The sequence below is a fragment of the Oryctolagus cuniculus genome, chromosome 5 (assembly GCF_051225735.1).
Source record: "Oryctolagus cuniculus isolate XC-2025 breed Fujian yellow rabbit chromosome 5, ASM5122573v1, whole genome shotgun sequence".
NCBI lineage: Eukaryota > Metazoa > Chordata > Mammalia > Lagomorpha > Leporidae > Oryctolagus > Oryctolagus cuniculus.
Genome location: NC_142871.1, coordinates 905,723 through 1,046,351, shown reverse-complemented (window position 1 = coordinate 1,046,351; position 140,629 = coordinate 905,723). Strand labels below are relative to the sequence as shown.

At 58.9% G+C, this 140,629-nt stretch overlaps 1 protein-coding gene across 2 annotated transcripts; it reads right to left on the bottom strand.

The window, feature by feature from the left end:
* Positions 1-72,690: 72,690 nt before the first annotated feature.
* THBS2 (thrombospondin 2) lies at positions 72,691-104,364 on the bottom strand. 2 transcript variants are annotated; one of them, XM_051839289.2, is made up of 22 exons: positions 104,088-104,364; positions 101,675-101,756; positions 99,300-99,853; positions 95,942-96,026; positions 93,180-93,376; positions 91,154-91,294; positions 90,530-90,626; positions 88,906-89,073; positions 88,426-88,602; positions 87,746-87,919; positions 87,384-87,511; positions 87,145-87,297; positions 86,604-86,822; positions 82,798-82,905; positions 82,068-82,227; positions 80,434-80,552; positions 79,636-79,870; positions 78,341-78,568; positions 77,685-77,956; positions 77,267-77,364; positions 75,738-75,877; positions 72,691-74,531 (listed from the first exon to the last, which is right to left on the bottom strand). In XM_051839289.2, exons 2-22 carry the CDS (start codon positions 101,733-101,735, stop codon positions 74,524-74,526), a joined length of 3,522 nt encoding a protein of 1,173 aa, XP_051695249.1. In that variant the 5' UTR covers positions 101,736-101,756; positions 104,088-104,364; the 3' UTR covers positions 72,691-74,523. The 2 variants fall into 2 exon arrangements, with proteins under 2 accessions (XP_051695249.1, XP_051695248.1); XM_051839288.2 differs by having other exon boundaries at positions 88,906-89,076; positions 104,088-104,329.
* Between the last annotated feature and the right edge of the window lie 36,265 nt (positions 104,365-140,629).

The window sequence follows — 140,629 nt, the reverse complement described above, 5'->3', positions numbered from 1 at the left end:
AACTCGGAGGGAATCGCTCAGCTCTGCTCATGGAGAGTGAGAGATTGTGTAGGCTTGTCACAGGCTGCCCTTGTGGTGTTGAGGCACACGCCGTGTACCGTCCATCTGTAATTCTTGTCAGTTTTGTCGTGGAACGATACTGGGTTTGTCACATGCCTTTCTGGTGTGCTGGGAGAGTCCTGCGGTCTTTGTCGTCAGTTCTGTTCCCGTGGTTTAGCGGATGGATCGGTCTGCTTCTGTAGAGCCATGCTTGCCTGTCAGGTGTCACTCACTGGACCGGAGGGCGATGTTTCCTCGCATTGTTGACAGCACTTTGGTGAGACTTTGTGTCATGGCTGCCTGATCTTACTTCCTGGAGGTGTCCTTGTCTGACTTTTGAGTGGAGCAGCCCGGTCTTGTGTAGAATGAGTGGGAAAGGCTACGGCAGCGTCAGCTTTCAGGAGCGTTTGAGAGGCGTGGATGTTAGCTCTGCCCGAGATGCCCACAGCGTGGAGCCAGCGGGTGCTGGGCCTTCCGTGGACGGGAGGACCGTTACTACTGATGCTCTCCTTTCGTTCCGCGTTGTGCAGAGTTTCTGTGTTTTCATAATTCGGTGCTGGTGGATTCTATTATTTCACAGTACATCTGTTCCCTTTAGTCATCCAGTTTGCTGGTGTCTAATTGCTTGCAGTCTCTTGATTCTTTGTATTTCTGTGGTATCTGTTGTAATGATTCCACATTCATGCATGGTCTCATTTATCCCCGGTCCTTTACATGTAGCTGAAGATTTGCTGGTTTTGCTATAATTTCCAAAGTCAGCTCTAACTTCTGTGGCTCTATTTTGTTGTTTCTCATCCCATTTACTTAATTTCTGTTCTGATCTCTATCAGCTCCTTCCTGCTGCTAACTTCAGGCTTTGTTTCTGCTCTTGCCGTGTTGCTGCTCGTTGAGGTGTAACATTGTTCATTTGCTGGCGGTCTTGTTTTTTGAAGTAGGATCCCTGCTCGGACGTTCCTCCTAGAAATGCTTCCCGCACCCCTAATTTTGGGTATTCTGTGTTCCCACTTTCGTCTGTCCTCAGATTTTTAAAAATTTCCCTTTTGATTATTTCTTCAACTTCTTTCTTGTTTAGAGTCATGTTGCTTAATAGCCACATATTTGTGATTTATTTGAAATTCTTGCTATTATTGTTTTCTAGTTTCAAAACATTGTGGTCAGAAAAGATACTTGAAACCCTTCCAATCCTCTTTAATCTGTTAGGACTTGTTTTGCGGCTTCACATAGGTCTGCGCTGGAGGACTGTCCACGGTCCTTGGGGAGACGCTTTCTGCTGTGGGGTGGGCGTCCCGCCGGGCTGGGCTTGTTCGAAGTGCGGCTCCCGCCCTGCTTCTGCTCTGGTTTTCTGTGTATGACTGAAGCGGTGCGCAGTCCTCTGCTGTTACTGCATTGCAGTTGGCGTCTCTCTCCAGATCTGTTCATCCTTGCCTTCTGTGTCGGGGAGTTCTCACATGGTGCTCATGATTTCCCATAGCTCTGTCTGCTTGGGAAGCTGACCTTTCATCATTATATGGTGAATTTTTTGTCTCTTTTACACTTTTTCACTTAAAATCTTTTTTATCTGATACAAATGGAGGACCCTCACCTGTGCATGGAACCCCTTTTTCCATTCGTCAGCTCTCTCTATGTGTCTTTCAAGATGAAGTGAGTCTCTCATGGGCGCTATATTGTTGATTATTTTTAATATTTTTATCTATTCAGTCACTCTGTGTCTTTTGATTGAAGTATTTAATCTATTTACATGCATCATACTTATTTTTAGATAAGGGCTTGGTAGTAGTTTTTTTTTTTTTTTAAAGATTTATTTATTTATTTGAAAGAGTTACACAGAGAGAGGAGAGGCTGGTTCACTCCCCAGTTGGCCACAACGGCCGGAGCTGTGCTGATGCAAAGCCAAGAGCCAGGAGCTTCTTCCAGGTCTCCCACGCGGGTGCAAGGGCCCAGGCACTTGGGCCATCTTCCACTGCTTTCCTAGGCCATAGCAGAGAGCTGGATCAGAAGTGAAGCAGCCGGGACTTGAACTGGTGCCCATATGGGATGCTGGCACTCCAGGCAGCAGCTTTACCCACTATGCCACAGCCCCAGCCCCGGTAGTCCTTTTTGTAGTTTGTTTTCTGATCGTTTTGTTGATCCTTTGCTTCCTCCTTCCATTTTCACTGACTTCTAAATACATAAATAAATCTTTATAAAAATAACACAGGAGTGCTCTGGGGTTTAGGGTGGGCAACATCCTCATGAAGCCATCATATGTTGAAAATATTTCAGTATTATCTTTACATTTTTAAACAACTTTGGAATTCTAATAAAGATTACATTGAATCTGTAGAATGTTTTGTAATCACAAGGCTTGAATGTTGCTTGTATTTTTTATCCTCTGTTTTAATTTGAAAGCAATGAAGCCTAATTGCATACAAAGAACTCTACACTTTACCCCCAGCACATACCTATAGTCAGTTCCATTCTCTTTATGTAGAGAAGGCGTCGCCACATGTTTTGGTTTTATCTTTAACAGCTTCGTCTCTAGCCTTGTGTGTTAGGATTACGTGTATGCTGACCACCACCGTCACAATGCTGCTACCTTACTCTGTGCTCTGTGTCTTACTACATGGTGGCCTCTGCCAGGGAGCTTGATTCTTTCATACGCAGTCACGTTGCTGTCCAGCACGCTTGCATCCATCTGAGAAACCCTTTAAGCTCTTCCTAGGACTAGGTGTGGGCATAGCCGTGGGGGAGCCCTGTGAGGGCACGCTCCATAGCCGTGGGGGAGCCCTGTAGGCCTACAGATGTGGGGACCCCCAGTGTGGGGCACGCACCACTCTGGGCCTGGGGGAGCTGAGTGGCTCAGTTGTTAAGAAAGGCCCTCTGTTTCTATGGAAAGAACTCTACTTCCTTCACTTCTAAGGGACCATTTTGCGTTGTACAGCATTCTTGTTAGCAGTGTCTTTTCCCCCGTACTCTGAATGCACGATGCTTCTCTCTCCTCCCCACCAGGTTTCACTGAGGAATTCATCATTAATCTTAGGGAGGTTGCCTTGCATGTGCTGAGTCACCTTTCTCTGTCTGACCAGACGGTGGGTTGCCACAGGGCTCCGGGCAGGTGTCTCTATCACACCCACTGGGGTCCTGTGTGCTTCTTGGCTCTGCATGTTACTCCCCGAGGTTTGGGAAGATTTAGGCCATTACTGCGCACACTGTCTTACTTCTCCTTTGTGCTTTCTTCTGAGACCCTCAAGACACGTGTGACTTCACCCGAGGCTGTCCCATCGCCTTCTCTGTCCTCGTCTGGTTATTTCTCTTTCACCCTCCGAGTAATTTCAAGCGATCTGTCTTTGCATTTCTGTTTCTCTCTTCTGCTTGTTTGCGTCTGCTGTTGAAGCTCTCCATCGCATTTTTAGTTCAGGCATGGAGTTCTTTAGTTCTAGTTTTTGTGCTTGGTTTGTTTTCATAATTTCTGTTTCTTTGGTGTGCTTCAAATTCATTCTTCAATAATTTTTGCCGACTTCACTAAATTGTTTATTTGTGCCATCTTGCAGCTTTATGAACTTCTTTAGAATTTTAATGCTTTGCTGTGCGACTCATGGATTTTTTTAGAAGGTTCTGGTAGTGTACTGGACTCCGTTGCTGGAGTTGTGTTTCCTTCCTTCTTGTGTTTGTGTGCCCTCATTGGTGTCTGTCTGCACATGCTAGTTAGTTGACAGTTGCTTCTTCCAGACTTCACGGACTGGCTTCAGCAAGGAAAGGCCTTTATGCGGGACAAGGGGTGGGCATAGCTGTGGAGGAGGCCCTGTGAGAGCATGCCATGGCACTGGGCCTGCAGGCGGGGGACACCCAGGGTGGGGCAGGGACCGCTCTGGGCCTGGGAGCTGAGCAGTTCAGTTGTTACAGCAGCTGAGTTCTGCTACGTTGGCCATCGCATGGAGTTGCAAGCAGCACGTGCAGGTCCAAGGCTGAGCAAGCTGGAAGGTGAGGGCTGGGGCTGCTGGTGGGAGCCGGGCTGGCTGTGGACACGTGCGTGTGTGGTGGGGGCTGGGCTGGTGATGAGTCCAGGAAACTGGAGGGTCTGTAGGGCAGGAACTGTGGCCCTCGTGGCAAACTCTGGGGTAGGAGGGAGCAGGGGTTCAGCAACCATGATGGCTGCTGATTTCCTCAGTGACCACATCTTCAGGACACCAAGGGAGCAGACCAGGCTCCGAGCAGGCCCAGGCTGAGACAAGGCCCAGGGCTCAGTACAGGCCCAGGCCCAGGCTCACAGCAGGCCCAGGGCTCAAGCACGTGTAGGCTCAGAGAAAGCCCAGGATAAGAGCAGGCCCAGGGCTCACAGCAGGTGCAGGCCCAGAGAGGCCCAGGCTCAGAGCGGGCCCAGGATTCACACCCCGGGCTCGAGCAGAGCCATGGCTCACAGATGGCCCAGGCCCACACTAGGCACAGGCTCCGAGCAGGCCCAGGCTCTCGGCAGTGCACACTGTGGGTGCTCAGTGGTGGATGCCGGCGGTGGCTGCCGGGGGCCTCTGCAGAGCAGGCCACTGGGGCCCTTGCTGGCGGCCGGTGCAGGGCCCACAGCTCTGTTCACTCCCGGCTCTGTGCGGAGCCGTCTGGGGAGGAGGTGCCTGGGGCCGCTGCTGGGGATGCCCCCTGTGTCTTCTCCGCCCAGAGCTGCGCTGCCCTGAGCTCCAGGCTGCTCCTCCCTCTCCGGTTTCTGCTCCGCCGGTGGCTGCAGCGTCTTGGCTGGGCTCCTGAGCTTTCCCAGCGCTGTCCTGTGCACTCACAGGTGCGGAAGAGACAAAGCATGGGCTTCCCGGCTCTGCCATTGTCGCTCTCTCTGTTCTTCCGATTGTTAACCTTAATGAAGTAAATTTCTGGTAAATATCTGTGTGTGTTTCTGGATTGACTTATCCACCTAATTTGTGCCACTAAACCATATTTTTTCAATTATGATATTTTTCATACATGTGGGCTAGATAAACCAAAGCTTTTACTTTTTTTTTACATTTTTGTTTCCCATCATCAACCATCCATTGATTTTGAGCCGAGTCACTTCACTACCCTAAGCTCTGTTTCTGAATTTATGTAGCCAAAGGACAGAAACAGGGCATCTCACCAACTCCTTTTTGAGCTCAATATTCTTCTATAGTTCTTCGAATCCATTAAGTTTCCACCACGGGAAAGGTTATATTAATTTCCTTTCAAAGGGACGTGCAAGAAGAGTGTATCCATGGGAACACCACAACGTGGCTCTCCAGATGGAAGGCTTTGCTGGCTGGCAAGTTTCCACCTGGAGAAGAGAAGAAAATGAAAGATGAAGGCAAAAAACTCTTCTAATGCCTCTTGAACTGAATGTTTTTCCAGTTGATTCCATATTCAAGATACAAATTTGGGAATGAGCTTAAAAAGTACTTCATTTTCCTCTAAAACCAAATATTCAAACTATTTCCTGTTGAAAGCCACGTGCAGTGTCTTGTGCAATCAGCAGAGCTGGACACGGAAGATGGATGGCGATGCCTTGGCAGACCTGCGGGAGCAAGAGGGGAGACGCGGGCCCACCGAGAGCAGCCCACACCACACGCGCCCTCCTCCCTGGAAGCTGCCGTGGGGGTGCTGTGCGCCCCAGCAGTCTTGGTGTCTGCAGAGATCGTGTTTGACTTGGAGTCAGACGGTCTTGGAGCGTTGAGGACGGTCATCAGGATGGAGTCCAAGGGGCTGGATCCACGGGGATTCGCGGGCAGGCTGCATCCTGGGTTTAAGCTGCAGGTGTCCGAGAGCAGGAAAACCTCCCGCGTTTCTTACAGTTGGTGGTCACTTAAACTCATTGAAGAGCCAGCTTGAAAATAGTTCCATCTTGTTCTGGAATTCAAGCTCTGGGGAAGGAAATGGAAGGGATGTGGTGATCCTGGCGTCTGTTACTCGGGGAGATGGGCTGGAGAACCTTCCCTGGCCTGCGACCAGGCTGGTCAGGGACCTCAGGGCCCGGTTTGAGCCCCCAGGCCCTGGCCTTCGCCCCTCGCCATGTGTCAGGCACTTCGGCCTACCTGCGTTAGCTACCCTGGGAATCTGAAACAATCAGCAGCCCTCGTCCACTCACAGGCCAGGCGATGGACCTGCCTGTGGCCTGGAGAGCTCACGACAGGCGGCACGACAGAGCCTCGTCCCACCTCCTGTCTGAGACCTGTGCTCCCGTCCCCGTGTCGCCCTGTGGGCTGCACAGAGCCTCGTGGAAATCCTTCTTGGAGCTTCCAAAACCCCCTTCTCTGTCTCTTTCCCGACAGCCAGGCCTGTCTCCTGAGGACCCCCGTCCCCTCCCTCTTTTTCACTGATACTGGATCCAAACCAACCCAGAGTGACACTGGCATCCCGGCAGACCCAGCACAGACAAACAGGATGTAAATCATTAACCTACGTCTTTCTAAGCCCCAGCCTCCCCGTTCATCAGTCTCGGATTCCTACGATCTGTCGCCCTCCATCGTGAATAGATTCGTCACACGTCCCTGACTTGCAGCAGTTTTCAATCTCAAGCGTTTGTATAGTCGACCACTTTAATTTTAAATGAGTAGGAAGGAACCTGGAATCACTGGGCTCTAACTCAGTCTTCAGACACAGGGAGGACAACACGCAGCCAGAATGCACGGCCCCCGGGCCTTCCTGAAAGACGGGGCCGTGGTGGGCAGAGGCTCGGTGGGAGGACTCTGCGTCCCACGCGGCAGCACTGCTCCAGGGTCCTCCCTTCTGTCCGCGGGCAGCTTCGGAGGCAGCGGGTGACGGCCCACGTACTTGGTCCTCGTACCCACACCGAGTTCCAGGCTCCTGGCCGTCGTGAGCATTTGGGGGCTGAACCAGAGCAGATGAGAGGTCGGCCTGCCTCTTTCAAACAGATAAAACAAATACATTTTAAAAAGACTTAAAATGGAATGGACACAGTTGATAAAAGTATAGAAAAAAAACCAAAGAAATCCCTACTTTTAGTGTGATTTTTGACTTGGATGAGATCGTAACCATCTGGTAGAAAAGTCTTTCAGAACATGGATTTCTCTGCTGTTTGTAAAAGGATTGCGGTGCAGCTGACGCGTGTAATTCCTATAGCAACACGCAGATTGTCTGTCTCACGGCTCAACTCTGCAAGGGCCCTTATTGTTTGAGATGAGAATATGAAATGACTCACCTTGCTTAATGACATTATTGATTTTTCATGCTGACTTCAAAGAATATTTGATCATGCTTTTGGAAGAGAAAACTCATATATTTCAGGACAGAAATATTATTTCTTTTTATGTGTCTTTATTCTTGGCTGAGCTCACAACTTAAAAAACAATACTTATATGACTGTGGTTACCACGCTGCAGTGTTTTCTTCATATAAGTCAGCTTCAGCCCACTCCTTCCGATCCTCCAGATCTTGTTTCCACTGGCCTTTTCCAAGCCTCCCTTTCAAGTGTGGCCACTCTCCCCACTTCGCATTTTCTGAACTGTGGTTCCGTGCTTGGTGCTTAGCTGAAGCTGCATTTGTGCAAGATACATGGACCAAAAATAACTTTTTAAAAAAGATTTATTTATTTTATTTGAAAGGCAGAGAGGCAGAGAGAGAGAGAGAGAGAGGTCTTTCATCCACTGGTTCACTCCCCAGACGGCCACAACGGCCAGAGCGGGGCTGATCCAAAGCCAGGAGTCAAGAGCTTCCTCCAGGTCTCCCACAGGGGTGCAGGGGTCCAAGGACGTGGGCCATCGTCCACTGCTTTCCCAGGCCACAGCAGAAAGCTGGATCGGAAGTGCAGAAAGCTGGATCGGAAGTGCAGCAACCAGGTCTGGAACCGGCGCCCGTATGGAATGCCGGCACTGCAGGTGGCGGCTTTACCCGCTCCGCCACAGCGCCGGCCCTGAAAAGCGCCTTCTTAAGAAAGCAGCCGGGCGCCAGCCTCTGCTCTTTGCAGGACGCCACCGCGCGTTGGGCTCCACCCTCTTCAGAAGCGCGATGCTTCACGCCACTGATGTCTCAGTTATTCCGTGCCGATGTCTGCTTCCCATGCTCCTCCACCACTCTCTCTTGCACGAATTCAACCCCGTGGAGGCGAACTGCGAAGCACATTTCCTTCGGCTTGTTTTGATCATCAGAACACAAAAGGTTTCACAAACACGAAAGCCCCGCGCGGACTCCTGCCTTCTGGTGTTCTCAGCTCAGAGCTGTTTGGGAGTCAGGGAGCCTCCTAGGGATGACGTATCTTGATGCTGATGTATTAAGAAAAATACCTGGAGCATTTGACCCAGCTGGTGGCGTCCCACGTCCCCCGGCTCTGCCTCCGGCTTCTCATTCACGCTGACCCTAGGAGGCGGTGACGGTGACGACGGTGCAGGGCCCCGGGCTCCTGCCGCCCTTGTGGACAACTCGGGTTGAGATCCCCACGCTCTGTGGCTGGCCTGGCCCCAGTTGCTGTAGCCATTAGGGAGGAACTAGAAGCTGAGAGCTGGTTCTCTCTCTCTCTCCAATAAATAACTTTTTAAAAAGAAAAATTATATTTAATGATTACCTACATCTATTATTTAAATTTTTGCTTCATTTGTTACCATTTCCATTGTCTCAAAGGCTGGGCACCCAGAAATAATTTCCATTTCTCTGTTTTTACATTTGTATCTGGTTGGAAATGAGAATAGACACAGCGCCTGCTGTGTGTCAAAACCAGCAAATGCAATGCTGTTAGCCCTGTCAATGCAAAAATAAACAAACAGAAGTTGCCGGCTGATACTCAGTGAGGATTTGGGTTTGTGCTATTCAAATATTCCCTTCTAATCCTCATCTCCCAATATGTAGTTTAATGTATTCATGTTTTACTTTCAAATTTTATTCATTTATTTGCTAGGCAGAGAGACAGAGAGAGAGAGAGAGATCTCGTCCACTGGTTCACTCTCCAAATGCCCTCATCAGCTGGGGCTGGACTGCGGTGGGGCTTAAGCTGGAGCCAGGAACTCAACGCAGGTTTCCACTTGGGAGGAAGGAGCCCAAATTGTTGAGCCCAGGGTTGCATTAGCAGGAAGCTGGAGCCGAGGGTGAGACTTGAACCCAGGCCCTGTGACGTGGGCACCTCAGTCGGCAGGCTAAACGCTCATCCCAATCATACCTCAGTTTACCCACACCCCTGTGTGAGATGTTGCTCTCGTGCCGTGAACTCTGCCCAGGTGAGGGTGGCACAGTGGCCTCCGTGTTTCTCAGAGCGGCCGCAGGACGGAGCGCAGCAGTGACCCTCACCTGTGCCGTCAGCACACAGACGAGCTCACGGGGTGAGTGAGCTTGCCCCTGAACACTCCTCCAGACGCGGTGCAGCGCTTCCTGCGATCACGTGCAGCGTATTTTAAATCCACGGCTGCATGGTGGGATGGAACCCGCTCCGGGACTTCTCAGTGGCCCCAGGCAGGTGCGGGTGTTCGCCCTGCGGTTTGTTCTTGATCCCTGGAACGCGAGTGGCTGCTCCACTGGACACCAGGTCCTGGGGGAAGCAGGTGCAGAACAGCGGTGAGACGGAGTTGTGCTATAGATGAGAAAGTACTGAAGCGTCGTCAGCTTTCTCCACTATGGAGCAAGAACCGCCCCCCACGCCTCCCTGTGTGCCCGCAGGAGGCGGGGTCCGGACACCGACCCCTGCCCGGGACCCACAACCCCCAGCCGACCTCAGAGAGCCTGGAGAAACCGTCTTGCTTCCTGGTGACAAGGTCTGGCCAAGGCAGACAAAGCAGACGCAGCCTAGAGCGGGGCAGAGGCCGCCACGGGCACTCAGGAGGGAGCCCGGGGGGCCCGAGCGCCCTGGGTCTGCCGCAGGCTGGGCCTGCGTCCTTTCGCTTGCCGGAACTCGGTGGTTTCTCTCAGAATCACCGGATCGCACAGGAAACAGGAAAGCATGAGGACGTTGAGTCCGGCAGACCCTCAGCCGTACCACTTACACGCGTGCAGACGCACAATGCTGCCTGCCGGCGCCTCGGCCTGGGAACTGGACTCGTCCCTGTTGCTGCACAGCCGGCACCGGGGCGTGAGCCGGGTCCGACACAGCCTGGAAGTCCCCCGTGGACTTGGCCTGTGGAGCGGCTGCCCAGCTTCTCAAAGATCTTAGAGCAGAAGAAGCGAATGTTTGTGACCGATTGTTGGGCGGTAAATCTCCAAGGCGAGGACTCTCTTCCCAGCTCCTCCTGCAAGCCCCCATGAGCCTCCAGGAACTGGACGCAGGGGATGCTGGGAAGAACTGGGTGGACTGTGTCAGGGGCTCCTGCACACCCAGACCTCGCTAGTCCCCATGTGGGAGAGTTAGCCGGAGGCCACGGAAGTGCCGAGGGGCGTCCTTGCTCAGGCTCGCACTCCCCTTGTGCCAGGTCTGGTTGCTGTACTAAGATCTCGCGGTCTCTGCGGCTGCCGATCCGCTGGGTCCTTCCACCTGGGGGTGATGTGTGCACCTGCGCCATCCCACACGCAGAGGCAAAGGTGTCCCGTCTGTCTTGTCGTTGTCACATTGAAGACGCAGGTGCAAACTCTGGGCCCGAGGCGCTGAGGACATCAGCCTCTGCTTCCCGTGGGAGCCGGCACGACAGCGCCTCCCACCCTTGCACCCTCACCCTCTGCCTTAGCCCTGCTCACGAGGGCCAGAGCAGGGTCTAGGCGCTCCCCAGGGGCACGCCCACCGGCCTGCTCGCCCGGGGCTCACTCCACTGTCCGTGTGGGTGTCAGGAAACCAGCGGCAGATTCTCACGCCACACACCTTGAACACAAGCAACAAGGGGAGGCAAAACCTTCGATCCACAGCAAACGTCAGAGCCGCAGGGCGGCCCCCAGGGAGAGGGTGGCTGGAGGATTTCGGTTGTTTTCTGAAAGATGCTTTGGGAGCCAGCATGCGCCAAACTGGAGTCCTTTAAAAGGACCAAATCCCGGATATTTCACTCTGTTCTCACCAGGGACTCTGTGCGAGCAATTATGAAGGAACTCAGTAATTAGCTACACAGCGGACCAAACGCAGCTGGGGAGGAATCTGGAAAGCCTGAGTCATGCTGAGGTCACCGTGCACGGCCTGAGACACGGGTGGGCGTCGCCTCCCCGGCCAGGAGACCAGCCCAGGACTGCTGCAGCCGTGGCTCTGCCTGTGGCGGGAGCTGGGGCTGGGGGTCAGCCCGGAGCAGGGCGCGGGTTCCCCGCAGGAGCCGGGACTTTGGAGCTGACCGTGTGTGAGCCCCGGGCAGCCACCCAGTTCACCCAAGGAGCGTTTTCTGCGGACGTGGCACACATCTTGGAGAAACAGAGAACCCTGGGTGGCATCGCTTGTGAAAAGGGACAGGAGTTGGACAGCCCAGGGAGCTAGTTTTAGTCATTTTCATCACTACTCTGCTATTTCAACATCAGTTTCCATCGTTCTCCAAAATATTGCTTTGAACCAATGTCAAAATAAACAAGTCCAGCAGCGTCCACGCCGTGGGACCCCAGGATGCCTGCGTGGGCTCGGTGAGTGCTGCCTCGTGCTCGCCCCTTGCTCTCGGAACCAGTGTGTGAGACGGTAGGCACCACAGTACGGGTGCCCCCGGGCACGGGACAGAAATCATGTTGACACACAGAAGCTGGGCGCCTTATTCAGTCTTTGTTTCATTAACTTAAAACAACATGTATTTATTTATTTGAGACAGAGGGAGCTCCCAGCTGATGGTTTATTCTGCACATGTCCACGTTAGCACCAGGTGAGCCCGAGAGAAGCTGGTAGCTGGGAACCCGATTCAGGCCCCCGCAGGAGTGGCCGGGACCTAAGAAGCCTGCGCCAGCAGGAAGCCGGCACTGGGAGAGGGGCTGGCGCTGGAGCCCAGGCAAGCTGACATGGGGTGCGGGCATCTCACCATTGGGCCCAATGCCCGCCCCACACTGGGCTTCGGTCCTGCGTTAGGCAACGTTGATATCAAACGCCGTATAACCAAGGAGCTGGGCTTATGTTTAATAGCCACACGTGCGCAGACGAAGGCAGCTCAGCACTTCAGTTGTTCACAAGTTGGAAATCCTTCAGCGAAAGCCTGCTAACCCCAATCCCCTCTCCTCACAGCTCATGAGGCCCTAGTCTGCCAGCTAAGGCCACCGCTCGTTCTGTCCTGACACTGTCCGCGCTTGGTGTCAAGCGACGAGGCGAGGGCTGTGCCGACCCCTGCCACTCAGCGCTGCGTTTGGGACTTTTGTCCATGCCTATAGGGTGGAGCTCTCCCCTGGAAAGCAGCTCAGGCGAAAGGTGCTGGAACTCATGGACCTGCTCCTGCTGCTGTGCCCGGCCTGTGTCTCCGTCTCCGCCGGGGCTGCAGCAGGTGTGGGCGCAGGCGTGTGTGTCTCCTGCCGTGGCCTGGATGGGGCTGTGCGGTCTGAGGCAGCAGGTGGTGAGGGGCCTCCGACCGCAGCAGCACAGCGGACCAGGAGCTCAGCCGCTGCCACCTGAAGCCCACTGCCCTGTGTGTCCCAGGCCGCTCCTGCGGGAAGCCTGGGTGCACGGGAAGACTGACGCAGAGCCAAGCCCCCGGGATCCTCTTCCAAACACTCTGCATGAGTGACTTGAGGCCGAATCCATGGCTGAGCAGCCTCAGTGCGAGCCTATCCCAGACAGGTGCTCATGTGAGTATGGACTTACTTTGTCTGAGGCTGTGGGCACATTCAGCTTTAAAACCTGACACCAGTTTTCTAGAATAAGGCCCGAAGTCACGTCAAGGAGCCGACGAGCATTTCTGGCCCACCACACCTGTGCAGTGACTGGACGTTGCCATCATGTGAATTGTAGCTTTCCAGGCGACGTGCGATCGCAGCATGTGATTACAGAACACCATGCTGTTACAACTGTTACAACTGCAGACCTTTTGCAAAGGTAGGTATTTATATTATATACAAATAATACAACAATGATACAATTTTAGATAATCACAGTCCTCACTTTTTCACACATGACAGTAATACACACGACACTAATACTCTGGCCATCTGCTTAGGGAAACTGCCAGTGGGGGTGGGGACATTTTTTCTGCCAAGGGCCACTTGGGTATTTATAGCATCACCCTTGGGCCATCCACAATTATTAGCTTAAAAATCAGCCTCCCATGGATTTATTCAATTCTGAGTCCCATCCATGGCAGGGTGAGATCAAACGATTTCACAGATCTTGTGTGGCTTGTGGACTGGACAGTCCCCGCCCTTGCAGGAGAACACAAAGATACTCTCCTCTTTTGTTCTTAACATTTTACTACTTTATTTTAAATTTTAGATATATGCTCCTCCACAAGTTATTTGGGGTAATGATTTGAAGGAGGAACCCGTTTCATATTTTTTTCTGTGAGTATCCAAATGGCCAGAGCTTTGCCTGTTCCACAAATCGGTTCTCGGATGTGCACGGGTGTGCTTCTGTGGTTTCTGTTTTTGTCGGAGCATTTGCCTTTCTTCATGCTAACACCACACCACAGTGGGGACTGCGTCTCTATAATGACTGCTGACTCCTAGCAGAGTAAGTCTTTCATCTTGTTTTGATTAAGATATTCTTGGATCTTTGAATTTTCATATATATTTTATAGTTGTCTTATCCAATTGCATAGGACAAATACTGTATGGTGTTGATCGAGATTATATAGAACCTACAGCTTAATCCATGAACATGGTATATCCTCTGTGGTTTGCCTTTGTAACGTTTTTCTTCATGTGTTTGTGCTCTGAGCACTTGTACCTTGCTCACTGGATTCTTTCCAACTGAAAATTTTGATAATACAGTAAATACCACCATTGAAATTTCGTTTTTGCTTGTTGTTGTTTGTTTCAAGTATGTAGAAATACAGTTTACCCTGTTGGGTGGGACCTTGTTGAATTTACCTAAAAACTTTGGGATTTCATCTTTACATGATTTCTGCTCTCTCTGCACACTGCTACCTCGAGGCAGCAGACATTGGACAGTAACAGAAAGCTCATACAATCCAAAAGAGACAGGCATGGGAGCATTATGTCAAGACACGTACGTGACATTTCTTTCAGTTTTACTCATAAAAGCCCCTGGCTGGAAACAATCCAAATGCTAACATTAGGAAAATGGATGCAATGAAAAAAATCACAAAGCAGGAAGAAGAATCAAGCCCTGGCAACAGCAATACCAGGGGGAAGCACACTGCCCATGCTGGTGTGTGAACACGTCGTGTATCATATCACGGCTCCAAGACATGGGTCTACCAAACGATTCCAGTTATAATAAGTACAGAGAGACAGAACTGACGGACGATGAGCACCGTGGCTGCTCTGGACGGTGAGGGAAGAATCCTGCCCGGAGCCTCCTGGGGGAGTTACGGAGTCACGGGGATGTCAGTGGACACCATGGATTCACTCACCCAGCACAGGGCGTTTATTTTTCAACAAATCCTAATTCGCGAAATGTACAAACCAAAAGCGGAATAGAGGATGAACTTCACGCCACGGTGATGGCATCCATCTGGATACTGCAGGCGTTCTTCAGAATAACACGGTTTTCTCTCGCAGACATAGCTGAAGTCACCTGTTTACAGAATAAAGACAGGAGGAGGGGCCCCAGCTTTGAGGGCTTCGGATGAGCTGACCCTGGCTTCAAGAGGTCATTTCAGCCAGGGGAGCAGAAGTGGATTCAGGGTCCACCTGGAACAATGGCTGCGTCTCTCCCGAATCAGGCCTCTCCTTCATGCTACCAAGACTGCCATCTTGGATGGCACCAAATCCGTGCTTGTCACATGGGCCTAGGATCTGTGCATGCCTCACTCCTAGGGCCACGGGAGTAGACACGAGGCGTTGACACTTGATCCCTCTGTGAAAGTGTGCGTTTGAGAATTATGATCAGACATAACCTGCAGGACAGAGCAGGGGCTGACGAAACCGAATTCTAAAATGAGCTTTGTGCATGAGCACGGGGGTCAGGGCAGCGGGCGCTGGACTTGCCACATCAGCACCGCAGCGATCCAGTGGCCTGGAGAGGGAGCCGAGAGCTGGGTCTGTGGGCCCTGTGTCCTGAGGAGGTGACCCGGCCCCGGCACCTGCAGCAGAGCCCACAAAGCCATGCGTGAGGGCTGGGTCACGAGAGTCCCCCAACCTGGGGGCACTCACCCATCACCTCGGGCCTCCGTGAGGCTGTGGCAGAGTTGTCTGGGAACCGACCAGGCTACACGGCTGCCTGCAGCGTGGCCCTGGGGAAGCTCAGAGAACTGTGCCCTGCCCCCAAGGAGCTGCTGGGGCACGGAAGGGATGGGCAGTGGCAGACTGTCAGCCCCAGGAGAAAGCCCCCTCTAAGCAGGGCCCCAGAGCTGCCAGTCTCAGCCCTGTCGCCATTCCCTCTCAGGGAAGTCCCGGAGCCTCAGTGTCCGTCCGTGCAGAGTGGGAAACGCAAGGCAGCCTCCCGGGACCTGTGTGAGCCCCAGGTACCGGCAATCACGCTGTGTGTTTTTAAGTTCGGAATCAGGGGACGTATTAACAAGCACTGGGATGATACTGACGGGTCACATAGCTCGTGGTTGAGTGCAGGGTGTTGGAGACGTGCCTTGGACTCCAGCAAATACCAGCTCCTCCACATGGGTCATTAGTGGCCACATATGTCTCCATTCAATAAACATTTAGTGCTTCCCTGCCCAGCATTTGCCCAAAGCATTTCATACGCAAAGTTAAATTCCTTCCCTAAGATGGAGACCATGGCTCCCGTCCTGCGGTCTAACCGTGACGAGCCCAGAGTGCCTGGCGCAGCGCTGCCCGCACAGGGGCACCGGCTTCTTTTCCTCTGAACCCTTCAATCCCTGGAGCTGTCAGGAATTACTCAGGCACATTCATCATTACATCGCAGGGGCGTTGGTCTTGGCAGGAGGAATAAACAAACAAAACACATTGGGCAACCTGAGCCCAAGCCAAGAGCTACCCTATGCTCCGAGTATTCGGCGATGAGTCAGGATAATTGGTTCAACCCCACTTGGATCAAAGATCGGGAGAGCAGGCAGGGGAAGCTGGACTAGGACCACTGCAGAAGGTCGAGGGGATTTGAAAACCACACGGGATCTGCTGCTCTTGGCCCCAAGCCACTCGGGAGTAATCAGTGACGTGACCACCGGAGTTCACCGTGCTCCCACCGAGAGGTTCTTGTTGGAAGAAGTTACAGTTCCATTGACAAGGAAATGTCAGCGCACAAAAGAGCGATCTGGGAACATAAGTGTAACTTCTAAGTTTAGGAACAAGCTTTGTCTACTTAGGAGACTGGGAAAAAAGGGACTCGCACTCAGGGCTGGGAGCCCTGTGACAGCGGGAGCAACCCGTGTTGTGCGCAACCATGGAAACACATCCCGGGCCGTGTTCTTAGCATGCGGCCAACGTCCCAGATGAGGGGAAGACAAGACGCAGGCTGGGTTTCCCACGCTGGCGTGCGGAAGCAGGTGGCCGACACATGTCCTGCTTCTCTGTGAGAGCAGGCGGGGCTGGCTCACGTGGAAGGCGCGACTCGCACAGCCGCCGGTGACACGTTAGAGCCACAGTGGTCTCTGCTGCTCAAGCAGAAAGGAAACACCTGCCAGCTCACCAAGTGGCCCTGGGGCAGCAGGATAGGCGAGGGCCAGGGGCTGGGGGCTGCGCGGCCTCTGCTCCCTGTGCTTGGCCGTGGACCCAGAGCCAGTCTCCTGGAGAAGCAGGTGTGCTGCTGGCGTGGGCAGCTTGGTTCTCGGTTCAGCTGGTGCGTTGGATAGAAGTGAAGCCAACGTCAAGGGAGCAGTGGACACGTGGTCTGGACTGAGCAGAGTCCGGGGATGGAGACTCAGGTGGGAACCGCCTGTCAGCCGTGGCCACCCCAGCCCCGTGCAGGAGAGCTGGGCTGGGGAGAAGCTGGCTGAGGCCGGAGCCCCGAGGAGCCCCGAGGAGCCTTCCGGTTGGGAAGATGCCGCCGAGCTGCCGAGCAGAGGAGGCTTTGGCAGGGCCCCCGCGGCCGTCCCAGACGCCGCTCGGGAGGCAGGCAGGGAGACCCAGCGTCCCTGGGGTTGCAGACGGGGATGAGCTGCAGGGCCCAGCAAAACTGGGGCCGGCAAGCAGGAGCAGCCAGGAGACGGCGCAGGGCGTGTGAGAGAGGGTGGCCGGGAGAACGGCCGGTGCCCAGTGCTGAGCCATTCCCGGTCTTCACCGCCAAACCCTGCGGCCACCAGGCGCGGCAATGCTCCCCAAGGAGGCCGCGGAAGGCATCTGCCCTGTGCAGGCCCCACAGAGGACATGACCTTCAGACTCTGTTAAAGACATCATCCCAGATAGGAACTAAGAGGCAGGTGCGTTCAAACACAGCAGAGGGTCAGCGGTGGGCTGGCCATGTACCCAGGCACTGGCAAGAGCAGAGAGAATGGTGACCTCCGCACCTGGCCAGCGGGCGGCCACCAGCCCTGACACAGCTGGCAGCCGGGCGAGGCACTGTGCACTCAGGGTGCGTCCCCACAACCCGCCCAGGAGGACAGAGCACCGTGCTCCGCTCCTGTGTTTCACACAGGCGGGGAAGGGAGACACAGAACTCTGATCTGACGCCTGCACATGCTGTGAGATGCTGGGATCCAGGGAGGCCCGCCTGCTCCTCCAGCAGCGGTCACTCGGGGTGGAGCCGTGCACGCTCCTTGCCTGCAGCCTGCAGTGCTGCCCGGCTCAGTGCACCACCCACAGGGACCCCTGTGTGGGGTCCGCTTATCCTAACATTTCAGCGTGAGCCTGGACACATGGCCTCAGCTGTATTTTCTTCTGACTTAAAAAATAAACGCGCTAGAGTTGTTTTAGAGGTCATTCTCTGGTTGACAGCTAAACGTATACCCAGTAAGAAGAAACTCCTGTATGAACACAAAGATGCTTACTTCCTCTCTCCACCTTCCTACTCCCCCACGAAATCGACGGGGAAACCTGAACGTCCGGAAGAACGAAAAGCTGCATTCGCCACGGGCTCCGCGGAAGCAGGCTCGGGGGATCCGATTCTGCCGGAGTTGCTCAGTCTCATAACAGCAGACAGCTTGCTAGCACGTGGAGATCCTGCTTTGTTAGAAATGTGTTACATTGAAAATAAACAAAAGCCTTGGGAAACTATGTCTCTCTTACACTCTTGTAATGGTTTTCCATGAGTACCCATCTTAAGATATATTAAAAATTCTTTTCCTATTGTTTAAACCTAAAAGTATGTCTAACTCCATTTCTTTAACAGATAAAAACCCATTAAGAAGTGGGTTTGTTTGGAATTCATAGGATATGATGTAAGGTTTATCACTTTTATTGGTTTCTAAAGACTTACGGAAAAGTAACTCAATCAATGTGCATGTTTTCCCCATTATCCGACTGTGGGAGGTCGTGGGCTGCATCAGCAAGAGATGCCGGAGTCAGAGCCGGAGCACACAGAGGCTGGTCAGCCCAGCCTCCCGCAGGGACCCACCTCCCCCCACAGCTCCTGAGCGCCTGGCCCAGCGTGTCCACGTGTCCAAGCTGGGGCTGCTCATGCGTGTGCACCAGAACACAAAGACAGCATTTGGTTGTGTCCATTTGTCGTGACAAAAAGGCCGACAGAATTGCCCTGAGGTAAAATGTATACAAATACAAACCCTCAGGTTCTCCAATCTCTGGGAAGTCCACCGCGTAATCGCACCAGCCTTGGCGACCAGAAGCTGCCCGAGTCCCCCTGGGGCAGCCACCCCGGGACCCCCAGCCCCTGCACCGGGAACTGCCCCAGCTGGGCAGCCACCCCGGGAGCCCCAGCCCCTGCACCGGGAACTGCCCCAGCTGGGCAGCCACCCCGGGACCCCCGGCCCCTGCACCGGGAACTGCCCCAGCTGGGCAGCCACCCCGGGACCCCCGGCCCCTGCATCGGGAACTGCCCCAGCTGGGCAGCCACCCCGGGACCCCCGGCCCCTGCATCGGGAACTGCCCCAGCCCAGCTGGCTCACGCAGTGGGCGCGGCAGGATTCTCCCTGCAGACGCCTCTGTCCCACTGCACAGGAAGCCGCGGCCGGGGCCTGAGTATCCACTGCACCCTTCTGCAGGGGGAGGCCAACGCTGGGAGGGAGATGGACTAGGACTGCACCCCTCCACCACACCACCGGTGGGCGGGGCAGCAGCTCCGGCGTTTCTCCCGTATCCGGAAGCTGGGAAGTGTGGGAGGAGAGGGTGGTGGCTGGCAGGTGAGCCCAGGGAGGCTGATGTGTCCTCTCTGGCCAGGTGTGGGCATCGTCCTCTCTGCGGGTGTTCATTGCACAGAGGAGGAGAGCAGCGCTCTGGGCTGCAGTGCCTGGCGGAGGAGGCGCAACCTCGGGCCCTGGGCAGGTAGATCGCACGCGTCAGCTTTGAGGCTCTGACAGGTGAGTGAGGTGCAGCCTGCAAGGCTGCTGCGAATCACAGGAGGCAGACAGAGCCAGGGACACACGAGACAGAGTCAAAGTCTAATTTAAAACACGCACTGCACCGTGAACCCATGGGCGACCCTGGAGCTTTAGATCACCCACAGTGACAAATCAAGAGAGATCCAGCAGAATCATTAAAAAGTCTGCACTTTACCCCAAAAAGCATAAATAAAAAAGAATTAAGATGGTAGATTTTAATTCAGTCCCGTAAGTAATAACCTTAGGTGCGTTTTTCTAAACACCCATCAAAAACAAAGACGTCAGATTGGATAAGCAGAAGACCCAAGCGTGTTCTCTAAGAAGCAAACTGTGAATTTGAGGTCATCGATTGGCTCAAGGCGGAAGCATGGAGAAAGGTACACCATGCAATAACCACGCAAAACAAGTTGGAGCCCCCACTTTGCAGTCCCAGTAGGCTTCACACAGGACAAAGTCCCGGACAAGGGGGCATCGCGTGAGGATGAAGAAGTCGGCGTCCAGCAACGCTCACGTTGTCAGAACCCAGCAACGGCACCAGAGCCCCAGACCAAAACCCGGAGACCTGGAAGGAGGTAGACGACCCCGCAGTCCCAGCTGAGCACTTCAGCCGCACAAGCAGGCGGCTCTGGATGGAATCCTCGACTCCGCCAGACAGCGGTGCTGCCACAGAGCCCGCACAGGCCCCTGACCACGGCAGGAAGCCAGGCTGAGGAGCGGAGGCGGGGCGGCATACGCAGCCCAGCCCGGCTCAGTGTGGAGTCGGGTGCCGGAGCCAGGCCAGAACACCAAGGAGACTAGGCCCAGACCCAAGCTCCAGCTACCGCTGCACCGGTGTGGGTTTCTAGTCCAACAGCTGCATCAGCGTCCGTCAGATTTCGGCATTCGGGAATCTGGGTGAAGGCGGGGGCAGCCTCTGTACTGTTTATCAGTCAATTGTAAGTCCAATTTATTTCAAAATCAGAGCGCATGGACATAGGTGGAATGCATGTATGTGTGTGCGTGTGTGCCATGTACGTGTGTGTAGACACACACGCACTTGCATATGGATGCATTTGTGCAGTGTGAGAAGTGCTCAGATACAGGTTACAGATGGCCTGAATAGGCCAAATAACATTGCTTCACCAACTGAAGTCATTCCTATTGATCCATGACTGGAGTTGCCTGTTCAGCAGAGCCCAGCGGGGAGCTGTGTGTGAGGACGGAATTGAACTCAAAACCCAGCGAGCTGAGGCCCAAAGGCAGTCAGTTATGTCGCCATCGCTCTGCATTTCCGGAACAAAGGGGGCAGAATCACCTGTGTCAGGCGCCCTGGCTTGACGTGTCGGAACTGCAAGGCAGCCGCTGTTCTGTGCATCTGCCAGCGCAGCCTTTGAAAGTGAACACTGTGTGGTCCTTAGAGTGCTCCCGCCCAGCTTCAGGTTACCGGGCTGGGCCGTCACGGGAGCGAAGCACGACACAGGCTCCTCGCGCAGTTCTGGAGTCCGCCCTAGGGTCACCTGGTCCGTTGGGGGACCTGAAGCGGATGACGTCTGTCTGCATGGTCTCACCCCACCCTCACCCTCACCCGGGACCCAGTCAGGAGGCTCCATCCCAACAGCCCTGTCCAATCCCAGTCACCTCGCAAAGGCCCTCTCTCAACTCAAGGTCGGGTTGACCATCCACCCCTTACACCGTGAAAGTCGGCTGAGTTCGTGGAACGTCTGCCATGTGAGGATCAGCTTCAGGCACGCCACAGCTTCGCGGTGCCTTCGTGTTGTGGTCCACGCTGCTAAGATGTGACGCTACCCTTCAGTAGCTTCTGTGATGTCAGCCAAGTTGGCAGAAGTACACAGCCTTTGCCTCTCTCGTGCTGGCTCAGTGTTAGGGAACGAGGCTGCCCATTTGCCCTTGGAACACGAGGCGGTCAAGTGACACACGAAGCCTCTACGGCACCAAGCAGAGCTGCCGCATTTCTTGGTGACGGGATGGAGTTATTCCCTGGAGGCTGCATCCAGTTGTCCACATTGAAACAAGAATGAATCATGGCCGGCTGCCTGCTGTCTACGAAGTCCCAGCTTCTGGGCTGTGAATTCACACCGGATGCACAACTTCTCTCGTTGTTCGGCCCCACCCAGACTGAGGAAGCCATCTGTGGCGTGGGAGACCCTGGTGGCCTCAGTGGAGCTGGACACCAGTGTCTTGGTTTAAGAAAAGCTCGGAGGCCGGCGCCGCGGCTCACTAGGCTAATCCTCCGCCTTGCGGCGCCGGCACACCGGGTTCTAGTCCCGGTCAGGGCGCCAGATTCTGTCCCGGTTGCCCCTCTTCCAGGCCAGCTCTCTGCTGTGGCCCGGGAGTGCAGTGGAGGATGGCCCAGGTGCTTGGGCCCTGCACCCCATGGGAGACCAGGAGAAGCACCTGGCTCCTGGCTTTGGATCAGCGTGGTGCGCCGGCCGCGGTGGCCATTGGAGGGTGAACCAACAGCAAAGGAAGACCTTTCTCTCTGTCTCTCTCTCTCTCTCACTGTCCACTCTGCCTGTCAAAAAAAAAAAGAAAAAAAAAAGAAAGAAAGAAAAGCTCGGTGCATCAGTGACTCCCGCTAAGCAAAGACATGTTCCTGGAATGGACACTGCCTGGTGTGAAGACGCCCCAAGTCTCCCGTGGGAACCAGGGCCACTCTCGGTGCTGCTGTCTGATGGAGCGGCTTTGGTAAGGCCTGGTTCCCCTTGCTGAGGAGGGTTCCCCACCCAGGGCCCACAAGGGGATGGCTGGGTCTTCTCACCCCATTTAACAACAATCACACAGCCCCAGCTGGGTCCTGTGAGCACCAACCTCCCTGCAGATGAAGACAAACCCCACAGAGAGCCACTGGATGGTACAGGCGGCGAGTTTTTAAGCAGTTACATTCCCACGCTCGAATCTACGGGGAGGAAATAACTGGAACCCTGGCCAAGACGGATGTGAAACCTGCTGACAGTGGTCTACTTCCAACACCAGAAAGCACAGTAATGTCCCTGCGTGGGTTTGACTGTGTTTGCCCAAAGCCCAGGCAGCAAAGCCTTAATCCCCAGTGCCTTAGAACGGGACCCTGTTTAGAGTCAGGATTTTTTTAAGATTTATTTATTTACTTGAAAGTCAGACAGAGTTATACAGAGAGAAAAAGAGAGGGAGAGAGAGAGAGAGAGAGAGAGAGAGAGAGGTCTTCCATCTGCTGGTTCACTCCCTAATTGGCCACAACAGTCAGAAGCCAGGAGCTTCCTCCAGGTCTCCCACGTGGGTGCAGGGCTCAAGGACGTGGGCCATCTGCTTTCCCAGGCCACAGCAGAGAGCTGGATGGGAAGTGGAGCAGCCGGACTTGAACTGGTGCCCACATGGGATGCCGGCACTGCGGGCGGCTGCTTTACCTGCTACGCCACAGCGCCGGCCCCTAGAGTCAGGACCTCGAGAGGGACCCCGAGTTAAGATGGGGACGTTTGGGTGGGCCCTAGACTTGGATGACGGACGTCTACAGAAAGGGGGATTTGGACGCAGACACACAGGGAGAACGCTGAGTGGAGATGAAGACAGAGACGAGAGTGGGCATCCCTCACAGGACCCAAGAATGCCCACAGCGGCTGCAGCACCAGATGCCTGGGGAGGCCTGGCTCAGCATCCGCCCCTGCTCTCCCCGCCCACCCCAACCCCGCTGTCCTCCGGAGGGACGTTCAGCCAACGGCCACAGCACCCAGACCATGCTTCTCGGTGTCCAGGTCGCAACATCCGTGGTGCTTGGTAGAGGAGGCACCAGCAAATAGGCCCAGCACAATTATGGAGTCAGGCTGCTAGCCTCCCTTAGACCACACATGCGCACGCACGCACACACGCCATGCACACGGGCTGCTAGCCTCCCTTAGACCACACATGCGCACGCACGCACACACGCCATGCACACGGGCTGCTAGCCTCCCTTAGACCACACACGCGCACGCACGCACACACACCATGCACACGCGCTGCTAGCACGCACGCACGCATGCACGCACACACACCATGTGCACAGTGTCCCCCTCTGAAGACCGCGAATTTGGGGAACAGTGAAGTCACCATAAACCCGGGCCCCGCAATGAGAGTCCAATCGGGAGGGAGGAGATCAGACTTCCGGTCTGTCAGTGGCTCCCTGACTCTTAAAGTTAATGCAAGGCTACGCAGTGTTATGACTCTGGGCCATGAAGATCTACGAACTCTCCATACACTCAGGGATGAGAAAAGCAAACGGTTCAGCCGAAACTATCTTGGCAAATGGGCTTTGTTTTATACACTCCCTACATGTTAAAAGCTCTGGCCCACCTAAAACCCACCAACCAGGAACAAACGCTCTGGGCCCAGCTTTTCTGTTTCCAGCAGTTGTACGCTGCATCTCGCTCCCTCTTTCCTGGAGCCCAGCAGAATCTGTAACTGAAATGTCTTTCACTTGGCCCATCCCACTCATTCATGCCTTTAGCCAGCTATTTATTTATTTATTTATTTTAAAAATCAAATTATTCCTGGCAAAAAATCTGCAGAGTGAGCCTCTCTTGGAAAACAGTAAGAAACAGCCAGGCTGGGCCAGACCTCCCACATGACAGACGCCAGCCGCCCTCCACGCTGGGGCTTCCAGAGTCACGGGCAGCTCGCCCCACATGGACATCCGGGGGCCCGAGGGATTCGATCCTCACTCCCGACCTCTGCAGCTTGAGACTTGTGGTTTCTGCGTCCGTGCGAATGCCACGCAGAGCTGAGCACCTGCTGCACAGAGGTGCGAGCAGGGGTGCGTGCCGTTCAGACACGGAACAGGGCGGAGTCCTCTCGCTTATGAACGTGCGCACACTCCGTAACGGGCTGTAGGAATGAACGGCACCCACACCCCGCACACCGCCATGTCAGGACAGTCCAGGTCGTGCCATGGTTGGGTGACTGACAGGTGCCATTCCTCTGTCTTTGCATCTCACATTTGCTGTTCCCGGCAGCTCTGCCTGTCACCCCTGGGAGCAGGGCTCACTCCTGGCTTCCTCGGCACAGAGGCCGGCAGCCCAGACCATTGTTGGTCCAGAAGGCAGCTCACAGCCTGGAGCACAGGTGCCTTGGGGAAGCCCTGTGTGTCGGAGTGTGGCACAGACAGTGTTTACCAACCAAGTCCCTCCCCCTGCGATGGTGGCACGGACTGGACGGGGGGACCCCCGACCCCACCACCTGCAGGGCCCACTGCCTCCAAGGCAGCCTCTCCAGGACGCTGCCCCGCCCCCAGGACGGGCTCTCTGTGGCCCTGAGTGCATCAGGGATGCGCCTGCCTCTTCCACGGAAGACTCCGGGGGCCCTGGGGATTCTCTAAGTGTGGGACAGTCGCAGGTATTTAACCTCAGGCACATGGTGTTTTTGTTTTTTTGCGACTGTGTTTTTGGTAGTAGAGCTGTCTTGAAAACTTAGAAGATTCTCGTCTTCTTAAACATTTCATTGGAATACAGTATTCTTACCAGGAAATGCACGGGAGTATACAGAGAAGTGAGAGTCGGATCCTCCGGTCGCACACAGAACCAGCACCAGCATCGGAAAAGCATCCCTGCTGCCCGAGCTCCTCGCTATTCCCGCCCCCACGTCTTGTTTGTTTTCCAACGAGGGAAAGCGTGTCACGGACAGAGCATGTCTCAGTGAAGCAACAGTCATTATAAGCGCCGGAAAGTATGACAGTCACACTGTTTTTACACTGTCCCTAACAATTTCCACAAATAAAAGAAAACATGCGACATTTGTCTTTCTGGGCCTGGCTTAGTTCACTTAGCAAAATGATCTCCGGTTGCACCCTCTTTGTTGCAAATGTCAGGAGTTCATTCCTTTCACGGTTATGTAGTTTTCCGCCATGCCCACGGCCACCTTCCTTTTGTCCAGTTAGCGGCCGGGGGCAGGTGGGTTGATGCTGTGTCTTAGCAGCTGTGACCTGAGCTGCTTTAATCGCTGGAGGACAGGGGGGTCTTTCACGCTGATTTAATTTCCTGTGAATCTTCCAGGAGTGGGATGGCTGGGTCACAGGCAGACCTGTTTCTGGGTTCCTGAGGGATCTCCGTGCTGCTTTCCATAATGGTGGCACCAGTTCACATTCCCTCCAGCAGTGCATTAAGGCACCTTTTTCTCCACAACCTCTCCCGCATTTGTTACTTTTTGAGTTTCGGATAATGACCATCCTAACTGGGGTGAGGTGACTCCTTGTTGTGGTTTTTATTTGCAGTTCCTGGATGGCTGTGATCCTGAGAATTTTCTCATGTGTCTGGAACTGGCCATTGTATTCCATCCTTTGAAAATTGCCTGTTCATGGCCTTTGCTCATTTCTTCACTGGATTGCTTGTTTTGTTGTTGCCGAGGTTCTGCATATTAATCCTCTATTGGATGCATAGCTTGGGAATACTTCCTCCCATTCTATCAGTTGCCTCTCCACTTTGTTTCATTTCCTTTGCTGTGCGGAAGCTTCTTGGTTTGATGTAATCCCGTTTGTCTATTTTTGCTTTTATGGCCTGTGCTTCTGGAGCCTTATCCAAGAAGTCTTTGCTCAGGACAATGTCCTGTGGTGTTTCCCCTGTGTTTTCCTCTAGTAATCTGAAGGTATCAGGTCTTCAGTTTAGATCCATGATCCGTTGTCAGTTGATGTTTGTATAGGGTATAAGTGGGGGGCCTTGTTTCAAACTCCTGCATGTGAAAATCCAATTTTCCCAACAACATGTGTTAAAGAGAATGTTCTTTCTCCCAGAATGAGTTTAATTTGTCAAAGGTTAGTTGGTGTAAACGCATGGTTTATTTCTTGGGTTTCTACTCTGCTCCATTGGTCCAGATTTCTGTTATCATTTGTTTTTTCTAGAAAGAGCCACATGCCAATAACCATACCCACAGTGCTTTTTCACACACACGCCTTTGATTTGGTCTGTTTCGTGTGTTCTTTCTCCACTGCCCCTCTCTCTGCATGGGCGCTGGGCTTTGCAGGGAGGACACACTCAGCCCCTTCCTCACAACCCTATTCTGTGGTGTGAGAATTTCCTGGAGCTGAATTCTCAATAGAACCTTTGCTCTGAGATTTGCCAATTTATTCTGGAGTGCTCACGGTGGGAGTGAGGACTGCATCTCGATCTGCTTTTCGCATCATGGTGGATTTTCATTGTTCTTTGTCTCTCAAAAGTCCTGTTGTTTGTTGTGATTTTATTGCTTTTTTTCTTTTATCTTTTATAGTTTATGAGAAGGAGTTGATTCTTCCAACTGGAGATTCCAGCTCTCTAGTCTATTTTTATTCTCACTGACAAATTGGCCACTTATGTGATTTTATCTGTTTGATTTGTAGACCTTGTCCATCGCAGCCAACAGTAACCAAAACAAGCTACTAATGTCTGTTCCTTGCCTGTGTTCTAGACGACAAGTTTACAAGTCTGTCCTTTGCCTTCCATCGCATCCTGGGACTGTGTCACCGACATCTCCCTACGTGGGGTGGGGCTGCCTCCCTCCAGGTCCCCAGCAGCCCCCTCTCTGCTGCTGTCTCCCTGTTTGCAGCCAGCGCCCTCCTTCTAGGAACTGGTTCTGTGTGCTGGCAGCATGGCTAAGTCATGCTCATGGCAACAAACAACTCCTCAAATGCTGAGCCCACCGTGAAGCTGACTTCTCATTCGGGACGCCTACTTCAGGCTGCTGGGCTCTGCTCCCCAGAGCACCAAAGATGCCTCCCCACAGGCAGCCATGGTTTTGAATTTTGAGGCTCACCACATCAGCGGAAAGAGAATTTTCAGTGTTCTCACTCTTCCAGTTAAGTGCTCAAGCCAGGGGCAGGTGTCGGGGACGAGGGTTAAGACACCACTTGGCACCCTTGCGTCTCACAGGGCCTGTCTTTCAGTCCCAGCTGCACTGTGACCCAGTTTCTTCCTGATGTGCACTCTGGGACGGCTCAAGCTGGTGGGTTCCTGCCACCCGGTGGGAGACTCAGACTTAACTCCTGGCTCCTGGCTTTGGTCTGGCATAGCCTCGGTTGTTGCAGGCATTTGGAGAGTGAACCAGCGTTGGGAGCTCTCTGTTTTCTCTGTCTCTGTCTCTCCCCTCCCCTCCCCATCTTCCTCTCCTTCTTTCCCTCCCTCCCCTCCCCCCACTGCCTCCCCTTCTGTTTCTAGGCTTTCCAGATAAATAAAAATAAACCAATAAATGCTCAGACTAGAAGACAGGACAGGGGCCAGTTGGCACCCCGGCTCCGCCCAGCAGGCGTGCAGACGGTTGAAGCAGGGCTTTGGCGTCCGCCGTCCTTCCCGAGCAACCCCACAGCCCTGACGCTGCGCTGACAGCTTTGTCGCTGTTTCCACTACACTCATCCCATAAAGCACTGGACTGGGTGCAACAATGATGCACTTCAGAGCACACAGATAGGAGGGAAAACCACTTGATTCCCGGCCAGCAGAAAGAACAATGCGCTAATTAGCCACCCCGGCACAGCGTGGGGAGTGGCTTTGATCACGCATTCCCCACCAGGGTCGAGGTTGGGCCAGGCACCATTCCCTGCTGACGAGATATGGACATGGATATTCTGGCTCCAACTGTCAGTCTGGATCTCCCCACATTCTCAAACCTTTTGGTTAAAAAAAAAGTCACTTGACTTGCTTTCTCTCAATATGCTTTAACGTCCCGAGCAGTGGCCAACGTAGCCCCAGGAGGACATCTTCTCAAAGCCATGTCCACAGCCAGGGACCTTACCACGGCCACACAGCTCTGGCTCAGAGCGAGTTTCCTCCCTTTGCCAGGGGCCTCTGACCGACTCCGGCTTCCACACTGTCGGCATTTGCAAATCCACAGCTGTGTCTCTGTCATAACCATCTCCTGTTCACGAGGTCCGTAACAAAGGCTGAGAAGAGAAATGCTGCAGAGATGACCACAGCTGATAACTTGCTGTGCTCTTAGTGGCACCACGGTTACACCTCCCCATGGCCTATATGAGAACAATTACTTCATCAGGAAGGGTATCAAAAGTTCAGCCTCCCTAATAGTTCAGAAGCTACACCAGGAACTGTGCTTACTTCGTGTCACATTGCTTTTAATTAGTTGAGATAGGAAGTACACATTTTAAAATATAAATATCAGGAGCAGGGAACCTATTTTTAGATAAAGTTAGGAAAGTTTGTTTTGGTGTTAAAGATATGGAAGTTACTTTTAAACTCACTGAGAAACATCTGTGGTCAAAGAAACTACAGAGATAAAAACAGAGTTTCCATCAAGTGCCTTAAACGGTTAGCAAGTTGTTGCTGTGGATTTGTTCTGAGAGGAGGAGCGTGGTGGGGCCAAGAGGCATGGAGTCACCACACAGACCCCGGGAAGTCGGGTGAAAGCAGGCTTGAGGCGAGCAGCCCACAGACTCGTTTATTTCAGTTGGTGCAGCAGCTTATATAGCCAAGACAGCCAATCTGGTCAAGGGGCGGTCTATGCCCCAACCAATCACAGCCCCTTGCCAGGCAAGCTCCATTGCCAGGTGGGTTTCAAAGCCATTCCTGAGTAACTGACACTCGCTTGCCAGTGGCCATCTTGGCACAGCCTTCATTCCATGACAGGGGAGAACAGGAGGAGAAACGCCCCCTGCATCTGACCACCACAGGGAAGGAAGGGCACAGACACGGCTGCACCAAGGTCCCAGATCCCTGTCATCACCCCAGACCCCCGATGGAGCCCCAGGTCCCCAACAGCTCCCCAGGTCCCTGACAGAGCCCCAGACCCCCGACAACACCCCAGATCCCCAGTGGAGCCCCACATCCCTGACAGCTCCCCAGATCCCTGACAACACCCCAGACCCCCAACAACACCCCAGGTCCCTGACAGAGCCCCAGACCCCCGATGGAGCCCCAGGTCCCCAACAGCTCCCCAGATCCCTGACAACACCCCAGACCCCCGACAACACCCCAGACCCCCGACAACACCCCAGGTCCCTGACAGAGCCCCAGACCCCCAACAACACCCAGGTCCCTGACAGAGCCCCAGACCCCCAATGGAGCCCCAGGTCCCCAGTGGAACCCCAGACCCCCAACAACACCCCAGATCCCTGACAGAGCCCCAGACCTCCGATGGAGCCCCACATCCCCGACAGCTCCCCAGCTCCCCAGTGGAGCCCCAGGTCCCTGACAGAGCCCCAGACCCCCGTGGAGCCCCAGACCCCCGTGGAGCCCCAGGTCCCAATGGCTCTCCAGCCTGCCTTCGCCCTCTGCCCTCTCCTCTTCACACGCTCCTCACTCTGGGAGAGTGTGTTTGGTGTGAAAGAGACCGCAGGAGCCAGGGGTGGTCGGGCTGAGGCAGGATCCCAGAGTTCCAGCCGGGTCTCCCACGTGGGTGGCAAAGACCCCGGCATCTGGGTCATCACTCTTGCTTCCCAGGGTGTGCATTAGCAGGAAACAGAGCCGGGACTGGAACAGGCGCCCTGGGGTGGGGGTGCGGGCAGGCCTCAGCTTTCTCCATCGCTGCCCCAAACACCGTCCCTGATGGTCCTGCAAATAAGACGGTGAAACCTGGGGACGGCGCATGGTTGGAGGCTGGACTACAAGGACGTTCCCTTCCCGGGGCCCAAGAGGTGAGACGCAGGCTGGGTGGGGCAAGACACAAATGTAGAAAAAGCCTCTAGGACAGAATAATGCTCAGTCAGGTCATGCCAGGTCGGGAGCAGAAAACCGAGGGCTCGGTGTGGCAGTTGGCAAAGGTGTGCGCTGGGGGGTAACTTCTAGCACTTTCCAGAAGGCTCTGGACAAGCCGTTTCCACGTGACCCAAACCTTCTCTACCTGCAGTTTACAATCAAGGGCAAAGCTACTGGAGCATGTGAAGAATTGGGTTCCTGAACGATTCTTAGGGAAAACATGCTCTGGTCCAGCTGGCCCAGCACGGACTGCTGCCTCCGAGCTGCCGTAGGCTCGGCCGGCGACCTCACGTGTGACCTCGCCGAATGATGACTAAGGGATGATTTCACTGAGCTAAGTGTTGCTCCTCTCAGACCTCTCAATACCAGAACGGGCTGTTCCCTGTGAGGTCACACGGAACAAAGACAGCCTTTGCGGCACGTCCCAGCCCCCCGGGACACAGAGCCTCACTCCGACCCCGCGTCAGCACCGCTGTCCCCATCAGACCTGCTCGCCCGCCTGTGCCGAGATTCCTCCTGACACGACCGAGTCTTCCAGAAGCACCATGGTTTGCCATCAAGTGTCTAAGAGTTGTCGAGGTGAGCAGTGGGGCAGAGACCCCTTGCCGGCCAGCGTCCCATAGCTAACTCAGGGCGCGGCCCACGGGGAGGGCAGCTCAGCCGGAGGAGAAAGCCAGGTGTCCCCGAGTTGCTCCCTGTCTGCAGGTGGCACAGTGCTCCTCTGAGTCCCCGTGAGCTCCCAGGCCCCTGGTGCCTCCCCCGCCTCACCCTGCTGTGTCAGCAGACACACCGCCCTGGGTTCTTCGACAACTTCATGGAACATGGAATTAAAAGACAAGTTCTGTTTGCAAAATGAACTTGCAATCCACACATACTTCTGCAGAAAGTCCCTGGAAAAATGGGTGCAATGAGAAAACCATGACAAGTTTCAGAAAATGTTTGCAGGGCCGGCGCTGTGGCATGGTGGGTAAAGCCTCCACCTGCGGCGCTGGCATCCCACATGGGCACTGGTTCAAGACCCGGCTGCTCCACTTCGTATCCAGCTCTCTGCTGTGGCCTGGGAAAGCAGTGGAAGATGGCCCAATGGTCTCCCTGCACCTGTGTGGGAGACCTGGAAGAAGCTCCTGGCTCCTGGCTTCGGATGGGCGCAGCTCCAGCTGCTGTATCCATTTAGAGAGTGAACCATGGGATAGAAGACCTCTCTCTCTCTCTCTGCCTCTCCTCTCTCTGAGTGACTCTGACTTTCAAATAAATAAATAAATCTTTAAAAAAAAAAAAAAGATGTTTGTATGCACCAAAGTAATTGCACCACTTAATTCCATTTTCCACAACTTTTAAAAAATACTCTCCCATGTCCACGTGAGCAGAGTAGAATCACAGTTGCTTTCAGCTGGTTTGCTGCCCATTTCCGCACTCTGTGTGTGTCTACCAAACCACTCCATCAAAGCAAGAGACTGAGCGTCTGTCTGCCCCGCGCACTCTCCAGCCCAAGTCTTCCCTGCCCCTGCCTCCCAGAGCTGGGGAGAGGGCGTCCCCCGGCCTGGCTCTGACGTGAGGAGCTGAGTGTTTGGGGCGGAGGAACTGAGCAGGCAAACCCAGGAGGTCCCGTCACTCACAAGTCAGCTGGACAGGAGGGGCGGAGCAGACAGGCTGGGGAGGCGGGCGGAGGCGAGCGCTGGGGACACACTCTGAGCTCTGGGACGCGTGTCAGCCTCCTGGTCCACGTGGCTCCGGCTCCGTGGAGGAGCTCGAGGTGGACCTGAGGTCGGTGCTGGCGCTCCCCGGCGCCAGCAGGAAGTGGGAGGCTGGAACTCCGGGTCACCGGGGTGGGAGTGGGGCTTTCTCTTCCCGCAAGCTTGTGGCCACACTGTCACGATGAACCTTGACCGTTTGCTGTAGGAGCTGGAAGTGCCGCGTGGCCCCACTGCTGCCCCGCAGGCCACAGCACCGGTCTCCCAGGCGTGGGCTCCGGGTTCCCTTCCCTCATTCTCTCCTGGCCACGCTCGGCGGGCGGCCAGCGGCGCCCGTCCCCCTTCTTCCTGATGGTGCTGTGGCCTCAGGGTCTGGGTGCACCGTGAAGTCACAGCTTTTCCCACCTCAGTTTCAGCTAAGCGACGTGTCGTGACAAAGGAACGGGACGACGTGTTAGGAACTTGCAAAGCACCAGTCCCTTCCCTGGGCTCCTTCTCAAACGCAGGAGGAATCTGCTTCTGCCGCCTGCGGAGTACCAGCAGACTCGTACGGGGCACAGGGATCACTCCTCACAGAGGAAGCGTGGGGCCTCCTCCTGAGAGGGCGCGTGGGACCTCGGGTCTCTGTTCCTGCTGGAACTCCACAGGCCCAGGGTTTAAATATCCCCAGCTCCGGCAAAGCTCGGAAACAGCCGCACTGTCTCTCCCGAATCCGTCCCCGGCACCTCCTGCTGAATGATAGCCGAAGGGCAAAGTAAAACAAAGGAAATGTGGTGTCGTCAAGAAATTTTAAACAAACATGTGATGCTGTCTTGGTCAACTTTCATTTCCAAGATGAAAATAATTTGGAGTCGCACATGAAAACCGTTACTGGGCTGTTCCAGGCCGCGGAGCCTGAAATTCCTCCCACAGCCTGAAAGCCGGGGAGGGCTGCCAAGCACTGCGGATGCTGGGACCCAGGGGGCAGCAAAGGGCCTGGTCGGTGTAGGGTGGGCGGGCGGGGTCACACACAGCCGGCCTCAGTGTGGATCCCACACGTGGCCTCACACACCAGAGTGGATCTCACACACGTGGCCTCAGTGTGGATCCCACACCTGGTCTCTCACCTGGCCTCAGCATGGGGCAGGTGGGCTCACTCCTGAGCCAGTGGGGCTGCTGCCGGCCCCCAGCCCTGGCTCCCCCTGACCAGGCCAGCGCCTCACTGGTGCCCCCAGACAAGCCTTCCCGCCTGCCCACGGGGAGACGCCCCCTCCCTTCTGGGAGTCCCCAGGAGGATCTCCGAAGGGGCTGGAAGTTCAGTCCGCAGGGCCCCTGAGAGTTCGCAGTGTTGATTCCGTTACTACAGGGAGCGTCTTCTTAAACAAAGCTGGATTGGTACGTGAGTGCACATATTTGGGGGACAGTACAACAGCCCTAGACGTACGCAGTGTGACGGTGAGCAGCATCCACCCTCCCCTGAGATGCAGCCGTGTGTGATGGAGACAGCATCCGCCTACTCCAGCCACCGCCACTTCCCTGCATGTCTGAAGCCTGGAAAACCTCCAGGGATTTGAAACGTATCAGGAACTGCATGGGCTACGGGGTCCCAGCTGTGCTGGAAAAGCCCAAAGAATTCCCCCTCCCCCTCCCCCTCCAACTTCTTTTTCCTCCTCTTCCCCCTCCTCCTCCCCTCCCCTCCTCTTCCCCCTCCTCTTCCCCCTCCTCCTCCCCTCCCCTTTTCCCCTCCTCCTCCCCTCCTCTCCTCCTCCTCCCCTCCTCCTCCCGTCCTCCCCTCCTCCTCCCCTCCTCTCCTCCTCTCCTCCTCCTCCCGTCCTCCCCTCCTCCTCCCCTCCTCTCCTCCTCCTCCCCTCCTTCTCTCCTCTTCATCCTCCTCCTCCCCTCCTCCTCCCCGCCCCTCCTCTCCTCCTCCTCACCCCTCCCCTCCCCCTCCTCCCTTCCGCTCCTCCTCTCCTCCCCCCTCCTCCTGTGCTGATTCTCCCACACATGTGGATCCATCCTCGCCAATTCTCCAACAGACTCCAGTCCTTGCTCCCATGTTCTGTATGACTTGGTTGAAAATCACTTGGCTCTAAACACGTGGACTATTTCTGGGTTCCTGTTCTGCTCCACTGGCCTGGGTACCGGTGTTTATGCTGGTTTGGGTGCGGTACCTGGAACACTGTCTCAACCCCAGGATGCCACATGGGACCAGCCAGCTGCAGCATTAAACTGCGCGAACCCCAGGATTCCGCACAGGACGCCCGGGCGGCTCCCCATGCAAGGCTGCCTCAGCTTCGCGGGACCGGACGTCCGTGATTAGATGAATGAACCCTGCTGGGCTCCTGGAGGGCGGAATGGCAGCGCCGCCGCATGTCCTGTTCGGTGGGCGTTTGCTGAGGAAGTGAGGCAGGTCAAGGTCATGGTCCTGGTAACGTGTGCCGGGTTGGCTTTGGCTCAGAAGCTGCCAGGATCCAGGTGCGTGTGGCTTTCCTCCCCGAGCTGACCGTGCGCCCCTGTGAATTCTGAGATAATCTCTTCAATGGGCGCCATGTTACCACACACGTGGCCAACTCTGGCCAAGGACAAGCCAGTCTCCATCTCGAAGAGGGCTTGTTGAAGACACATCATGTTTGCATGAAATATAGTACTCTCCCTTGGACGCTGCTTCCGAACACGTGTCGCCATGGAGCTGGGTCGGCTCTGTCTAGAAAGTTCTCTCCCTTGGAACTGAGCAGGCAGCTCTGGAGTGGGCCTGTGGAGTGGGGGGACAGCTGGCTTCCCCCCACTTTGCCTTAAATAGTTTTGCCTTAAATCGGAAATTTGAAATTGTTTGCAATTGTTTGGGAAATAGTCTCTAGGTGTGTTGGGCTACCCATTCCTCCCACCCTCCAGGGCACCCAACAGCACCTGGAGCCACTCCACGTGGTGTCCTCTGACCCCCACCAACCTGACCCACGGACTTCAAGTGATGCCTGACGGTGGAATCACCATCGTGGTGTGTGCCTGCGGCCTGGGCACTCTGGGAAGCGTGGTCCGGAAAGCCCTGGGGCTCCACGGTCCATGTAGAAGGTTGGATGTCAGAGAAGTTTGCGTGAAAGAAACTGAAAGTGACTCAATAGCTCTCTTTTAAAGTATATTTTTGGATATTAGCAGCTTACAGGACTGCTTGCTTAAAAACCGAGAAAGGTCAGGACGCCGATGAACTGCAAACCATGGGAAGAAAATCTCGCCAGGGAGAGCCTGGCTGGAGCCAAGCCGGAGGATTCCAGGCACTCCCTTGCTCTTGGGCGCTGGGCAGAGGTGCCCGTGTGCTCACACTCAGGCCACGTCTGCCTCCGCGTGGAGCTGGGGAGAGGACCTGCGGCACGGGTTCCCACCTGCACAGCAGTCAGGGCAGCCCCTGGCTTTACCCACACGCCAATAAACAAAGAAACAATCGGAATGGCCACTGGCAGCAAATGGCCGGGTGACGGAGAAGACACAGATGTGTGCGGGGTGACTGCGGGAGCAGGGCGCAGGGGCAGCTCAGAGCCCCTCAGGCCCCCTGGGGTTTCCCAGGAAGGAGGACGAAGCGGCGGCGGGGGCAGTGCAGGGCAGATTCCCCGGGACCTGCGCTCACCTCCCCTGCTGCGCTCGCAGGGACCGCTTGGCAAAGTGGGGGGAAGCCAGCTGTCCCCCCACTCCACAGGCCCACTCCAGAGCTGCCTGCTCAGTTCCAAGGGAGAGAACTTTCTAGACAGAGCCGACCCAGCTCCATGGCGACACGTGTTCGGAAGCAGCGTCCAAGGGAGAGTACAGTTTCCAGGGGAGAAGCAGCTGGCCGGTTCTTATGGAAAGCGGAGCTGGCCGCTGTGACCTTGGGGTTCCGCGTGAAGCTGAGCCGTCAGAGTATACAGTTCAGAAGTGCAGCTGCAGCTCCCCATAAAAATGTTTGAAAAGCTGTGACATTCCCAACAGTCCCTATAAATCAGCAGCATATTACTCGGTCATCTCTTATACGTATGTTCTCAGTTGTAAGGAATTTTATGGACTTTGAGTATTTCTCAGTATCTTGGTGTTAAATATTTCTAGCAAGATCTTGCACACAGTGTGAAACAATAGTGCCGTGCAGAGAAGTGACGTAAAACTTCAATCAATGCTGAGTGCAGGAAGCCAGGTGAAGGCAGGCAGTGGGTGTGAACTTAGCCGTGAGGAGCCGTGTACTTACACGGCTTTGTTGGCGTGTTCACGATGCTTAAAATGTAGAGGCACCTTTCCCTTCGGTGCTGGAAATTCGTTTTCCCTCTCGTGCACCTGTAACTGCAAATACAGGCGTATGCTTGGCTGTGCATCACGTGGAGCTCTGGAGGCCTGCGGGGAGCGCTGTGCGGCCCAGATGGGCCGACAGGAGCCAGGGGACGCTGGTCTGTGTCCTTGGTCCTGGCAGCTATCCAGGCTGGTGCAAGAAAAGGCGGAACAGCGCTGTGCGGGGCGGGGGAAGATCACCTACAGAATCGGGGGCCTGCTCCCACTGGGGGCTCGGGACCCTTGGACATGGGCCACTGTGTCGCAGAGACCCACGCCTGCCCTAGAGCCTGACAGTCCACGGCTGCTTAGGCAGAGAGTGCGGGAACAGTCCCCGGGGGTCTGGACAGTGTGGGGGATCGAGAAGACGGAGTGCAGAAACGACTCTCCGGAACCGACGGGGAGCTGCTGGCTCGGCCCGCGGCTGTGCCCCTGGGTCTGCTCAGAAGCAGCAGAACAAAGCGTGACGAGCCGGTGGGCAGTGTCGGCCAGCTGGCCCTGCCGTGCACGGTGGGCTGAGCCTGGAAACGGCAGCAAAGTCTGAAACTCAACTGCGGTTTCGTGACTTTGGAGCCACAACCTCCTGGAGGGGTTGGGATTTATGAGCTGAGCCTAATGGGTGCACTGCTTCCTTAGAAGGGCAAACAAGAAGGCTCAGGGTCCCCAGAATCTCCTACCAAAATACTCAGCTTACCCAAGGTCAAAGCAAAGCTCCTTACTGTACAAAGAGAAGGGAATCTCAGAAGCAATGCAAGAGGAGGCCACCAGCGGGCACGGGCAGGGGCAGGTAAGACCACCAGTGGGCACGGGCCAGGGGCAGGTAAGACCACCAGCAGGCACGGGCCAGGGGCAGGTAAGACCACCAGCGGGCACAGGCTGGGGAGACGACCAGAGACGTCCACCCATGGGTGCTCAACTGCACTCACATCAATCTTAAAGGAGTCACAAAACCATTAATTATGTAGTCGTATGTAATTCCCATCAGATTAATGAAAATTTCAAAGTTCAAAAATACCGTGTTTGCAGCAAAGCTGATACAGCAGCCCCCAAGTGGAAGGTGCGGACTCCTTCTGTGACCTATTCCACACCCGTGACACCCTCCACACTGCTCTGTGACTTATTCCACACCCGTGACACCCTCCACGCTGCTCTGTGACCTATTCCATGCCCGTGAAACCCTCCACGCTGCTCTGTGACTTATTCCACCCCCGTGACGCCCTCCGCACTGCTCTGTGACCTATTCCACACCCGTGACGCCCTCCGCACTGCTCTGTGACCTATTCCACGCCCGTGACACCCTCCACGCTGCTCTGTGACCTATTCCATGCCCGTGAAACCCTCCACGCTGCTCTGTGACTTATTCCACCCCCGTGACGCCCTCCGCACTGCTCTGTGACCTATTCCACACCCGTGACGCCCTCCGCACTGCTCTGTGACCTATTCCACCCCCGTGACGCCCTCCGCACTGCTCTGTGACCTATTCCACGCCCGTGGCGCCCTCTGCGCTGATCTGTGACCTATTCCACGCCCGTGGCGCCCTCCGCACTGCTCTGTGACCTATTCCACACCCGTGACACCCTCCACACTGCTCTGTGACCTATTCCACCCCCGTGACAGTGCTCTCTGTGCCCTATTCCACGCCCGTGGCACCCTCCACGCTGTGAAAGCGAGACCACCCATTCTGCAGGAATTGTTGTGCTGTCAGCCTGCACGTCGCTGGTGGGACCCAGAACCGGGCCAGGGCAGAAGCCTTCTGTGTGGGTCGTGCCTGCCCTGACTCCCTGGTGAGTTCCGGAAGCTCTTGGGTGGACGAGACTGTCTTCATTTACAGAGCGATGTGCCGGCACTGCTCCCGCCTGGCCTGCTGCAGTGGAATACGCAGAATTCCAGTGTCCTGAAGTTAAAGGGCGGCAATCGCTGTCAAATTCTCGCTGTGTAAGGTTCCTGTGCTTTCCACCTGCCGCGTCTGCGGAGGCTCCGCCCGCTCGCTGGGCAGTGCACAGAGGTTGTCCTGATCCGCGGGGGCACCCGTGGACCCTCACATCTGGAAAGCTGCGATTCGAGTCTGACTTTTCCTGTGTCTCTCAGTGGTCGCTGTGGTCTCCTTACCGGGCTCTTGGGCACCCCGCGTCTCGCGCCCACTTCTCGGCTCCCTGCGCAGCGTGTGCGACCTGAGCTTGGAGACAGCCTGCCCCGCTTTTCTTGCTGCGGCTGTGCGTCAGTCCTCAGAGCTCGTCCCTCTTCTTGCTGTAATACTGACGTCTGTCTTCCCTTGTAGCCTCCTACACAGGCCTTCTCCAAGTCTCCTTTCTCCAGGTCAGGTCTGTGGGCTGTGCTGTGTCCGCCCAGGGGCTGCTTCCTGCAGACACCAGACAGGACCCTGGTGTGGGAGGGAGGGTCCACGGCTGGGAGGGGCCTCCGTGCCCGGCTGCGTGTAAGCTCTCCTGGGTTCCCGCCTCCTGGGTTTGTCCTGCCTTCAGAGGGGGTTGGGCCAATCCGGGGAGCAGGACTGCTTGACGGACGACTTCTCAGGCTCCAGGCCGAGGTGAACTTCTAGGCTGTACTCGGACTTCTTAGGGGGGAGGAACGGCTGTCCCGAAGCCCACCGGGGGCCTGCACCGTGGCTGCGGGAGTGGACTCGGGCCTGTCCCGCGGCGTTCCGCTGGGCTGCACTGCTCTGCTAGCCCTGCCTTCATTCTTGTCTGGGGAGCGACCTGATGCCCCCAGAAGATTCCTCTCAGCTTCGTCTGGGGCCTGTGCCTTTGTGTGGGTGGCCGAGTGGTACCCACGCCCCTGGGACCGCACCTGCCACACCGGTCCAGAGACACTTCTGCCTCGTGGAGAGGAAGGGCTTCCTGGTCTTGGCCGAGTGAGCATCCCCGCCCCACCCTGCAGTCCCCGTTATACTCCAGGCCGCACGGCTCGGGCCGCTGCACCCCGGGGTCAGGGTCCCCAGGCTCCCTTGTTGCTGGCTTAGACTTCAGCTTGTGGTACGCACATCTGCTTCTCAGGTTGCACAGCCACCCCTACTGCGGTCTCTCCCTGTGCTTCCTGTCCCCGTCAGCTGTGCCTGCGGTGAGGGGCTCTCCGGGGGTCAGGGAGAAGGACCTCTGTCTGCGGTGACATCCACGGCTGGGAGGGACCCCCGCTGGCTCCCTTTGTCCTCTGCCCATCACCTCCCTGCCCCACCTTGTGTTGGCATCATTGCGGCTCCCGGCAGGTGCTGGCCCCTGGCCTTCTCCACTGATCCTTGTGGTCCTGCTGTCCCCGCCCCCTGCTGTGACCGTCATCGCTCCCTTAGCTGCAGTGGTGCCACCGTCCTTGAGCCTCTGGGACAGGTTCTGGGAATTCAGTCCCAGAGTGCACACACGCTTCTGTCTCTGTCCCCTGTGTGCGTGTCTGTGTCTCTCTCCCCTGCTGCAATGACACCAGTCGTCCTGGATTAGGGGTCCCATAACCCAGTACAACCGCACCTTACCTTGATGGCCTCAGCAAACATCCTCTTTTTAAACAAGGTTCGGATCTGGGAGCTACGAGTCAGCCGGAACTCCACACTGCGCTATGCACCGGTGTGGCAACAGGATGCCGTTGAGCCCCAGTGGGAAGGCGGCAGGGTCTGCCTCCTGCTTGCTGCTCTGGCACAGTCGGTGTCACGGGCAGAGGGGGCTGCACGTCCCAGGGGAAAGCCAGGCGGTGTCGAGAGACAGCATGGGGGCTGCTACCACCTGGGACGGCTTTTCCGCAGGCTTTGTCCTGAACGTGGCTGCCTCTAGCCGGAGTCTCCTGACCCCTTATTCACAGCTGCACTTGGAGCGACTGTGGAAGCGCTGGGCGTTGTTGGAACACCGTGTGCACCCTGACTGTTGACTTCCTGGCACCTGTGGAAGACGGGGGCTGCACCTTCCCCGGTTACAGACGCGACTCCTCCAGCAGCTGCTTCAGCACTGAGAGCGGTCCCTGGGGGCCGAAAGCGTGGAACGCAGCTCCTCCCCCTCCTCCGCAGAATAGGCGCCGAGGGCATGCACGGTGCTGGGGTGCAGGCATGTTGGGTGCATGGGTGTTGGGATACATGATATTGCAGTGCATGCATATTCGGGGTGCACAGATGTTGGGGTGCACAATACTGGGGTACACAGATATTGGGGTGAATGCATGTTGGGATGCATGGGTATCAGGGTGCATTGATGGGGTACATGCATGTTGGGTGTACAGATGTTGGGGTACACAGATGTTAGGATGCATGGGTGTTGGGATGCATGGGTGTTTGGGTGTATGGGTGTTGGGGTGCACACATGTGGAGCTGCAGAAAGTGAATGCCTTGTGCCTTTTTCTTATTAGCAAATCAAGTCCTTGCTTCTTAATTTGCTGCAAATTTACAAAATTTAGATGATTTTCTGAGACCGGAAGTCATGTTCAGTTGTTCTAGATGCGCCCGACTCCCAGTGCAGGTCAGAGGGGCCCTGAAGGCACAGTATTGCCACCCACATTCAGAACAGGAACTCCGTGTGCTAAGAAAGCAAGTGTTGTGACTTCTGGATCTCAGTGGATTCGGTGTTGGAGTAGCACAGTTCACTGGTGCAGCTTCTCTGAGCAGGTGCGCGACTGCCCACAGGTGAGCGTCAGAGGCCATGGAGGTCGCGCAGGGGCCCTGGTGCAACCACAGCGCTCACCTGCCGAAGCCCTGGCCCCTGTCTGTAGCCCTCGCCTCCTGTGGTAAACCTGGCCACATCCCATCACCACCTGGCTCCCCTTGAACTTCATCAGAGCAAACCCATCTGTACCCCTTTCTGCACAAGACCCCAGCTGAGTGCCACTGTGCCTGCTCACGTGGCCAGGGGAGCGAGGAGGTCCCAACCCCACGGTCCTCCCTCCCCACAGTCCACCTGCCCGTTGGCACAAGTTGGCCTGGACCAGACCGGCCCGTTTCCAATGGAGTTTGAGTATTTCTGGGTCGTCTGCTGCTGTCACATCACAATGGCAGAGCCGAACCATCGTGAGAGAAACTACAGCCTGCAAAACTTGGAACACCTCTGTTCTGTTCTAATTCCTCAGCGATTCGTGTCTGGCCCCGAACCCAACGATGTCGGCCTCCTGTTCTCCACACACCTGCTCTTGGCCGTCGGAGAACTGAGGACGCCACCGCCACGTGTCCACCACCGCCACGTGTCCACCACTGCTCGCTGTCCTCAGGAACTGGGGCCTCTCTGCTCGCAGAAGAGGTGGAGCCAGGAATGTTCCCTGACTTCCTGTCGTCAGAGTGGAGAAGCAGAGCTCTGTCCCGAGTCTGTGTCCGTGCTTGCACATGGGTGCACACATGTTGTGTGTGTTTGCGTGCACACATGGTTTGCACATGTTTGTCATGTGTGTGTGTGTGTGTCATTTCAGGAGCAGATGTAGGCGTCTTAACACTAACAATCACTCGGTATTCTAAGACCATTGACTAACACGGTATTTCCCACGTCAAGGCAGCTTTGCCGCCTCTCAGGTGTGGGTCCGGCAGCTGTGGGGCCTCTCCCACAGGCCCTGCACCGAGCTGAGAGCCCAGCACGCTCCGTACAGCTGTCGGTCACTCTGTAGACTGCGTGCCACCAGCTGCTGCACCGAGCGGCTGTGTCAGAGGGATCCATTCACCCCAGGACGCTTGAGGAGCTCAAAGCCCACTCCAAATGTGACTCCAAATATCCACGCAGAGAACTAGCTGATAAAATCTCGCACGCGCTGGCTTTGCTTGGTGCCAGTTCCAAGGAAAGGCCAGGCAGTCTTTCAACAGAGGTCGGCATACTTTTCGGAAAACCCACGTGCCTGGCACACACGCCCCTCAAGTAAGACGTGCGCTGCGCGTACGCGTGAGTTACTTCTGCTTTGCTTGGGTTGGGCTCCTTGCGCGTCTCGGGCGCTAAACAGGATCATGTGTGCATCACAAAGGTTCTCCCAAGAGCCGCCTTCCCCGCCCCCTCTCCACTTTCCAGGCTCCGAGGCCCCGTGACTCCGTCGGCAGAGTCCAGGCTGGCTGGAGCCGGGTGCTGCAGTCGCACTGCCCAGCGGCTTGGAACCCCTGCTCAGGTCCGCCTGGGCAGGCGGGGGACTTCCTTCCTATGGGGCCAGCTGGGCGGCCACAGCGCCGCCTCGGGGCTGGCGAATGCCGCGTGTGCCGACTCCGGGTCCCACGGACAGGGTGTCAGTCTCGCGGCTTCTCTTGTGCGATGATGAGAAACAGCCCTGATAAGGGGGGAACGCCGCAGAGCAAGCCCTCAGAGTTCTGGCATTTGTCACTTTGGAAGCGCTGCGGGTGCTGACCCGATCTGGGGTTACTGGGAAAAACCTCACATGCCTTCCTGCTGAGCTTTCCCTCTGTGCAGAATGACAATGACGGCCGACATCTGCTGCTGCGACCGGCTGCCAACGCCCTCTGGGAGACCCACGAAGCCACTTCCACGGGCACGAGCGGTTAAGGTCACAGGCTCCTGGACTGGCACAGGCCGTGGCCCGGCTAGGGCATCGCACACGTTTATCCCAGCTCCAGGGTGGTGACGGGCAGCGCTGTCGCCAGGAGAACCGAGCCTCCTCCGGTTGGCTCTGCCATCCAAGCCAGGAGCACCCAGGGGGCCTGGGCTGGAGGCCACGGGCAGTGGCAGTGAGTGTGCCCCCTGCAGGGCGGCCCAGCGGGAGCAGCCACCGCTCAGAAGCAACAACGTAACTCATGGAACGCTGGGCGGGGGCTTTGCCTCTGCTGGTTTGGATCGGACAGACTCTGCATGCCAGAGCCAGTATCCCCCGGCAGCAGTGAGTGTGCACTCATTCCCCTTTGAGTATCCGGCGTGGCGGTCACGCGCTGTGCACTGCAGAGCACTGCGGTGGGAGCGGAGTGCTGAGCGCCGTAACCGTCTCCTCTGGGGGCCGCGGGTGCTGGGGGGCAGGAGCACCAACGTGCCCACGGGGGCAGGGGTTCTCAGGAGGGGCAGCCCCTGGCGCGGGCAGCAGGTGGAGCACGGAGGCCCTGGGCGTGAGCGCCAGGGACACTTCAGCCCAGGCAGCCCGCAGACCACGTGACAAAGGCCGTGTGTGTGCAGGGCCAGGCAGGGACACAGCCGCCGCCGGAAACTCGCTGCCTCCTCGCCGACGGCTGCAGCCCCTGGGGCAGAAGCAAGAGGCCGCCCAAAGAGCAAGGAGGCCCAGACTCTGCAGCTCACTTTCCTGAGCAGTGGAAGGCTGTGGCTTCACCCAGCTCCGCGGGGCCCCTCTCCTGCGCACTGCCGCCGGCCGGGGCTGTGTCTCCTCTCCTGTGCGCTGTGGCCGTCTGGGAAGGGAGGGGGCAGTGTCTCCACGTCTCCCGTGCTCACCGCCATCTGCACGCCTGTTTCGTGGCCCAGAGCCACGGCAGCACGTGGAAAATCCACTGCAAGTTCTCTCTGGTGTGTTCCAGAAGGAAAGGCTGGGGAGAGGGCCGGGGGTGGCGGTCGAGGGAGGCAGACGCCAGTCTTGAACACACACGGGGTCCTGCTGCCTCTGCCACCCCCGGGGCAGGGCCGGCATCGCGTGTCTGTCCTGGGCCCTGCCCTGTGTCCCTGCCTTCTCTGTGGCCTCCGGCTTTGCCCTCTCCCCCGCCCCCACCCCAGGGCTTCCTCTCCTCGGTCTCCCAGGGCACTCGGCGGGTGCTCGGCCCCTCATTCTCGCAGCTCTGGAGCTGGAAGTCGGGCCAGCGACCCTGCCTTCTCCTCTCTCATTTTTCAAGGATTTACTGAACACGAACAGCAAACCGAGCTCAATGTCACATTCTGGAAGAAATCTGAGAATGTAGACAGAGACCATCTCTGACTGCAGAATATGCAAGAGGCGAGAGAGAGAGAGAGAGAGCGAGCCTGTTAATGAGCCCTGAAGCGTGGGCTAGGACATGAAGGACCCCAGGTACTTACTGGGTACAGAATAGGAAGAGGGGCCCAGGTGGGGAGTGGCGTGTGCAAAGGCCCTGTGGTGGGGTGGACGGGGACCATGAAGGAGCTGATGGACAGCCCGTGAACAAGGACAGGGCCAGGCGGTGGGGGCGCGAGGTCACCTCAACAGTCTGTGGAGATGCCTGTGAGGTGTGCTGCCCAGCGAGAGCCACTGCACTATGTGGCCATGGAGGGGCAGGGTCACACCTGCCCGAGGTAAACTCCACTCTGAGTGCTTCCATCCCGGTCTGCCTCGTGCCTTGTGCCACACCGTTGGCGTGGGTTTGGTGACACTTTGTGGAGAGTGCTAGGACACTGGCAGGCAGGTTGGAGCAGGAACAAATCGCCTGGGCCGTGCCAGGGTGGAACTGACTTCAGGCTGTGGAACCAGGGCGCCCAGGCCCCGGAGGGTTTCCTTGTCTCTCGTCACCTCGGTACTTAGACATGCAACCGTACCTGAAGAGAGAGCTCTGTCGCACTCCTTAAGTAGCTGGTCAACTCTGTGTTTGACTTTACTCCTAGGAAGTCGCCACCTGGGGCCCCACGCCCGAGGGTGGAAAATGGCCGGATTTAGTTTGTCCATGCCTAGCGTCCTGCTTGCTGGACACGAATCGTCAGGCTGTGCCCTCGGATCCGTGCCCGGCGGCACCTCTGTCCCGAGGCGCAGCCACAGCTCCCGCCTCTGCCTGTGGCTGGGACAGAGGTGTGAGCCCCCCAGAGAAGAGCGGCGTAGAGACGTCCCCAGACCCAGGCAGCTGGCGCCTGAAACCCTGCTGCCCGGGCCGCACCAGCCCCGGCCTCTGCCTCCTCGCCCCAGAATGGAGAGGCGGGTGCCCACCCAGCTACTCCCAGTCAGCAAGTGTGGGTGCTGCTGGTGGGCGTAGCTTTGCTCTGCGTTTCCAGTCCTGGCTAATCGGATGGCTCCCGCAGCTTCCCCAGCCCTGGGAAAGGCGCCTCCCAGCGGGAATGCTTTCTGCTCAGTGAAGGAAGGAAAAGCACACGTCCTCCCAGAGCCGACTCCCATCATCCGGGTCTGAACAGCCTTCCTCAGTGCGCAGACGCACGGGGATGCGTGACGGAGACACAGCTGACCCGCAGTCTTCTAACCACAGCCATGGGAAACTCACCCACGCATGTGCAAGCAGATGGAGAAGCCATTCTGCCAAGATTGAGGCAATGCCTTGGTGCAGCTGGTCCCATTGGGCGCCGGTTCAAGTCCCGGCTGCTCCACTCCCAATCCAGCTCCCTGCTGATGCACCTGGGAGAACAGCAGAGGATGGCCCAAGTGCTTAGGTCCCTGTGCCCACATGGGAGACCTGGATAAAGCTCCTGGCTCCTGGCTTCAGCCTGGCCCAGCCCTGGCTGCTGCGGCCACCTGGGGAGTGAACCGGCAGATGGAAGACCTCACTGTCTGCCTCTGCCTCTCCCTCTCTGTACCTCTACCTTTCAAATAAATAAATCTTAAAAAAAAAAAAAAAAGGAAAAAGGAAATTCTACCAAGATCATGAGGATGAATTTCCTACAAAATTTTACTTTTATGCTTAATATTCAGTTGAGTATGTGTCATTTTATATTGCTTAAATAAATTAAGTATAAAATAATAGTAATGAAAACAGTCAGAAATTTTAATGTAGATTTAATGGTGCCATTTTTAACTCTATTTTTTAATTAGCAACATTTTTGATGAAAATAATATGGTATAGATGTTTCTACTCTAAAATTTATCTCATCACAGTAAAAATTATTTAGGAGAATAGAATGGATATGTGAATTAAAAAATGTACTAATTTAGGAGGAGGTTTTCCTTATGTGTTAACGTGGGTGCTGTGGGCTCAGTCAGTGCAGCCCTCCATGCCCAGCGCGTATTTAAAAGCAGTGACCTCGTTCTCGGCTATTCAAACATGAAGAAAACCTTAGGGGCCGGTGCTGTGGTGCAGCGGGTAAAGCCGCCCCTGTGACGCGGCATCCTGCAGGGATGCCAGTTCGAGCCCAGGCTGCTCCACTTCTGATCCCGCTCCCTGCAGAGGCGACCCTGTCCTGGTTGCCCTGCTCCTGCGGGGGTGGGGGTGCCGAGGCTGGGGCCTGGCCGTCTGCAGCTGGAACAGCTCCCCACACAACGCGTCAGGAGAGGTCAGCTGGCTGGGTGCACTGCCGCTTCGTCTGCAGGGTTTCTGGGCGTTTTCAGAACGGTGTCGGCACATCAGAGGATGGTTCAGGCCGCATCTGGATATTGGACCCAAGGAAATCCAGCTGGGAAAAATACAATTTTAATGTAAAAAGTCAAAGAATATTGGCAATGGAATATAAATACAGCATAAGGGGAAAGGTTTACATTTTCGGTCAGATTAAAATACACGATTTTTACTCATAAAAGTTTAAAATTATTTTCTGAATTAGCATGTGAATAAGCTGATACATTTCATTGAGTTCCATCTTTCGCTCCCAGAACCTCTCTGTTGGGGGATGATTGGCACACAGACAGCATCCGTGTCTAACGTTCGCAGCTCCGTGCACTGGGAGGTAAGTGTCCACGCAGGCGCGGTGGCCACAGCCCGTCCTGAGCCCGCCTTCGCGGCCAGCGTTTCCTCCTCTCCTCCTGTCTTGATTCCTCGTGACAGCGCCCTCCTCGCAGCCTCCGCCATCCTGGCAAATTCCTGAGGATGCAGCAGCCTCGGAGCCGTAGCACCGTGCTGGCGGCACGGACCTGGGGGCGAGAACAGGCTTCCCCCCTTCCACCGACGCTCTGGACGCTGTCACCAGCCTCCCCGTCCTCCTCCCACCCAGCCCTGTTTCTGAGTCTCTGTCCTAGACGCACTGCACACGGAGCAGTGGTACGAGTCACGCGGTCTTGGCTTTCACAACATAATGTCCTCTAGGTCCACCGCATCACTGTAGCTTGGTGGACAGTCTCCTCCTCTAAGCTGGGCAGCCCCTAGGCACACCACGTCCTCTCCTCTAAGCTGGCCAGCCCCTGGGAGCACCACCACGTCCCCTCCTCTAAGCTGGCCAGCCCCTGGGAGCACTACCATGTCCCCTCCTCTAAGCTGGCCAGCCTACTGGACATGCCACGTCCCCCTCCTCTAAGCTGGCCAGCCCCTGGACACGCACCACCACGTCCCCTCCTCTAAGCTGGGCAGCCCCTGGACACGCACCAGGTCTCCGCTAGTCATCTATGGGCATTTGGGTTGTGCCCGTTGCTTGGCTGCCCTGAGTAGGGGAGTGCAGTGTCTCTGGGAAGTCCCGGTGGCTTCTGCTACGTCCCTACAAGGGTGACTGCTGAGCCACACTGTGGGCTCACTCCTGCCTCTTCGACGAAGCCCAGGCTGCTGTAGGTGTGGCTGTGCCGCCCCAGTCACACCGACACTGTGGGGCTTCTCCCTCTGCGCCCTCACTAGCACTTGCTGTCTTCTCCTTCCTCTGTAACCGCCATCCAACAGGGGTGAAGCGATTATCACTGTGGTTTTAAATTTCTCCAACACTTAGTGACATTGAGCACCTTTTCATATTCTTGTTTTCAATTTCAACGCCTTCTTTGGAGAAGTTTCTGTTCCAGTCCTTTGCCCATTTGTTAACCGGGTCATCTGGCCCTGGTGCCATTGTGTGGGTGGAGCTGCAAATGCAGTCAAAATGGAAGCCTCACCCGCTCAGTGCCGAGCTCGCTGGCTCCCGCGAGTCACTTAGAGGTGCAGGGGACAAGCACTCACCTGTTTTAAGTCTAAGGCCCCGACGGCCTCACACAGGACGCCTAGCAGCATCTGTGTGTGCATAAGCAACAGCAAGTCCTTTAAAGCCTGCCGCCGGCTGCTGCCCTGACTCCCCTCCGCTTGCACGCGCTCTGAAAGGGGCCGCCTGCAGTACCTCACACTGCACAGCCTCCCTGCAGGGCACGGTGGCCACGGGTGCCTTGGCGTTCTCCTGGGAACTGCTTGAGCCCCGGGACGCGGTGGGGTCTGCTGTGGACTGGGTAAACGTTGCCTGTGGGTGAGCTAACAGACAGGCCGCAGCAAGTGGGTTGCATTACTAACGGCAAAAGTCTGTTCCTTCAGGCGTTCCAGACTGGTGGTTGTGTTGTGGATGCTGGTGGCATTTCAAGTGTCCTACCAGCTTCTCTTGAAAGCATGATTTTAACCCAAGAGGATGTTGGCATTCAAAATGCTTGCACGCACAAGCAGAAGCGCTAGCCCGCGTGCTCACCGCTGGGTCTGCAGCTCATCTGTGCTGTTGGGGAGTCAGTGCCCCCCCAGCTCCAGGCCGATGAACACCACGGCAGAAGCCGGGGGCGCAGGGAGCGCATCAGAGCCTCTTGGTAATCAACGTCCACCTAACGGGCGATGGCCGATCTATTAACTGACCTGCATCTGCACTGGAGCCCCACATCATCATACTTCCCTTTAGAAAGGGAACGTAGAAGCCCACTCTCCCTTTTAAATAAACAAACAAGTCTTAAAGGGAGAGTTAACTGAAGGGGGGAGGGAGAAAGGGAGATCTCACACTGGCTACTTCACTCCCCAGATGGCCACAGTGGCCCCGGGCTGGGCCAAGCCAAAGTCAGGAGTTTCATCAGGGTCTCCCACATGGATGCAGGGGCCCCAGCACCTGGGCCATCTTCTAGGCCATAGCAGAGAGCTGGGTCAGAAGTGGAGCAGCTGGGACTCGAACCGGCAACATACGGGCTGCAGGCAGAGGCTTAACCGCTGAGTCACCGCGCCGGCTGCCAAGGCTGTTTTCCTTCTGCACTTGGCCAAACCCGGGGAGGTGCACCCTGCCCCCCTCTAGGAAAGGGGGCGCCGCAGTGGACAATGAAAGGTGACGCTGATGTGCCCTCCTTGCAGGGAAAGGAGAGACGACCAAGAGTCGGGTGGTGGACAGTGCAGGACTCAGACCGCAGAGGAACTCCACCAAGAAGACAGGTGGCGGGAGGCGGTGGTGCCTCCGAGACACCGAGCTTTGGCGGCATTTCTGTGGAACCTGGTGGAGGGGAGGAGCCGACAAGTGACGGTGAGGGGAGGTCCAGGAAGAGGGGTTCCCGTGAGGGTCGCAGGAAAGCAGCAGGGCGGGGTGAGCGCGAGGCTGCGCCGGCGGAGCCAGGGGCCGCGCTGCGGAGGACAGAGGGAGCCGGAGGCTGCCGGCCCTGGGGGGCTTCCTGAGAACTCTGGGTCTCCTTGGAACCGGAGCCACCGCAGAGGTAGGCAGAGGTGACAGGGCCTGCGCTCAGTGACCGGAAGTCGGGGTCAAGAGAGGAGTGGGGAGGGGACGTCACAGGGGGCCTACAGTGGCCCAGGCAGTGGCGTCACTGAGGACGCTGGAGGCGGCTGCCTCTGTACCTGTTCAGAGGGAGAAGTTGATGGGAGGGGCGCGAGGTAAAAAGGGGTCAGGGTCACATCACGGCTTTGAGGGAGCTACAGTAGGGATCGCTGTGCCGTCCCCTAAGCTGGGCGAGGAAGCAGCGTCGGCGGGCAGGCACACGTTCAGCGTGGGGACTTCTGGGTCCTGGTATCCACTGGACACGGACGCGAAGAGGCCCCATGACAGACTGGTCTGTGAGTGTCGGGTCAGTGGGATCTGGACCCGAGACGGGTTCCGGGTCAGTGACCCAAGGATGGTGTTTGCAGCCCCAGGACAAAGAGAGGGCACCAGGGACGCCTCTGTGGCGGCTGGGATGGATGCAGCCGCTGAGGTGGCCGAACCTGAGAGGGTGGGAGGAGGGGTGCGGTCACACCACGCCAGAGACGAGCCCGTGGGCGGTGGCCACACAAGAACAGTCCCGGTTATGCAGTGGGGGTGGCTTCCCGGGAGGTTGGAGCAGAGCAGTGGGAGTGCAGAGCCCATAGCCAGGGCCTTGCCGCGGCGGGGAGAGGGGCAGGGGCAGGGAGCGGTGAGATGAGCGGCTGTGCTCCAGGGTGGGGGACACGGCGCGTCTGTCTGCCCTGGACGCGGTCTAGCGTCTCCGGCTCCTCTCCCCATGGCTGGGGATGGTTCCATGAGGATGTAAGCACGCGTGCCCTCGCGGTACTCAACACACACCCACAGGAACGGGGCCCAGCCAGGGCTCCCGGTACGCTCCGTGAACAGAACAGGCATCGTCAACAAGGCCACAGCGTGCTGTCCAGGGGTGACCTTGGCCTGCAAGGTGGCCCTCACCCGTCTACACCCGGGATCTGGGTGACCAGGAGAATGCAGCAGAAGCGTGGCAGGTCTCTTCCAAGGTTAGCCCACGGCACAGTACAGGTGCTGTGCCAGGATAACCCAACACTTCAGAGGGCCTCAGGTTCCCTCTGAAGTCACCCCCGACACGGCGCCTCCCAGCGCCACCACCAGGAAAGGCTTCCAAGAGTCGGGAGAGCCCCGCCGGCTGGGGCGAGGGGCAGCAGAGACCCAGTCCTGGGCAGGGCTCCAGGCCTGCTGGCGGCGCGTCCTGAGAAGAGGGGAGGGAGGAAGAGCAGTCGGCCCTTCCCACGCCCCGCTTGCCCCTCACATCCCGGCGTGACCCCTCTCCCCGGGCTCCTGCAGTGTGGAAGCTGCGTAAACGGATCACCCTGCCCCGGGTGGGTGGGCGGTGTCATCACGGCGCGGAATGCGCCAGCGTGCAGAGCGCCGGCCTCGCGCCCTCCGCTTGGATTTCATTCCTATTTTTTCAAGGAGAAAGTAAAGCCCTCACATGCTAAGCTCTCATACTGTAATTCCTGGAAATCATTCCGGAGTCAAAGCTTTTGTCTGTGAAGGAAATAAAACAAACATTCGGAGATTTCCTGCCGCTCCGGGAGCGGCGCCAGCCGACGGGGGTTTCAGCCTCCGGCTGCCAGCTCTTCTGAGCAACGTGGCAGCGCGGGAGCCCAGGCATCCACCGAGAGGCACGCAGGCGGCGGTGCCCCGTCACCCTCCCGGGGCCTCCGCAGAGCGGGGGAGCACAGGCAGCAGCCGCATGTGCGGAACCAAACACGCCCGACGCAGGGCAGGGGCAGCCAGCGGGGCAGTGCACAGGCAGGAGGCGGCTTTGCAATGCCCGGTGCCCCCCGCCCTCAGCGACGGCTCTGCCGCAGGGCGGCCCGGAGCTGCTGTGGCCACACCGGGGAAGGAGAGCGCCCCGCAGCGCGTGAGGTTACGGTGTGGTGAGGATTCTGGTCCACAGGCCAGAGCCCGCTGGGCTTCTTGATTTCTGTAGGCTGCACCTGAAAGGGCTTCCGAGGCCCCAGAAGCTGTTGGTGCCCCCCCATCCCTGCCAGGTGAGCGGTCAGGGCTTGCGGCGGCCCTGAGTCTGTTCAATCTGCAGGTGACACGGGCGCTGCCCAGCTCGGGCGGGGCAGGTCCCAGGAAATGCACAGGAGATGGCCCTCAGCCAGGAGCTTGGCAGCTCGGCCACGCAGCGAACTGCCCAGCCAGGTCACCCCCACCCCACCCCCCGGCCGCAGGCTCCCGGGGGCTGCGGGTCGCCAGCTCCAGACTCACAGTCGTCAGCATGGTTTTCACGGAACCCACGTCACCTTCACGGTGCCACGGAGTCGGGACTGAGCACCGTCTGGACAGGACAGGTACAGCGCCAAAGACGGGCGTCTCCGACCCCCGATGCTGGTCCTGGAGATAAGCGGATGGGCCCGTGACCGAGTCTGCAGGTTGTTTAGTTAGCATCTGCTTTCTCTTCAAACCATCCCAGCAGGTCAGCGTTACAGACGCCCACGGGTCTCCCGCGGTCCCCAGTGGAACAAAGCACTAGGAGCCAGATGTCAGAAACGCCTTTTCCTTCGGGGATTCTCCACCACTGCTTGATGCTAGGGGTCTCCCGGCAGCACTGTTGCCAAGGAGGTGTTTGTAAGATCACAACCAGGAGCCAGCGCCAGGGCACAGTGAGCTCAGCCTCCACCTGCGGCCCCAGTGTCCCCTGTGGGTGCTGGCTTGTGTCCTGGCTGCTCCAGCTCTCTGCTATGGCCTGGGAAAGCAGTAGAGGATGGCCCAAGTCCTTGGGCCCCTGCACCCACGTGGGAGACCCAGAAGAAGCTCCTGGCTCCTGGCTTTAGATTGGCCCTGCTCAGGCCATTGCAGCCACTTAGGGAGTAAGCAAGAGATGGAAGACTCTCTCTCTGTATCTCTCCCTCTCTCTGTAACTCTACCTCTCAAATAAATAAATAAAATCTTTAAAAAATACCAAGGTCTGAAGCAGTAGACAGCATCCAAGCACTGTCCGTGGGGGACGTGTCCTCTCCCAGCGAGCGTGTGCGAACCACGGATCTGTGCTTCTGGACGTCTCCCAGCTTGTCACTTTATATGATAATAACACACAGGCCTCTCTCTTCAGGCCCAGAAGAGAGGATCTGTGATGTTTTCACCACTCAGAAATGTTCGGCGTTTAAGGAAATAGACATAGTTGCCCTGGTTGGACATTCCCCAGTGTACACACGCATCAAAACACCACCCAGTGCCCCACAACTTTTATTGTCCACTTAAAAATAAGCAAGCAGTGTAAGAAACGCGCTGTGAACCACTCACCAAGTGTCCATGACAAGACGCGCACCCCCAGGCGGTCACGGCCCTGTCCTGTCCGCTCGTCTCCTGGTTTCCAGCAGGGCCGGAGCCCCCATCACAGCCCTGCACTCTCCTGAAAGAGGACGCCTTGAGCAGCCGGGATGAGGCAGCCACGTGGACGTCAGGGAAACGCGAGGCCACACCGCTGTAAGTCACAAATGAGCTGAGCAGAGGCACTGCGGCCACTCAGTCCTCCTGGGCTGCAGCTGGGACAGGGAGCTGGAAGACGCTGCGACCACCTGCGGGCTGCACCTGCCGGTATCGCCGACATCTTTGGGGCCAACGATATGCAAGAAAACAAGCCATCGCTTGGCAGTGCTGTTGGAACCTTTGTCACCCCGCTGGAGCCCAGGAGAAACTGGGGCCTGAAACGTTGCGGGCCCATTGCAACAAGAGTGCCCCTCCCACCCTGCCCCACAGACTAATGAAGCAAGCCAGGCTACGTTCCCAACTCCACGTGGAGAAAGGGAAGCCATGTTTGCCTAAGTCTCAGCAGAGAAATGGAAGGAGCTACAGCTCCAGCCCTGGGGCCTGCAGCGTGACCCCTGGGCAGCACTGGGGACCAAGCCCGCCTGAGTCGGCAGGGAGAGGCTGAGCGGGGGCCTGGTGGAGCCCACAGCACTTCCGAGTGAGGTCTGAGGTTTCCCTCTGTCCAGACCCAAGGCCATCTGGACAGTGTGGTCCGAATCTCAGGCGTGGGTGAGGGCTGTGAGTTACCCCGGAGGGCGTGGCAGAAGCCAGGTGTCTGTAAGAGCGGCGTGGGATGACAGAGCTTCTTTCCATGTCTGGAGGCTGGAGTCCGCCAGGTGGCAGCAGGACAGTCCCGGGCGAGCCCCTCCCCGACAAGGCCTTGACTCTGGTCAGGTTCCCTACTCTGTGTCTTCCTCTCCTATTGAATCGCCAGTCCTATCAGACTGCGACCTTGTCCGAGCTTAGCCAGCTCCAAGTGCACAGCCACCGTGGGGGTCAGGGCTCCAACACAGGACGTGGGAGAGGTCGCTCGGTCACTGCAGGGGTCAGTCCTGCCCATCTCCCCCGTGGGACCCCCAGGACTCGGTATGAGGAACAGGGAGTTCAGTTTCTGCTGCATCCACAGACTGTGCAGAGCAGCCCAGAACCCGCATGACCACCTACAAGGGACACGTGTGATTTGCGGCAGGTTCACCGCCCACAGGCCTCACCCTTGCAACGGTCTGGCTTTCGGCTCCTGGGACTCGCATGTGGTCCTCCGGCCGCCTCCGTGCTGTGCCGCGTGGGCCCGGCCTTGCCATCCTGCACCGCCCATCTCTAACCCTGCTTTCTTGCCGGTTCCATGACCAGTTCCGTCTGTCGCCCCGGGTCACTCCCTCTGGTATTTGGGCTCCAGTGATCCTTTGACCTGAGGGGGGCGGCTACACCCCACCGACCATCACCTTTCCAGAGTCATCCCCGGGGGCCCAATCTGTTTACGTTCAAAGCCTGCAAACCCCACTCTGCCGCCCTAGGCTCCTAGTGCAAGGTTTGGAGCTGACGGAAAGTCGCCCTTAGCGACAGAGACAACTGCTCTTGTTCCAGTCAACCCCTGCGGCTCACGTGGCTCTGAGCCGTGTGCCGGATGCATCGAGGTGCATGGTGTCGGGTTCTGCTTTTCCTTTGCTTACTGAACTTGCTCTCTGCCCACGGCTGTGGTGGGGGAGGTGTCGGCTATGCGCTTTCCACGCTGAGGTGCCCAAGTGGGGTACCACTGCCACCCAGAAGCCTCCTACCACTGCTCACGGTGCCGGGACCGGCAGGATCGCCGCGCAGGACGAGCGAGAGCACTGAAGGTGGGAGAACCTTGGTGGCATATTTCAGTCTAGAACTTGTCCCGGATGAGATGCTGGCGAACCGGACAGCACTAGTACAAGGCACGCGGGACAGAATGGACCCACGCCGGCTCTCCGGGAGGCCGGTCACAGGCTGCAGGGGAAGGAGCCCTGGTGTGGGTAAGTCAGCACAGAGCGGGGAGCACTCGGGCCCCATGCTTGTGCCTCTGCCTCCCAGGGACCCCCCCAGTCCCGCTACGGAAGTGGGAGGAAGCTGGGTTCCCGTTGCAAGTGATTTAAGAGCAGGCAAATCCCCAGCGATTGTCTGGCCAAAGTATACTTGCAGGCTCCTGCCTATACTTTATGCTTTAAAATCTCAGATGATTCTATAATCTCTTGAAAACGCCCCATCTTGCCATTTCTCACAGTATTTGAAACCATTCCCCTCTTCGGTAGATAAAGAAGTAAGGGCTACTTGGTTCTGACTGACTCCCGGGTCGTTCCCCGCGCCCTGTGCAGAAGGGTCTCTGGGTGACAGCACGTGTTTGCGCAGGGCCCGGTGCGGCCAACAGACCGCACAGGCCGCCTCCCGCCGCAGCCCGAGGCCACTTCCTGGGAGAGGAAAGCCAGCCTTGGGAGCTCAGCAAGCCGCTGGGGACCCCGTTCCCGAGCCTGCGGTCACCGCGAGGGGAGAGCGGGGCCCTGTCCCTGGCCGAGGCCCCGTGCTGAGGAAGAGCTGCCCCGGGCTGGGAGCCGGGAGCTTTCTCAGCAAGCCTGGCTGCAGTCCACCGGACTTCGTGCAGAAATGAAGACTCGCACATCGCGGAATCTTTAACAATCATGCTGTGGCCAAAAGACTTATCTCGCAGGAGATGACTTCCAACTGGGCCAAAGGCGGCGAATGCAGCAGATCCAGAGAGAACTTGCCGCGTGGAGCCAGGGCCCTCGCAGGACGCACCCCTCTTCAGCGTGGAGCGAGGCGCCCTGGGGTGGTCGGGAGGCACCCACACCTGCCGCAGCAGGATCACCTGTCCCCAGCGAGCCTCACGCCGGGCGAGTCCTGGGACTTCCTGTCCGCAGGTGGAGGCCCCCTGTGCTGCTGGACACGCACGCTTGCTGTTGACGTCACCAGTAAGGGGCGGACAGGGTGTCCACGGTGTGAACGCATCTGTAACCAGGACAAAGCAAACGCGCTGTGAACACGGAATTTCTAGAAGGCCTGTGCTGCCATGACACAGTAAAGGGACTCCAACTACAGAGCCACACTCCACCGTCCACGCACTCAGCATCGCACGAGCCCGTCTGTGGAGGAAGTAGTCAGAGCTCCTGCCTTCAAGCAAAGCAAGACGAAGGGAACACAGGGCGTGACTGGGACGTCAGCAGCGACAGCAGAGCGGTGGCTCCCAGCAGGACTAAGTCCCCGCGACCCTTCTCCATGCTGACCCTGAAGTGGGGACCGCGGAGGTGTGCAGTTCTTGCCTCACAAACAGGGAGCGCTGAGCGGGGTCCTCAGCCGTGGGAGAAGGCTCGCCACTGCACGGCCTCTGCTGATGACCAGACCGGGCAGAAGAGCCGGAAGCCCTAGGCTGCAGACGCTGGCTGCAGGGAGGCCTGTGCTGCGCGCTCGGCTGGCGGGGACGCGGCCGCTTCCCCAGTCCGTTCCCCGGGTCGCTAGCACCCACCCCCACCTGGCCGCCCCAGGAGCGTCCCTGAAGTGGGGGCCACGTTGCTCGCCACCCTTGCAGCTGCCTCAGCAGCCAAGGGGCCCGGCGGTGCCCACAGCAGCTCGGGGTGCAGCCAGCTCACAGGCGCCAGCTCCGGAGGGGAGCCTTGGGCAGGCTGCCGGTGAGAGAGCGCGGCCCCCTCCCCCGTGTCAGGCCCAGCAAGCAGGATGCCTCAGGGAGCCCTTCCCAGCCCAGAGAAAAGCAGCCCGTTCTTTCCCTACTGCCAGAGACTTTAAAGCTCTTCTGGGTCGGTGTGTGTAAGCGGCTGTGCATCAGCGAAGCAGTGCACTGACTACTTGGAAGAGACCGGCAGTGACTGCTAGTGCGTTCTGTTTTCTAGGATTTAGTTATTGATTTTAAAGGCAGAGTTACAGACAGAGAGAGAGAGAGAGAGAGAGAGAGAGAGAGAGACGAAGAGAAAGAGGGAGGTCTTCCATCCGCTGGTTCACTTCTCAAATGGCCACAACGGCCAGAGCTGAGCTGATCCAAAGCCGGGAGCCAGGAGCTTCTCCTGGGTCTCCCACATGGATGTAGAGACCATCTTCTACACGTGGGCCATCTTCTCCTGCTTTCCCAGGCCACAGCAGAGAGCTGGATCGGAAGTGGAGCAGCCAGAACTCGAACCTGTGCTGGCACCGTAGGCGACGGCTTCACTCACTACACCACAGCCGGCCCACTGGTGGTCTTGAACTTGTGCATGCAAAGCCAGGAAGTCCTCCTTTACAGCAGTGGGTGTGGAGGAGCAGGGGTACCCCGCTGTGCCCCCTCTACCTGGCCTCCATGGCTGGGGAGTCTGAATGTCCTGAGGCTGACCTATGTGTCCCCCAGGGCCGATGACAATGATCCACGCTGGTGTTTCTCATTAACCGAGCCTCAGAGTTTGCACATCTTGTGCTGAGCGGCCCAGGGAGCTGCTGGGAGCAGAGGCTGTGACGCAGAAGGAGGGTTCCGGCCTCACACCCAGCCGCCCCCTGTGCCGGGCACCTGGCGTGAGTGGGGCCGGTCCTGAGCCATCTGTGAGTGTCCGCCGCGGGTCCCAAGCAGACGTCACTGGGTGGTAGGACTGGGAGAACGGCACCGCTGCTCTGACCAGAGGCAGTGCTGTGTGTCAGAGTCCCAGGCTGCTCCCATGGGGTGGTCCTGACCTTGACCTAGAACACACTGTTCCTGCCCACGGCCCTGTGAGAACGTCTTCAACCCCACAACGCAGCCCAACCACGGAGGGCACGTGGGAAACAGCCACTCTCGTGGGGAGATCTGGTGCGATGGTGACAGCCATCTTTGCTGTGTGCAGACGAGGAGACAGCTTTGTGACACCTGACATGGCTGAATTATGTCACCTGCTGTCCCACGGAAGGGAAGTCACAGTGTGCACAGCAGGGGTCAGCCACCACAAGTCCCCGCAGCAGGACCACGCGGGCAGCTGGGAAGAACCCCTGTGAGAGCCCGGGGTGGCACTTGCTCTCCTTAAGCCCACCTTTAACCCCTTCTCAGGCGAAGCCTGCTGCACGCCGGCCCGTGGCGACCTGTTTGGAATCTGCGAGCTGTTCAGGTCTCTGCTCCACCTTCAGTGAAGCCCCGGGCAGCTGTGAAGCCTGGAAGATCCGCTCAGGCCACCACGCCGCCCCCCCGCCCCCGTGCACCCTCCGCGGCGTTCCCAGGACATGCCGGGCAGCGAGCGGCTCTCCTGCCTCGCCAGTGTTGGTTTCTGCAGCCGTCCTATGTGGGCATTTTCTGCATCATGTTATGTCCCAGGAAAGTTTCAGGGGGCATTGAGGAGGAGGTGAAATGCCCCTGGGTTGCACCTGCTCCCCGTCCCCTCCCCCAAGCTGAGCCAGGGCGGCCGGAAAGCAAGGCCCCTGTGGAGTGGGTGTGAGTGCCATGCCCCCTGTTCTCCTAAGTGGTTTCCAAGTCCCGGAGGTCAGGGTTCAGGGACATCACTCTCTGGAGACGGTTCCTAAAGGAGGGTGTGCACAGGGTGCTCTGGCCAGTGCCTGGCGCCCACGAGCGAAGCCCGTCCTGCTGTGTCGGGGGACACGGGGGTGGGAGATCCAGCTGGAACACCTGTTCCGACCATCGCTGAACAGCGAGGCGCTGTTGTTTTTCCCTTCCTCCCGTTGTCAAGTCCTAGGGCCCAGCATTCTTCTAGCATGCCAACATCTCCTCCCGTAGTGCCTTCTGCTCGCTCGGCCTCGCTCTGCAGCCAGAAGGCACAGCCCCGCCCTGGCAGACGGGCCTCCCACCTGTCACTCCGCCCCCCAGAGCTGCCATCCAGAGCAGAGAAACTCCTCCTCCTACAGTCGTTTTCCAAAACGCTGACCTCGGGCCCTGTCTGGTTGGCTGTCCCCGTGGGGTGGCGCTGAGGGGCTCCTGCATGTGCTGTGGCCAAGGCCCACGTTCAGGGAGACCTCAGCAGTACAAGGGCCCCCAGTCCGGCAGCTTCTGCTCCCCGCTGTGGGTGCTGCCTGGGAGGTTGGGAGGGTCCCTCTGAGACGAGTGAGGTCTGGAGGGCCAGCTGCTGTGGCTCCCTGGACACACGACCACTCCCAGCTGTGTGGCGTGGCCACATCTGGACTGGCTTCTCGGGCCCCCACAGCAGGGCCAGTGCAGTGACTGTGAGAGCCCCACTCCTAGCCCCCACCTCACCCAGAACGGTTCTTACTGTGCGAGTTCTGTGTCACTGGAGCCAGCCGGAGCCCTCGGAGGCCAGCCGTAAGCAGCTCTGGAGGGAGAGGTGGGGCGGAGGGTAGGAAGAGGCGGGGCATCCATTCCTGTGTGCAGGTGCACCCCGACAGCTGCAGCCTTGGTGCCCCAGCAGCCCCAGGGTGGGTGTGGGTGGTGGGACCAGCCCAACAAAGCCATCTGAGCTCAGCGGGCTCCCTCCTGAGTGAGCATTCCTGGTGCTGGGCATTCCTGGTGGCCCAGAGAGGAGAAGCCCGAGGGCGGCCCCTCTGCAGTGATGAGGTCGGACAGGCGGTGCTGGGAAGCTGGGAGAGGAGGGGCAGCTGGGGACCCTGCTGAGCTGCCATCCCCCTTCCTATTGCCAGCACCAACAAGTGCCAGAACCATGTAAAGCAGTCTGGCTCAGACACAGCCCTCTGCCACATGACTTGACTTCTGTGGTTACCACCGTGCCATGTCCACCCTGCACCCACCCCGCCTGCCTCCCCCGGGGAGCTGACACCACCCAGAGCCCAGCACACAGGGGTCGTCTGTCTCGTTGGCATCGCAGGTGTGTGGACTGCCAGGTGGATTCCAAGGCGTCAGCGTCCTCCGTGTGCCTGCCAGGTCTGGTGAGAACTGAAAACAGCGGTGCCTGCTCCATGAACAGTCGCATTCGTAACGGTGCAGTCAGTCAGTTCCGTGCTGTTTTTCTTGGTGCCCATCTATACACTGATGCATGATCAGAACAAGAGATGTGATACCACTGCCAGATGGCTTCTTAGTGAGAAATCTGAATTTAGGAAAACAATTCTAAAAGCAAGTCAAAGAGGCCGGTGACCACAGGGTGAGAACCTAGGAGGACAAGGGCAGGAGAGCGACAGCTGAACGGTGCGGCGAGGTGGGCAAAAGCTAGGCCACGCCCAGAGGGGGTGGAGCCAGTGGCCGCGGCCCCGCCCGAGTCCCTGCAGCTTGTGTCCCTTTGTGGTCTGCTGCCTGTGTGCTGTTCCTGCTCGCTCGTGTGTTTTGCCAGGGGTTGGCAGCTGGACTGGGGTGGGTGTGGATTTAGGGGGGAGGCTGAATTCCTTATCTGAGCAGGAACAGGGCAGGAGAAGGGGAGAGCACCCTGACACAAACACTGGACCAATTCAGCCAAAGACGCGCGTCAGGAGGGCTCAGGAGACTGAGTGTCCCGCGTACATGGTGTGTGGCGTGGAACCGACAGTCTGCAACAGACACACAGAACAGTCTGCCATCTGCCTGTCCATCGCTCTCCGCACGATCCGTGTCTGTCATCCGTCTGTCCGTCTTTCTGCCTCTGAGTCTGCTTCTCACTGCTTGAGCTGGAAGTCCTGGGAGGAGCTGCTCTGGGAAGGAAATGTTGGTTTCAGCTCGCAGTTTGGAGACTACAAGACAGCGTGGCTGCTGGCGGCAGTGCCGAGACGCCGTCACATGACAGGGCAGGAAGCAGAGAGCACACGCAGGCAGAACTTGAACTCAGATAATCAACTCTCTCGTGAGAGTCACCCTCTGAGGACACGCCCCATGGCCCCACCATGAGCCTCGTGAGACCACCGTGGACAGTACCACAGAGTTAAAGCGGCCGCATGTGCTCTAGGGAGCCAAAGCTGGTTCCACCAATAGCCAGCTCCCACCCGTCCGTCCCTCCACCCGCCCACTTCCTGTCTGTACATCATCCCTCCCCCTCCCACCTGTCAGCTGTCAATCACACATGCCACCGCTTTCTGAAAGTAATGTCACTGAGAGCAAGGACATCAGAGGCGGAGCCCCTCCAGGGGAGGTGGAGCCCCTCCAGGAGGAGGGCGGCCCCTCGGGTCGGGCCCAGCCCGGCAGGGCCGGTGCCGACTGGGCACGAAGCGGACAGACGTCACTAAGGGCTTGACAGCACGCTAGGTGCTGCGAGTTCACTAAGGAGCACGCAAGTGCTTTGCTAAGTGGTTACTGAGTTAAACCTCAACCACAGAAGATGAAGGAAAACCGCACAGATAGGAGCCCTGCAGCAGGGCCAACCTGGAGGTGCGGAGACCTGGGCTGACGGCGGTGCCGGTGCCACAGCTCCGAGGCCTCGGGAGTCCAGCTCCCTCCCGGTCCCGTCACAGGCGGGGTAGGCCATCTGCAGCCACGGGGGTTTCTTCTTCCTCTCCCGGTGTGGATCCAGAGCCAGTGCTCTGTGCGGCCAGTGTGGACGAGAAGCAGACGGGAGTTCTTCCAAGGGAGGATGCGTGGGCCTGTGCCCCTCCCAGCCCCCACGTGCACATCCTGTGGACTTGGCCCCAGCACAGCCCTCACCGCACGTCCAGGAAGACCCTGGCCCACCCCACAGCCTCCTTATGGCTGCCTACCCAGAACTGGACTGGTGAAGGAGTGGAGAGCCCAGGGACTCAGAGCAGAAAGAAGCCTGTGTGGCCAGGCTGCGGTGAGCAAGAGCCAGGGAGGCCCACGTGGCCAGCGCTAGTCGGGGGCCACCGGTGCTCTCTGTCACTGGCGGGCGTAGAGGGAGTAAGAAGTGTCCTGAGGTTTGTCCCAGAGCCTCACTCTGGCCAGCAGGGAGACTGCGGGGACAGACAGCAGGGCAGCAGTGGGTCCTGGGAAGAGAAGATGCCAGTGCTGGGGGTGGAGAGAGACTCGGACCCCAGGCGCCCCAGGAGGCCAGAAGGCACAGACCTGCCCACTGGGGAAGCTGGGCAGGTTCTGTCCTGGGGGCTCCGTGGATATTGGACCTGTGGGCAGAAAGCACTGGGTGATGAGCAGGTTTGTGGGTGGCCCCTCAGTGCTGCCTGCAAGGGTCCTCGATGACGTCACAGCGTGTCACTGGCTGTGGTGTGGTTCCCAGGAGCGTGGCCGGGTGTCGCGGGGGGTCTCAGAGGAAGCCAGCACTTGGTCCCGAGCGCCGGCCCGCAGGCCCTGTCGCTGGAGCTCGGCCCACAGGGAGCCGCCATGAATCACACATGGTCGAGGGCGGAGTGTTTGCCGTTCCCTGTGATTTTTTTGCCATCAGAAATGTGACACCAGACACACATCACCACAATTAGGCCAGAAATAGCTCTGCAGGCTCCTGGAGCCCTGAGCCTGTTTCCACCCCAGATGAGCAGAAATAGACGTTTATGGGTTTTGTGGGTTTGCCTTTTCCAGGTCTCACATTTGTGTCTTAGCATGGCTCGTACGTAAAGGCAGACGCTGTTTTTATCATCAAGGATGGAGCCTGATGGCACGTGGTGAACCAGGCTGGACGTGCCGAGCGGAGGCCGTGGGCTCCAGCTGAGCGGCGTGGCGTGTCTGTGGCTTGTCAGCACGCCCACTGCTTTATTGCTCTGGTTCTGGATTCTCGCAGTCAGCGGAGTGTGTGCTACGTGGCCCTCTGCAGTGGGCTTGGGCTTGTGGCCGTGCCAGGGGCCGAAAGTGGCCGGGGGTCTGGGCTGCGCCGTGCCGATTAGGTGGCGCCCGGTGCCCTGTGTGCCGTGCTCCTCTGGGCTCCACCGGCTTGCATGGCTCCCAGACGTGGAAGAGGAGCCCAGACAGGCTCTCGGCTCCCACTGGAAACAGATCCACGGAGCTCTCGCTTCACCCGCCGTGTGGCTGCGGTGGAGTCTCCCGCCACTGTCATGGGTGCAGTGGACAACCACGTGGTTTCTCTCTGGGGCAGCGATTCCGTCACAGCTGGGTCGTCGTGTCCTGTTTGGGTGTCCGCGTGGCACAGGCTGAGCACACCTGCCCGGGCCACGCTGACACTGGAGAGGCCACACCCTCGCCTGCCCTTGTAGCCTCCTGGGGGAGCTCCCTGACCCCCAGTCCTGTGCCCCCTCATGCTGCCTGCCAGTGGCAGCAGAGCTGGCGGGTGGAGCACCCCTCCTCCACGCTCAGGTCCACCTGTGGATCTCACAACCCAGAACGCGCCGTGGCACACAGAGCCGGCACCTCCCGCAGCCCACCATCTGAGTCCAGCACCCCGCTCTAGGAAACGCTGGTGCACGCGGTGCCGTGGCCGCCTCCAGAGCCTCTGTGGGAGCCCCCTCGGCTCCAGGAACCTGGAGTGCATGCACAGTGGGGGCGGGAGTCAGAGCCCCTGGGCCCCTTCAGGACCTCGCACCCAGCGGCCAATGCATCCTCACTCCCACCCCGTCCCTGAAGCAGCTGGGGTGGTGTCCGCTCCTGACGACTGGGCACCAGGACGGGAGACACCGGCCCCCGCGGCCCTGGACACGGCCCGCGCAGGTAGGAGATGGGGAGTTTGTGAGAGAGGCCAAGGAGCCTGACATTCGAGACAAGTTCTTCTTGCAGAAAAGGAAGCTGGAAGACGTGCGCCGGCTCAGCGGGCCAGGGCTGACGGGACCTGCTGAGTGCATCGCAGACGTACGGCCGTAATGCTACGAGCGGAGGCCTGGGATAGTGGTGCTTCCGCTTTCTACAAATGGAAGCCGTCGCACACCCGTGCAGTAGGCGGCCATAGGCACGTCTGCATTGCGTGGTTACCGCCTTGGTGCAATCCCCAGCTCTGTCCCACATTCCTTGACCTGTGTCTGGCATTTTGTGCAATTTCCTATGTGAAAAAGAGGAAATGGGAAGAGATTTTTGAATATTCCCAAATCTGCATCTGAGCGGCCACGGATATGAAGCACAAGCAGCCGGGGATCACAGAGTGCGGCCAGTGCTCGGAGCGGCAGCCGCCACGGGGTCCCGCAGAAAGCCCACGCCCAGCGGCGCCCACGCCAGCCCCCCTGAGGTGCAGGGACGTGTTGCAGGGCCTTGCTCGGGTTTGCAAAAGCTCCCGCAGACAGGCTGTGGCGTTCGCTGGCTTTTACCTGGCAGCCAGTTAGTAGAGCCCAGTGCCACGTGTTGGCCACATCTCTGCACCACTGGGAGGACATGTTAGTGTGGCCGGCACGCTCGGCCCTCTTAGAAACCTGCATGAATCATTCCACAGCTTTCCCCTAACGGGTGTGTGTGTGTGTGCATGTGTGTGCGTGTGTGTGTGGTGTGAGAACACAATCTGTGTAAACACACATTGTTCCCTAACCCGGAAAATACGCGGGTCTATAAATACATGAAAATCGCACTGTGTTTCAGAGTATAGCATTTCTGAGGGAAGAGAGAATTTAAGGGGCGGCGTTGAGCTTAGTGGTTAAGTTGCCTACAGCAAGGTACTGGGTTCGAGTCCCGTCTCAGGCTCCGGACTCCAGCATCCTGCCAGCTCAGACCCTCGAAGGCAGCAGGGTCGGGTTCCTGCCGTCCATGGGGGAGGCCTGGATTGAGCTTCTAACTCCCAGCTCTGGTCCAGAAGGTGTTGGAATTTGGGGAGTGAACCAGCACATTGGGAGCGTTCTCTCTCTCCCTCTCTCTCTCTCCCTCTCTCTCTCTCGCTTGTGTGTCTCTCTCCACCTCTCAAATGAACAAAATGTTTCAAAAGAAGGAAAATTTAAGTCTCAAAGGACTCGTAAAACATCTGTAAAGACACGGATATAGTTACGTATAGAAAGCAGAGTGTTCTGAATCCAGAAGACTTTATTTTCAGGAACGTCGTTATGAGGACATTCTAACGTAAGGAAGGAAATGTGCGCCTGCCTGGATGAGGCCCCACGTGGACACAAAGGCGTGGTGGTTCCGACGCGGAGAAAGGGGTTCCGAGTCCAGCTGCACACTGCTCTGCGCGCTCGGCACCGGAGCCTGGGCCTCTGGCGGGGGGCAGCTGCAGGTGTGACGGAGGGGAGCACGCGGTTCCAGCGCCCCTGGGAGAACCCTGGTCCTGGGACGGAGGAGCCCCTGGCACAGGAGGCGCCGAGGCCCCACCCTCCCTACAGCCAGAGGGTGAGAAGAGGTGGCCGGGACCTCCCTGAGGGCAGCTCGCCCTGGAGCCGCCGCACCCCTCTTCCCGTGTGAGCTTCCACTCTGCACGCAAACAAACCTCGTGCTCTTCTGATTTTGCCTTCGTCTCCTCGGATTCTCTCTCGCTTTGGAGATGAGAGCTTGGACCCAGCCACCGTACAACACCCCCCAGGGTGACATCAAGCCGACAGACCCAGCCGTGTGCCGCGGCTGTGCTGCCTGCCGGTGCACGGGGCTCCGGGCAGCAGGTGTTGGCGTCCCACTGGGGCAGCCTGGAGGAGGCGGAAGGACCTGGGCCCAGGAACGAGGCCACCCACGCCCATGCAGAGCACCAGCCCCTCGTGGGAAGGCTGTGGGTCCAGTCCTGTTCTCAGTAGAGACTGACGTGTTGGCCAGCAGGAAACCCCACTGGTTATGGCACCTGTGGGCAGAGGGGGACTTTGCCTCTGGACCCTGGAGTGCCCACCAGACACAGGTGTGGGCTCCCCTCAGAGGGCCTGGATCTGCCTAAGGGTCAACCCACGGGAGCCCTGTCTCTGCAGGGCCAGGCTGGGCCCAGCGGGAGGTGAGAGCCGCAGGTGCATTTTATAAGGTAGAATCCATTCCTGTGCGTTCAGATCCACATTACACCCAGGAGGACGAAGGCGTGTGTGTGTGTGTGTGTGTGTGTGTGCCACGTCAGGCACACAGATGTGACAGCCAGCACGTCAGGCACACAGATGTGACAGCCAGACGTCAGGCACACAGATGTGACAGCCATGTCAGGCACACAGATGCCCGGATGAGTTCACTGGGGAAAGCACAACCTCCCAGAACGCAGGCAAAGGCCGACAGCCATCCCAGGTCACCGCGGGCTTTCTTGTAGTCAGCAAACAGCATACGGACACTGGGATGTATGTGTGTGGGAAATACCAGGTCCTGGCCTCTGCTCTCCCCCTCCTCCCACACCTGGGGCTGTCAGGTGCACAGGGCAGGGACTTTGCCGGGGGCCAGTGCAGTGCCCCACCGCCCAGAGGTTTCCTGATGCCAGGAGGCACTGGCTTCCCTCACTGCTGACACGGCTGAACGAAGGTTTGCATCTCGGCCACATGCATTCTGGGACAGCGTGGCGGCTCCTCCACTGTGGCTCAGGGCCTTCCTGCTGCTTCTGCCCCCTGCTCTCACACATGAGGCTTCCTCAGGGCAGGTCGGCTCCAACCCCTGGCTTCTCACCCCAGTGTCACAAGCCGCGAGCCCAGAAGAAGGCATTTTTGGGGAGCTCGGCCATGCCTGGCCCTGGCCGTCTCCTCAGCCCCTGGCTGACCCCATCCCTGACCGCAGCCCCTGGCCGGCCCCTTGCACAGCCCGAGCATTGGCCAGGCTGCATCGGCAGATGCTAGCAGAAGCTCCGCGGTGGCCAGCGGCAGCCCAGCCCTCGGGGCCGGTTCCCCGTGTGGCCACCTCTAGTGCCTGTCTGGGAAACTTGGGATCGCGGCATCTGGTGAGATTCGTGGCACTTGTTTGAGGAAGATGTTGCAACTTTCCACGTCGTAGTCAAGCAGAACTTAGATGTTTTCTCTCTAGCCATGTGGAGAACCAAGAGTGATCTGATGACTGGTTTTTCAAGAATGTACTTGAAAGTCCTCCTCTGGGGAGAAATGCCGCAGCCCTTTCTGTGTCTGGAGCTCTGCTGGACCACGAATTCTGGGTTTGAAATGATGAACGGCTTCCGCTTTGAAGACAGAAAATTCTCAGAGCATCATGCAAGGATCCACAGCGTGGAACTCAGGTGATGGGACTGTGGCGTGGGGTCTCATCGGGAGAGGGTCCACAGCGTGGAACTCAGGTGATGGGAAGGTGGCGTGGGGTCTCATCGGGAGAGGGTCCACAGCGTGGAACTCAGGTGATGGGACTGTGGCGTGGGGTCTCATCGGGAGAGGGTCCACAGCGTGGAACTCAGGTGATGGGAAGGTGGCGTGGGGTCTCATCGGGAGAGGGTACACAGCCGTGGAACTCAGGTGATGGGAAGGTGGTGTGGGGTCTCATCGGGAGAGGGTCCACAGCGTGGAACTCAGGTGATGGGACTGTGGCGTGGGGTCTCATCGGGAGAGGGTCCACAGCGTGGAACTCAGGTGATGGGACTGTGGCGTGGGGTCTCATCGGGAGAGGGTCCACAGCATGGAACTCAGGTGATAGGAAGGTGGCGTGGGGTCTCATCGGGAGAGGGTCCACAGCGTGGAACTCAGGTGATGCAGCCCAGGAGCGAGACTGCTGAGCAGGTGCCCAGGACCCTGGGCAGAGGAGGCTCCCACGGCCCAGGCTGAGGCCACCTCCGTCACGGACCCCCGCCTCTCGCACTCTGTCCCAGCTCCTCAGTCCACCCGCCTTCGAGCTTCAAATCAGAGAGCCACGCCCACACCCAGGCCCTACCTCAGGGACACCAGACTGAAGCAAAGTTGCTCACACAGCCCCACGATGACAGAATCCACACAAAAGGCTGAAGCCACCTCTCTCCAGCCAACACAGGGCCAGGGCTTCAGTCCCCAGCCAGCCCTGACTCTCCTGGCTCTGAGCAAGGCCCGCTGCCACCTCCCTCCCGGACTCGCTCATGCTCCATGGAGGAACCCACCTCCACACCACACTCCTCTGTGCTCCCTGGAAGACCCCACCCACATCCACACTTGGACTCTCCCTGCTCCATGGATGAGCCCCTCCCATATCTCCACACTTGGACTCTCCTGTGCTTCATGGAGGAGCCCCCCATACCTCCACACTTGGACTCTCCCATGATCCACGGAGGAGCCCCCCCATACCTCCACACTTGGACTCTCCCCAGCTCCATGGAGGAGCCCCCAGTACCTCCACACTTGGACTCTCCCTGGCTCTAAGGAGGAGCCCCCCATACCTCCACACTTGGACTCTCCCTGGCTCCACAGAGGACCCCGCCCACCTCCACACTTGGACTCTCCCTGGATCTATGGAGGAGCCCCCCACCCCACACTTGGACTCTCCCTGGATCTATGGAGGAGCCCCTCCCATACCTCCACACTTGGACTCTCCCTGCTCTATGGAGGAGCCCCCACCCCACACTTGGACTCTCCCTGCTCCCCCCACCCCCGACCTCCACACTTGGACTCTCCCGTGCTCCCCCCACCCCCGACCTCCACACTTGGACTCTCCTGTGCTCCCCCAGCCCCGACCTCCACACTTGGACTCTCCCGTGCTCCATGGAGGAGCCCCCCCAAACCTCCACACTTGGACTCTCCCGTGCTCCATGGAGGAGCCCCTCCCATACCTCCACACTTGGACTCTCCCTGCTCCATGGAGGAGCCCCCCACCCCACACTCTCCCCAGCTCTATGGAGGAGCCCCCCACCTCACACTTGGACTCTCCTTGCTCTATGGAGGAGCCCCCCACCCCACACTTGGACTCTCCCTGGCTTCATGGAGGAGCCCCCCACCCCACACCTGGACTCTCCCATGTTCCCCCCACCCCCGACCTCCACACTTGGACTCTCCGTGCTCCCCCACCCCCGACATCCACACTTGGACTCTCCCATGCTCCATGGAGGAGCCCCCCTAACTCCACACTTGGACTCCCCTTTGAGGGCTCCGTCTCAGCGCCTCTTCTGCGTGCAGGCCAGTGCAAGCCGGCACACCTTCGGTTCCAGGGAAGCCTCAGGTGGAACCCGCCTAGCACTTCCGACAGAGGCCTCGTGCTGGGAATGCCGAAGCCCACGTGCAAGCTCATCAGGTCATTGCAGAACAAGGTGAGCAGTCAGCCCCTGGCCACCCCAGCCTGCTTCACCCACTCTAGATGCCCCGTGATGGGGACCCTCACGGTGACTGATGCGTCCAGCTTCTCTCACTGAGCACAGCCACACTGGGACGCATCCCTCAGCGGGTCCTCAGTGACATCTCGCTTTGCCAGCCTGTGGTAGAATGAGAAGGCCATGCCAAGATGGCCGCTGGCAACAGAAACTGCCTGGCAACAGGCTGTGATTGGATGGTTTCGGAAAACCACATGACAACGGAGCCTGCCTGGCAACAGGCTGTGATTGGTTAGGGCATAGACCGCCCCTTGACCAGATTGGCTGGTCTTGGCTATATAGGCTGCTGTAGCAACTGAAATAAACGAGTCTGTGGGCTGCTAGCCTCAGGCCCACTTTCACCCACCTCCCGGGGTCTGTGTGGTGACTCCACGCCTCTTGCCCCCCAGCATGCTCCTCCTCTCAGAACAAATCAACTTCAACATCTGGTGCCCAACGTGACTGAGAGAGAGACAGCGTGTCAGACTCGGCGAGGTCCCCCCTGGATTTCGGCAAGAAGGCCCCTCGGTGTTTTGTGTGCTGTTCAGTTCTGTGAGGGTGAGCACAGAACCCCCTCCTACGCCCCTTTCCTTGTCCTTGTCCTCGGTCTAAGTGACCCCAGGTTAGGCACACACCGCCCTGAGGCGTACGCCGCTTCTCGGCTCCTCCTTTTACTTTCGGTTCGCCTGGCGAATTCACATAAGGGACTGATCATCCCAGAATTCAGAACCAAGTCATCTTCCTTCACTGAGAGAGGGGACGCTCCGGAGACACAGTGTGGGCATACGGCCTTGATCTAACAAGTCAAGGAAGTCCCCCACTAAGCACAGGACATACGTACAACCTGACACACCACTGTCTGTTCTTCTAACGGAGGGAACTCCTGCAGAATGCCATCAGCCGCTCAGGTGCTAGGGATTTGCTTTGTTATGGCAGCAGTGCTGTGCGTGTCTTTCCTTTGGCTAGAATTGGTGTGGTGCGCCGTTCTTAAATGCTCAGACTTGGGAAAGATACCCCCCAATCCTGCACAGATCACCAAACATAGTGAATCTGTGAGTGATCAGAGACTGACACTCCGGGTCCCTGTCTCACAGACAACAGTTGATGATGACTTAGGGAGAGAGAACACTAAAGGTGAAAATGACAATGTAGCAAACAATGTAGCAAACAAGGTAGCAAAGAAGGTAGCAAACAAAGTAGCAATGCCTAGTCAGCCACATACCCATGGGATGAACTTAGAGGACCTGGAGACAATAACCCACGCGAGGTCATCCCATCCGCACCCAGTGAGGATCCCCACATTTGTGGCCGTCCCCAGGCACCCCAGGCTCTCAGGGCAGCTGCTAGACCCCATTCTGCCCGCGTGTTTGCCATAAATGTAGGAGCGGACGCAGAATTCAGGCCCTGGATTCCAACGCCTGTAACAAGGTGTCTGCTAACCAAGGGCCGAGGATACGCTTGTGTCTTTCCAGAGAATGTGGGACAGCCCATTTGGGTACCAGCCAGAAGCATCAAGCCTGTGACTGACAGCCAACCAGAACCAGCTGAACAAGACTGAGAGTCCATCTTGTTAGCGGATGCACCTGCCCTATCATCCTACCCTGAGAATTCGCCCATAGCCACATCTGCTACTGCTTTATACCCCACTAGCTCTGGTCAGCCACTCAGATGGCCCACAGCCTGTGTGTGCTCACGCCATTCCTGATAACCATTGTTCCTCATTCCTACCCCCATCTGAGCAAGCACTCCTGTGGTCTCCCATTTGGAGCGCTGGTTAGTCAAAGACGGGTAAGATCCCCGGGGGGACAACCTAAGACAGGCACAGCGTGTATGGAGACCACACGGAAATGAGGTCAACAATGGTATGGCCAAGAATCATGCCTCCCATTGCTCAAAAATAAACGAAAAGGGGGAAATGTGGTGGAATGAGAAGGCCATGCCAAGATGGCCACTGGCAACAGAAACTGCCTGGCAACAGGCTGTGATTGGATGGTTTCGGAAAACCACACGACAACAGAGCCGGACTGACAACAGGCTGTGATTGGATGACTTCAGAACTGCCTGGCAACAAGCTGTGATTGGATGGTTTCAGAAACCACATGACAATGGAGCCTGCCTGGCAACAGGCTGTGATTGGATGGCTTCAGATACTGCCTGGCAACAGGCTGTGATTGGTTAGGGCATAGACTGCCCCTTGACTGGATGGGCTGTCTTGGCTATATAAGCTGCTGTAGCAACTGAAATAAACGAGTCTGCTGGCTGCTCGCCTCTGGCCTGCTTTCACCCGACTCCCGGTGTCTGTGTGGTGACTCCGCGCCTCTTGCCCCCACCACGCTCCTCCTCTCGGAACAAATCCACAGCAACACCCGCCTTCCGTCCCCTTACAGGTGTTTGGGCTGCCCACGTCTCGGCTATCATGAGCAGTGCTGGTGTGGGCATTCAGGGCAGAACCACACCCGTGCCTACATTTGCAATTCCTGCAGCCGCGTGCCCAGCGCAGACATTTCTGGCTGGACAGGAAGTCTCTGTTGCACCGTGGGGAGCTGTCACCTGTCACCCCCGGGGTCATCAATCCTCGTGACCTTACTCCGAGGACACAGCACATTCGCCATGACCGTGGTTTGTGTTCCCTGAAGACCCATGCTGCGTCTCCTCTCACCTGCCCATCATTCCTCCCTCTTCATTGTCTTCTTAATGTCTTCTTAATGTTGGCTGTTTTTAATTCCCCATCTTTCTGTTGTTGAATCACAGGAGTTCTTTATATAGTCCAGAAAAATCCTTACCAGATCCACGATCCGCAAACAGCTGCCCCATCGCATCTCTTGACTTTCTGTTTTCCTAGTCACAGCCTGCAGCACTCCAAAGCTTGTCACGTGGCCAGGGGCCACTCCTGGGACGTTGCTGCTGCTGACACTATGGTGCCAGATTGAAGGACTCGTCACCAAAGCCACGGCCTCCCACATCCCAACTCGCTGGTCCAACAGCTCTGCGGTCAGGGTCGCTACATCAGGCCGCCGGCAGGCTGTCAGTGGATGTCTGTGTGCGAGCTGCGGGCTGTGCCCACCCCTCCCTCAGGGAGGCCTCACCAGAGCCCTGTGCAGGGAGGGGCAGCAAGGGCAGACCGCCCCCCCCCCCACTCCAGGCTGGGCCAGCGAAGGTTCAGACACACGAGGCGGCTCTCGGCCGACTTCCCGCAGGGCCCCAAGGCTCTCAGCCTGCTGGACTCGGCCGGCAGCTCCACCCCACCGTGGGCTGCACCTGACCGCGGTCGGTTCCGCTCCTCCATCGGCACCTGTGGCAGCTCAGGATGGGTCTACGTAAGAGGGCGGGGGAAGGGACCAGTCCCGGATGCCTTCACAGACTTCAGCATCTCTAGCCCCCATGGCCTCCGTGGCCCCCGTGGCTCTCAGACCCCGGGGCTGGATCTGGTGGGTGCCGGGCCTGGACCCTCCACCCGCCTCCCTCACCGAGTCTCGGAGCAGCTGCCGAAGCCGCCCGAGGTATCAGACCTGCAGGTGCCCGGGAGATGCCACCGGTTCCCATGGGTTCTGGAACCTTCTCGCTCCAGTAGCTCGTAACGGGGTCCTGTGCTGTGGTCACCGCAAGGCCAAGCTCCACGGGCACCAGGATGGGGTGAACGGCCTGCAACCGTGCAGCCCCCACCTCCGTCCCCTGGAGCTGTGCGGCTGCTCCGTGGGCGGCAGCTGGGGGAGGAGCGGGCGAGGTGGGACTGCTCCTTCACCTCACTCCCGGTCAGGCCCTGAGTGCGTCCTCAGAGACGCGGCTTCCAATCCGACCGTGGTGTCAGCAGCCTCCAGTCTTCAGTAGCGGAGACCACCGGGGCCTGTGCGGAGTGCGCTGGCTTCCGGGGTGGGCCCGTGTGCACCCGTGTCGGGAGTAGGACACGTCCAGCTCCCCACAGAGGCTGTCCCGGCCCAGCAAGGCCACGCCCCCGGGGCTTCAGATGCCTCCTCTGCACAGGCACGGGTGCCTCTCCTCCGCTGCCGCGAGACAAAGTCAAGGCCACGGCCTCGGTTCACCCCCGGCCCCAGACGGCCGTGTGCCTCCATCGCTTCACTGCCTGCCTCACTCCAGCTTCTCAGCTGCAGACACTGGTGTTCCCTCTCCTCTCTCGCCTCCGTCTCCGGTCTTTCTCATCTCCCCTGTCTGAGCCCAGCGCTGCGGGGAAATCGGAGCAGCTGGGAGCTGCGCGAGCCACCCTGGGGCCGCCTCCCTCCACCGCGGGTGGGGCCTGGGCGCTCCTTCCGCTCACTCCCCTCTGCCAGGACAAGTCCAGGGCCCCGCAGGCCTCGCCCTGGCCTTGCATCCTTCCCTGGGGCTGTGCCAAAGCTCCCTGCAGCACAGGAGTGGCGGCGGGGAGGGGCGCCGGAGCACCTGCCTCCCTGCCTGGGAGTGGCCCGGGAGGCGGCCAGGCCACGGGAGCGCAAGGCCACACAGTGGGAACTCTGCTAACTTTTTATTTTTTTAAAAAAAGGGAGAGCAATTCATTTATAGAAAACCTTTTTACAATTTATTTCCGGTTATTAATCTTTAAAGTATAAAAATGAGGCTCTAGCTAAATGCAGGGTTTCAGTGGTGAAATTCTGACCATGTGAACAAATAAATAAATATTTACAGTCTTTGGCAAAACAAAGTTTCATCAACCTATATGAGAAGTTTGTTTTAAAAAACACAAATAATTTACAAGCAATATGGTACATTCTAAATATTCACATCATCATCCCAGGCCAGGGCACTTTGGAGCAAACAACACCGAAAGAGAAACCCGCACACTCTTCACAATTCTCACATTTAATGAAGTCTCCCAACCTCGTTGTCTTGGGAATACATTTTCTACCAAAAAGTAAAAAGTGCAGCGAAACAAAGCAAAAAAGAGTAATCAACCTCAAAGTAAACGACAAAGATTATTTTATCAAAACGAAATGTGTAAATTGAGGCAAAAGATCGGTCCTTTCACTTGGATCTGGAGGCGGGACCGTGACAGAGAGCCCTGGGCCTGTCACAGGAGACCTGCTTCCTCACGGGGATGAGCTCACGCGTGTCACCTGCAGGCCCATCACGGGTGACCTCAGCACTCACATCTCTAAAAACCCTATGTACAGCAGAAAGCTAACAGCAAAACAGTCTTGGATTACCATCAACAGCAACAATATATATATTAAGGTTCCACTGTCAATTCTTCCTATTTGTCCTATGCGTTCTACACCATGCTGTATCCTGACAACGCAACAGTATTTGCCTTGCGTTCCGACAGGCAGCTAACACTTGCAGTATCATGCCTCTGTGTGCTACGTGGCATATTGAAAATAAGTTATGGGTAAATGGAGCTGTGTCTATGTTCATTTAATAAATATTGAGAGAACATTTATAACCGGAACCTTAATGAAATGCATCATTAAGTTAGGTAAAAGCGACTTTTCCATTATTCCGGGATCTAGCACGGGGGTGGGGCCCAGGTGGCTTTGCTGATTTGCTTTCTGCTTCTCCCGTCTCAGTGGCAGAGCCCAGAGTCGGAGCCAAAACCAGTAGGCAGCTGGCCCAGTGCGCTCTCGGTGCTGCGCAGCACGGGGGCTCGAACGGGGCCCTCGGCTCTGTGAGCCCAGCACGGACTCGAGGCTTCGCAGGAGCAAGCCAGACCCCTGTGCGAGGACATTCCTTCCACGACAAAACGACAGCTCTGCGGAGCGTCAGGGCTCCGCTGGACAGGAGTGGGGAGACGGGTGCCCATCACGTTCCATGTTCCAGCTGGTCAGCCGACCCCGGCTGCCGCCTGAGATGCGCCCACGGTCTCAGAGGACCGTGGGCCTCAGCCTCTGTATCCCGCGTCACTGCTGTGAGACTGACACTTCCGCCCTGCGTGACTGACCCAGCGGGACCTGAGTGTCACTGGAGCAACCCTCACCCAGGAGCACTGAGAGGAGCTGAGCGATATTTTTCATGCTTAATTTATGATAATGTCATCTGCACAGAATTCCCTCAACTCCATATACACATAAATAGAAGTAATTACATTGTATATGTAAACGTCATTCTTTCCAAACAAACGAGAAAAAGCAGTGTGCTGTGAGGCCAGTCATACGCCACGTAAAGTCTCGTGTACTTCGGATGGTTTCCGTGCGGCTGGGCCTCCTCTTTGGGCTCCATCGGTATTTCCCAGGAGGCACTGGGGTTCAAGGCTGATGATGCAGGCGAAGAACTCGGAGTCAGGTCAAGGGCAGAAGGTACCGCTGGAGAGACAGAAGCTGTGAGCGCCACGAGGGCCCGAGCAGCTCAGGCAACACGGCAGGCACAGCACCACGCCAGCACCACGCACGTCCCGCTTAGACGTCTATTGAAAAACAGCAGCAAACAGAATTAGGACCACTGGACCTTCAGCTTTGTATTACTGTTTCACCTGTAGCTTAAACAGCATTATTGTACTAAAGCAATTCATGTAGACTGCGGGGGAGGGGAGGGGGGAGGGAGGGAGGAGGGAGGGAGGGAGGGAGGACAGGTGGATGAAGGGATGGATGAATGGATAAGGAAACGAGTGTATGAGTTTGTGGATGGGATGGATGGATGAGACACGTGTAAGGATGCAATGGGTGGATGGGTGGACGGATGGGTGGGTGGATGACAGTCGGGTAAGTGAGTGGACGAATGGGAAGACAGATGAATGGAGGAACAGATGGGTGAATATGTAAATGGGTGGTGGAAAGGATGGCTGGATGAGAAACATGGGAGGGTGGCACGGAGGAACAGATGGACGGTGTGAACTAGGATGGATGGAGGATGGGTGGATGATGGATGGATGATGGATGGATGATGGACGGTGGGTGGATGGACATGTGGCCCAGTGGATGAATGGATGGGTCAATGAGTGGTTGATGGATGAAAGGAATGAATGATATGGATGGAACATGAAACAAAAGGCAAGCGGATCTACAGAAGAGAGAACTTCACAAAGCAAGTAGAGGACTTATGTTTTCTCTTCCCTTCCTTTCTTCATTTCACACGTAAATTTCAAAGTGAGACTTGCGAGGCAGCCCCGACCCTGGCGCCCTGGCGGCCTCGACTGTATGGGAGCTGCGGCCTTAGATCTGCCGAGGCAGCTCTGCTCCTGATCTGACCCGTCCATGCACGCCTGGAGAGACAGCCGAAGGAGGCCCTCCCCTCCTCCTCCCTTCACCCCGCTTCCTCTCTCACTCCTCCCTCCCTCCATCCGTAATGAGGGCGGCCACCTGAATACTTCAGGGTTCCCAAAATGCAGAAGATGCAGGGGCTGCAGCATAAAGGACAGCGAGATGAGGGGGCTGTGCCTAGCCAGGGGTATCTGTCCCACAGGCATTCAAATTCAATTTGACCAAAAGGATGAAAGTAAAACACGGTCTGGATTCTCCAAACAGAGCACCTGCTGGGCCCACGCAGGGGCGCTCACGTATACCCCTGTGCACTGCTGTACTGCCCTACCCTGTCTTTACTCTGTAAAAGGAGCGGTGGGCTGCATGACCCAGCCTATGCCACCAGCCCCCGCCCACAGCACACCCACACTCACCTCTGCACTCGTACTTGAGGTCCGAGAAGTAGACCATTTCTTGAGAGAAGACAAACAGACCGAGCCGCCCACCAGAGTAGGTGTGGTCGTAGATGGGGCCTGAGTCAGCCATGACCTGCTTTCCCTCGTGCACGAGGACTCTGGGAACAGGTGCAGGGGGAGAAGGAGAACGTGAGCTCCAAGGAACGCACTCCGCAGGGCCCAGGGTGGCTCCGACACCAGCTGCGGGCAGAGCGGGATCTGACCCCGTGCTCGGGTTTCCGCACAGTCTCCGACGGGATTCGCTTTGTTCATATCAGCACTGGCCTCTGGGGACTTGGCACTGACCAGACACACACCTTCTTTCCCGCATCTCCTGCCACTGCACGGCTAAGGGCAGCACCACAAACACCCAGCCAGGTGTTTGTGAGGCAGCGCTGGCCCGCAGAGGCTGAGCACCATGTGGCAAATACAGAGAATTTCCTGGAGGCCTCTGGGGAAGTCCACGGCCCTTCCGCTTCTGAGTGCCTGCGCCAGCCTCCTCAGGCTGTTGTCACTAGGGTGGCCTGCTCAGCTCCCCACAGGGCTGAGCCGGCACCCAGGCCCTGAGCCGCTGACCTGCAGAGCTCGCTGAAGGGGGGTGCACAGCCTGAGCGAGCAGGCACACCCAGCTGTGGCCAGCCGGCATTCACCTGCACACATCTGCTTCCTGTCACCGGGGACTTCCTGTCATCAACTGGCTCCTGGGTCTTACTTACCTTGCAAAGAAAAACAAACAGAAACCCCAAAGCCTCCATGCTGACTGCCCATATGGTTAACACTCCTGGACTAGCTGTGACAGTTTGGCCCTACTGTGTGCCACAGTCAGCTGTCCACACATCGTTTGGTCCTACTGTGTGCCACAGTCAGCTGTCCACACATCGTTTGGTCCTACTATGTGCCACAGTCAGCTCTCCACACGTGGGAAACAGAGGCCACCGCATTCACCAATGAAACACGCTTGCTTAGCACAGAGGCGGTGACGTCACTGTCCTCCACCGTCAGGGAGACGCTCGCCGCCCTTGGGTGCACTTGCTTATCCCACCCTTTAACCAATGCATTTATTTCATTGAGACGTCCCGCCTGTTGGTTCATTCCCCCAGTGCTGTAGCGGCCAGAGCTGGGCTGGGGCTGGCACTGCACCCAGGCCTCCCAGGGTGCACGTGAGCAGGAAGCAGACCCGGAGCGGAGCAGGAAGTGCAGCACAGGAGCCCTGACACGGGAGGCTGGCGTGGACCTGGGGTCTGCACTTCTGGGCTGAACACCGGGCCCTCCCTCCAGGGCAGTTTAGGAACAAAACCGTCACTTCCTCCTCTTGTTTCCCCCCTCGTTTTCAAAGTGAGAAAGGCTGCGGCTCAGATGCAGCAGGAGGGGCGGGCGCCTGCAGCCCAGTGGAGCCGCGTGCAGCAGGAGGGGCGGGCGCCTGCAGCCCAGCAGAGCAGGTGGCTCCGCAGCGCGCCGTCTGGCTGCTTGGAAAACCCACTCACGCCCGAGGCACTGAGCTCGCTCACCTGATGTAGCCCGTCTTGGGCCTGTGGGTCAGGTGCCACCTGTAGGCCGTGTAGTCCTTCCAGCCGATGTTCTTGGGGTCATGCCACAGCGTGCGCACCTGGGGAGACGCACAGCCCGTGAGCAGTGGGCTTCAGGGTCCTCCCCAGCTGCGTCCCATCACGCGGGGACCCCACCAACGACCCCTAGGGCCCTCGCCCACTGTGAGGACACACCCTGCACACCTGTGTGCGACACCCACAGGTGAGCCACGCCCTGGTGCGGACCGTGCCTGAGCCCGACCGTCAGGCCTCCGCTTCCGGGCTTTCTGCTTGCTCGAGGGGTCTCGGGCAGGAAACCGAAACCCTGCGCACCCCCACTCCGCAGCCCCAGATGGACGTTCACGCCGCGCAGGAGCGCTCAGGCCGCAGCGGGTCTCACCTGCCCCTGGGTGTTCCCCGTGTGCCACAGCGCATTCCTCAGGTGCTCGCCCGCACCTGTGGTGGAGTTCACCACCTTGAGCGACACCCCGGAGTAGCCGTAGGCCCGGCTGGGCTGGTCCTCCCAGTAGGTCTGGGTGACCTGCTTCCACATCACCACGTAGAAGCGGCTGCTCGACTGGTAGCCAAAGACGAAGCCAGCGTAGTCGTCGTCCCGGTCAGTGTTGACGTAAAACGTGCCGCTGAAGTCCACGGACCCAAACTCGTCGAACCCTGGGAGCAGAGGGAGACGCGGCTGCCCTGAGTCGCAGCTCCTTCGAGGCCTGGGGGCCCCATCACAGAAAGGCCCATGGAGGAGGCTGGGTGGGGTCTCGTTCCCCCCAACCCAGGCCCTCTGCCCCGAGATTAATGGAAGGGAAGCGACTCTCCAGGCTCAAACCACACAGCTACGACGTAGACTTCACGTCCTGATGCAACGTTTTGGACAGAGCCCATGGAACAGAGCCCGAGTGGGGATTCCAGAGACCGGACAGGCAAATGCGTGCCTCCCAGAGCCTCCCGCCCAGTCAGCGCCACACAGGAGGACCCGACCCCCGCACGCCAGCCGCCGGCGCTCCGTGGCGCTGGGACGGTGTCTTCCAGGAATCCCAGGCTCACCTACAGCGATGCCGGGGTCCGAGTTTGCCGTCTGAACCAGCTCCTTGCCCTGGTGACGAATGACCCAGTTGGGATCAATCTGGGTGGTTCCCTTGGGGTCCAGCGGTACCATCTGGAAGTTCCTGAAGTCCGTCTCGCTGATGGCGTTGTTCTCGGGACACACGTCGTCAATGTCTGGGACGCTGTCGTTGTCAAAGTCGTCTTTGCATATGTCGCCCCGCCCATCACCTGTGCACAGCACAGAGACAAGGAAGCAGAGTGGGCGTGCGGCCAGTGCCGCGCCTGCGCCCTGGGCCTGAGCACGCCCAGCTCAGGTGCTGTGAGGGGCCCAAGATTCTTCCTTGGCCCTTGTCTTCACTGCCCATGTGGCCTCCCATGCAGCGTCTCTTCCCAGGGACACACGGACCACGTCCCTTTGGAGACCTCTGGTCCAGACCAGCGAGTGACCCGTGGCTCCTTCGCAGCCCCAGTCTTCGGTGGTGCCCAGGGTTCCACGGCAGAGCAAGAAGCGGGCCCTTGTGGGACCTCCCCGTCTCCCAGGCTCAGCAGCCCCTCCTCCAGCCCAGCCCTGCCCGGGGGACCCCGTGGGGCAGCAACGGCAGAGACCAGACTCCCCTGCCTCCTGCCTGGATGGCACTTTGGGTTCCCCGCACCGCTCAGGGCAGAGCTGGGGGCCCTCAGATCCCCTCGTCCCCTCTCTGAGGCCCTCGTCCCCAGCTGCAGAGGCCCTGCCCCCAGCCACTTCCTCCCAAGCCACGGGGTGCACAGCTGTCCATGGGCTCTGGTGGGAAAGACCTCAGGATCACTGCATTGAAGGACCATGTCCCACGGTGGCTACTGAGCCACGGTGCCCCACATGCAGTGGCTGCTGGGTACTGTGCTCCACATGTGTGGCTGCTGGGCCATGGTCCCCCCACATGTGTGGCTGCTGGGCCATCACCCCCCACATGAGGTGGCTGCTGGGCCACTGTCCCCCCACATGTGTGGCTGCTGGGCACTGTGCCCCACAGGAGGCGCTGAGCCCTGCTTCATCAGGGCTGAGGCTGGCCCTCTGGCTAGGAGGCTGTGGGCAGTTCTAAAGACCACACGGCTGCAGGGAGCCCCCCCACGCCAGCATCACAGACACACGTGAACACCTGTCACTCAGACGCACGCAGCAAGAAGCCAGACAGGCAGAAGAGAGCGCACCCGAGCTGCGGGGTTGCAGGAGCGACTGCATCTCCCCACGGGGGCCTGGGGGCTCCTGGCGTGGGGTCTGCCCTTGTGGGACCCACGCAGACCGCGGCAGCGCCTACCGTCCGAGTCCTCTTGGTCCGGGTTGAACAGCAGCCTACAGTTGTCCCTGTCGTCGGGGATCCCGTCGTTGTCGTCATCGGGGTCGCAGGCGTCACCCTTGCCGTCGTTGTCGTGGTCGGCCTGGTTGGCGTTGGCGACGTAGGGGCAGTTGTCCTGGTTGTTCTGGTGCCCGTCATCGTCTATGTCCTCGTTGTTGTCACACTGGTCTCCCACGAGGTCGTTGTCCACATCGGTCTGGGGGACAGAGCCGAGGGAAGCAGCGCCTGAGCACCGCCCTGGAGCCCGAGAGGCTCAGGGGACGCCTGGTCGCGGTCGTCCCCCATCTACACTGAGGAGCCGGGTGCACGGGGGCAGGGGCTCGCCGGGCCACTCCGCTCTCCACGCCAGCACTGGGAACCTGCGTGCAGAACCTGCGTCCCAGGCTGCCTGTGGGCGGCCTGACTGTGCTGAAGAAGCCGTGGGACAGTTGGCTGCCACGCACCACGGCTGTGCCACGCCGTGGGCTGCAACACAGGCGACTGCTCCCTTACTGGCGATGAAGCCAGTCCCTGGGGCTGTGTCAGATGGCGAGAACGACAGAGACAGTCTCACTGCAGCGGGAAGACGGCCCCCGCAGTTGGCCCTGCGGCACCAGGAGTCAAGAACTGTGCCCAGACTGGGTTCCGTGGCCTCTGCCAGTGAGGTCCCTGCACGCTCCGGTCGTCGTGGTCTGGAAGAGCACGTGGAACACTCCAGAAGCCATCGCTGTGCCTTGCCCAGGGCCTGGCGTCCCCTCCCCCTGGAGACACAGCGGGTACCTGGTCGGGGTTGTGCATCAGAGGGCAGTTGTCACAGTGGTCACCCACACCGTCGCCATCGGTGTCTCGCTGGTCGGTGTTGTAGACATAGGGACAGTTGTCACGCTCGTTGAAGACGTCTGAGGGTGCGCAAAGAAAGAAGCCAGATGAACGCTGGTTGCAGAGAGGCTCACTGCTTTTTCTGTCCTGACCAGTGACACAGCCAAACTCCCCCACAGTAACCAAAACCCAAGGAGCCAGTCAGATGGAAAAGTCATCAGACCACAGACAAGCACGACGCGTTCCCCATTAAAACTCAAATCCCGGGGCGGGCCTGCGGCACAGTCGGCGAAGCTGCCGCACGCAGCGCTGCCAGCCCGTGCAGCAGAGCTGGTTCAGGTCCCTGCTGCTCTGCTTCCGGTCTGACTCCCCAGCAATGCACACGGGAAGGCATCAGAGGGGGTCCCAGTGCTTGGGCCCCCGCCACCCATGTGGGAGACCCAGATGGAATTCTGGGCTCTTGGCTTCAGGCTGGACCAGCCCTGGCCATTGTGGCCATCTGGAGTGTGAACCAGAGGATGAAAAATCTCTCTCCCACCCTGCCCCCTCTGCGGTGGTCTGCCTTGTAAAACAAATTGTTAGAAAGTTTGACTCCCTTACGCTAAAGCGGAAACAAGCCTGGGGGCTCTCTGGGTTACGCTGCAGAGTGAGAACAGGGGCTGCTCTCAAGGGTGTGCGACTCTACACGCTGCTCGGATGGATGCCTGGACATCCACTGTACCCTGAGCTCCTGGGAGCTGTGTTAGACACCATGGACGTCGGAGGGAGACAGTAATGGTGGAGACAGATGGGGTTTCAGATCCAGTAACTCAAGAAATTTGAAAAGCAGGAATCCCACTAACACTGGGGTCTCAACACAAAGTCCCAGTGAGCAGTGCACTCGCGCTGTCAGGGACAAGGAGGAGGCAAACACGAGAGCGGAGGGCTGAGGGCAGGGGGGCGGGCCCCAGGCTGGGACGCTCGTCCCACCCCAGGCAGGCCGCACAGGAGGGGCAGGGTGGGGAGGGCAAGGACCCTTAACACCTAAGGGCACCCAGACTTGAGAGCAGGCTCCGCCATCAGCAATGCCAGCCCCAGTCAGGACGGAGCTGCCTCCCGGATGCTGGAGGCCCTAAGAGGTGCCTGGTCCACAGCCGGACAGAGACCGCTACAGTGAGACAGTGCGCACTGAGACAAAGCAGCCCCACGGAGAGGGCTCGCCCGGCCCCCGACAGCCTGTGGGAGGGGCTCTCAGTGAGGATGAGTGAGAGAGGCAGGAGGAGCGACAAAGACCCTCGCCAGCCCCTTCTCAGACACAGGGTGGGATGAGTAGCAGGGCGGGGTTCTCGGAGCGTGCACGTCACTGAAGGCAGCATGAGGGCACACAGGCACTCAGACCACGAGGCTGGGGCCGGAGGAAGACGGCAGGGAGCTGGACAGCTCTCCCAGGGCAGTCCAAGGCTCCCGGGACAGCGCAGGGGCAGACAGCACATTCTGGGGGGCAGCTCACTCTCCCATTCGCAGACGGGCACTGCTGAGCCCATCCCACACACCTGCAGGCACTTCCAGCTGCGCCCCCCCACTCCCCCCCCCCTGGCACCGGCACAGCGACCGACCGTCTCCGTCGATGTCCACGGAGCAGGCGTCGCCCTCGCCGTTGTTGTCCGTGTCGATCTGCGCAGGGTTGTGCACGTACGGGCAGTTGTCACAGCGGTCCCCGACCTCGTCCTTGTCATAGTCAAACTGGCGGGGGTTGAACAAGAGCTGGCAGTTGTCCTAGAGAAACCGTGGGGACGAATTTCAGATCAAGACTTACAGGTTTGCCGGGCCGCTCAGAACGAGGCCTGGCGCTCACCACGAATGCTCCGAGCATGCAGAATAACCAAGGCAGACCTCGGGAGGGCAGCGGCCTGCAGCCCTGGCCACAGGCACTCTAAGCACCAAGCGCTCTGTCCTCACAGCCCCGAGGCTCCAGCAGCACCGCAGACAGGCGCACCGGGCAGGCCGCGGGGAGGGCAGAGCCGTGGGTGAGTGGGCGACCGAGCGCCTCCATCCAAGTCCCGCAAAGTGCACGCTGGGCCTCTCGTGCGCTCTTGTGGAATCTGGGCTTGCGCAGCGTTCAAGGGCGAGGGGGTCACCACGGAGGTGGGAGAGGAGGGACAGTGAATTCCCAGTGACGAGACACTGAACACACGTGTGGCAGAGCACCCTGGGGCCCACGCTCGATCAGCCCGCCTCTCTGGGTGACGTGTGCAGGCCCTGTCCCAGGGCCCCCAGCACAGAGCGCGGCTGCCCCTTGGCCCTGGCCCGGGCATCGCGAGCTCACAGGACACTGGCCTCGCCCACCTTCTCGTCGCTCACTCCGTCATTGTCATCGTCGTCGTCACAGGCATCGCCCACTCCGTCCTTGTCAAAGTCCTCCTGCCCAGAATTGGGCAGGTGTGGGCAGTTGTCCTGCGAGAGAGGGAGAGGGTCACTGTGACGGCAGAAGGAACCCACTCTGAAGAGCACCTGCCCCAAGGAGCACAGGCAGAGCCACTCTGGCCCAGGGCTGGGCACACACGTCAGACACGTGTCCCCAAGGGGAGGCAGACCCTGAGAGGCTGAGCACACACACGTCAGACACGTGTCCCCAAGGGGAGGCAGACCTGAGAGGCTGAGCACACGCACATCAGACACGTGTCCCCAAGGGGAGGCAGACCCTGAGAGGCTGAGCACACACATGTCAGACACGTGTCCCCAAGGGGAGGCAGAACCATGAGAGGCTGAGCACACACGTCAGACATGTGTCCCCAAGGGGAGGCAGACCTGAGAGACTGAGCACACACACGTCAGACACGTGTCCCTGACGGAGGGCAGACCCTGAGAGGCTGAGCACCGCATGTCAGACACGTGTCCCTGATGGAGGGCAGAAGCACGAGAGGCCATGACTGCTCAGCCAGAGGCGTGCACTTTCCCCTCAGTCCTGGCCCAGATTAGGTCCTGCTGCTCTTGAGCCAGGAGCAAGGAAGCTGCTGGACCCGGATCCTGGGAAGCTGGCGCAGTGGGGCCGTGCGGGACAGTGAGAGCAGACCGGGAGCCTCCGGGCGCTGCCTCTCCCAGGCCTCAGCAGAGGCAGCCAGAGGCCCAGAGGGCAGCCTGAACCTGGCCCCAGGAGGGTTGTGAGGCCTGTCAAGGCAGGGGGCCTGCCATCTGCCAGGAACCTAAGGGCTGGAATCTCTGGGTCTCGCTGGAAGGAAGTCCCGCCCAGGACTGGGAAAGTCCCGCCCAGGACTGGGGAAGTCGCCGTGCTGCCATCCAGACACGCCGACTCTCCTGGGCAGAGCCGACCCAACAGCCCCAGGGAGCTGGGCACAGAGCACACGCGTTACGGAGTCCCCAGCGCGGCTCCTCCTGAGCCCCCCCGCCCCGAATCAGAATCACAGTGCCAGGGGGTGGACAAGCTGGTGCAGAAGGCTGCAGAGAGAGCAGAGGCAGGGGAGAGGGGGACAGGAGGGCAGGGGGACAGGGGGACAGGGGGAGAGGGGGACGGGGGACAGGAGGACAGGGCACAGGGGGAGAGAGGGACAGGAGGGTGGGGGACAGGGGACGGAAGGACAAGCAACAGGACAGGGGACAGGGGGAGAGGGGGACAGGAGGGCAGGAGGACAGGGGGACAGGGGGATGGGGGACAGGGGGAGGGGGGACAGGAGGACAGGAGGACAGGGCACAGGGGGAGAGGGGGACAGGAGGGCAGGAGGACGGGGACAGGGGGACACGGGGAGAGGGGGAGAGAAGGAGAGAGGGAAAGGGGACACGGGGAGAGGGGGACGGGGGACAGGAGGACAGGGGACATGGGACAAGAGGACAGGAAGATGGGGGAGGGGATGGGGGACAGGGGGACGGGGGACAGGAGGATGGGGGAGGGGACAGGGAGACAGGGGACGGGGGACAGGGGACAGGGGATGGGGGATAGGGGACAGGGGGACAGGAGGGCATGGGCTGCCTGGGACTTGCCTGCACCCAGGGGGGACAGGAGTGAGTGGGGGAGGGGCCCCTGTCCATCTCACTTCTAACCCTTTAAATCCTCTGTGTGCACAGGGACTGCAAAAGCATCATGGAAACAGGTGTTATGAGAAAACCATGCATGCGCTTCAAACGTTTTTTGCACCAAAACATTTTTTTATTCAATTTTTCCATGAGTGCTTTGAAGTCGCCTTGTGTACAGAGATGAAATCAGGGGATGACGATGTGGCATTTTTGAAGTTATTAAGTTCCTATCTGAAATCCCATGAAAATGAAAACGGAAATTGGGACACAGCAGCGCTGACTCACCCGCGAGCGGGGCGGGCCGGTGGCCGGGGAGGCCGTGGGCTGGAACCTCCGCCTCGCTTACTTGAATGCATGCTAATTTTCCTCACAGACAACATGTGCTGTCTTCAGTCAAGAGGCATTGAAAGCAGAAATTAACATTAACCCCGGGGGCCGGCGCTGCGGCGACCCCGCATCCGACAGGAGCAGCAGCTCCGGGCCTGGCTGCTCCACTTCCGATCCAGCTCCCTGCCAGCGCCCCCAGGAACGCCGCAGAAGCACACAGGAGACTCGGCTGGAACGCCAGGCCCCTGGCCCACCCCTGGCCCAGCCATTGCAGCCGTTCAGGGAGTGAACCAGCAGGTGGAAACTCGCTCGCTTGCTCACTCTCCCTCTCTCTCTCTCTCTCTCTGTCACTTTGCCTTTCAAATACCTCAGTCCTTTTTAAAACTAAACCTTTGGTAGTCAGAATTCGCAAGGATGAGTAAGAATGAAACAGGTGAAGTTACTAAGACACAGACCCGCACTGAACCTTCAGGTGGCTCCCGTGCAGCGGCTGAGTGACGGTGCCCAGATCATGTTCACACCCTGGCCAGACTGGCCGAGTGCAGGGTGTTCAAGGGAGGCCTCTCCCACAACCACAGGGGCCGTGTGCGAGGGCAGAGGGTGTGTGGAGACAGAACCCCACTGGGGGGATGGGGCGGAGGGAGGCAGATTGGAGGGACGCAGCCCGGGGGCAGGAGCCCAGCACCCCTGGAGCCCTGAGGAGGGGAAGAGGCTCCGGGGCATTCAGCCCTGCGGGTGCCCTGACCGTGCGCATCTGTCCCCGGGGACTCCGGGGGGACACGGCCCTGTTGTCCCCGTCCCTGGGCCACTGTTCACAGCTGCACAGCTGCAGGAAGCAGTTCCAAGGCCACTGTGGCAGACGCAGGCGCCGCCTAGGGCTTCCACACCCCGTAGGGACGGCCTGGGTGAGCGCCCCAGCCCCTGTGGCACACACGCTCCGGGGCAGGGGGCCGTGGCTCCAGCACGTGGGAGACCCGATGGAGTTCGTTATGGCCACGTAGGGAGTGACCTACCAGATACAGGGTCTCTCTGTCTACTCTCTCTCTTTCGAATAACGTGTTGAAGTCCATAGGAAAGTGGAACTAGAAGGTAAGCTTCTATTCGTGCGAGAAGCGATCACCGCGTAGCCTTCTCAGAACACACGTCTCTAGCACATTTTGAAGACCCTTCGTCTGTGTGAGTCAAGAAAGCTTTGCACCGGAAGTGACTTATTTTCACCTCCGTTTCTCGGGAGCCTTTGGAGGTCTCCGTGGACCCTGTGGCTCGCTGGATGCCTGACCCTGCCACACGGCTGGGCCCAGGGAGAAGGAATCAGCTAGGTGTTCGGAAGCCACCACGGACCGACCCAAGCCGCCTGTGACATCCCAGCCCCTGCACACCTGGGAGCCAAGGGTACAGCTGCCTCGAGCCACCGCCCGGCCTCCCCCCACCCATGCCAGGCCTCTCTGTGCCCCGTCAGTCACGGTGTATGGCTGCCTCCCAGCTCCCAGGAGCGAGCACACGGGAGGGCAGCTACTCTCTGACGAGGATCCCTGGGACTGAAGGAAGACCAGGGAGCAGTGCTCAGGCTGTGCGCAGCCCTGAGCCGCCTCACGCTCCTCCAGCCCCACGCATGCAGGCCAACCGTGTGGCTGCAGCATGTGACTCTCTCAAAACAGAAAACCCACGTGGCGCGCGGGAGGAGCGGCACTACCAGTCTTTTCTCACTACGTAGAGCAGCACGCCACGCCCCAGCTAGGCTGGCCACCCGTGGGCAAAGCCCCCAGCCACACCCCGCAGCCAGCGGGACCCCTCACCTTGAGGCAGTGGTAGGTGGCATTGGTGGCACAGACCAGGTTGCTGTTGGGCCAGCCGTCCAGGTCCGAGTCCTCGCCGCAGATGAGCCCGTCGCCGGCGTAGCCCGTCTGGCACTCACACTTGTACATGGGGTCACTGAAGTGGCCCAGGTAGATGCACTCCGCCTGCTTGTGGCAGCTGTGGGTCTTGTCCTTGCACGGGTTTTCTGGCTCGCATACCTAGGGGCCGAAGGGCCGTGCGGTCACCAACACAGGGAGCCCAGGAAGGAGGCGCTGACAGCAGGCACCCCAGCGGCCCGGGGCTGCACACATCCTGCCCTGAGAGAGGCAGGGGTGACGGCAGCCACAGGCAAGAGCCAGGAAACGGGGCCGGCGCTGGGGCCTGATGGGTAAAGCAGCCGCCCACGGTGCCAGCTCCTGGCTGCTCCACTTCCCACCCAGCTCCTTGCCAACGGCCTCGGAAAGCCCTGGAAGATGGCCAAGTGCTTGGGTCCTGCACCCACCCCTCCAGCAGTGCTCAGGGGAGGGCGGCCCTGGCTACCTGCTTCTCGGCCCTGGCTGCCTCCAGGCCCACCCCGGAGGGCTGGCTCCCCTTGTAGCGCGGCGGGCAGGGCAGGCAGTGGAAGCCGGGCTGTGTGTTGATGCAGCGGGCCGTCTTGCTGGTCGAGAAGCAGACGTCTGTGACCACGGCACACTGCAGGGCAAGCAGAGGACACGGACGCGTGAACCCCGCTCCACTGGCTCCGGGGCGGCCCTGGCCGGGGGCTGGGGGAAACGCACCTCGTCCAGGTCCTCGCAGTAGGTGCCGTTGCCCAGGTAGCCCACGGGGCAGGCGCCGCAGGACCAGGACCCGTCAGGGAAGCTGCTACACTCGGCTCCGGGGAAGCAGGGGTTGGACAGACAGCCGTCTGCGGAGCAGAGCAAGCCCGGTGAGGCCGGCCTGAGCGACGCCCTGCCGCTCGCCGTCACTGGGGCACCTCGGGGACACCGCAGGGCACGCTCCGCTCACGGCACCCACACTGTGCCGTGTCTTTTCTGGAGGTCACGCACAGGTCCTCTGCCTTGCACACAGACCTGCTTTTCCCTGTCTTAGCTGTCCGTGCAGCGTCGCCCCTGCGCACCCCACGCCCCCGCGGACCCACCTACGGGGCAGCTCCTCTTGTTGCACATCTGGCGCTCCTTCACGTCCCCCACGCACGCCTTCCCGCCGTGCTGGGGCTCTGGGCTGTTGCAGACCCGTGTGCGCTCCCGGATTCCCCCGGCACAGGTGACGGTGCAGGCCGACCACGGGGACCAGGGACTCCAGCGGCCGTCGACTGCAGGCAGAGCCAGAGAGTGGGGCTCAGGGGTGGGTCTGGGCTCGAACCCCTCTGCACCGATGCTCACAGGGACGTGCAAGGTGAGGGAGACTCGGTTCCCCCACTCTGACGCAGCCAAGGAGACGAGGGTGCGGCCGGGCTGCTGAGCTCCTAGGAGCACAGAGTGGCGCCGACGTGCCCTGAGCATTCCTGAGCGCTCGTGTGTCCCGGTGACCTTGGACCCCAGAGGCCCAGAGCTGTACACGGGGCTGCCTGCGGGGACAGCCTCTCTCTGAATTGTATGGGAAAGTGACCTTCGCAGTGTGGGGTCAGTGCACTCGGGGCCAGGGAAGGCAGCTCAGCAGCGATGTCTGTGCCCCTGGGGAGCCAGAATCATGGCCGAGGGAGGTCCTAGCCCTCGGCTCCCCGCTGTGCTGCACAGACCCTGCGTTGAGGGGCCCGGAGCCAGCCCAGCTGCCACCCCCATGCTGTCTGTGCCCCAGGACCCGGTGTCACCCACTCACTCGGGCATGGGGCGCCCTCGCAGGCCTTGGTCTCGCGGCCGCTCCCTTTGCAGCTCTTGCCCCCCATCTGGGGCACCGGGGAGTTACAGAGACGGATGCGTGTGATGTTGCCGACTCCACAGGTCACGGAGCAAGAAGACCAGGGCGACCAGTGGCTCCAGCCGCCGTCCTGCCGGACTACAGCAGAAGCACAGAGATCAGAGTCCGCAGCTGTGCGGCCGGGGGACACACATCCTCGCACAGGGCCGCGGCCGCCGTCCCACACCCAGCGGCCCCAGCAATGCCTGGCCACCCCCCCACACGCATGCACACAAATGCACACACACACGAACACACATGCACGCATGAACACACATGCACACATGAACACACGCAATATGAACTGTGAACACACATGTACACACATGACCACAAGCACACACATGCACAAACACATGCGCATACACACACACATGCAGGCACCGCGCGGCCGGCACTCACCGCGGGCGTCACACTTGCTCAGGCTGCAGGCCCGCGTCTGGATGGACGGCCCCAAGCAGGTGTTGCTGGTGACGTCGCACGAGCGGCCCCTCTGCTGGGTCCCGGAGCCACAAGTGACCGAGCACTCCGTCCACTCTGCCCACGGGGACCAGCCCTCCTCGCCGTCTGCTGCTGGCAAAGGAGGCACACGTGATGGCATCAGGCACCCCCACCCACGGGTGCTTCAGAACACACCCGGGCCGCGTGGCAGGACCGCAACCACTCAGGAGCCTGGGCCGCCCCGGCGAGGAGCGGGACAACATGGCGGTCCCGGGTCCCGCAGGCCCGGCTCAGCGCTCTTCTGCTCTCAACATGGCCACACAACCCCCTTAGGTTACCACACGAGGGGCTCCCAAACCACACCCAATACATCGCATGAGAAAACCCATGTGGATTTCAAAACTTCCTTGCACCAAATAAACTTTGATTCCACTTTTCCCTGTGTGGCGTCTGTGCTGGGTGCTGGCATGCCCTGCGCACACCTGTGAGGCCCAGCCACACAGAGGGCACCGTGTCCCCCCATCAGGACTGACTCCGTGTGGGAGGGGCGCTCTTTCTGCATCTCACAGACACTGAACCTGAAACTCCGAACACTCACGTCTCGCTCAGAACCATGGAGGGGGCCGGGCCAGGGCTCCTGCCCAGCCCATTCTCTGTCCACACCCAGGGGCCAGGGCACAAGGAAGGCGCCCCCGGCCCAGGCCACCCTGCCAGGCCCAGCAAAGTCCGGGCCAGGCTGGAAATGGGAGGAGGAGGCTGAGAACACAGCTGACAGCGGCACAGGAGTGGCGGCCAGCCGTGGCACCAGCAGCTGCAAGGCTCCTACACCGGGGTGAGAGACGGGCAGTGTGGGAGCGAAGCCGGGCACCCAGCCCTGCTGGGACTGCGGGGTGGGGGGGAGCGGATGGCGCAGGGGTGGCCAGACTGCGTGGCTAGACGACGGTGACTTTGGAAGCTCCCAGCACAGAGGCCACATCAGCCCCATGTCACTGGCATGAGGGGAACCGCTGCAGCGGGGTCGGATGGGCTGGGCCAAGGCAGCAGAACGGAGGCCCACAAGGAAGCAGAGACCCCGAGGAAGGCCTGGGTGCCCGCTGCGCCATCTGCAGGACCCTAGGGATGCACCCTGTGACCCTGTGGGTCACAGCCCCCGAGACGTGCTTCCTGCCACCCCTGTGCACCCCTGTTTCCCAGAGTGGCCACTGGCCAGCTGCTGTGCTGTCCACTTTCTTGTCCAGGGGTACAAGTGACGCTCCCACAGGGACCCTGCTTGTCTGCCCACGGACTCAGGCCCAAGGTCTGCCCTGACTCAGGCCCGGGCTCACCCAGGGCCTCGCTCTGGGCTGGAGACGCGGGCTCTCCCCTCCCGAGGTGACCACTGGCCCAGCTTCCGCATCTGAGCCCAGACAGGGAAGGACCTGCAGCTCCCTCCCGCTCGCGGGTCTGCGGGCGATGACCAGGGTCCCGAGGCCCTGTCTCCTGTCTTCCTCCCAGCCTCAGCCTCATCCTTCTCTGCTGCAAGTGCACTAGTGAGTCCACCAACAGGTGAAGTCCGCGCGACCCAGGGCCGGCGGGCGGCACTCACCGTGGGAGCAGGAAGGGCAGCACTCGCCTTCCACAATGGACGGGTTGGCGCACGTGGCAGGTGAACAGGTGATCTGGTGGCAAACGGTTTTAAATTTCTGCAGGGGAAGAAAAGCACCCATGTAGCACCCAGTCATGCAGCAGGGACAGGCGCTGGCGCAATGACTCCGCACTGAGGGAACAGGGACAGCAGAAAGGCTACAGCCAGACCCAGACGCCTGAGCGTAGTCACTGCTCGCTCTCCCTGGTCTCAGAGCTGAGCACGAACAGGGCTCCAGGGTGCAGCTGGAATCCTGAGGTTGGACAGGAGAAACGACCGGAGGTGGACATCCGACACCGTCCCAGACACTGAGTCCCAGCCAGCAAGAGGGAGCTAGAGGTGCCACGTGTTTCCCTGTGTCCCTGCCAGGTCTCAAGGCTCCGTCTAAATGGAGCTCAGCCACACCTGAGCAAAACCTCCAGCTCCACCCAGCTGCCTCTGCCCACCCGGCCACGGCGGCCCCATCACTGACCACCTCCAGCCACACCTGTGGCTGCTGCGCTGCCGTGGCCCTGGCTCTCACACCTCCCATTGCCCACAAACACTGCCATGCTGGGCACCTGCGTGCTGCCACCTGGGCCTCACCTTGCAGGTGCAGGTGGTGCAGCTGTCCACCACCCAGGTTTCGTTCTCGGCAAACATCCGGTCCTCCTGCCAGCAACCGGACACATTCCTCGTCTTCGGGGGAACCCCGATGAGCTCCAGCAGAAACTGGTTATCGCTGGACTGGAAAATCAAGCAGCCCCGTAAGTACGGGAGAGGGTTCAGCACTTGCAGTGCTCACTCCCCCGACCAACGAGGGGCCGAATCGGACAGCAGAGACCCCTGTGTGCCCTTCCTCTCTGCTTCGGGATGGTGGAGAACCGCTGGGTGTGTGTGCAGCTCGATCCACGGCCACAGTCCACACACTGACCACGAGTCTCTGCTCGCTCGCCAGCTGCTGGTGACGCAGACCCTAAGCGCCTGTGCCACAGCCCAACCCTGAGGCCACTGGGCCCCCAGGACGAAGTCGAGGCCGCTTGTGCTGGACAGTGGTGGGAAGGCGGGTGTGGGTGGCAGGCCACCGTCTACGGCAGCCAAGAACAAAGGGCAACGCGTGAACTCATCACCCACTCACTGCCTGTGACAGGCACTGGTCCGAGCATCCAACGGCCACGACAAAGGCAGGCACAATTATTGCTGTCTGGGGGTTGTACGTTGGAGGAAAAAGACACAAAGGTTTAACAAAAAGACATAAATAAAAAGTGCACCCAATGTCCTGCGTGTGTGCGTGTGTGCGTGTGTGTGTGTGTTGCCTGCCCTGTTCTATGATCTTCCCGGAGTGGCCTTCTCCCCAGGGGCTACTGCTAACTAGGACCTCTTAGGCACCTGCCAGACAAGGCTGACCCCCTGGTGCACAGAGCGAAGCACACAGCCCGATGCTTGCGCGCCAGCCCATGTCCTGCGCTTGGACTCCACGCTGCCTGGCCCCGTCTGAGAGCTGCGCTCAGGGTAGGAACCGTCCAGTTGTACCTGAGCTCCTCCCGAGCCGCCCAGGCCGAGGCTCCGCATCTCCTGACAGGTGGGACCAGCCCTGGCCTGCCCGGGGGAGACAGCTCACAGGGGAGAGTCTGTCCCAAAAGTGGCTCACCCAGGAGTGCGGCGACAGACCCCAGTGTGGGTGGCTCCTCCCCAAGGTGCCCTACAGGAAGTCAGAGGACAGCAGCCTGGCTTCCATCCATGCCATCGAGGGGGAGCAGCCCACTACCCCATCCGTGAGTGTCTGGAGACAGCGCCATGGGGTAGCGGGCACCTGGGGGCCTGCCCCCTCTACCTCCAAAGGGAAGGAGACTGTATCACCCCCCTCACATCTGGACCAGGATCAGATGAGGCTGAGGGCCCCCTTCAACGTGGCCACGGAAGCAGGGGCCCCCACCCTCCCAGCACCCCTCTCTCTCTAACAACGGCTCTCTCTGCAGCAGCCTGCAGGAAGCGGACCACGGAGTCTGAACCTTCGCCCCGCCCTCCCCCGCCTGGCACCCTCCAGGCACGAGGTCCACTCACTTCTCACCGTGCCTCAGCTCAGCCAGTGGACGCGGCGGGCAGCCCGGGAGAGACCCTCCTCCCTCGCGGTTCCCTTCGCTAAGCTTTAAGGGCGGCTCCAAGGCGCCTTAGCACCTCTGAGCCTGCTGAGAAGACGTGAACCCCCGATCCCTCGTCTTCGAAGACCGGCTGTTCTCCACCTGTGCGGCACTCGGCCCCAGAAGCACCTCCCTCTGGGGTCTGTCGCCGGCACTCCTGGGTGAGCCACTTTTGGGACAGACTCTCCCCTGTGAGCTGTCTCTCCCTCTGCAGGTACTGCAGTTCCCTGGGGAGACAACGCGCCCAAAACTAGGGGTGCATTTGGCAGAACGCAAACCCCATGACTGTCTTTACGCAAAATACGCCCCGATGTCCATCCAGCCTCCCTCCAACAAAACTACACATCAGTCAAACGTCCGGGGGGAGCCTGCCACCGACTCCGCCTGCTACCGCTGGATTTAAGTGGAGTTCACGTATTCCCACCAGTGTCCGGGCGTCCAAAGGCCCAGCCCCCGGCGGGGAGGAGGCCACCTCCACCCCCGGCACCCACCACTCTCCTCAGGTTCTCGCTGAGCTGGTCCACGAGGAGGTGCAGCCCGGAGAGCTCGCTGATCATGTTGCCCAGCTCGGCGCAGGAGTGCTCGCACACCTCCGGCTGCGGCTGCAGGCTCTGGCCCGTGTGCTCCGCGCTGAGGTGAGGGCTCAGGTGCAGCGTCTCCGTGTACTCGCTGATGGCATTGATTTCAGCTGAAGGGAGGCACAGTGGGCACGGTGAGGGCGAGGCTGCCGTGCCATCGGGACCACGCCCCAGTGAGCCGTGAGCCGGGCCTGGGCGTGAGGCTGGAGCCCCGGGGGGCCGCAGGGGCTTGGTGTAGTTACAGCGGGGACGGCAGAGCTGGCGACAGCCGCCGCCAACTAGCAGCCCCCCTGAAATGCAGATGCCACTTCGCTCCACAGCTAAGTCTTCAGCATCCGCAAACAGCCCACGGGCAGGCCAGGGGGTTACCTTGGCGACAAAACCAAAGCCAAGTGCGCGGAGACCTGGGCCCTCGCGGCGCTGCAGCCGGGCCTCTCCTCTTGCCTCGGACTCGGACTGCACGGCGGCAAGAACCCCCGCAGTCCTGGCCCTGCCCGACCTCAGCCTCCCCCCGAGCCCACCCTGCAACCACGCAGCCCTATCTATGCTGCTGGCTCTTCACGTATCCCTTTCTTGGACTCATAAGCACCGTCTTTTGTGGCTTCTTGTTCTGGATTACAGCAGCTGGCCTTGTGCCTAAAGTAACAAATAATTCCCGAGAGAGGCCACAGCCCTGCCTGGTGTTGGCCTCTGAGGGCCTCAGCCTTCTACTGGCCTGCAAATGCTGGAGACTGCCGAAGCCCGGGCTCACAGGCCGTGGTGCACAACGCAGTGGGTGTGGCAAGGACCCGCACATGGATCTGGGGCAGAGGTCGGTCTCAGAGCCCGGCCTCCCCGACACAGTGCGTGCCAAGAGCTGCAGACCACACATCCAGGTCCCAGGTTCCCTGAGGGAAATCGTGGTCCACAGAGACCCCGCAGTCCCCTGTGCTCCAAACGGCCAACCCCTAGCTGACCCTCTGTGTAGAGAAACGCATGTAAATCCACCCCACCCATGCAGGGAGAACAGACTTCCACACCTGCTGGTGAGCCCCCGTGCGTACACACCTGTATGTAAATCCACCACTACTTGCTATCTTGACAGAACACACTCAGATTTCTATGGAAGTCGGTTTCTTAAGTGATTTTTTCTAAGAAGGACTAAGAGCTTCCAAGAATTTTTCAATGTTTGGGTCTAATGGCTCCAGAGTTTATTACCTGCACCATTTCCTGGGAGAAGCCGCACTTGCTGGGACGGTTGCGCCTTGGGTTTGCCCCGCCCACCTGTGTGGCACACAGCAGGCAGGAGGGGCTCTGATCTGAGCCGTAGCCACTGTGGCCCAGAGGAGTTGAGAACTGAGGGTGTGCGTGATATGAGACATGAAAATGTCTCTCCGTGCTCCACGGCCCACCCCAAACCATGGTTCTCATTCCCTGTCCTGCTCTGTGCTTCAGTGGGCCCACAGCAGGATGGTGGGCCCCGCAGTCCAGAGCCTCCTGCCAGAGTCAGGGTCAGGGCGGCAAGAACACTACTCAGCTTCCCGCTCACAGGGTGCTGGGACTGGGGGCTGCGGGCCAGGCAGCTGGGTGCCAGGACCGGGGGCCGCGGGCCAGGCCGCTGGGTGCTGGACTGGGGGCTGCGGGCCAGGCCGCTGGGTGCTGGGACCGGGGGCTGCGGGCCAGGCCGCTGGGTGCCGAGACTGGGAGCTGCGGGCCAGGCCGCTGGGCGCTGGGACTGGTGGCTGCAGGCCAGGCCACTGGGTGCTGGACTGGGGGCTGCGGGCCAGGCTGCTGGGCGCTGGACTGGGGGCTGCGGGCCAGGTTACAGAGCCCAGGTCAGGGGCAGAGCAGCTGGCCTCCCTGCAGCAGACAGCAAGTCTTGCACGTTCCCAGCACGTTGATACATAAAGAGCTTGTTTGTCATGATTTAGAACTGAAGTGAGGACTTGGCCTTAGTGGAAGAAAAACCAGTCACATGTGAGCCACGCGGCAGGTCAAGACCGTGCCTTAGAGACACTCAGACCAGGCTGCGTGGCCTGCGTGTGCTCCCCGGGGGACGAACGTCCGCCCCTCAGCCTCAGACGCCTGATAGAGGGCGGTGCCCATCGAACCTTCAGTGAAATCTGCATCCGAGGGCCTGGCAGGGTGACCTTCACAAATCAGTGTTTGAGATAACGCTGGCAAACTTGGGTGAAAGTAGCAGCAGTTCAACTTCTAACCAACAGTGTCAACTGTACAGTGGTGGGTTTTATATCACGACTTTGTCAACAACTGGGCATAGTGTAAACACCTGCGGTGACCTCCCATGAACACCCAGGATATTACCACCCACGGACAGTCTTCACGCACCCCTGTACTAAAATAATAGTAAAATGCCAGCCACTTAAGCTGGTGGTTTGGGAAATGGATTTTGTGATTATTAAAATCTATTCAAGATCAATCCTTCCTTCAATAATTATTCATTTTTAGGTGTTAACATGGCTACGTTGACCAGTTAACTCTCCAAGACAATACTGAGACTTCATTCAAATATTTTACTTAAATCCCCACTAGCACACACACACACAGATACACACACCCACACACACAGGCTTGCCGCCATGAGTGCGCACTCCCCCAGCACACACCCCCAGTGCACGCACATGGCAGTGGGCACCCATCCAGCCAGAGGACGGAAGGCTCGGCCAGGCACCTACCTCCGCGGCCGTGCTGGCAGCCCTTCTTGCTCAGAACATCTTCCACAGAATTCTCAAAAACCAAGTGCATGTTCTGAAGCAGGCCCTGTGAACACAGACAACGAGAGAAATGAGGCAGCAGGCAGACGGCACACGCTTGCGGTAAGCTGAGCGACAGCTGGACAACAGGACATAGACTCTTCAAGTGGCCACCGCTTTCCTCCGATGCGCAGCTGGCAGGGTCTTCATGAGGAGTTTTCCAGGCCACACGGCTGCTAAGGCCTTGCTTTCGGGCCTGTCTTGAGAACGGGGTTTAACACGAGAAGTCCACCAGTAGGAGCAGACAGTGCTACGTGGAGAGGGTGAGCGTGGCCCCAGGAGCCAGGTGGTGCGTTCTGTCTTCTGAGGCACTCCTGCTCAGGGGCTCTCGGTGGCTGGCGGTCCTGCATCCGGCTAAAGGACCCATCAGAGACACGGGCTCCCGTCTCTCCGAGCACCTGCCGTTCCACAGTGCTCGGCACTCTACGGTGGAGTCCTGACAACAGGGGTGTGTGTGTGTGCGTGTGTGTGTGTGTAACAAGGATGTAACAAGGTGTGTGTGTGAATGTGTGTGTGTAACAAGTGTGTGTGCTAGTGACCACCTCTGTGCAGACACTGAACATGCAGATTTCCTTGAGAGCTTACTAAAATATTCCAGAATAAATATGACTTATTTCCTGTGATTTCCTAACATAAAAATATAAATTAATTCAAGAAGCCATCGTACATCTTGAGGCCTTTTATGCAGATAACTGAATTTACGCGCACATTACTTTCCACGAATACCCGCACATTTGAAAGAGCAGCGTTGAGCTCCCTGCCTCCTCGTGAGGTGGACCCAGGTTGAGAACGCGCTCAGTTGAAAATGCGTTCAGTCCACCTGCCCCCCAGACGTCGCTGCTCGGCCACAGCCGCCTCCGAGCGCCCGTTGCCCTTGGGACCCCAGGGCTGACGGAGCTGTGCTCACTGCTGCTGGCCAGCAGCACGAGAGGATCAGAGCCCGCAGCACCAGCCTGGGAAAGATCCAAATCTGCAATGGTTTTTACTGAATGCGTCCGCACCATCAGGAAATGGGAAAATGGCGCACTGGGCCATTGGGTCAGGGGGAGTCCGGGCCACAAGCCAGACTCGGACGCTCCTTCTCTAAACACTGCCACTCCGACGGACAGGAACCTGCTCTCCCCTGGGCCTGGCAGTGTGGCGCGGTGGGTTGGGCTGCCACTTGCAACACTGGCATCCCCTATCCAAGAGCCGGCTCCGGTCCCAGCTGCTCTGATCCCAACCCCGCTCCCAGCCAACGTGCCTGGGAAGCACTGGGGCCCCTGCCACCTCTGTGGGAGAGCTGGAGGGAATTCCTGGCTCCTGGTTCCTGGCTCCAGCCCGGCCCAGCCCCAACAGTCGCTGCCAGTTGGGTGGTGAACCCGCAGACGGAAGCTATCTCCCTCGCCCCCCTCCCTCTGCCTTTCACGAAAATAAATAAATCTTTTTGAAAAAGTTCTTTCCTTAGAAAAGGTCATTTGCTCTCCTGTCATCACACTGGTAACGCAAGATTCAGGAAAAGTTTCGTCTATAATACAGAAAGAGGGCCAGCGCTTTGGCACATCCTCTCGGGTAAACCATCTGCGATGCCGGCATCCCACGTGAGTGCCAGTTAACATCCAGGCTGCTCCAGTCCAGTCCAGCTCCCTGCTGTGGCCTGAGAAAGCAGCTGAAGATGGCCCGAGTGCTTGGCCCCCTGCCACGTACGTGGGAAACCCAGAGGAAGCTCTTGGCTCCTGGCCCAGCCCTGACCAGTGGCCGGTTGGGGAGCAAACCATCAGATGGAAGATCTCTCTCTCTCTCTCTCTCTAACTTTCAAATAAATAAATCTTTAAAAAATTATGTAATTAAAAAAATGAGTCTGCATGGCCAGAAACATTTGAATGGTCCAGGCCTGTGATCAGACACGGGCCCCAGTCCCCCTCAGCGGCCGTTAGCTGGGAGGCGAGCAGACCCGTGGCAGCTCATGCCGCTAATCATGGATGTGAAAGGGGTGAGTGTCATGTGTGCACATGCGTGGTGTCTGCATGTGCATGTGGGGGTTTGACTGTATCGTGTGTATCTTTGTGTGCACGGGTGCCCATGAGTACATGTGTAGTGTTTGTGTGTGTGCATGTGTGAGGGTGTGACTGTGCATGCGTAGTTCTGTGTGTGTGTGTATAATGTTTGCGGAGGTGTGTGAGTGTGTATGTGTGGTGTTCATGTGAGTGCATCTGGTGGTGTTTTGTGCACATCTGGATGTCACTGTGTGACTATACTTGTGTGGTATGCTGTGTGTGCAAGCGTGTGTTCATGTGGTGTGTGTCATGTGCCATGTGCATGTACACACGTGTGACTATTCCTGTGGTGTGTGCACATGCATGTGTGAAGGTATGGTGAACACACGTGTGCAGTTTGTGCACGTGTGTGGCTGTTCACATGGTAGTGTGCACACGCGTGTGAGTACTGGCCAGGCCCCTGCTCCAATGCAGCGAGCACGTTCAGAGATCCACTGGTCTGTCGGTCTGCACTGTTCTCGGGTCACTGCGGAGGCCAGCCCGCATGCATCCCGGAACCGGCTCCCCCAGGCCCACGTACGCACCCTGAGGTGGCCCCCTGACCCACAGACCCACGTACACACCCTGAGGTGGCCCCTGCGAGACCCACTCACCCTCCCTGTGGCGACTCTCTGCACCCTGAAGTGATTCCCCGCACCCATTCCCGCACCCTGAGGCAACCCCCCACCCACGCCCCAGCCTGAGGTGACCCCCCTAACCACACCCCACCCTGAGGCAACCCCCCCACCCACGCCCCACCCTGAGGCGACCCCCCTACCCACGCCTGCACCTGCACCCTGAGGCGACCCCCCCACGCCCACACCCTGAGGCAACCCCCCCACCCACGCCCCACCCTGAGGCGACCCCCCACTCATGAACCCCCCCTGAAATGACTCCCCCACCCACGCCCCGCCCTGGGCGAGCCCCCACTCATGAACCCCCCCTGAAATGACCCCCCTACCTACGCCTGCACCCTGAGGTGACCCCCCCACCCATGAACCCACCCTGAGGCGACCACCCCACCCATGCCTGCACCCTGAGGCAACCCCCCACCCACGCCCCAGCCTGAGGTGACCCCCCTACCCACGCCTGCACCCTGAGGCGACCCCCCTAACCATACCCCACCCTGAGGCGACCCCCCCACCCACGCCCCACCCTGAGGCAACCCCCCCACCCACGCCCCACCCTGAGGCGACCCCCCACTCATGAACCCCCCCTGAAGTGACCCCCCACCCACGCCCCGCCCTGGGCGAGCCCGCACGCACCCGGAAGTGGCTCTCGCGGGCGGCGCCCTTGGCCACGTACATCCTGCTCCGGTCGGCCGTCAGCTGCTCGTAGAAGGGCTCGTCCAGCGCGAAGCTGTCGATGAGGTCGCAGCCCACGTAGAGGCCGAAGGTCTCGCCGGCCACCTGCACCGTGATGTTCTTCCACTGCGAGTCGGCCAGGCCCACGTCCTCCAGGGACAGCACGTGCTGGCCGCCGTCCGTCCAGTAGGTGAGGTCCAGCGTGTCGGCCGGGCCGTTGGAGACGACCTCGAACTGCCGGGCGGCGCCGGGGCCCTCGAGGGCCAGCAGCGTGCCGCGGGACTTGCGGTCCTGCTTGAGCTGCGCCGTCAGGAAGAAGCCGTCGCGGCGCCGCATGCTGCGCGTGATGCGGAGCAGGTCCGCCGCGTTCACGGGCGGGATGTAGTCAAAGCGCACGAAGCGGTAGGCGGGCGCGCCCGGCTCGGGCCCCCGGAACTGCTTGGCGCCGATGGTCTTCCGGTTTATGTTGCTGATGCTGAAGAGGTCGAAGGAGGTGTCCTCGTCCGGGTCCGCGGCTGCAGAGGGACCCCAGGCGGGGCAGGGTCACCGAGGAGCGCGGGCGGGGCCGGGCCTCCCAGGACGGTGCACAGTGGCCCGGAGGCTGTGGCCACCCCGGGTGCACTGCCCGCCCCCAGGGCCGCGACCCCGTGTGGGCCCCGGACAGCTGTGGTCCAGCAGGGTCAGTGTCCTCTGTGGGTGCTGGGACCCAGCCCACTGCCTGTGCCCAGGGCCGACTTCCTGCGTGAAGTCAGACCGAGCCATGCCCTTCCACCCTCGGTCTGCGTCGTGCCCGACCCCAGAGCCAGGAGCCGCCCGGCCTCCCTGGACTCAGCCCTGCCCCTGACGAGCTGGGCCTTGTGGAGACTTTCCACGTCACACACCGTGTTAGCCCTTGTCCTTAGTGACATGCCCCCCCTCCGCCCTGCACAGCAGGGGCAGGGGGGGTCTCAGGCAGGGTCGGTCCCAAGCCTGTCCACGTCACACACCATGTTAGGCCTTGTTAGTGACATGCCCCCCCCAGCCCTGCACAGCGGGGAGAGGGGGGTCTCAGGCAGGGTCGTCCCAAGCCTGTTCACGTCACACACCGTGTTAGCCCTTGTCCTTAGTGACATGCCCCCCCCCGCCCTGCACAGCGGGAGGGGTCTCAGGCAGGGTCGTCCCGAGCCTGTCCACGTCACACACCGTGTTAGCCCTTGTCCTTAGTGGCATGCCCCCACCCCGCCCTGCACAGCGGGGAGAGGGGGGTCTCAGGCAGGGTCGGTCCTGAGCCTGAGAGGGTCGCCGTCGCCGTCTGAATCACTGGCAGAAGAACTACCAGACCTCGGCGAGCACAAAACCTTAACAATTAAAACGGTGCACTGGGCAGAACACGTGAGCAGAATACGAGTCTTCCTCCAGCACTCGGCAAGTGGAAACATTAGAGTGCGCGCGGTGCGGACCGATGACGTGTGACTTGTACCTCGACTGAGATTATTTGTCAGAAATTAAAATAATTGGTTAAAAACTTTGACTCACAAACTCTATTTTTGTAACTCATCCAAGGTTGTAGTCACAAATGTTGGAAAGATTTATTTACGGTGTTAGTCCTTCTGCTATCATTTATAAATGCAATGAAAATAAACAACCAACGGCGATTTTACTAAACACAGAGGGTGTGTCTGTGACGGAATACTACACAGGCATGAAAAATCAAGTGGGAAGGAAATAAGCGCATGGAGAATATTCAAGCTGAGTATGAAGTAGGAAGAAGGCAGGGCAGGCAGGCGGCGCAGAACCCGAACGGCGCAGAACCCCGAACAGCGCAGTGCTGCGGCGTGCCCGCGGGGAGAAGGCAGGGCAGGCAGACGGCGCAGAACCCGAACAGCGCAGAACCCCGAACAGCGCAGTGCTGCAGTGTGGCCACGGGGAGAAGGCAGGGCAGGCAGACGGCGCAGAACCCCGAACAGCGCAGAACCCGAACAGCGCAGTGCTGCAGTGTGGCCACGGGGAGAAGGCAGGGCAGGCAGAGGGCGTGGAACCCGAACGGCGCAGAACCCCAAACGGCGCAGTGCTGCGGTGTGGCCGTGGGGAGAAGGCAGAGCAGGCAGACGGCGCAGAACCCCGAACGGCGCAGTGCTGCGGCGTGCCCGCGGGGAGAAGGCCGAAGTGCCTCTGCAGGCAGCCGGGCCCTTTTCCTAATGCCTGGCTTTCCCTGAATTGAATCATTCCTGAGTATCTGCAGCCTGTGTGCAGATTTTACTCGGAGTTCGGCAGATTCCAACACAGAGCTGGCTCCGTGGTCTGCCCTGGGCTCAGCCACCTCCCTTTGCACGTGAGCCCGGGCCCTGCGCACTCACCTCGGACGTCCTGGGCACCCTGCCATGCCCACAGAGCCAGCAGGGCCAGCCCCCAGAGCATGCTGCGTCCGCGGCGCGGCTCCTAGGAATGAACAGACACGGCGGTTACGGATCCTCGCCGCTCTGAGCATCCATTCGGGCGCTCACGCACGTGGACGCTTGGAGACAGCTGCACGTGGAGATCGGAGACGGATCTGCGAGAGGCTAAAAGCTAGGTGAGCATGTTGCTTTTCAGACAGGCTTCTTGCCCCTGCAGCTGGTACGCACTGGGCAAACGCTGCACTGACCACGTTACAGGTGTCCATACCATCTCGTCCTCAGAAGGTCCTAGGTGGTAGTGCCCACCGTCACTGTGCCCATCTGACAGACGCGAGGCGGGCGGAGCAGAGTGCTTGTCCAGAGGCACTCTGCTCACAGGCAGGCAGCCAGCACTTAGACCAGGAAGCCATCCAGCCCGAGACAGCGACGCAGGCAGGCAGATTGTGCGAGGACCTGGGGAGAAGCGGTGCTGCCCGAACCGTCCTACAGAAGGGCTCTCCTGCGCACAGACGGGCCGGCGCCGCCCTCCCACAGGCAGATGCCCGCACAGCAGCCCTGCCCGCTCTGTCCCGGCCGCAGGCCTGTTTCCCTTCGAGGGGCTCATGCTGGCTCAGCAGCCCTGGACAGAAGCCCGGCCGCGATGAACTGTCCTGGACACAGGCAGCCCCCACCTCCTGAGCCAGCGCGGGGCTGACGGCTCCCGCCGGCGCCTCAGCCGCTCTGGGTGGGAGCTGGCCCTGAGACCCGCCCTCCCTCCTCCTCTGCTCCACAGCTTCTTGTTGTCAAAGGACTCCTAGGAGTCTCCCGCCAAGTGAAACCGCCACCTTCCAGGACGGGGAGACGCTCCCAGAGGAGGGGTGTGGGGCAGACCCTGGGCTCCCTCTGGAAGCCGGAGCCCTGCCCACCGTGCCCCCCACCGGCTCCTGTACGGGTGTGTTCCCGGATGACCCGGCGGGAGGCAGCGTGGTGGGCCTCCGCCTTGGCACACAGCCCTACCCCTGCCAACGTAACCGCCCTGCCTCGGCGTTCGCATCTGTAGAGTGGGAAGCATGTCCACTGGTCGGCTGCTCTGAGAAACAAGCGGAGCCCGCGCCTGCCCGTGAAGTGCAGCAGGAAGCACTGTGTGCACGCCTCGGTCACTCGGAGGCGACCGGGGCGATGACACGGACGCTGGCACGCAGCCTTCGAGGTGTTTTTCAGAGGGTTACATGGCAGGAGCCGGCCCCAGGCGTGCATGAGAGCAGCACCCACAGTGGCTCCCGGATCGCAGCCCGTGTGCACAGCATCCGCAAGGCCCCACCCCCCCACCCCGCCCCGTGACTTCGCCACGCTCCAGAGGGAGCCTCCTAAGCCGTGTCCTATCACAAGCGAGTTCACGGCCCCGGACGCCGGCTGCTCACTGTCGCCAGGATCCAGCGCGCCTCTGATAATGGCAGGACGGCCGCAAGGACCAGCGCCAGCCATCAGCCGGCTAGTGCAGGGCCCTGCCCTCCGCCAGGGCTGCGCCTCCGGAATGGAGACCACGGACGGGGAAGAGCCAGCCCCACCAGGACGCCTCGTGGCAGCCATGGCCACCAGACAATGGAATCAGCCCAGTTCCGTGGCTGCACGGGCTTCCACACGCTCGTGGTCTGTGTTTAGGATTACACTGTTCCCACAGATCCCCGGGCGCAGGGCGATCCAGGGCTTCCGTCACGGGGGCCATCACAGTGGCAAGTGGCTATGCCCAGACCTCTCCATCCGCCTCTGTGCCGCTGGGGCACTCAGTGTCCCGTGAACGGGGCCGTTTCTGGGGACTGGGCACTGCCCCTCAGTGGCATCCAGACCAATGCCAGCTCCCTTTTCATATGCAGATCACCCCCAACACTTCAAGAACAACGGGATTCCCTGGCAGTCGGAGCCCTTCTCTCAGCACCAGTCAGCCCGACACCTTCAGAGGCGCGTCCCGGGCTGTTCCTGTTGTGGAGACTTGGGCTCCCGGTCACCTGACTGCCGCCTGCCCTCCAGCCCTGTCCCGGGGCCTCCTCAACAGCAGAAGTCAGCCAGGAGACTTTCTGGTGGGAGCTGGAAGCACAGCAGTTGTCAGGTTCCTGGCAGGCACGCGCACCACCGCCACAGAGCGGTCCGAGCGGGCAAGCGCCAACGGTGGGGGCGGCAGGACCCTGCGGACGGTGCCGAGATGGGCGCTTGGCCGGCTGCTCCGGTTAGGAGGGAAAACACCACGTGAGGAAGCATTGGCAGCCCAGGTTAGCAGAATCCCGCCCCGCCACAGCGTGGGTGGAGGGTGCAGGTCCCCTTCTCTCTCAGGGGTCCCGAGCCTGTTCTGGAAAGCACGGGGCAATGAAATGACCGGGCGAAGTCTAGGAAGTCCTACCTGGTGCGTTGGAAGATGGGAGGACTGGCGTCTGCTGCAAGGCGAGCTGGGCAGCGTGCGGCTGAGCTGGGGAGGAGGCGGTCCCGGTGCACTGCGGACGGTGCCTCCCTCTGCCTTCCCGGCAGCAGCGGCCCCTTATATACTCCTCTCCCCCGGCAGCGCTGTCAGTCACAGGGCGAGGAAGGCGGCTAATTCATTCCTTCGAAGGCATGACCTAATTCCTCCTGCTGGTCTCACCATTCGCTCAGAGTACCTGGTGCCGGAGTCCAAGCCCAGCCCCTCGGGCGCTGGCCCCGCCCCCTGCTCTGCCAGACTGGCGGGAGGAGCCAGACGAGGGAGGGGAGGCAGAGGCGCACTTTTCCTGTCAGGAAATAAAGCGCTATAAATAAAACGAGTGAGATTGGCTGGAATTCCCATTGTGCTTAAGAGAAAAATGCAAGTTCTGCGCTTCCAATGTGTTTCGAATCACCCGAGGGACACTGGTCCTTCCAAACCACGTGCGCGAGACTCAGTAAGACACGGAGGGCATCGGTGGGTCTGAGTGCTGCGCTGTTAGCTACGCATTGACGGAGTTCTTATGCTGCAGGAACTAACTGTATCGCGTGCAAAAAAAGAAAGAAAAACTTTCATCCCAGAGGAAGCTGACAGAGTTTATTTCAGGCAGCAGAAGATGGACAAACAGGATGGCCGCTTTGGGGGACTTGATTTTAACCCAAAACTTACTTCATCCCGAGCCGAATCCCACAGGCTGACGCCTCCCTGTGGGTTTCCCTCACTTGGCCAAGTCCTCTTGGCGCAGGGAACCCCGTAATCAGATTCTGGACGTCTCGCTCAATGGGTGGGTCGTGCAGAACACTGGCACGAGGAGGAGACAGTGGCAGGGAGGGCCAGCCTCCCTGTCACTCCCCACAGCTCACAGCAGCCAGGCCAGGTAGCCCAGCAGGGAGCAGGGCGCCCCCGGGGCACAGTGGGCAGAAGGGGGCGGCCTGGGCCCTGACCCCACAAGCCAGTATCAAGCTGTGGCCTGGGCACTTCTGCATCTCCGTCACTCACGTGACACGTGTTCGCTGAGCACAGCCGTGACCACCAAGCCTTCCGTGGGCACGCGGGCTGACGGAGGCCGTGAATCGGGAACCTGTGAGCTCAGAGGGCCCTGGCCAGGGGTCACAGGCAGGGTCATGGGGCGCGGGGAGGAGACTTCTTCCATGAGGTCCTCCAGTCGGCAGTCAGGACGGCTTCTGGGAGGAGACAGGCGAGCGCCTGGCACACGGACCTGGCGCGTCCTGGCTGGAGGAGACAGGCGAGCACCTGGCACACGGACCTGGTGCGTCCTGGCTGGAGGACGTGTCCCCGGCAGACCCCAGGAAGGAGAGCTGTGCAGGAGCCGGGGCGTGCCCAGAGCAGAGGTGCGGGTCTCGAGTTCTGCGGGGCCGGCCCAGCCTGCTGAGGACCAATTCCTCAGGGCTGCAGAGTCCCAGAGGAGCTCCCGGCAGGTGAGCAGGCAGTGGGGGCCGCTGGCCAGCTTACCCCAGGCGCTAGGACAAAGGCTGCGGACAGGACAAGGCAGGGCAGCAGGATCCCCCCCGGGGGGTGGGGGCAGCAGCACAGCCACGGGAGGAGAGGGAAGGGGGCGCCTCCCCGGCCGACTGCGCTCCCTGGACACGGGGTTTCTGTGGGCCAGGGTCTCGCGGGAGTAGGGTGGGCCCCAGATCCAAGGGCAGCGGGAACTCCGGGCAGAGTCCAGGCGACGGCGAAGGGGTCAGAGCCAGGCGCCCAGGTGAGTCAGGACCACCCTGGGCGCTCTGCAGAGGGGCGCTGGGCCTGCTGACCCGGGAGCTCGGACTCCAGGCCCCAGAACCGGCGGAAATAAAGCGGAGCTGTTCTAGGCCACGCGGCTTGAGGCCCTTCACTGCAGCCACCGCCATGCCCGGCCCCGCCAAGGTGCACACAGACGCGGTGGCAGGCACACCGTACAGAGCACGATGGAGCGACGGAGCCCACATCCACATGGGGCACAGGGCAGGGCTGGCAGCCAGGCCACACCTGCAAACCCAGCAGGACACGGGACCAACCCGGGAGAAGCCGTGGTCAGGCGGTGAGTGCCTGCCTGGTCCCCAGGGCACGCGGGAGAGAAGGCCCCGGCCTCAAAGCAAAGACACTGCGGACACCTGCAGAACCCAGCAGTCACTCAGCTCAGCCCAGGACCTTGCCCACAGGGGCCTCACCGACAGCGGAAGGCACTGAGTCAATTTGTGCAGGCCCAACACCCAGTTAGGCTCCGTCTGTATACAGAAGGCCAAGAGGCAAGCAGCAGGGCAGCGAGTGGCACAGGAAGGGGAGAGCGCAGGGGTGCAGGGACAAGGGCTAAGCTTCCACAGCCACCCTGCTCCGGCCCCAGGGAGCTGCCCCCAGGGCCAGGGCCCCAGCCCGGGCGGCCCCCTGCTGCAGGGCCAGCAGTGACCTCCAGCGAGTGGGCGGAGCTGAGAGGAGGGGGAAGGGCTGAGTCAGGTCAGGTGTGGTGGGGGTCAGGGACAGGGCGGGACATGAACTCCAGCGGGTGGGCGGAGCTGAGAAGAGGGAGGGAGGTGGGGTGGGGGTCAGGTGGCGGGGCTGGATGTGGACTCTGGTACATGCTGGGAGCACGAAGTCCTCCATGAATGTTTTCTGAGTGAAGGAACCGACGGCTCACCCGTGAACGGCCAGCCCAGCCTCGCTGCTTGTCCACACCTGTGCACCTAGTGCCGGCTAAGGATGGGAGCACAGGTGGGGCCCGGCCCGCACCGCCCAGCGCATCCCTCCGGGCAGGGCCTGGTCCCAGGGTCCCGAGGCCTGCCCGTCTGGTCCCAGGGTCCCGAGGCCTGCCCGTCTGGTCCCAGGGTCCCGAGGCTCTCCCGTCTGGTCCCAGGGTCCCTAGGCCCACCCGTCTGGTTCCAGGGTCCCGAGGCCCGCCTGTCTGGAGGGGGCTCAGTGGGCATCCAGGAGCCCTCGTGCGCTGGGGACAGCCCCCACGCGTGACCCGTCCTGGCGCTTAGGGGCTGGGCCACGAGCTCAGGAGCTGCTGGCGCGCTGCCTCTGTTTCTTCTCAGCTTGTCCTGGAGCGCGGTGAGTAACACGGAGCCCTCCCGGCGGGTGGGTTCCAGGAACCGGCTCTGTGACAAACACGGAAGACCAGGGTCGCGGGGCAGAGGGCCGGAGCAGGGCTCGCAGGCGGGGGCCCACATACAGGAGCCCACACAGAAAGCACTAAGAAAATGGCAGCTGCTGGTGGACAGCGGGCAGGTGCACATGGCCAGCACAGAGCATCCTGGGCCCTGGCCCGCGAGCCATCCCCTCCCGGCACCCGCCACGGCACCACGGCTGGTGTCCCGGAAAGGCCCAGGGCCACCACGGTCTGCTTCTGCCCAAAGCACCCCCTGGGTGCTCATGGAGTCAGGCAGCCGCCACGCGTGCTCCCTCCTGCGTCCTCCCGGAGGGTGCTGCCAGCAGAGTGCATCCAGGGAGTCCAGCACGTCCCCAGAAACGTCGCGTGGACTCGGCACAAGCACCGGCGCTGGCTACGAGTGCCACACGGTCCTCCAGGAGCCTCGGCTCCACGCCCCAGGGGTGCAAGTCCGTCTCCCAACCCCACCCCGCCCCGCCTTCCCGGCTCAGAGGAGCTCTGGGAACACAGTGCACTGGGAGACGGGAGGGGCGTGGGAGGCCTGTGGAGGATCCAGAGGGAGGGAAAGGCCCCGGGAGTGGGGTAAGGGGTCAGAACTCGAGCCCCAGCCTGCGTTCCTGGCTCGGGGCTGGCGCTGAGGCCAGCCTGTAGAAGCTCAGGGCAAGTCGGGCACCCACCAGGGGCAGCGTACGGAGCTGAACAGTGCAGCGGCACGGCAGGGCGCTCCCCGGGAGGAGGGCCAGCACTGAGCTCTTCCCGCTGCTGGTCCGTGTCTCCCGGCTCCTGCCACCCGGCGCTGGGCCCTGGGTCGCAGCAGCAGGGGCACAGGAGGCTGCACGCTGGAGGAGGAGGAGGAGGAGGGAGAGGAAGAAGGCAGCAGCTGGAGCCCAGAGAGAGAGGCGGGAGACCGGGCCTGGCTGCGGGCCACGCCTGCCAAAGGCAGCTCTGACCTGGGCAGCTCCCTGGGAGCCAGGGGTGAGGAGGACGGCCAGCTCCAGTGTTCGGTGGCGGCTGGTGCCCTTGTCTGATGGCCGCTGTCGGGTCTTGAATCAGAGCAGCACACGGTGGGACATCAGGGCGGCAGGCGGGCAGCAACACCAAGGGAGACGAGGACCTGGCTCCTGCCCCTGTGGGAAGGTGAGAGCCGCGGGGGCGAGGGCCTGAGGGAGGCCAGCGCAGGGGCAGAAGGGGCTCGGGCCTAATGATGGTGACGAAATCGAGCCAGGAATCAAGTGAGCTCAAGCGTGGAGCCTGGATGGGGGTGGAGGGCAGCTGGGCCACCCAGGACCTGGAGGCCGGAGGCCACGGCTCTGCGGCTGCAGACCTGTGTCCCGCCGGTCAGGGTGGACCGCAGCACGCTGTGGACAGCTCGTCTCTGACGTTCTCGGAGTGGGGAGCAGGCAAGGGACGGAGCCCTCGCCGTGCTGGGGCCACGCACCACCCCCAGTGCGCACGGGCATCGGCGGAGGGGTCCACTGAGCAGTGGCGCAGCCGTCTCCCGTCTGTGCGATGGCGAAGGGACTCGGTCTCTGATGACTGCACTTGCCCTTGTGGGTGCTGGGATCCTCGGGGAGCTGTCAGAACACGGCGTGCCCACCCCACCTTCAGGTTGTTGGAGGGAAGAGATGCCTGGTGCCTCTGAGAAAGAAGGCAAACCCACAGTGTCCCGCAGTGGCCGGCACTGGGAACCAGGAAGGCCGAGAGCGGTGTGGTGGGGCCTCCCCGTGTCCTCGCGGCTGGTGAGGGAGCCTCGGTGCCCGTGCCGGTCGGCAGGGCTCCGCCCCCATCTGCACACCAGGGGCAGGAGTTGCGCTCCTTTCTGTCCTGAGCTGGGAGGCTTCCGGGTGCTGTCACTCTGCTCCGTGGCCCAGGGGAGTGCACACGGGCCCGCGGGGTCTCTACAAACAGCTCCACGTGATGGGCATTGCGCAGTGTCTTTGTGATTCGGCAGGAATCTGAGCCTGGAGACAGTGCGAGGCCTGGGCGGGCCGGCTTGCTGGGTGCCTGCGCCTCAGTATTGCAGAACCCCCTTTCTGGTGAGAAAGGGCAGAGGGCAGCCGTGATGGTGAAGTGGCCGGCTGACACAGCAGGTGCCGACGTGGTTCCCCGAAGGGAGCAGGCTTAGCCTCCTGCAAAGCACAGTCACAGAAAAGGGAGACGGAAACAGCTCCCTTTGCAGCGTCGTTCCTAGTTAGGGACCAGGCCCCACCTTGCAGATGTCCTAGTTAGGTAGGGACCAGGCCCTACCGTGCAGGTGTCCTAGTTAGGGACCAGGCCCCACCGTGCAGATGTCCTAGTTAGAGACCAGGCCCCACCATGCAGGTGTCCTAGTTAGGGACCAGGCCCCACTGTGCAGGTGTCCTAGTTAGGGACCAGGCCCCACCGGGCAGATGGCCCAGGCTCTGTGGTCCCATGTGGAGGCCTCAGGCCCTTGCTGTTCTAATAGCTGTGGACTGCTTGAGAGTTCTTGCCTCAGGATCTGCAGCGAAACTTAACAGGCTGTGTGCATGTGTGCGTGAGTGAGTGAGTGTGTGTGTGAGAGAGAGATTTGTTTTAAAGAACTGGACCGTGGGGTGGAGGAGGATGACCAATCCCAGGTGTGCAATGGTGGCTGGTGACCTCCGCCAGCCTGGAGCGTGGCCCTTGTCTGATGGCCAGCAGGCTCCAGCCCCAAGAGGAACCAGCGTTTCCTCTCCAGTGAGAAAGAAGGGAAAGAGGAGGGAGGAGGAGCCCCCTGTGCCTGGGTGAGGCCCACCCTCTGGGGAGAGCGGTGTCCCCTCCTCGGCCTGCTGATTGAATCCGGGCTCCCCCAGAACCCTCGCAGGACACCCAGGTGGATGCAGTTAACCACCACCCCTTTTCTAGGCAAAAGTGGGGGAAAAAAGGGAGAAAGCAAAGGAGCTTCGAGTGGAATTTTTTCTCACTGGTTACAGGTCAATCAGCCCATCAAAGATGCTGGCCCTCGGCATTAGGGCCCAGTGGGCGGAACTGCCCCTTGTGATGTTGGCATCCCATATCAGTGCTGGTTCCAGACCCAGCTGCTCTGCGTCCCATCCAGCTCCCTGCTAATGTGCCAGGGAAGGCAGTGGAGGATGGCTCAAGTGCTTGGGCCCTGTACCCGCATGGGAGACCCAGTTGGAGTTCCTGGTTCCTGGCTTTGGCCTGGGCCAGACCTGGTTGTTATGGCCATTTGGTGAGTGAATCAGCAGACAGAAGATTCCCTCTCTCTCTCTGCCTTTCAAATAAATCAATCTTAAAAAAAAATTCTCACCAGCAGAATGAATGTATTTCTCAAGTGACTATGTTGAAACTTCAGTGAATGGGAGAGACTAAAAATTAGCTCATGTCATTCAGAGAGTTCAAAAGGAGCCTTTAAATTACATCTGTGATACAGGAAGCATTGTTGTACCTGAGTGAATGCAAACCACACACTGATACAATTTGATGGTCCTTTATTGCCAGTGGTGGAGAGGCGGCTCGTGCCCTAAAGAACGCTCAACCCGAAGCTCAAAGCAACAGGGTTTATAAAGGCAAAAACCACAAGGAGGAGAGGGGGAATACGTGGTTGGCAGGATTGGGGGAAGGCATGGTTACTAGGGTCAAGCTGACCTAAGGTGTATGTGAAATTAATATCAATTACAACAGACAAATTACAATCGTAACAGTAGTCCAGGCGCAGCCTGTCTGTTTTAAGCTTGAGCGATCAGGCTGGGCGGTTTCTATGCTCTGCTGAGTGGGACACAGTGGACTGCTACTGTCTGAGTACTGTTACTGTCTGAGAACTATTACTGTTACTGTCTGAGTACTGTTACTGCCTGAGTACTGTTATTGTCTGAGTACTGTTATTCTGTGAGCACTGTTACTGTCTGAGTGCTGTTATTGTCTGAGCACTGTTACTGTCTGAGTACTGTTATTCTGTGAGCACTGTTACTGTCTGAGTGCTGTTATTGTCTGAGTACTGTTACTGTCTGAGTACTGTTATTGTGTGAGCACTGTTACTGTCTGAGTACTGTTACTGTCTGAGTTTTAGATCCTAGTTTCAGACCGGAGCCTCACAGTGGGGATGCTTTTTCAAGATGGAGTCTCGGGTGCTCTAAAATTCCGTCCCTACTGTCAGGGTGTTGCTTCAGTACTTCTCATCCTATTTAGTTCTTGATTTTCCAGCTATGGAGACTTGGGGAGAATAGAAGTTTCTCTAACTGCAGGTTTACCAAGAGTTTCCTCATTCAGAGGAACAGTGGAAAGACTGCAGCAGGTTGATGTGGGATCCACAGGGAAATGAGAGCCTGGTGGGCCTGCAGAACACAGGTGAGTGCTTGGCCATTTCTGGGCGAAGACCTGTGCTTGCTGTCCAGGTGGCACGGGGTCCTGGGCCCTCACTGGATCGGATGCCACTGGCTTGTGACTGCCAGAGTCTTGGAGTGAGCACAGAACTTTTGCCCTGGAAAGCAAGCTCCGTGAGGACAAGTCTCGTTCCTGGATCAGCAGCAGTGACTCTCCACAGGGCAGCCTCACTCCAGGCATCCATCTGTCCTTCAGGGCCAGGCCAGAGGCCACAGACGCTGGGGAGCGACCACAGCTGGCCCAGCGCCAAGCCCAAGGGCCAGCTTGTGCCGCCTGTCTCCCTGAAAGCCCAGGCTGGATCCCTCTGTCGGTGCAGAGTTGAGGGTGGTGGGGGCCGGTGCAGGGATGTGGCGGGGGAGTGCCTCACTGCGTTGTCTGCCATGAAAGTCAAGGTAAAGGCCCCGAATCACCACATGTGCTCTGGTCCTGCTGTACTTTGCAAAGGCAGGCAGTAGCCCAGCCCACCCACATCTGCTGTGTGAGAGGCAGACTGGACAGAGGGGCATGAGCCAGTGGGCAGGCTGTGTCTCTCTCTCTGTCTCTGAATTTCCAGTAAATAAATAATTCCATGTCTGAAATCTTGCTGACTTAAATTTTTTTAAAGATTTATTTATTTCAAAGGCAGACTTAAAAAGAGAGAGAGAGAGACACCAAGATCTTCCATCCACTGATTCACTCCCCAGATAGCTGCAACAGCCAGAGCTGGGCCAGTCAGGAGCCAGGAGCTTCTTCCGGGTCTCCACGTGGGTGCAGGGGCCCGAGCACCTGGGCCATCCTCCACTGCTATCCCAGGCCACTAGCGGGGAGCTGGATCGGAAGTGGAGCAGCCAGGACTCAAAGCAGGTGCCCATATGGGATGCCTGCACCACAGGTGGTGGCTTAGCCTGCTGCATCACAGCGCCGGCCCCGCTGACTTAACTTTTCAGTAGATTCACTGAACACAGAATAAATTCTCAGAATGACATCTGCAGTGTGTGCGGAAGCTACGCACGTGCGGCTGGATCTGCACTAGAAACGGGGGTGGAGCTGAAGACCCAGTGCTGCCTGCTGCCCTAAAAACACAGAACACAGGGTCCCTAGGAAAATAAACAGCCCAGTGACAGAGCCAAGGACGACTCCCGCAGACACGCAGACCTGTGACTGAAGGAGGGGGAAAGCACTGGTCAGTGAGCAACCTCCAAAGCCACATGCTGTGGGACTGCACTCACAGAGTGGGGGGACTGCTGCGGCAGAGTCGCCCTGAACGGGGAGACGAGCTCACTGAGGGGCCAGAGCGGGGCGCGTTACCGACAGAGGACCAAGCCGAGGGAGGGCAGCTCTAAGCATCGATGCAATGAGAAGACGGGGCCCATCGTGAAGGACCGAAACAAAAACTCTCAGGCCAAAACCCTGTGCCCAGAACTATTTCTCCCAGAAGCAACAGCAGAACACAGAGTTCCCAGACGCGTGGAAGTGGAAGGGAGATGACCAGCAGAGCTGCTCCAAGACCACGACAGGACGGCGGTGCCTACGAGGCAGAAAGAAAACCCACGGGAGGGAGACTCAGGCCCCAGGGGCCTCCGCTGACCGCGGACATCGCAAAACCCGGCACCAGCACCACGCTTCATGACCATTCCCGAGTCCCGAGGGGCAGAGCGAGACGGCTGCTGCACCCCACGCCGTGGCCGGCCTGCTGTTTGGCTGCTGCACCCCACGCCGTGGCCGGCCTGCTGTTTGGCTCCTGCACCCCACGCCGTGGCCGGCCTGCTGTTCGGCTGCTGCACCCCTACTTCGTGGCTGGCCTGCTGTTCCCTAGAGCTTGGGAACTCTGTGAAAAGAAGAGACTTGCATGGCAAATATGTGAATGTGTCTTTCTACACAGAAAGACCTACAAAGACTTAATATTTACCTACCAAAATGACTTTCTCATTTAACGTTAATATCTTCCATAGCATTGTAAGTTGTTACTCTACTATATTAAGTTAAGTAAGAGATCAGTAAATAAATCACTATTTCTGTATAAAGTGTTTGAGATGGATTTGGGGAGTATTTTTGTTCTTAATGTTTAAATTTGTTTTTGTTAGAATCTGAGGAGCATGGTACACTTGGTATCGCCTGGAGTCCTAGTCGATCACTATTGGAAGGACAAGCAGCACTTATTTGCAAAGGAAGCAGATTTTCCACGTCTAAAATGGATCATTTCAGCGTAAGCCAGAGAGGCATGCAGGTCGGCGTGTGGCGCTGAGCCCACAGGACGCGTGCCTCCGCGGTGCCTGCGCTTCAGGACGCAGCTCCGCCTGACACCCGTTCTTCACGCTGTGGCTCATGTTGTTTCTGATTACCGACCATCCTGGTGCTGTAGTCGGGCACATTCCCAGCTAAAACTGCTGTGGCGCATTGCAGGGTTTGCAGGCGCACCGCTGTGGGCCGGGCCTGCAGGCACAGGGGACGCTGTGTGCCCAGGGCAATGGCGACTTTCACTGCCCACAGAGCCCTCCTCCGTTTTTTATCTGAAAGTCAGAGTTACACAGACAGGGAAGGAGAGAGAGAGAGAGGTCTTCCACCCACTGGTTCACTCCCCAGATGGCCGCAACGGCTGGAGCTGCGCCAATCCAAAGCCAGGAGCCAGGAGCTTCTTCCGGGTCTCCCATGCCACCTCCTTAGTTTATAAACAGCACAAAGGGCCCTCAACTTGTGAAAACCCAGTCTGCAAGAAATGAGGCCCACTGAAGCCCAGCACTGAGGCCGTCTGCTGCCTACAGTCAGCACCCAGCGTCTTCCCCACTGCCGGGGTGGGGGAGGGGTCCACTGGACACGAGGGCAGGAGGCAGACGCGTGCCCGCCAGGATGTGCTTCTGCGCGGAGAATCCAGCCTCCCAGCATTTCCTCTCCCCTCTGCCTGCCAGGAACCACAGCATCCCCTCTAGACCTGAGGATCGGGCCGGTGCACGGAGCGAAGCCGCCCGATGACCTCCGCACATCGGAGGTCACAATGCCCAGTGTCACCTGACCCAGGGCCAGAGACACCTGCTCCTTCTGAATGATCACACGTGTCAAAGATTTTACACAACCTCGTTCCCCAGAAAAACTAAAGCCATGTGGTGACCAAAACAAAAAGAAAAAAGAAAGAAAAAAAAAAAGAGAAAGAAAGAAAGAGCCTTTGATCCTCTGTGCTACAAGTGACAGCCCAGCACCTACAGCGGGAGCTTCAGGCCAGAGTTCCACGAGGGGCTGACTGTCATTCGATGGGTCAAGGAAGCGTCCCAGTAAGGGCTCTGTCTCCCTGGACTCTGCAAGCTCGCCCCACCCACTGCCATGGGCAGTTATGTCCCGTCATGCCCCTGGACACCTCTTCAGCCACTGCCACAGACAGCTGTGCCCCACCATCCTCTGGACATGAGCTCAGCCACTCCCATGGGCTGCTCCGTCCCCCAGGCAGCTGCACCCGTGCCTCCCGCCTCCTGGCAGCTCCTCGGACAGCTGCTCACCCAGCCTCGGAGGACCCGCCACTCTGCTGATTCCGGCCTCTTAGACGTCGCATGCAGCGCCTGTATGGGCGGACGCACTCTGGACGCGGCGTCCCTGCACAGCACTGCACAGGCCGTCACGCCAGTGTCTCAAGCTTGTCATCCCGAAGCAAAACCACGGAGAGGCGATTTCCGACTGCCCTTGGTGCCAAACGCCAGCGAGGCGTAGAGATGCAGCGTTTTATTTCAGGGCATGTATGCCCAAGTCTGGGTCTTTACCCAGAATTTTACAACAAATAAACTGTGGATTCATGGAAAGAAAGAGCCCCGCTGTTCTGAGCCTTACCTGGCACCGTCCCTGACTCCCTACTCAGAGCAGCCCGAAGTCAGAGGCAGCTGCTGCTCCACAGTGGGCTGTGTCCTGCCGTCTGGATTCCTGTGCTGACCAGGAGACCGTCTAGATGCTATCAGTCAGACGTAACAGTGTTGACCAGTAGACCATCTAGACGCTGTCGGTCAGGTGAACTCAGACGGTGCTGACCAGGAGACCGTCTAGATGCTGTCGGTCAGGTGAACTCAGACAGTGTTGACCAATAGGCCATCTAGATGCTGTCGGTCAGATGAACTCAGACTGTGGGAAGTGGTTAACAGCAGCAAAATTCTTGAAACTAATGTCATCCATGATCTCTGTGTCTTAACTAGAACCACTCACAACTGAATCGTGTTACCTTGGTGGTCATTGCTGGTCATTGAACCAACACTGACAGTCAGCTGTCCTCGTCGGCCTGACCCCTCATGGTTCAGGTGTCGGTGTGCTGGCTACGGACCCTGGGCTCCAAGTGTGGGCGCTCAGCAGAGCTGTGGACACCCACAGCCCAGTTCGGAGTGCCTGGGTCTGATGCCCACCGCTCCGCACTCCGGCTTCCTGTGGTGCACACTCCAGGGGGCCACAGAAGTGATCCACGTGACTGGGTGTCCAGATGGGACATGGAGCCACACGGGAGGCCAGCTCGTGTTCCCAGTCCTGGCTCCGGCCGGGCTCTCCCTAGCCGTGGCAGGCATGTGGGAGTCAGTCTGTGGAGGGGAGTTCTCCCCCCTCCCTCTCCCTCATCTCTCAAATAAACAAATATTAATTGTTTTAAAACAAAAGAAAACCGGACTCTGGTATAGTGTGATTGCTGTGGGAAAATGTGCATTTTGTTAAGTCCTGCAGATGTTCTGTGGGGAGAAACGGTGCTGGCCCTTCTGTTCCTTGCAAACATGGCGGCCGCATCTGTCGGTACTCACCACTGCAGGGCACTCTGCCATTGAGAAAGCACAGTGGGCAAGCTACAGCTTGGGACACGGCATCCCACCCCGGAGAGCTGGCTCCCGACCTGGGACTCTGTGGTCCAGCTTCCTGCCAGCGCGCGCCCCGAGAGGCGCAGATCCTGCCTCAGGAGTGAGTCCCGCAGGTCAGACCCGATGGAGCTCCTGGCTCCTGGCGTGGCCTCGCCCAGCCCTGGCTGTTGTGGGCTTTGGGGAGTGAACCAGCAGGTGGAAGACCTCTCTCTGTCTCTCTCTCTCTCTGTCTCTGTCTCCCCGTCTCTGCCTTCTGAGTAAATAGATTTTTTTTTTTTACGGAAGAGGAGACAGCGCTGTCCGAGCACACCTACTGCAGAAACATCACCCGAGCAAGACCCACAAACCCGCGTTCTGCAGAGATGAGCACAGACGGGCCATCTGAGCACTCGGGGATCCCAGTGACAGGAACCTGACCATCCCTGGGAATATAAAGCAATGCGGGAAATCAATGCTGCGCATTTTAAACACTCCTATCGTGAACCGTGAGTCCTCAACAGAACTCCCTGAGTGACGCTTCTGGAGGACTTCTTAGGCACAGGCTTGGTTTAGTGGCTGCTGGTGTTGGTCGGGCCGGGGGTATCCGGATGGGATGGGGCTCAGTCTCCGAACGCTAGGGGCTGCAGCCACAAACCCGGGTCTGCTCCCTTGCTTTCTCCCTCCTTGGACGTCTGCGTACCAGGAATGAGCAGGAACAGGCCTGAGGCCTGGGCCCAGCCTCGCCACTGCCACTTATACTCACTTCTGTGGCCAAGCAAGTGCCGTGGCCAAGCCCGCCTCAGCAGCACGGGGAAGCACACGGCCCTGTCTTTATGAGTGGAGTTGAAAAGGCATGTGGCGCTCGAGAGACTAGGAAGACCTGGAGGTGGTGAGCTCCATGGCCACGGTGGCACACAACTGGCAGCGACCCCTCTGCCATGCGCCACGCTGCTCCGGCCACTCCATGTAGACCCGGGGCAGAAGCACAAGGGTCCATCTGCGTTGTGAATAGAACGGCGGAGGCAGCCACGCGTTCCAGGCACCGCCTCCTCAGAAGCATCTCTGCATAACTGACTCAACACTGGAGGCCCCGCGAGGCTCACAGCCTGCCCCGCTACCCAGCACCCCCTGCCCCGCTACCCAGCATCCCCTGCTTCATGACCCAGCATTCCCTGCTCCATGACCCAGCATCCTCTGCTCTGTAACCCAGCATCCCCTGCATCCCCTGCTCCGTAACCCGTAACTCCGTAATGAAGGAAAGATTACTAAGTGATGGGCTGCTGACGGCCCTGCCTCAGTGGCCTGCTGGTCACTTGCAGTGAACTTGTCCTCTGCTTGGGCATTGCAACACGCGGTCAGGCACCAGCTCAGGACCCTCCTGGGCGACCACACCTTCTCGTGTTGCAAGCAGGCCAGTGACTCCCTACCCTGACGGGCATTCCTGGGAGTGGCACATGCTGGACACGAGGACAGGGGCGTGCCCGGGCTGCCCAGGGCCACAGACGAGGAGGAAGGCTGCGGAGCCTGGGGACCAGCTCTGTGCGCAGACGCGTGTCCGGGAGGCCTGCCTACAGCTGCGTGGGCGTCTGCTCCTCACGGGAGGGGCCCGATGGCTCCTCTGTGTACACAGCGTCCCTGCTGCTGGGGTGTTAGGAGGCATCCAGGCCTCCGCTGTCACTCACGAGACTGCGGCGATCGCCCTTTCTCATGGACCGTTTCAAACACATCAGCATCGTCACAGGACACCAGGCCCTAGCGCAGGTGATGGTTTAATTTTGAGAAGTTTGGCTAAATTCTCCCCAGGATTTGAACCAGTTTATCCTGCTCCTGGCAATGCGTAGAGCGGTCTACAGCTTCAACTAGACAGATCCGTGCGTGAACACGAGCACAAACACACAGAAACCTTCAGGCACTGGTTCAAGTCCTGGATGCTGCACTTCCGATCCCGCTCGCTGCCTGGGAAAGCAGCAGGGGTGGCCCGAGTGCTTGGGCCCCGGTACCCATGTGGGAGATGCAGACGAAGCTCCTGGCTCTTGGCTTTGGTCTGGCTCAGCCCTGGATGGTGCAGCCATCTGGGGAGTGACCCAGTGGATGGAATCTCTCTCTCTCTCTCCCTCTCTCTCTTTCAAATAAATAAACATTTAAAAAGTACCCAGTCTCAGGTATTTCTCATAGAAATAAAAGCAGAGCCCACTCAGAGAGAAAGGGCCGAGGTGGTGTGTTGGTCCACACTGGAGACGAGGCCTACAGGGGAACGTGGTGTGGACACGCGGGCACAGACCTGGCGCAGGCCGTGACTCGTGGCTGGGCGCCGGATGTGACTGAAAGGCGGGGCCGAGATGTGTACACTGGAATGGTAGCACCCAGAAAGCGCACAGGTGGAGCTGCCGAGGGCACAGCACCCGCCACTGCCCTGAGCGTTTGTGGAGGCCAGTGTCACAGTTGCACATTCGGGGACTGCCAGCCCTTGTGGGGGACCGTGCAGCTTGGCTCACCCACGGCCAAGGCTGGAGGCAGGACAGCAGAGAGGAGGCAGAACCTGGGGCAAGCCCGGCGGTCAGAGGAGGAGAGGGGCCGGACAGGCAGGAACGGGACAAGGGGCCACAGAACAGGAAAGAGGTGAGGGCGCCAGGAGCAGCCGGAAGACTTCCAGGACAACTCCCAGCTACGCCAACGCCAAGTGGCAGAACCGTCCTCTGTGCGTGAGGACGTCACCTATGACACTTGTTGGAGTAGAAAGCACCACTTCATTTAGAAACAGGGAGCATAAACATGACGTCATTCACGTCTCCTGGCCACGTCCCTGAAAACACGCATCGGCGTTATTCATATGGCTCTGCTCACAGTAGAGCTTAGAGCTTTCACGCCAGGTAGGTGTGAAAAGGCCCAGCCGAGTCCTGCTTCCGTTTCTTCATGGCTGGAAAAAGCTGGTGACTACGCAAGCCCAGGACACGTGCAGGCCGCGCAGCCTCTGAGAGGCATCTGCAGAGGCCGATGAGCAGCAGATGCGCACGTGGCTGTGGACACAGAGGGAGGCCGATGAGCAGCAGACAGACCCAGCTACAGACACAGAGATGGACGCGGCCACAAGTAGACTTCACCCGGTAGGTGTATCTCGGGAACTGATAAAGCGACCCACGTACCACGTGAGACGTCAGGCGCACACTAGGATGCCAGTCCTGGCCCTGCTGTGGTTCTGACGCCCGATTCAGCGCCTGGCGTGGCACAGCGATGGTGAACCTGTGATTCTCCTGGAGTCCAGTCATCTTCGGCGTGCACAGCACCCAGCTGCAGGCCCCGCGGAAGGAAGTGGGGGTTCGGCAGCACAAAACACCCGTGCAGCGTCCTCTGTGAACCCACCCCGAAGATTTCTCCTGGGAATGTCTGCCGAGCTTTCCCCTAAAACTGACTCCGATCAAGTGTGCTGCATGGGACGCATGAGCTTTCCCCTAAAACTGACTCCGATCAAGCGTGCTGCATGGGACGCACTCATTAGAAATTCTTCCATGTCACCCCTGTTGGGTCCACGCCAGGGACAGGAAGATGAGAAAGCAAACGGCGTTGCTGAGACACGATGGCCTCCAGAATTCGAGTAGGCAGCAAACACAACTTTTCCCTTGTTTCTTTTAATTGCTATGTTAAATGCCCCAGGTCCCCGGGAGGACTTGGAAGAGTAGGAGCAGGTATGGCACTGTCCGCGGAGCAAAAAGATGAACAGTCCTTCTCCCAGGCAGATCACAGAGCACGTCGCTCGGGAGCCGGGGGGTCTGCCTCCAGCACTTTAACCGGTGTTCAGAGGGACATCGGTCACAAACGGCGCGAGCTGCTGTCACTCTCTGAGCCGGAGCGCCCACGACTGAACCAGTGTTCAGAGGGACAGTGTCAGCCGGAAGTGGAAGAACCATTCATAGAAAGGTCATAGTTAGGTGCTGTCTCTGGAAGAAACATGCCACTCGTGTTTGTCACGGATTCCTGATGGATGGATCTGTGAGTCCACAGGGTCCAGGACTGAGCAGATGCGAGCTGGGTGACCAGGGCGCTTGTGGTTCGTCACCCGCCGGCCCCCAGGGAATCCTTCCTTCCAGCCTGCTCCTCTGGTCACCTCACAGCCACGCCCCCTGCCTTGCGGGGACTGGACCCTGGCTCTCATGGCCACACCCCCTGCCCTGGGGACTGAACCCTGGCTCTCACGGCCAAGCCCTCTGCCCTGGGGACTGGACCCTGGCTCTCATGGCCACGCCCTCTGCCCTGGGGACTGGACCCTGGCTCTCACGGCCACGCCCCCTGCCCTGGGGAATGGACCCTGGCTCTCATGGCCCCGCCCCCTGCCCTGGGGAATGGACCCTGGCTCTCACGGCCACGCCCCCTGCCCTGGGGAATGGACCTTCCTCTGTGTGTGATGCTGCCTCTCTTCGCTTAGCTGTCACCTTTCCCCTGACTTTCTCTTTTAGTCACCACTTTGTTCTCCATGAAGGGTGTCAGCTGTTGGGGGTGCAGGGCGAGATCCTGAGTCTGGAGGCGACACAGACTCCACACGGAGCCGGCTCTCAGGCTTTTGCACCAGGGACATGCTGCCGTGTCAACCAGAAAGTTCTGTGCCAGGTGACAAGCCCGCGACAGATCCGGGAAGATGGCGCCTGCACCCCTCACCTGGCATCTGTTGGGTCGGCAGCCCCCCCCCTGCCCTGCAGAGCAGAAGAGGGTCACAGTACAGGAGTGGGGCCTGCAGATGAGGGGATGCTGCCCCCTCCCCGCTCCAGGAGCTCTGCCGGCTCCCGGCTGGAATGCTCTCTTGAATTCTCTCATCCCATCCGTGCTCCCCTGCCCCACTTAACTCTCCGCGGCCCACCGACCTATAGCCAGGGCTGAAGTTGAGCAACAGATACATGTCTTCCGGTGGCTCTGAAGTAAATACTACGTTGCTGAAGCAGTCACAGAACTGCTGACCAGGGGCCAGGGGCCAGGGGCCAGGGGTCAGGGGCCAGGGGCCAGGGGCCAGGCTTGCGTGAGCACGGCTCCTTCACTCATCCAAACGCGCGGTGGGAGCTTCTGCATCTAGAAGCCTGTGTGGGCCTCTGCGCGGACTGCTGACCGTCCCGAGGAATCCGGGGTGCACACCTGCTGTTCTGAGGCTGTGCCGGGTATCCTGCTGGGGACTCTGTTGAGGACGGAAAGGAAGTCTCAGGACGCTTGCAAAGCAAACACGAGCGTTTGTGGTCCCCGCGATGGGGAGTTCTAGAACATGTGTCCCGTGGAATGACAAGGAGCCACACAAATGGGATTCAGTGCCAGGGAATTTCCCATCATGCTCTTGGGCCCACATCAAAGGATTCCATGTAGAACAACTGTTTGCATGCCAATAGCAGTTTTTGTCAATCCAGAGCTTTGAAGGACGGAGTCTCTTACTGAAGGAGGCAGCACCGTGTGACAACAATTCACTCTCCTCCCGCGCTGGTTACCTCCGCACTTGCCCACACGCGTGACCGCGCACCTGACGGCTCACACAGAACGGGCCATCCTGTCGGAGCTGGAGCTCTGGGAGTTTTTCCAACAGCCAGGGCCAAGTGCAGTGGGCGTGAACAGTGGGGATGCTTCAAAGACCACTCTGGTCACTTCTCTCTCATGGGGCACAGGGTGTCCCCCGCATCACCGCATCGTTGCATTTGGGGCAGATTTCGGGATGGGACCTAATTACACTCTTCTGTGTGTGGTTGTTTTTTTTTTTTTTTTTTTTTTTTGGAAAGGCAGAGTTACAGAGAGAGAAGTCTTCTATCCACTGCTTCACTTCCTAAATGGCTGCAATGGCCAGGGCTGGGCCAAGCCAAAGCCAGGAGCCAGGAGCTTCGTCTGGGTCTCCCACGTGGGTGCAGGGACCCACGCACTTGGGCCATCTTCTGATGCCTTCTCAGGCCATCGTAGGGAGCTGGATCGGAAATGGAGCAGCCGGGACCTAAACCAGCGTCAATATGGGGTGCCGGCAGCTTTACCTGCCATGCCACAACGCCAGCTCCCCCAGGTACAGTAACCTCACTGGAGGCCAAGACAGAGAAGTCTCTTTCTACTCATTCATCCAGGAACACAGAAACAGTTCAGCTCCTTGCAGAGTAAACACTTTGAGAATGAGATTCGTCCTGGAGAGACCTCTTCTCCCTGCTCCGCCTGTTACTGGGAGAAGGACACAGACCACGGCGGCTCCTCTGCCTTCTGGGAAACAGAAACTACTGCCCGCTGCGTGTCTGGAGCCCTAGCCCCGGGGTCTGATGGGAAGCTGGCAAGAAGAAACAGCCCTCCCGTGGGAAATGCAAGTTTTCACCTCGGCTACCTCTAAGCCCCAGTGGTCACACAATGTCCTGGAGTCACAGGTGTGGACACGATCCAACCAGGACTTGGTAGACGTGGATCTGCGTGAAGCAGCGTGTTACCTGTCCTGGCCAGCCCCCGGCTCTGCAGACGCAGCGGACGCAGCCAGTGCAGTCCGCGCTCCCCTCTCAGAGCTGACATGTGAACACGCAGACACACACAGCATATGTGGGATGGGAGCTGACATGTGAACACGCAGTGACATGCATGGCAAGTCTGGGCAGGGAGCTGACATGTGAACATGCAGTGACACGCATGGCAAGTGTGGGGAGGGAGCTGACATGTGAACACGCAGTGACATGCATGGCAAGTGTGCGGAGGGAGATGACTTGTGAACACGCAGTGACACACATGGAAAGTGTGGCCAGGGAGCTGTCATGTGAACATGCAGTGACACACGTGGCAAGTGTGGGGAGGGAGCTGACATGTGAACTCGCAGTGACACACATGGAAAGTGTGGGCTGGGAGCTGACATGTGAACACACAGTGACATGCATGGCAAGTGTGGGCAGGGAGCTGACGTGAACTCGCAGACACACACAGCATGTGTGGGCTGGGAGCTGACATGTGAACTCGCAGACACACACAGCATGTGTGGGCAGGGAGCTGACATGTGAACTCGCAGTGACATGCGTGGCAAGTATGGGCAGGGTGGCAGTACAGTCCATGCTCCCCTCTCAGAGCCTACATGTGAGCATTCAGTGACACGCGTGGGGGTGTCCTCAGGGATTTGGTCTGAGCTCTCCAGCAGTTTCTGCAGTGTCACCCGGGGAGGCCAGTCCCGGGCTGGATGCGAGCCCTGTGCCGCGCTCTGTGGCTGTCCCGTGGCCTCCAACCACTCTTGCTCAAACCTCGCCCTCCCCGGCTCCTCTCACCCCTTGGGTCGGACGTGTGGGCTCTGGTAATCATGTTCCCAGCACAAGGTCTCCGAGCTGAGTCGTGTCCTTGCTCGGATGTCACCTGTGGCTCTGCGGGGTCACTGCCTCCAGCAGAGCTCTGTGTGCACACCAGGAAGCCTCACACAGCACTGGCCCTCCTCAGCAACCCCTCTGTGCACTGTGTGCGCTCTGCGCCACTCCTTTGACCAGAGGATACAAAGTGAAAAAATCCAAGCCTGCTGTATGTATTATCAATATTCGTGAACGGTTAAGCCTCCGCCTGTGGTGCCAGAATCCTGCAGGGGCGCCGGCTTAAGCCCAGCTGTTCCTCTTCCTATCCAGCTCCCTGCTAATAACCTGGGAAAGCAGTGGAAGATGCCCAAGTCCTTGGGCCCCTGCGCCCGTGTGGGAGACCCGGAAGAAGCTCCTGGCTCCTGGCTTTGGATCAGCACAGCCCATTGCAGCCATTTGGGGAGTGAACCAGCAGATGGAAGACCTCTCTCTAAGCCTCTCCCTTTATCTGTAACTCTGCCTCTCAAATAAATAAATCATTTTTTTAAAAAAAAATTCAAGAGACATACTACATCTCAGTTTTTGTAGCTTTATTTTCAATCATCACTTATTTTTATCTGATTTGAAAGGCAAGAGACAGAGAGGTGAAGAAAGACCTCCCACCCATAGGTCCAGTCTCAAATGCCCTCAGCGGCGAGGACTGGGCCACGGGCCAGGAACACAACCCAGGTTTCCCACGCAGGTGAGGGGGACTCGGCACCTGCTGACCCCGAGGGCGCCCATCAGCAGAAAGCTAACCCTGGGAGCAGTGGGGACCCAGCACAGGTGCAGGCGGCCCCGCAGGGGCTGGACCCCTGGGCCAAACGCCTGCGCTGGTTCTGAGTCTTGTCACGGATTCAGCAAAACTCTCTCTGTGTGCCTCCTTTTCTGCTCCAAGAACAGCAGGTGCGAGAGGCACAGAGGATTCGGGTCCTTAAAGCCGAGCACAGAGCAGCTGCTGCGGCTGCACGGTCCGGGCGCGCCTCTGGGGAGATGTGCCCCAAATCCAAGCCATCAGATGCCACAAGTCGCCGGCACCCGATCCGTTTTCTCTTCCCAGCCCCACGTGTGCGCCAGTGGAGCCCCGATCTGAACAAACTCGTTTCAGATATTTGGTGGATTCCTGTCTTCTGTGTGATCCACAACACAGAAATAGCTACTGGAATTCAAGCATTCTTCTCCGCACCGCCTTTTGGATCCAGCCTGGCCAGCCTCTGGGGGTGGGGGGCGTGGGACAGCGGCAGAGGTGGCTCCCAGTGGACGATGGGCAGGGGGCAGGCGGGAGGCAGGTGCCCCTTCCAGCCTCAGTGGGCAGGGGGCAGACAGGAGGGCAGGTCCCCACCCAGCCTCAGTGGGCAGGGGGCAGACGGGAGGCAGGTTTCCCTTCCAGTCTCAGTGGGCAGGGGGCAGACAGGAGGGCAGATCCCCACCCAGCCTCAGTGGGCAGGGGGGCAGGGGGCAGGCGGGAGGCAGGTTCCCCTTCCAGTCTCAGTGGGCAGGGGGCAGACAGGAGGGCAGATCTCCATCCAGCCTCAGTGGGCAGGGGGCAGACGGGAGGCAGGTTCCCACCCAGCCTCAGTGGGCAGGGGGCAGACGGGAGGCAGGTTCCCACCCAGCCTCAGTGGGCAGGGGGCAGACGGGAGGCAGGTTCCCACCCAGCCTCAGTGGGCAGGGGGCAGACAGGAGGGCAGATCCCCATCCAGCCTCAGTGGGCAGGGGGCAGAAGGGAGGCAGGTTCCCACCCAGCCTCAGTGGGCCGGGGACAGATGGGAGGTAGGTTCCCCATCCAGCGCCGGATTTGTTGAGCAGCATGGCGGGGTGACAGGGCTGCTCTGAGGCTGCTTCCAGGGCGCTGAGTAGGGAATGGTCACCCAGGAAGAACCAAGGACCTCTGAGAAAGGGAAGAAGAGTGGTCAGGTGAGAGCTGTCCGGCCACGTGACAGTGTGGCCGAAGCACGTGGCCGAAGCAGGACAGCGCCTCCCTCGAGAGCAGACTCCCAGGTAACCAGCAGCCACACGGCGGTCGAGCTGCTCGGGAGGGCTCAGGGAGGGCTTCCGGTGGGAGACCAGAGTGGGGAGGAGACAGCGGCCGCAGCTGTCCTCTGTGCCGGCCTCGATGATCCCAGAGTCGACCGACGCCAGCACGTGGCACAGGAACCACCTTGCCCACATAGGAGAAAAATCAGGTGCGAATAGAGCAACTGATCACTCAGCCTCCCGGGCTTCGTGAGGCCAGAGTGTCCATGCTGGTGCATGCGAATGTGTGCGTGTGCGTGTCCACACGTGCTCTGTGTCGGGGGGTGAATGTGTGCATGCATGGACATGTGTGTGTACACGTTTTGTGTAGGTGTGTATGCATGCATGTTTGCCTGTGCCTGTATCTGGTTTTATAAGGTGTATATTCACGTGTAGACATTGTATATGACTATGTGTCATGTGTAAGGGTGTGCATATGTGTGATATGTGTATGCATGAGTGTCCGTGTGTGACCATGCATGTGTAAGGATGTGCATATGTGATGTGTGTATGTGTGAGTGTCTGTGTGTGGCCATGCATATGTAAGTTTGTGCATATGTGATGTGTGTATATGTGAGTGTGTGTGGCCATGCATGTGTGTGGGCGGTCGCTGTGTGACTTGGCATTGACCCCAGCACCATGCAGAGAATCAGACTTCCCAGCAGGTGGTCTCAGACTCTCCACAGCCTGCAACCAGCCACAGTCTTTATCTTTGGGGCCTCGGCAGACCTCACACATGGCAAATCCAACCGGATCTTCAGATTCGATTCTCTGTGGCTCTCACCCCGTCCCCGACCCTAACTCACCTGTGGTCCATTTTCTGTCGCTGTAACAAAATGCCCGAGGCCCACCCAGCTCATGGTTCTTGGCAGCCAAAAGCCCATGACCGCGCAGGCAGCCCTGGCTGTCCTGCTGCTGCTCAGGTTCCTTGTGGCCATGACCCTGGCCAGCGGAGGACATTGGGAGGGCAGCACCCATGGAAGAAATCAAATAGTGAGCCAGGAAGCCCGAGACCAGGGAGGGGCAAGGCTCGCCCTGTGCAGAACGCCCCTCTCGTGGGCCACGTCACGCGAGACCCAGAGAGCCCTGAGCTGCCTGCCTCCCTGTAGGCAGAGGAAGCTCCCAGCAATGAGCCTTGGGGAGGCAACCACGTCCAAACCACATCTCCTTGAAGACTAAGATCCAGCCCCCCCCCCCCCCGAGAAAGTCCTGTCTAAGGACAGGAAAAGCGTCCACTCTCGCTGCCCTACAGTGCGTCACAGGCGGATGGCTTCTTCTAAACAGCTCTGGAGGCTGGACCTCCAAGGTCAAGTAGACTCCACGTCTGGCGAGGGCCTCTTCCTGGTCCCAGCTTTACAGGTAAGGAGACGGCAGTGGACACAGAGCCAGAGGAATCACTTCTCTCGCTCACAGACGCACCCGCGCTCCCAGGCTGTCTCTGAAACTCCTCCCACGGCCCACAACCCAAATCACTGCTACAGCAACGCCACAGCCAGAACTGGCGCTGGCCAAAACACCCCACGCGCCGCTGACTGCAGCCCCGACACTGCCGCCTGTCGTCACGTCACCCTAATCCACTGTCACTGCTGCCTCCACACACCTGACGCCATGACGCACCCGAGACTTCCTACGAAGGCCAGAAAACTGACCGTCACCAAATTCCAGAAAAGCACCAGCCTGTGCCTCCGGATCGCGTAAGGGATGACGCCTGACCCCTTGGGCCGCAGCCCCCTCGGGAGCACACCCACACTGCCACTCGGCTCCCAAGTCTTCCTCCTCTGCCAGCCGTCGTCCACATGGCACCTTAGAGCTCCCTCCCACGTTGGAGACAAGACCCTGGGCTGCTCTGTCCCCACGGTAGACCACACTGCCCCCGGGCCTCCGTGCCGTGGAGGTGAGGGAACGCGCCGGCCCCCGTCACGAGCCCCCTCCACGAGGGCACTCATTCTGCTCAGGGGGCTCCTCTCTGAGGACCAAAGCGCCTCCCAGAGGCGTCTCCTGGTAACGCCCTGGCGTGAAGGATTGCAGGTGCGGGATCCCGGAGTGAGGACCCTTCACACCACAGACTCCTGGGTGCTCTTATGGCACCCAAATCCCCACGCCGTGGGGCCTGACACCATGGGCAGAACCGCTCCCTCCTCCGCCTGACGAGGGGACGGGCTGTGTCACTGCCGGCCTGCCTTGGCGCTCTGACAACACACGCCTCCCCACCCCCAATATTCTAAAGTCAGCTTACCTCGCTTCCCTAGCCGACGCCTCGTCCTGTGTACCACGTAACAGCCTTCTAGGACCCCCGGCTCCCCGGGAACAGCTCGCGGCTCCCGCGGCTCCTGTGCAGGGCGGTCAGCTCTGCGCCTGTGCACCCCGGACTGTGACCCCCGACGGCACCCACAGGAGCGCGGGCGATCCTGACCCTGGCAGGAGTTTGGAGCCAGGAATCTCCGATCCTCTGGCACACCGGGAGTTCTGGGAGCCCTGCGTCGGCCGTGAGCACGGGACTCCATCTTCTGAGGGCAGACGCTGAGGTGAGGCTGTGAAAGAATAAAAACACAGAGAAATGACTCCGCCCCACCCCGCCCCGCCCAGGTGAGCCCCATTCGCCCCTCCTCCTCTGAGCTCTCAGGGCCCAGGGCTGCCAGAGGCCGGCCCCCTCCCAGCTCCAGCGTCCCCCCCTTCCCAGAGCAGAGGACCTGCCTCACGCTTGGGTTCTGTTTAAAAAGCGCGAAGCCCGTGACTCGTTTTTGTCCCATGTACCCGCCAGGTTGCTGTAAGGTAGAAAGCGATGGAAACGCCGTCTTCCTGCCCTCGCCCCGTCCGCCGTGGGGACGGGGTGGAAAAGCGCGGGTTCTCAGCATGGCCAAGCTGGAAGTCTCCTCGCCTTGGCACAGCCTTGCACTGCCACACCCCCACACCCTGGACCAAGGTAGCCGGGCCCCCGCTGCGGCAGTGCCTGCCCGGAGCCCGTCGTGACCATGCATGGTGTGTGGATTTCCCTGTCCTCTCCGGCAGCCGAGGCTGTCACCCAGGCGCACAGGCCTGCCCAGGCGTGGGGAGCAGTGCCCCTGGCTCCCAGCGCGGCCCCTGAAGCAAGCAGGGCTGACCCAGCCCTCACCCTGCAACCCCGGGGCCCAGGGCGGGCGGGGGTCGCCCCGTTGAGCAAGGCCTGTGGGCTGCGGGGTCGGGGCTCCCGGCCGCGTGACTCAGCCGGCTTTCATCTGCCCCACAGGCAGGGTTTCATCTGCAGCGACCTCGACATACTCTTCTCATGCCATCATAGCTGATCTTTGCAGCCCTGCGTTCCTTCACCAGTAATTAAAGCCATCCCAGCCTCCCAGGGGAGGGTCCCAGGAAGGCCTGATAGGACGCTTCCGGCACTACCACAGTGTGGGGTCTTCGCATTGCTCATCTGCAGTCTCTGCTTGACATTTAAGCCGTGCAGGAGGGGGCCGATGAGCAAACAACTTTAAAAAGCAACAACTTAGACATCCCAGCGCGTCACTAATAGGAGCCTTTTGTCATCCCGACTCAATCAGAGGGCTCTGATTCACTCCCAGCAGGGTGACCATCAGAACGAGGCGGGCTGAAGTCACCCGCGCAGAACAAAGCGTGGTCTTCGCTCCAAGAATCTCTCTGCTGCAGGGGCGTCTGTGCCCCAGGAGGTGGGGCTTCCCAGCACGGGGACTCAGACTTCCGCGTGCCCAGACGTCCTGCCCGTGTGTCTCCAGTACAGCTGCGTTTCACAGTCACCGGAAGCGCCCCAGTGTGGGCGCCGCCGCTCGGCTGAAGAAAGAGCACAGCTCAGTACCCTAATTGCTCTCCTTCGTTTCTGCTGGATTTCGTTTCTTTTTAAAGACTTATTTATTTACTTATTTATTTGAAAGGCAGAGTGACAGAGAGAGATCTTCAATCACTGGTTCACTCCCCAAATGGCCACTACAGCCAGGGCTTCCTCTGGGTCTCCCACATGGGTGCAGGGGCCCAAGCACTTGGTCCGTCTTCCGCTGCTTTCCCAGGTCATTCGCAGGGAGCTGGATCAGAAGCGGAGCAGCTGGGCCAGGAATGTTGGGCGCCAGCATTGCAGGCTGCAGCTTAACCCGCCACGCCAAATCACTGGCCCCTTGTTGGAGTCTTGGAGTTACGTTTCATGGCGGCTCTTTAAACCCCTGTCTCTCTTAGAAGCAATCCCACGGATCCAGTCCGCGGTGGCTGGAGGTTACTCACTGTGCAGCGTGCCAAGCCCGGACGCACCCCCTCACGGTTGAAAGCCAGACGTTCTCGGCATCCTGAGATTCGGCCTGGCCGCAGGCAAACGCTGACTTGACACGTGTCACTGTGCAGTAGCGGGCGCTGTACCAGGATTGCATGTGAATTGAATTGTACACTACGGGGCCTCCTACTTGTTTTTATTTTAAAACTATTTGGGGGTGGGGAGCTGGCGCTGTGGCTCACTTGGTTAATCCTCCCCCTGCGGTGCTGGCATCCCATATGGGCACCGGGTTCTAGTCCCGGTTGCTCCTCTTCCAGTCCAGCTCTCTGCTGTGGCCCAGGAAGGCAGTGGAGGATGGCCCAAGTGCTTGGGCCCTGTACCCGCATGGGAGACCAGGAGAAGCACCTGGCTCCTGCCATCGGATCAGCGTAGCTCTGGCCATAGCAGCCATTTGGGGGGTGAACAAACAGAAGGAAGACCTCTCTCTGTCTCTCTTTCTCTCACTGTCTAACTCTGTCAAATAAATAACATGAATAAATAAATAAATCTATTTTGGTTTTACAATAAAATAAGAATCTGTACATATTTCAAGTATACAGTTTGATAATATACCTGTTTGATACACCTCCTTGTAGCCAAGACAATGACCAGCCCATCACCCCAGAAACACTGCTCCGGGCACCTCCCTGCCCCTTCTACCTCCCCAGGAAGTCTCTGCTCTGCTCTCTGTCCCTGGGGGTCGGCTTGTGTCTTCCACAGTTTGTGTCAAAGAAACCAAACGCAGGCGCTGCTGTCTGCCTCGCGTGAGTCTTTGGACACCTTCGTGCTGGTGTCTGCCCAGCGGCCATGGGATCTGACTGCCACCCAGCGGTCTAGTACGTGGATATACCGCAGGCTGCCAGTTTTGGACTTTATAGAGCTGCTACCAACAACCATGGGAAATCTTCATGAAGGCAAATGCTTGCGTTTCTCTTGGATCAATACTAAGACGTGGAAGCCAAACCATCCGGTGGGTCTATGCTTCACCTTTCAGGATGACTAATGATGCGGGGCAGTTTGTTAATCACTTCTTTGTAACCTATCTTGCTTGACGCAGCATCCGCTAAATAGCTCAGCCATTTTTAATTGGGCTGTTTGTTTCCTATTGTTGAATTCTGAATGTATTATTCAGATATGGAGAGAAGCCATTGATTAGATGCACGGTTAGCTAACATGGCTCCGTGTGAGGGACTTTCTGGTTTGTTCTCTGAAGGTCTTGGAAGATAAGATGTCTTAAACCAGTTACAGCCATCAGTGAGGCTGTGGCTACACCACCTTGAACAGGCTCATTCTTTTCTGATCTCAGACGCTAAGCAGGGTGAGAGCTGGGGAGAACTCGGATGGGGAAACCAGCGTTAATATTTTCGGGAAGACGCGGCATCCATGAAACGCAGTGGGGCACAGAGAGGTGTGTTCCGGAGGCCTCGCGGCGGCAGGTGGGGGCCAGGAGCTCACGAGTGCTGATGCTGGAGAATTTCTGGGTGCCGAATGTGGACTGGCACGGGAGGAGACCCCGGCCACAGTCTTGGGGAGGTCTCTGCTGTCACAGGTCTTCACCTCCAAGAGTTCCAGGAGTTCCCTGCGGTGAACAGCCAAGAAAGATCCCTTCATGCCTCCTTCTGGCAGAGGGAGGAGCAACTAACTACACGGAAATCTCCCCAAATTTATTTCAATACCAAATTACCAAACCAGATTACTGTCGCAGGGTGTCTGCAGGGCTGCGACCGTGTCCTCCCCACACGGCACTGCCGGTGACAGCTCCGGCTGCTCTCGGGGCACCCACAGCCCAGAGGCTGCTGGCACACACTTCACAGGACCCAGCGTCCTGTGTCTGCACCACGTCCCTCGGGGTTCCCTCTCTCCGTTAACAGCCTTTAGAAGTGTGAAAACCACTTCACACCTCCTCTGGGAACCGCCCGCGCCTGCTGGACGTCAGCGTGTCTCTGAATCACGGCTTCCCCAATGCAGCTTGTGTTTCTGCTAGAATGCTGGTGATGACAGCCTTGGGAAACGAGGCCCCGGTGAGCCAATGTACGCAGGTAATAACTCACAAGGGAGACAGAAAAGGAGGACACCCTCTGCAGCTGCAATGTGGTCTGCCTCTCGTGGGCTCATGCGTGGCCTGAGCTTGGCCAGGGAGAGAAGCCTGAATATGTGTCAGTAGGAATCACCCAACCAAAACGCAAATAGGAAAATAAATAAAACATAAAAAATATCGAAGAATTTGGTGACAATCTGAAAAGGTGTGAGACACGTGTGGTTAGAACACCAGAAGAACGGAGGGATAAATGTTCAAAGCGATAATATCAAGGATTCTCCAAGTCTAGTGACAGACAGCAAACTACTGCTCCAGCAAACTTGTCAAGTGCCAAGCAAGGCAAATAATAATAATAATAATAATAAATAGGTCAATGTACGTGCGTATCATACTTATCTCTTAAAGATTTATTTATCTGTAAGGTACAGTGACAGAGTCAGAGAGAGAGAGAGAGACCTTCCATCTGCCGATTCACTCCCCAAGTATCTGTAGCAGCGGGGGCTGGGCCAGGCCAAAGCCCGAAGCCAGGAAGCCCATGCAGGTCTCCCATGTGGGCGGCACAGGCCCAGCACTGAGACATCCCCTGTGCTTCCCAGGTGCAGTGACTGGAAGCTGGACTGGAATCGGAGGAGCCGGCACTGGGGCCGGCCCTGAGCTGCGGGTGTCCAGAGTGTGGCTTCGTCCTCTGCACAAGGCCCCGGTGTGTCCTGTTCCAACTGCAGAAAGCCGAAGACAAGGGGCTTCTTGAAAGAAGTGAGAGTGGAGGATCAACTTAGCCGCAAGGGAACAAGCGTGAGAACTGTGATGGGATCCTCACGGACCCCTGCCGGAGGAGAGCCGAGGGCAAGTTTACTTGAGTGTTGGAATAAACTCCACCAGCCTAGAATTCCATATCCACTGAAAATACCCTCCCAGAGTGAATGGGCTCATTCTAACCCATTAAAGTGAGGGATTCCTCCCAGCTCATGTGAAACGGAGTCCTAGGGGGAGACACACAGAGGAAGGAAACGCACTGAGGAAGGCATTAAAGCAGCCAAAACAAACTCTGTGGTTTTCTTATTTTCAGATTTTTACTTATTTGAATAAGGGAGAGGAAGAGGGAGAGAGAGAGAGAGAGAGAGAGAGAGAGAGAGAGAGAGAGAGAGAATGGACCTCCTGTCCATTGGTTCATTCCCCAAAAGCCCACCATGCTGAGGCTGGGCCAGGGTGATGACAGAAGCCAGGGACAACCTCTGGGTCTCCCATGGGTGAGTCCTGTGCCTCCCAGGTGCATAGTAGCAGAGAGCCGGAATTGGAATTGGGAGCCAGGATACTCAGGTGTGGGATGTGGACAACTTAAAGCCTGACTAAACACCCACATCCCACTTTTCATTGATTGGAAAAAACAATGATTTTAAAAAAGCCCGTGGCCATGTACTGGGTATCAATAGGAAACAGTCAGTGATCTGGACAACCTGAACGCCATGTGGACCACAGAAAGAAGTGGGAATCTGTGCTGTAAGGAACCAACATCACCCACAGTGGGTGTATCTGGAGGGGGATACACTGAACAGGCATCCTCCAAACTCTAATGCAACAACTCATGTCTCTAAAAGAAGCATAATTAACACACTAAAGACCACAATAAAGTAAAATACAAAAATGCTCAGCTAAAGCTAGAAAAGTTAGAAAAGATAAAAGACAAGTACAATAAATAGAAAGCAGTTACAAACAAGTTAGATTTTTGTGAAAATATCAACAATCACTTTATTTTTTTAATTTTATTTATTTTTATTTGAGAGGTAGAGTTATAGACAATGAGAAGGAGAGACAGAGAGAAAGGTCTTCCTTCTGTTGGTTCACTCCCCTAATTGCTGCTACGGCCGGTGCTGCGCCGATCTGAAGCCAGGAGCCAGGTGCTTCTCCTGGCCTCCCATGCGGGTGCAGGGCCCAAGCACGTGGGCCATCCTTCACTGCACTCCCAGGCCTCAGCAGAGAGCTGGCCTGGAAGAGAGGCAACCGGGACAGAATCTGGCACCCCGACCAGGACTAGAACCGGGGTGCCGGTGCCGCAGGCTGCTGGCCCCCAAATATACGTTTTATAGACATGTCCTAATTATTTTTTATTTTTGAAAATTTTATTTAAGGTATACAAATGTCATATATACAGATCTGGGAACACAGTGACTCTTCCCCCATCCTCCCTCCTGCCCACACTCCCACCCTGGCTCCTCCTCCATCTAACAGCCCACTCTTAATTTTTACAAAGATCAAGTTTCAGTTTACTTTATACTCATAAGATTAACCCTACAGTAGGCAGAGCTCAACAAATAGCACAAAGAGAGGGGGGGACCCTCTTCCTCAACACGGAGACGAGGGCTGTGAACAATCATCAGACCACAGACTCAATCGCTCCCATACGGGCCACTGTAGGTGCAGACCAGGGAGAACAGATGGCATTTGTCTTTGGGGACTGGCTCACTGCACTAAATAAAATGGTTTCCAGGCGCATCCATTCAGTTGCAAAAGACAGGGATTTCGTTGTTTTAACCACTGAGTTGTGTACACTGTGGAATACTTCTCGGAGTTCTAATTCTTGAAGGCAGAGTTCACTGGGGGGTTTGGGGCCACGTCCACATCTGCCCCCTGGACGGACACTGCACTCTGTGGGCAGGGCACCCGGATGCAGACAGCTGTCAGCTCAGTGGGGCTGCACGCGCCCCAGCGGGGCTCCGAGAGGCAGCTCCTCAGGTCCAAGCGGCTCAGCTCAGCTGCACAGAGGCCTCTGCTGTGGGACGGCTGTCGTCCTGAGAAAATACCAGAGAAAGCAGCCCAGCGGCCAGGGGTGTGGACCGGGGCAGGAGGAGGACTTGTTCCGCCTGTGCTGTGAGCGCTTCTGCTGGTGTCCGGCAGCCGCGTGTGCACCGGGAGGAGTCTGCAGTCCAGCCCGGTGGCTAAAGCTGTGCTGCTTGGGTCACGGGTGAGAGATGAGGCCGAGGCACTGAGAGCGTCCAGCCGCTGTCCCCCCATCCTCCTTTCCTCCAACCTCATCGTCTCCCTTGATCCCAACAGCCAGCCCCAGGAGACCCTCCGCGCCCCCACCCTTCCAGCAAGGCCTCGCCCGCACTTGCCGGTTCACAGTTTCATCCGCGAGTGTTCCAGGGGTGGCTGTGTGTCACCAACCCGCAGGGGTGAGACCGCGAGCGCTCCAGGGGCGGCTGTGTGTCACCCACCCGCAGGGGTGAGTCTGCGAGCGCTCCAGGGGTGGCTGTGTGTCACCCGCCCACAGGGGTGAGACCGCGAGCGCTCCAGGGGCGGCTGTGTGTCACCAACCCGCAGGGGTGAGACCGCGAGCGCTCCAGGGGCGGCTGTGTGTCACCCACCCGCAGGGGTGAGTCTGCGAGCGCTCCAGGGGTGGCTGTGTGTCACCCGCCCACAGGGGTGAGACCGCGAGTGCTCCAGGGGCGGCTGTGTGTCACCAACCCGCAGGGGTGAGACCGCGAGCGCTCCAGGGGTGGCTGTGTGTCGCCCGCCCGCAGGGGTGAGTTCCGGAAACTCTGTGGGCAGAATGCGCTCACACAGAGCTCGACGGCGCAGGTCAGCCACGTGGAGGGGCACGTGCAGCGGGGGGGCCGGTTCTGGCGCCTGGGTCACTTTTCCACAGCAAGCCTCGCTGCACCCGCGGAGGGAACACACTCCGAAGGGACGGCGAGTGCAGTGCAGTGTGGACGGGAGCCGGCAGCAGGGTCCTGCGGCCTCGCCCTCCAGCGCTGTGTGCAGGCGCAGGCGCGGACGCACACGCCCGTGCACGTCACCGGGCGTGCTGTGCCTCTGCGCTCGCCATCACCGCAAACACGGAGCCGCCAAGGCGGCGAGGACACTGGAGCTTCCGGCTGCATCACGGTCCAGGGCCCCGCCTTCATGGACCAAGCAGGACTCATCACCGGGAAGGCACCGTCCTCACTGCCTGCAGAGACATTTCCAGACGTGATTCCGAATCGGACATACTGTTCTGAGTAGCGGGTTCAGGACCAGCCGGAGCTTCTGACTCCTTAGCTTGGATTTAAGGACGCGCCTTCGCAGGGCACGTGGAGAGCGGGAACGCGCCCGGGGGCATCTGTGCCCCTGAGCCGTGCCCGGCCCATCCCCCAGCTCCTAAGTGAGGGGCAGAGAGGGGGCGGCGCGGTGGGCGTGGCCGATCCCCCAGCTCCTAAGTGAGGAGCAGAGAGGGGGCAGCGCAGGGGCGTGGCGGAGAGCTCCTAAGTGAGGAGCAGAGAGGGGGCGGTGCGGTGGGCGTGGCCGGGAGCTGGTAACTGATGAGCAGTGGGGGCGGCGCGGTGGACGTGGCCGCGAGCTCCTAAGTGAGGGGCAGAGAGGGGGCGGCGCGGGGGCGTGGCCGCCTCCACTCCAGGAGCTGCAGCCTCTGCTCCTCACTTGAGAAACGGCTGAGCGGTCCGAGTTTTCTGGGAAGACGGTGGACGCAGACTGGGAACAAACAGCAGAGAGCTGGGATCTGGGATCTGGGAAGCGTTCGGACTGCTTGGGTGCACATTGGCCCCCAGAGTTCCCATCCACCAGAGCCCACGGGAAACTGAGTCCTGCAGCTGTAATCAATCAACCCACATGTCCCCTTCTCTCCAGGAACGCAGGCCAGATCAGCAGCCGGGCAGGGCCAGATCAGAGCCGGGCAGGGCCAGGGCCTGCACTCCCGTCAAGGTTCCCGGGGCAGAGCGCCTACCACTAGCGGGTACGCGGTTTATTCCACCCAGGGTCATGCATCTGTCCCCACGTTTGCTGCCACCCCTGGCTCCCCTGTGTGCTTTCCCAGGGGAGACCTCTGCTCTAGTGGTAACAGCCACCCACAGGGTGAGCCTTGCACACAGCCCCTTGTCAGGACAAACAGCCACAGCTCTGGGGGCAGGACTGGTCACTGCCCGCCCCACACCCAGGGACATGACCAGCCACTCCCCCACAGCTCTGTGCCGGAGCTGTACCGGCCCCTCCCACCACACAGGGGCAGTGCACTCCTGAGGCTCGGCTCCCCTGCAGGCATCTTGTGCACCACCCACCCGTGGGCCTGGGGGCTTCCCTCAGCACTGGGAAACCAGTGATTTAAGGAGTGCCGGGCCCCACACGGGGACACTGTGCACTTCTTCCACGCAGGGGTCTCGACTGTAGCCGACCGAGGCTGTTGAAATAGGGTCCCCCACGTGCTGTGACCCGCATGCTTTGGTCAGCGGTGCCCCTGCAGCAGGACACTGCGCCCTGTGAGGGCATCCTGCTCTCGGCTCCCTCCCAGAATCAGGGCGCAGCCCGCAGGCTCCGCTAGTCCTTCCCGCTCCTGTCACCTGCCGCCCTGGTGACACTGCACTGCGCGGGCAACTGGGCAGAGGGTGCCCCAGGGGGCAGGCGCTTGCTGCTTTCTCCTGGGGCAAGCCAGTCTCAAACAGCCCCTTCCTAATGAAGTGACAGCATGGGCGTAGGCACTGAGCGAGATGGGGTGAACCAAAAGCTCCACCACAGCCCACGGGCCCTTACTGCCTGGGGCACAGGGACGCCTGTGCTCACCACACCCCACTGCAGGTGTTGACGGGCGTTCCCAGGCAGACCAGGCAAGAGTCCAGCTCCCACGCACGCACCCTGGGAGGCAGCAGGTGCAGCTTGGGAGCCGCCCCCCCGCCTGACTTAGCACCAGCGCCAAACCTCCCACAGGGGTCTGTAGCGTCTTCCCCAGCACAGCGTCCCTCCGAAGGCCAGCGATGCAGGGCAGTGGGCTGAGCCACCACGTGCCATGCCTGCATCCCAACCAGAGTCCAGGCACTCACGTCTGGTCCAGCTCCCCGCATGACTTTGCCATGCAGGAACTGTCTCCCATTTAAAAGCTGAAGAACCCAAGCCCCAGAGGTGACCCTGCCACACCCCAGATCTCGAAGCCTCATGCCAGGCAGAGCGGTTCCTCTCCCGGGGCACACACTTCCCCTGTGCTGTAGGGCTGTGCAGTGACCAGTACCCTCGAGGAGCTGTGGCTGGTGGGCTGCTACCTCACTGCCGACTGCTATAAGCACGTTGTTGCAACGAGATATAAGATGCCGGTGTGAGGCAGCTATGTGGAGCCCTGAGGCATCCCAACTCCCGGCCACAGCGTCTGGGCCCGGCACTGTCAGCTCACCACGGCCTGTGTTGAAGACCTCGCCCCGCCTCTCACCGCCTGCAAGTCCCTGCGGGGCCTGAACCTCGACGGGATCATGCTGGACCATGATGGGGCGGCGGTGCCGCGCGAGGCCCTGGCCCACGTGGACTGTGTCCTGCAGCTGCTTGGGCTGCACAAAACTGCAAACGGTAAAGAAAGTCGGATGCTGCTCTCAGCTGTGGAAGAGAAAAAGCCCGACTGTTGCTCCCCCTCTTCGCGGAGGAACGACACTAGACCCTGCGCTGTTCTTTCGTCTGCTCGGCCCTTCCCGGGTTTGCTGCTGGTTCTTCCTGGGTTGGCTGCCGTCCCTTCCACCTCCATGGAGGGGCAGCTCCCCCTGCCACTTTCCCCACTTCCGCGGGGGAGCGGCACACCGCCGGCCGGCTCTCTCAGGGGCTGCTCAGGTGTTCCTTCAGATAGATGTTCCTCTTAGATGTTCCTGGTGCATGTTGTCTCTCTCCTCCTTTATAGTCCTCTTCCACCAATCCCAACTCTGCTACCCACACGCCGAGCACGCTGCTCTCCTCCAATCAGGAGCAGGATCAGCTCCTGCAGGTCATCACTCAAGTTGGCGAGAGGCAGCTGCATAGAAGTTTACTCCTCTCCCAGCGCCATATTGTGGGAGAGCAGATGCATAGAATAAGTCTTAATTCCAGTAACTTAGTCTAGTCTCAGTTGCTCCCCACACCTGACCTGACGATACGACACGAGCCGTGGACCGCGGAAGAGAACAAGACGAAGGGTGCGGCCCTCTGGGGGGGACCAGCCGCTCTTCCTCATCCAAAGTGCACATCCTGGCAGGGGGACTGCGACCTCAGGGCCAGTCCTCCACTGCACAGGATTGTGGGTGTGCGCTGTGGGCTCTGGCTCCGCCTTCTATTCCCACGCTATTTGCAGTAGTTAGAAAATACACTGAATGTATGTTGAACATGCAAAAAAAAAAAAAAAACACACACACACACACACCAGCCACCGTGTCTCCTAGATACTGGCATACGTCGCTGGCGTGACTGATTTTCCATGTTAATTTCCTTTATTTTGATCATTATGGGAATGACTTACTCTAACCGTTCAGCCAATTTCTAAAGAACAAATTAAAATCTTGAAAATAAGGCTGTGTATCTACTGCGTGGAGAGTTCAGGTGATGGTCCCACAGACGCACAAGCACACTGTGTGCGCCCCACGGCTGGGCATCTCATCTGCATACAGGCTTGGTGGTGGCCTCAGGGCCCTGGAGCATGGGGAGCCCACCGGCAGGAGCCATCTGCCCCGACCCCCTCCTCCCAAGAGGCCAGGAGTCAGCAACCGACGCTCATCACAGCGAATCGGGGTCTCACTGAGGTCGCACCAGGTGACCAGCGGACACGCTGGCGTCTTGTTGCCATAAATAGCCACGTGTGCCTCACAGAGCTTTGTGAGAAACGGGGGACTATTACAAGTGGTTCTCGACAGACGTGCTGCCACTTCTGTGCTGAGGAATTGCTACGGAGCAGAACCTCAAGCAAACCGCACTGCTTTCTGGGCTCCCAGAGCAGAACTCAGGCAGCGAGGGGAGTGGGCAGCCAGCTCCAGCCGCCTCGTACTCACTGGCCAAGCATTTGTCTTCCAACCAAAATCCTGCATCACAACCTGCATTTACCACTGATTTATGTGCCTTCTTCTTTTTAAATCCAGGGCTGCATTCTTGAACTGCGACCCACTAAAGGATTTAGCAGATACAGCAGAATCCCCATCACCGCATTGCCCTCCGCTTCCTTTCATCTGGGCAATAGCCGCAGGAAGAAATTCTGCAGGAGGTGATGGCTAAATGCAGGCATTGTACGTGAGTCAGTGTCGGTCCTGAGCCGGCGAGTGCCGGGTGCAGACACAGGGGCGGAAGCAGGCTCTCTGCCGTCCACAAGTCCACGGGGGCAGGCGTTGGTGCAGCAGTTACGACGCTGCTTGGGACGCCGACACTCCACATTGGGTGCCTGGATCCAAGTCCTGGCTCTGCTCCCAATTCCAGCTTCCTGCTAAAGTGTGCTCTGGGAGGCAAGGGGCTGGCGCAAGTGCTTGGGTCCCTGCCATCCACAGGGGACACCTGGACTGAGTTCCTGGATCCCAGGTGAGGACCACTGGGGGCATACGGGGAGTAAGCCAGCAGACGAAGGATCTCTGCTTTTCTCTGCCCCCACCCCTCTTCTTTCCCTCCCCACCCCCAACACGGGATCTGCAAAACACTCATGGAAATGCATATTATGAAAACAATGATTTCAAAAGTTTCTGCAACAAAATAAACTTATCTTAATTCCCTTCTTCCACAGAATTTTTGAGGTCCCCTGATATATACAATTGGTCAGAAAAACTAGACAAATTGCCTCTGTTGAAAGAAAAACTTGACATCAAATGAAATTTAAGAGTGCGTTTGAGCAAAGAGTGATTCATAAATCGACCCCTGGCCTCCCTGTGGTTTTGGACCCCAGCTGGAAGAATGGTATGGGTTCTGCCCAAGCAGTGGGAACAGGAGGCTCCTA

Bases quoted from the DNA above. Each gene is read 5' to 3' on its own strand.
- THBS2 (XM_051839288.2), bottom strand. From the start codon at position 101,735: ATGCTCTGGGGGCTGGCCCTGCTGGCTCTGTGGGCATGGCAGGGTGCC. The intron at 82,228-82,797 runs GTGGGCGAGGCC...CGGTTTCTCTAG, and splicing joins ACGGAGTGAGCGACGAGAAG to GACAACTGCCAGCTCTTGTT. The intron at 77,365-77,684 runs GTGAGACCCGCT...GCGTCTCCCCAG, and splicing joins CGGGGAACACCCAGGGGCAG to GTGCGCACGCTGTGGCATGA.